The sequence below is a fragment of the Pecten maximus genome, chromosome 6 (assembly GCF_902652985.1).
Source record: "Pecten maximus chromosome 6, xPecMax1.1, whole genome shotgun sequence".
In the NCBI taxonomy this organism is placed as follows: domain Eukaryota; kingdom Metazoa; phylum Mollusca; class Bivalvia; order Pectinida; family Pectinidae; genus Pecten; species Pecten maximus.
Window position 1 is genome coordinate 17,586,235 of NC_047020.1, and position 144,179 is coordinate 17,730,413.

Below are 144,179 nucleotides of genomic sequence, written 5' to 3' on the forward strand. Positions count from 1 at the left end.
AAAGTACTTAAAGATAGCAACATGACGTTTGGGTAACGGCTTAGGTAATCACCTAGCCGCAGTAAGAATTGAGCTATTTTATCGATTATTTTGAACGTTACGAATCAATTTCTAACAAGACAGACCCGTATCTTCATTATGTAATTTGAAATCTGTTTTTCTTAATTGCAATAAGCTTGAATTTCGCCTTTAGAAAATTTGGTACAGCTGTTTACAAGATTAATTAGCAATATTTGTAAATGTTCAGTTTGATAAACTAGTATTTTGTCTTTGTTTTGGAACAAATAATTTAACAAAGACGGAGAGGCAAATTCACATCCATGACGGGAAGTGTTGATATTTCTATCACCTTCCGCGAAAATATGTTACACAGATAGTATTACCTTCTTAAGACGAATATCCAAACAATGAACGCGATAAAAGAAAAAGAAAAAGAAAAAATATACCCCAATCATTGATAGCAAATACGGAACAATTTGATTGGCCGAAAGCGTATTTACCCCTGGACTTGTATTTATGTCGACAGCCAATCAGTCAATAACAATTAAGATGATCAAACATTACAGCACTTAAGCGAACTCTATTGTTATCCTTATCGCCGTCTAATTGGAAATGTCAGCTGGTCAATGCCGTCTGGGACCTAAGCATCTTGTTCCAACAGAAAATGACCATTGTGACGTATTAGTAACAACATACCAAACCAATATATATTAGACCAATTATACCGGACGTCCTTACCGTCGGTGACATGGGTCATCAGCGTTATAAATATGATAAAACTAACGTGACGCCGGATCACTGTTACAGTATTCATCTGTTTCCGGTCCGAGTAATGCTTAAATGCACTATTTAGAATGATCATTGTCAAGCCGGATAAGAAATCGACTTCCAATTATTGGCAAATATCCGCCCATAACAGGTGCCCTCCCAACAGACATGACACGTGTCCCGGTGATTGCATCAACTCGCTCCGAGATGACCATCTTCTATGAATAAATTAGTCCTTATATTGATCAAGGGTACTCCACGTTACGCTAAGTTCATCAAGATAGATTTCCTTTCGTTATAGAATAGAATTAATTCCGTATATATATTGTTACTTCGCATATTTACAAGACAGTGTTTATACCCTATAGTTATTATATATAGTTAGAGGTTACACAACGAGTGGTGGTTGTATATCGTTTTTTTTTTTTTTTTTTGCTCGAGTTAGTTCGTTTTCACACGAACTTTAGCGAGTGTTTTTGTAACTGTGGAAATATAACTAACTAGAGTGAAAGAAATCACGTTTACAACCACCACGACTTTGTGTGATCTGTTTCGACCACAATAGAAAAGCTTTTCTGGGGATGAATAACGGCAAATAATATAGTTTATTCTTTACAAAACAGTAAATTGATAATGATCTTTTTTTTTTTAAATATCACAATAACAAATGCGAACTACATCTTGGACGTGGATCATTTCCAGAACCTCGCAAAGCGGCCTTCAAATGTCAGTAGCTAAGCCTTCAACCACGTGATTAAAAGATATTCCCGGTCAAAGGTCAACGTGTCAACCAATCAAAACACATTTAGAGTTTATTACTCAAAATTTTGTTATGATTATTTCATGCATTGGGAGTTAAATAACAGCCTCATATTGCGGTAAAAAGATATCCTTCTAGGATTCATCAGTGATTGCCTCATGTGTTGAGGAGAGAGGTCGATAATGAAAAAAAGAAAAACTCGCAATAGATCAAAAGAAAATCAATGAAGTTGCATAAGAACCATAATTCAATCTTTGATAATTTTCGTAATTGTTAATATTACCTTTCAAAAGAACATATTTACATGGACATTCTGAGCTGCGTCACCATTCGAAAATGAATTCAAACGTGACAAGTATAACTACTACAATTACTTGGTTAAAATCACGATTCTGCTTCTATATTTGTTCTTTTTTTTATTCAGTTTCATGATACAGCTTCTCTGTAAAAACAATGGTTCAAGTTCACATAAAACATGTTCAGCAATACAATTCCTTCGTGGTGGCATAACAACCAGCATAGACGACGTGATTGTCAAAAACCTTTCCATGTCCGATCGGGTAACCATAGAGGTAATCAGCAATCACCCAATCATCCGTTTGATCACATTATAGTTTATGCATACAAAGTTGTTTTCCCATTCCTCGTTCTATATGTCAGTCTACAATTGTATAGACCCCAGTAGTAACGGTATACTGAGATATAGACCCCAGTAGAAACTGTTTACTGAGAGAGATAATAATCTCGGAACTATTATTATATAGACCCCAGTAGTAACTGTTTACTGAGAGTGATAATAATCTCGGAACTATTATTATATAGACTCCAGTAAAAACTGTTTACTGAGAGATAATAATCTCGGAACTATTATTATATAGACCCCAGTAGTAACTGTTTACTGAGAGAGATGATAATCTCGGAGCTATTATTTTATAGACCCCAGTAGTAACTGTTTACTGGGAGAGATGATAATCTCGGAACTATCATTATATAGACCCCAGTAGTAACTGTTTACTGAGAGAGATAATAATCTCGGAACTATTATTATATAGACCCCAGTAGTAACTGTTTACTGAGAGAGATAATAATCTCGGAACTATTATTATATAGACCCCAGTAGTAACTGTTTACTGAGATATAATAATCTCGGAACTATTATTATATAGACCCCAGTAGTAACTGTATACTGAGAGAGAACATAATATCGGAACTATTATTATATAGACCCCAGTAGTAACTGTATTCAGAGAGACATAATAATATCGGAACTATTATTATATAGACCCCAGTAGTAACTGTATACAGAGAGTGATAATAATATCGGAACTATTATTATATAGACCCCAGTAGAAACTGTTTACTGAGATATAATAATATCGGAATTATTATTATATAGACCCCAGTGGTAACTGTTTACTGAGAGATATAATAATCTCGGAACTACAATTATATAGACCCCAGTAGAAACTGTTTACTGAGAGATATAATAATCTCGGAACTATTATTATATAGACCCCAGTAGTAACTGTATACAGAGAGTTATAATAGTCTCGGAACTATTATTATATAGACCCAAGTAGAAACTGTTTACTGAGAGAGATAATAATCTCGGAACTATTATTATATAGACCCCAGTAGTAACTGTTTACTGAGAGTGAACATAATCTCGGAACTATTATTATATAGACCCAAGTAGTAACTGTTTACTGAGAGAGATAATAATCTCGGAACTATTATTATATAGACCCCAGTAGTAACTGTTTACTGGATAGATAATAATCTCGGAAGTACAATTATATAGACCCCAGTAGTAACTGTTTACTGAGAGAGTGATAATAATCTCGGAACTATTATTATATAGACCCCAGTAGTAACTGTATACTGAGAGATATAATAATCTCGAAACTACAATTATATAGACCCCAGTAGTAACTGTTTACTGAGAGAGAACATAATCTCGGAACTATTATTTTATAGACCCCAGTAGTAACGGTATGCTGAGAGATATAATAATCTCGGAACTATTATTATATAGACCCCTGTAGTAACTGTTTACTGAGAAATAATTATCTCGGAACTATTATTATATAGACCCCAGTAGTAACTGTTTACTGAGATATAATAATCTCGGAACTATTATTATATAGACCCCAGTGGTAACTGTATGTTGAGAGATATATTAATCTCGGAACTATTATTATATAGACCCCAGTAGTAACTGTTTACTGAGAGAGATAATAATCTCGGAACTATTATTATATAGACCCCAGTAGTAACTGTTTACTGAGATATAATAATCTCGGAACTATTATTATATAGACCCCAGTAGTAACTGTATACTGAGAGAGAACATAATATCGGAACTATTATTATATAGACCCCAGTAGTAACTGTATTCAGAGAGACATAATAATATCGGAACTATTATTATATAGACCCCAGTAGTAACTGTATACAGAGAGTGATAATAATATCGGAACTATTATTATATAGACCCCAGTAGTAACTGTTTACTGAGAGAGATAATAATCTCGGAACTATTATTATATAGACCCCAGTAGTAACTGCTTACTGGATAGATAATAATCTCGGAAGTACAATTATATAGACCCCAGTAGTAACTGTTTACTGAGAGAGTGATAATAATCTCGGAACTATTATTATATAGACCCCAGTAGTAACTGTATACTGAGAGATATAATAATCTCGAAACTACAATTATATAGACCCCAGTAGTAACTGTTTACTGAGAGAGAACATAATCTCGGAACTATTATTTTATAGACCCCAGTAGTAACGGTATGCTGAGAGATATAATAATCTCGGAACTATTATTATATAGACCCCTGTAGTAACTGTTTACTGAGAAATAATTATCTCGGAACTATTATTATATAGACCCCAGTAGTAACTGTTTACTGAGATATAATAATCTCGGAACTATTATTATATAGACCCCAGTGGTAACTGTATGTTGAGAGATATATTAATCTCGGAACTATTATTATATAGACCCCAGTAGTAACTGTTTACTGAGAGAGATAATAATCTCGGAACTATTATTATATAGACCCCAGTAGTAACTGTTTACTGAGATATAATAATCTCGGAACTATTATTATATAGACCCCAGTAGTAACTGTATACTGAGAGAGAACATAATATCGGAACTATTATTATATAGACCCCAGTAGTAACTGTATTCAGAGAGACATAATAATATCGGAACTATTATTATATAGACCCCAGTAGTAACTGTATACAGAGAGTGATAATAATATCGGAACTATTATTATATAGACCCCAGTAGTAACTGTTTACTGAGAGAGATAATAATCTCGGAACTATTATTATATAGACCCCAGTAGTAACTGCTTACTGGATAGATAATAATCTCGGAAGTACAATTATATAGACCCCAGTAGTAACTGTTTACTGAGAGAGTGATAATAATCTCGGAACTATTATTATATAGACCCCAGTAGTAACTGTATACTGAGAGAGATAATAATCTCGGAACTATTATTATATAGACCCCAGTAGTAACTGTTTACTGAGAGAGATAATAATCTCGGAACTATTATTATATAGACCCCAGTAGTAACTGTTTACTGAGATATAATAATCTCGGAACTATTATTATATAGACCCCAGTAGTAACTGTATACTGAGAGAGAACATAATATTGGAACTATTATTATATAGACCCCAGTAGTAACTGTATTCAGAGAGACATAATAATATCGGAACTATTATTATATAGACCCCAGTAGTAACTGTATACAGAGAGTGATAATAATATCGGAACTATTATTATATAGACCCCAGTAGAAACTGTTTACTGAGATATAATAATATCGGAATTATTATTATATAGACCCCAGTAGTAACTGTTTACTGAGAGATATAATAATCTCGGAACTACAATTATATAGACCCCAGTAGAAACTGTTTACTGAGAGATATAATAATCTCGGAACTATTATTATATAGACCCCAGTAGTAACTGTATACAGAGAGTTATAATAATCTCGGAACTATTATTATATAGACCCAAGTAGAAACTGTTTACTGAGAGAGATAATAATCTCGGAACTATTATTATATAGACCCCAGTAGTAACTGTTTACTGAGAGTAAACATAATCTCGGAACTATTATTATATAGACCCAAGTAGTAACTGTTTACTGAGAGAGATAATAATCTCGGAACTATTATTATATAGACCCCAGTAGTAACTGTTTACTGGATAGATAATAATCTCGGAAGTACAATTATATAGACCCCAGTAGTAACTGTTTACTGAGAGAGTGATAATAATCTCGGAACTATTATTAAATAGACCCCAGTAGTAACTGTATACTGAGAGATATAATAATCTCGAAACTACAATTATATAGACCCCAGTAGTAACTGTTTACTGAGAGAGAACATAATCTCGGAACTATTATTTTATAGACCCCAGTAGTAACGGTATGCTGAGAGATATAATAATCTCGGAACTATTATTATATAGACCCCTGTAGTAACTGTTTACTGAGAAATAATTATCTCGGAACTATTATTATATAGACCCCAGTAGTAACTGTTTACTGAGATATAATAATCTCGGAACTATTATTATATAGACCCCAGTGGTAACTGTATGCTGAGAGATATATTAATCTCGGAACTATTATTATATAGACCCCAGTAGTAACTGTTTACTGAGAGAGATAATAATCTCGGAACTATTATTATATAGACCACAGTAGTAACTGTTTACTGAGAGAGATAGTAATCTCGGAACTATTATTATATAGACCCCAGTAGTAACTGTTTACTGAGAGAGATAATAATCTCGGAACTATTATTATATAGACCCCAGTAGAAACTGTATATTGAGAGAGATAATAATCTCGGAACTACAATTGTATAGACCCCAGTAGTAACTGTATACTGAGAGATATAATAATCTCGGAACTATTATTATATAGACCCCAGTAGTAATTGTATACAGAGATATAATAATCTCGGAACTATTATTATATAGACCACAGTAGTAACTGTTTACTGAGAGATCTAATAATCTCGGAAGTACAATTGTATAGACTCCAGTAGTAACTGTTTACTGAGAAATAATAATCTCGGAACTATTATTATATAGACCCCAGTAGTAACTGTTTACTGAGAGAGAACATAATCTCGGAATTATTATTATATAGACCCAAGTAGTAACTGTATACTGAGATATAATAATCTCGGAACTATTATTATATAGACCCCAGTAGTAACTGTTTACTGAGAGAGATAATAATCTCGGAACTATTATTATATAGACCCCAGTAGTAACTGTTTACTGAGAGAGATAATAATCTCGGAACTATTATTATATAGACCCCAGTAGTAACTGTTTACTGAGAGAAATAATAATCTCGGAACTATTATTATATAGACCCCAGTAGTAACTGTATACTGAGAGAGATAATAATCTCGGAACTATTATTATATAGACCCCAGTAGTAACTGTTTACTGAGAGAGATAATAATCTCGGAACTATTATTATATAGACTCCAGTAAAAACTGTTTACTGAGAGATAATAATCTCGGAACTATTATTATATAGACCCCAGTAGTAACTGTATACTGAGAGAGATAATAATCTCGGAACTATTATTATATAGACCCCAGTAGTAACTGTTTACTGAGAGAGATAATAATCTCGGAACTATTATTATATAGACCCCAGTAGTTACTGTTTACTGAGAGAAATAATAATCTCGGAACTATTATTATATAGACCCCAGTAGTAACTGTATACTGAGAGAGATAATAATCTCGGAACTATTATTATATAGACCCCAGTAGTAACTGTTTACTGAGAGAGAACATAATCTCGGAACTATTATTATATAGACCCCAGTAGTAACTGTATACTGAGAGAGATAATAATCTCGGAACTATTATTATATAGACCCCAGTAGTAACTGTTTACTGAGAGAGAACATAATCTCGGAACTATTATTATATAGACCCCAGTAGTAACTGTATACAGAGAGTGATAATAATTTCGGAACTATTATTATATAGACCCCAGTAGTAACTGTATACAGAGAGTGATAATAATCTCGGAACTATTATTTTATAGACCCCAGTAGTAACTGTTTACTGAGAAATAATAATCTCGGAACTATTATTATATAGACCCCAGTAGTAACTGTTTACTGAGAGAGAACATAATCTCGGAACTATTATTATATAGACCCCAGTAGTAACTGTATACAGAGAGTGATAATAATCTCGGAACTATTATTATATAGACCCCAGTAGTAACTGTTTACTGAGAGATAATAATCTCGGAACTATTATTATATAGACTCCAGTAAAAACTGTTTACTGAGAGATAATAATCTCGGAACTATTATTATATAGACCCCAGTAGTAACTGTTTACTGAGAGAGAACATAATCTCGGAACTATTATTATATAGACCCAAGTAGTAACTGTATACAGAGAGTGATAATAATCTCGGAACTATTATTATATAGACCCCAGTAGTAACTGTTTACTGAGAGATAATAATCTCGGAACTATTATTATATAGACCTCAGTAGTAACTGTTTACAGAGAGAGAACATAATCTCGGAACTACAATTATATAGACCCCAGTGGTAACTGTTTACTGAGAGAGATAATAATCTCGGAACTATTATTATATAGACCCCAGTAGTAACTGTTTACTGAGAGAGAACATAATCTCGGAACTACAATTATATAGACCCCAGTGGTAACTGTTTACTGAGAGATATAATAATCTCGGAACTACAATTATATAGACCCCAGTAGTAACGGTATGCTGAGAGAAATAGCAATCTCGGAATTACGAGCTAAGGGCTGACATTGTTTCTCGTCCACGGGGCAAAATATATCTCTAACATGCTTTTAGTGCAATCCTGTTGTTGCGTTGAGAAAAGATAGCTCAAGTGATTGGGTAAGACCGTTGGCACCCGTCTTAACGTCATGGAAACAAATTGTCGACCTTGACGTCATTGTATTGTCTCCTTTATGGCATATACGTGTTTGTTTAAATAATGGAACCGCCGTGTCAACCGAAATCAGCCAAATCGATTTTACGCGGACGAAGCATATCAATGTTAACTTGGACTTGAATTTCAGTTTTAAAATGTTAGCAAAAAATCACATATGGGTTCGTTCTGTGTTACAACAGTTTATCCCCAGTGAAGCCTTGTACTGACCGGCCAAGCTCTTATATTCGGCCAGCCAAACATTAAAGTTAAACTATTGACAATATCTATGTCAACCAGTTTTGGGACGTATGTTTGGTAAATACAAGTAATCCTTGATGACGGTTTCTCCTAATTAAAGGCAATAAATTCGCTGGTCAGTTCGGGTATTTCATTAACCTAAAACATACATATATGGCATCGTGTTAATCCTGCCCGGTCAAGGTTATCGGGTCGCGTGCTTTTGTCGTCTTGACAAACCCATCCATTTCAATGACGTATTTCTGTCTTGTTCCTGGCGTGTGAATCCACAAAACTTGGCCATCCATCACATTTATAGAACATGTGGTTAAGGTGAGGGGTGGTGACCAAGCGTTATGGTACCCTGTATGTAGACGAAAATCAATGTCTTGTATGTCGTTAAAAGTCATTTTTCAGCTACCTGAAACTAAATGGTGACAGATTGGGTCAAAATGAGAAGAAACGGGAATATATTTTATGCCTTTTTTGGTATTAAATGCTATGAAGACAACGCTAAAAGGCCTGTATAAATGCCAAAAAACAGTGGAAGGCTCCAGGGGAGGTACTGAATACGCCTTGTTGTAAAAGGGATTATCCCATTTGCTTCATATGATATGATTTCAAGTATGGCATAGTCAGTTTTTTCAAAACTTTCTGAAATTTTCATAAGCTGACAGTAAACGTTTTCATCATTTTCCTTCTTCTCATATCTACATTTATAACGTATTTTTCGGGATCAACTTTTTCCCCATTCATTTCAATTTATTACACTTGCATGCAATAGGTACTTTCCACTCACACTTTCACCAGGTATTGATTTGTGAAATGTTTCATATAAATCTGGTCATACTGAACCCTCCAAAAACAACAATTGTCTCCGGTCCCTCTAAAACCGTGTAAAACGTGATATCTTAATCACGCAATGACATGACAGATGTCGAATAAATCCAGCCACATTCTCACCTAAAAAAGAATCAGCTCCCTAGCAGGTGCTGAACAGACATCGTTAGTGGTATCGTGGGTACGATACAGGTATATACTCAACAATACCTTACAACTAATATAGAATTACTGCTTTGCCATTTAGGGCAAGTTACAACATTCCCTTGTTCGATGACGATGGCGTAGTTGTCCACAATGGTATGTATATACGCATTGCATACTGCGTTTGGTCCAGTCTGATTTGTAAATACCGGCGTACGCCGATCGCCGGGTTTCATCGGTTCTGACATTTGTTTTGAAGCCGGAATTTCGCGTGCATATCCAGCGAAAAATCGGTTTCATGTATTCACGCCGCTTTTGAAAGACCATTCTCTGCCGCCGACGACTGTCAAACAATCGCTAAACAATAACTCTGATGAATTTGATTAAAACATATTTTATTGTACATGTATCTTAATATATACATGGGAATTGGGCACAAGTTCCACTCTGATAAATCTGACCCGGCGACCCGGCGACCAATATGGCGGCTTAAGGTTTGTGTGAATAAATGTAAATGCACATTTGTTTTGTTATGGGCCGATGAATTTTTCATTTTTAAATATTGTGTTTGTCGCGATATGACACAAATGCCTTCCTCAAAGTTTAAAGACTTTATATCAAAACGGAAATAGACCATCGCAGATATATGTTGTTATTTCATGTCACATGAAACTTACGGAGGCGAAAGTGATCACTTCCTGTGACACAACTATCAGGGCTATTTAGCCCTTTTTCCTTAGTGTTACATTAAAATGTTGATTTTTAAATGGTGATTTTGTAAAACGTCTTTCTCAATGTTTCGACCAATCTACTTTCAATATCTTTATACTAGAGTAGTTTACCAAATGAGTAAATATGAAAATCCCCAATGATGGCCAGTTTTACGGTAACAAAACCGTTTATTTTGTTTTCGTTGGTTTCCGTAGTCGGTCACCTGACCGGAGTACACGTATCTGTGCAATTCAAACTAGCGGTTTACCACGGTGATTTTAGACCCAATACACAGGTTCTCACCATACACTTACTGGCGCACGACCTTTCTCGTGTTTCATGCGTCCTTCATGGCGTTATAATACTTGGATACAACATATATGTCTTACATTCTCCCAGTATAATTGCTATGAATGCATTCTGTGATAATATATTCCAAAATATATTTGTCTTAATGTCAAATTGCTGCCTTGTAAAACTGAGGCTAATGTTTCCTTTTGTTCATTATCTCGTTAAAGGGACTCGCAATTAAATAAAGATGAAGTGATCACTGAGCTGTTTTGAAATGGCAATATTTCATTGTCTTCTACCGGTTTCCGTAGATTTTACGCCCATTGTAAAGATTTAGCTTTGAAAAACAAAAAATGCCATATACACAGTATCGTTATTCCCATTACAACCCCCATAATCGTCGCTCTTTATGTCACTGCAACCAACATTCGTGTTTAATTACATCTGGTTCCAAAAACGTCCGATTACGTAATAGGGACTTTTGCTAAATAGGCTACGGATAGTGTTCTCTACTGCTTCATTGTGGAGCTGTTTCCGATGAAATCTTTGTCAAAGTGCCCCCTACTGGCCTCAGTTCACTTGTGTCCCTTTGTGTAACGTTCGTTGTTTCATTACTTGGATTCTGATTACTGAGTTTGTGTCATCAGACACTTCTGCTAAATGGACTACATTTTTTTTTCAAACAACTATACACAAGCAACACTAGCCGACGAGTAAGGTAAACATGTAGGATAATTTAGCTCCAGACGGCGACTCCTTGATCCATGTTGTACAGTAAATGAACGAAACATGCGCACACAGAAAATCAGGAAATGGAATCGCGCGATCAATACAGGGTGTAGAGTTAAATTAGCTGTGACTTTTATCAAACGAATATCTTCCTATGTTCACATACTCTTCAATTAGGGCTTTGCTCAAACGAGGTGTTGGCTGTAAATATACATACATTGTTTGCTTTCGCATATCTTGCAGCGCGATTTAACTGGAATGGTTCCTCGAAAAGAAAAGCTTAACACCGCCCGGTAACATTATTAATACTAATATGTATATTTGATAATAATGAAGGGAGTTAGAGAAACTTGTGAACATCGAGACCTTGTCGATCTGTGAATTTAAAGGGTTGTTATATTGCTCAATGATTTTCTTCTTTTTCTTCTTCAACGATAAATATTATTTGTTAAGCGTATCTGTCAGTTAAATGTTTCATCATCGCATCCGTCATTGCCATATATTGACACAGTTTCGTGTGTTAAGTCACGGATAAAATGAAATAATATATCTGTGAGCATCAGGCAGAGAATTGACTTCTCATAAATATATACACGGCTCGAGTCACACGTTCACGTGCTATGGATTATTGCTTGGCTTTTGGCATGAAACACATTATTAATACAAAGCACTGTAATCTTATAGGATAAAGCTCGTTACTTATCTGACGGTATAAGGATATTATAGTGTGACCTTGAGGTAGTTATACGGCTATGTCATGGTGGCTATTGCTTCTCAATTCATGAACACATAAAATAAGAGGTCCCGGTAGCTCTTACATCATAGGAGGAAACAACCCAGTCTACAAAGCGTCATCGGGAATCGGATAAACAACACTTTGCACTCACGATTTGCCTTTACGTAGATTTATTGAGCTGTCGTTTTCCATTAGCGACGTTTATACATCAGAGTAACACATTCTGTATGATGTATTTCTCCGACCTCGCACATACAACAGACGTTCTCAGTATAATAGTCAGCTTAACACCTACACCGAAGGTCAAGAAACTCCCGTTATATCGATGTATGGTCTTTGTATTCTCCTACTTGTATTTGCCAATACCTCTACGGATCATAAGATAATGTTTTGATACAATAAAAACATCTCATGCGCCTTTAAAGAAAGACATTTTGATGCTGTAAGCCTTGTTTACCGATTACATAATGGAGACATAAACTACTAACATTGCACATATACCTGTCAACAACAAATGTGCATATATCTTTCTTGTTATATATATATATATGGACCTTTATGAGTTCGAATGAAGACAAGACAGGAAAGTGCGTTATGCAAAATGCCTTCCGATCACCCCCTTTTTCTCTAATGTGGAATTTATAATGTTTTATAGTGGGACCTTACCTTGAGGTCCGTCATATATTCCTACGACAATCAAACGAGTTTCTACATACGGACCGGTATTCGAATTCCATTCATGAACACTAACTAATTAATCTATATTGCCAAATATCCAAAGCTTTCAAAATTGATGAAACGAGAGATTAATTCACCACTTTCTGATGTTTTAGCACATTTTGATTTCCCTATACCATTCCATTTCCATATTGGTCCTCGCATTACCGACGAGTCCTAGAATGGCGAAACAACTGTATGACATCCCTAGCATTACCGACAAGTCTTAGAAAGCGGGAACAGCAGTATGGTCTCCCTAGCAGTACTGACAAGTCGTAGAATGTTATCCCTGGCATTGTCGACTGATCCTAGAAGGACAAAACAACTTATAGTGTACCTAGTAATGCCTATAAATGCCAGGAAGAAGAAATAGCCGTAATGCCACTTACATTACTGACGAGTCCTAGAAGGACGAAGCATCTATGTGATGCTCCTATCATTACCGACGACTCTTGAAAGGACGAAACAATTGTATGATGTCCCTAGCATTACCGACGAGTCTTAGACGGACGTAACAGATATATGTTGGCCCTAGCATCACCAACGAGTACTAGAAGGATGAAACAATAATAGCATTACCGACGAGCCCTAGAAGGATGAAACAGCTGTATGATGTCTCTAGCATTAACAACGAGTCCTAGAATAACGAAACAACTGTGTAATGTTTCTTTGCATAACCGAAGTCATAGAAAGACGAAACAGCTGTATGATGTCCCTAGCATTACCATCGACTCCTAGAAGAACGAAACAGATGTGTTATGTCCCTAGCATATATTATTTGTAGTTTTAATTTCATAATGCAGCATATACTTGGTTAAAAGATTATATATAACCTGCTATAAACTTGTGTACACTTGTTTGTTTTTGTTTTTTGGTTTTTTTTTTTTTTTACGCGTTACAGTATATTATTTATAAATATATTATAATATATCTTTTACCTTATTCCTCTTTATGCAACTCATTTGACTCTAAGGTCACATCAAATGTTCTTTTATGATACCTAACTAAGCATTTTGTGAAGAAAAGAGTATTTTTTTTAATTTGGGACATGTCTGTTGCTGTTATAATACTTATACTTTAGAAACAGTATATTGTGACTTAAAGTAAAGAGAAATATCCGATGTCCCCTTAGTAGCAGTGTGATATTTTTAGCATATTTGTTCGTACTTGCAATTGTTGTATACATATATACTTAACATGATTGTGGTGTGTTTATGAATATGACAATGCCATTCAGATAGTTTATGTAATCGCCTTGAATATCTGTGAGAAGAACAGCTGAAGCAGCAGTAAACATCCACATACATTATTATACAAAGCTGAATGTTAATATATGTCTCTCATATATATAACTGGCTACATGTCTATACTATCGTCAATTACAATGCGATCGTATTTTCTTCTGCACCCATTACCATGTAAAGATGCGCGTTTTCACATGCAATTACATCATAAGTAACAAGTAAAAGTATAAGAACACTTTGGCAGAACTTCCTTTCATCAATCATTTACACTAGAATAAGTTATCATTATCAGACAGGGACACTTCGTGTTCAAAAACATCAAATAGAACTGATAAGCTTTGGATGCAGTGTCAAAACAATGTGTTCGGGAATTGTATACCGCATATTCCAGCTGGCTTCATTCTTATCACATGTTTAGCAGTAACGTACATATCCACAAGGCTGTTCTCCGTTAAACGCGGTATGATATGAATTCCTGTGTTATATGACGGATTGTAGTTATGTCGACATCTGTCAAAAACGTTACCATGTTGTTATTGGTTAGGGTGTGAAATCTTACAAATTAAAGACACATTTTTTCATCTTTTGCATTTGTCACTCGGATCCTCATTTTGATTGCAACAACAAACCGATGCGGCGACTAATGGTGTAATATCTGAATACATAGACCTTCTGCTGATCAAAGACTCTGGTTGTAAAGCATATGGAACCGTTAAGATACATGGCAATCACGATCCTTACCACATTCGTTAAAAAAATCACGCACGACTCACTTGTTTACATTTGCACACGTGGAAATATTTTACGAGCCTATTGCAAGTGCAATGCTTGATTATGCACGCACATGCATATTTCTTTCTGGTTTAAACCAATGGAAAGCTTTGTTACATTCCTCATGAAGAATGAAAAAAATGAAACTTTGCATCTAAACCATGACCCGCTAGCGCGTTTTATTGTACAACAGATCATTTAAAACATGAAAAGTAATTTGTAACATGAAACAAACGGAAAAACAATATGAAACTGGATTTCCAGTAGGGAGTGACAACAACAGGAAACAAGCCTACAGCATATGCCACCAAATGGGAAGACCAGTTTCACGTAACTAGAAGCCATAAACTGAACGATGCCTGCTGAGTAACCTTACTGGTAGGGATAAGAATTGTACCTTCCCCCAACCCCCAACCCTCAACCCCCAACTCCGCTCGACAGAAAATGGTACTATTTGTGATGGTTCATGGATATGAGCATTTCAGCTGCATTTAAGCAATGGACAGTGGTTTTAATGTTGTTATAGTCGATATGGTAGCAAGATGTATGGTGCCCGTTATAGTCGATATGGCAGCAAGATGTATGGTGCCCACCATACATCTTGCTGCCATATCGACTATAACAACATTAAAATCACTGTTCAATACTTATATTTACATTGTCTTACCATTTTCGTCAAGTTTGAAAAAAACTAAATCAACACAAAAAATCCCGCCGCCTCTTTTAATGTCACATAACCCACTGGGTGTTATAGCCTGATGCACTGGATGTTATAGGCGTATGGTGGCAACTGCCTCATATCATTGTGTCAATGGGGAAATGCGGAGCAAATGTAATTATAGTCCAATAGCTAGCTTTTGTGGATGTACGGTTGTGTGCCGTGTCTGTGTACCGAAGTTAAGCAACGTCGAGCGTGGTCAGATCTTGGATGGTTGACCGCTCCGTTGTATCCCCGGTGCAGTTTAACTATAGGAGACAAATAAATGAAATTTTATCTTTGCTCTTACTTCTGAAGTTTTTACTCCTCCCTTGACTATGTCTCACATTTTGCCCTAAAATGAGTGTTTATGGGTTATGTCCCCTTGCCATTAGGTGAACGACTGCGTCTGTGAGGAAGCTTATGGGTTATGTCTCCTCGCTTGTACATTGCAGTTGAGAGGTACCATCTGAGAGGTGGTTATAGTTTCTGTACCCTAGCCTGTGAACTATAGGTCTCCCCTGTGAGGAAGGTTATTGGTTCAGTACACTGGCCTGTAGTTTGGCGGTCGTTCTTGTGAGGAAGGTTATGGGTTCATGGCCCAGACAAATCAAACTTTATATTACTGGAACACGTTGCTCTCCTCTTGATTTCCTGTGGCGTTAAGTGCTACTTCGCCCCTTGTCAGAAAAAATGTGACCGAATGGTGTGTCATTCATTAACAGATAGTAAAGGTACATTCCACCTGATATACATCACATAATGATTTGCCGGGGTCTATAACAAGGACTTTTGTTACCTGACTCGCTATGTAGACGTAAATCAAGTAATTGGAACTGCTGCTTTCTAGAAAATCGTAACATACCGGTTAACGGTGAAAACTGTTGAACTGCGCGGAACATCCGAACGCGCCTAAGCATTCAAATGATTTTGATTAATTAAAAACGTCTTTCTGATCGTGATTACGGATGCAAACTGTAAGACTGTTCAGGGCGGTGTGAGGAAAACGGAGCCCTGTGGGTCTGACTTTAAATGGCCTTAATATGTTCACTCTGCGCTGTGCAGGTAACAAAAGAGTTGTTTTGTGCCTTTAATATAAGTCAACAGTAAGAACTATTTCCCAGAGAAAATTCAACACGATTAACTGTTTCCCTCAGCATGTGGCCTTGGAAAACATTTCATCGGGTCTTGCTTCGACACAAGATTTTGTTTTTAAAAATGCATCATATGCCGATTTATGCTCAACCCGACACCTTTGAGAAGCAGTGTAGCAGAGAAACAACACAATGACGGAAAATCGGAACAAGAACCGTTGATAGGATTTCAGTACTGAAGAGTAATGCTTTGATTAAAGGACAGCTGGTGTCACGGGAGATAGCATGCATAGCAACATATCAGAGTGAAAGCTGTACGACGACGGGTGTCAAGAGAGAGACGAAACAAAGAAAAACGACAGAGATCATTTGACAATGGTTTTCAAGAAATACACAAACAAAACGTCAGAGTCAACGGGTATTGAAAGCGACAATAGAGAAAGGAAGAGACAGTGAATATCAAAAGAACTTAACATAGAATAAAAGAGGAACAGTATGGTACCCATGATTTCAAAACAAATCGTAAACTTATAAGTGTTTTCGTAGCGTCATGGAAGCGAAACACAAAGGTTGATCCAGGAAAACATATGATATATCATTGTATTGCGTTTCATTACATCTGAAAAAAATTGCCGTGATCCAGAAATAGCTAAAATTGCAGGATAACACAATTATAGATAAATCCTCTCCATGTATACCACAAGAAGTTGTGCCTCGATATCAGTTAATAGGCATCCTAGGGGATTTAATTATCCGAGTTCTGAATGAACTTGTTTTTAAAATTATTTTCCTGTGGTGTTTCTAACTTCCCTTACTAAACAGAACTTTCAATTTAATGTCTTTACCCGTTTCTATTTCCAGAAAACCTAACGAACACATGCTATCTATTACACTCAAGTGCGTGTTCAATCATTAAAGCTTTCCTTCAATAAAAACATTGCAAACAGATAAGATGCGATTTTTTTCGACTTTCAAAATCTCATCATCATTGTTTGCAAATAGTTTCCATCCCAGATCTACATTTACCTTTGTCAAACAAACTGTTTATTCATGTTTTGATTTTAAAACATTTTTATAATTTAACGTGAAATTATTTCACAGCGATATATATCACTTAGTGATTCGTCGAGGTTTATTGTATCGACTATTGTTACAAGACTCCATTTGTAAATTAAAAATTTGCGACTGTTGTTTAGGAAAATTGAAAAATAAATAAACAAATAAATGAATATATAACGCAACAAGCTGGTCAACTGTAAAAACTGTGTAGCAGTGAGGACTATTTACTACTCCAATGTATTTCTACGTGCGTATACAATCATAGATACAGAAATTGCAGTTAGCCTCCGATTTCCGAATCCCAGAGTCATTGTTTGCCAATAATTTCATCCTCCATTAGCTCTTGTCAAGCAAAACGTTTCATTAAGTTTTGCTTTTTAAAACATTTAAATAATAGATTTTACAGCGTTTTGACTCTTCTTGCTGTTTGCTTTAAAAATCTTAAAAATGAGCCATCAATGTAGCGCCTTGTTAATGATGCAGCAAGTTGGTTTTGAAAATAATCGTTGTAGTTAAAAGGAGGAATTTGGACAACCTCAACACATCATTATATGGATTACTTGACTTGACAACATCCCCTTTTAATGAGCAGGAATTCATTCCAGGCGGAAGATGATATCGTAACAAGAAATAGGTTTTACATGAGACCATTAACGCAAAGGAATGGATTTTTATATTATTTGCTTTTTTTTTTAATTTTCAAATTATATATCGGTGCAAACACATATCAATTTTAAATACTTTTAGGATATATTTTTATCTGGAGATCTTAAAAGATTTTATGATATTTCAAAAGCATATCGATCTTAAGTACCTTTGCTTGAGGGTAGCTCATTTGAAATACAATTACAGAAAAAAGGACAGTATGCCTCTCAGCATGTAAAAGTCATTATGAAAAAAAAAAGACTATCGATCTGCAGAATTTGGTTTGAGGTGTAGTAAGATGGGGATACATTTAAAGAATACGTTATTTCAGTCTTTACTTAAAAAATTAAGACACCAGACGTGCATCTACTGAACCAAAACAGGGATATCATATGGTACAGGCTGAACATGGTATCACAACAGTTCTTCCAATCACATCAGACTCACACGGATACCGGTATCACATGGAACAGGTTGTACATGGTATCACAACAGTTCCTCCTATAATATAAGACTCACACCGATACCGGCATCACATGATACAGGCTGAACAATATAAGACCCACACTGAGTTAAAATTTCCTTGCAATAACATAGTTAAGTGTTCATCGATAATCTGTGTTAACCGGCCAGTAAACAGGACATAAAACCCCCAGAGCAAAGACATGGTTATGTAGATATTTAATCACATATCCAGTAGTAAAAACAGGATGAAACAAGATTTCGATTACACCCCCAATCTTGGACAAATTCAAACAATGTGAAGTTCTTAAAATCGAAAGTGTTGACATTGGTACCGTACAGATATAAATTCCCAAAGCGATTTTAATGTCGACCATGTAACCAGTATATGAGAACCTAAAGAGATCATCGACATGTCAAAGAGATTGTAGATATTGATAAAACTTAAAGACGATTTACAAGGACATTTCCGGAAACAGACAAAGGTGATATGACCAGATGTTCTCGAAGGTTTTTGTTTGTTTGTTATACGGCGGTGATCCTTTAGGGCAATGATGTTTCATTTATCATCTTACTATAAACAATTTAAGTGGTAAGCGAAGACAAAATAATCTTAAAAAATAAATAGAGGTTATGTAACAGTGTCTTCAGTAATACCAAATTTATTTCATGGTGGATCAACCTTTCAACTAGCGGCGACGGTCATAAATGAAAATCTTACCCTAAAACCCCTTGTTTAATGTTTTTGTGTCATCTACATGAAATCGTAAAATAAACCGTGTCAGCAACAAGGTTGTGAATATCGAATCAATGGACACTACTTTCGATATGTACTCAAAGAATGTTAAGAAAAGTGAAAGAGAACTCGTAAGGACCCCATCAGTTTATTGTATGTAAAGACCGAGAGGAGAGCTGCTGATGTGGAAGAGGTTGTAGTATACTTAAATGTATATCCGATATATATTGCCATGGCTATGCCAATAATCTGTGGGAAAGACATTTAATCGAAACGTTATTTGTCCTAAAACAAAACAAGGAACACTAACAAATACATTGAGATCATTGAAAAAGTACACAAGTAGAAAAAGATTATGAATTCCGGAGGAGGTAAATCTCAATCTCAAAATGCAAACCAGGATGGTTGCAACGGAACCACCTGGCATATCTACAACAATCGCACACGTCTAACCTCAAATCGCACAAGAAAAAATCCAGTATTTCCAACTGAAAGCCTGATGTCAACAATAACACTTTTCCATCAAAACTGAATCTTTCGAACCCTTCGTTGTTCGCTTGTCTGATAGTAGTCGACATCTTTCACGAAAATCGTCTCTGAATATTGAATCTATTTGGACATGTTTACTCAGTTTTTAGGGGTAGCAAGGATGTTACTAACTAGAAATGGAAAATTAGCATTTGGGAAATTGAAGTCATCACGCTTATCGAACAAGTTAATTGCCAGCTAGTTTTGTTAGATATAAAAGTTGGCGGCTGGTGTTCAAATATTCGTAATGGGCTTGGTTTTCAAGTTTTATACGGTGTTTCCGATCGACATAGTTAGTAATGGTTTGTTATATTAAAAGTAATCTATTGAAATCGAAGGACCTTGTTAATTCTTTCTGTATCTGTTCTAAAAAGCTCTTCAGTATATGGAGTCCCGTATGATAAGAAAACCCAATCAGCCAACAGAGCTTGTTCATAGATATTGTCGACCAGTAATTCAATAATTCTAATATTATTTCCTTCTTCTGTTGATTATAGTATACTCCTTTTCAAGAGTTGTTCGGAACCTTTTTAGCGACATTTTATCTGCCTGTAATAAATATCTCGCAAGCAAATAAAGATCGAGTATCACTAGATTTAAGCCCTTCAATATTGAATCAGGTTGCATCCCATTAACATATATGTTGGTTTAGCATCGATGATGCTGTCAAGTAATGGATATGCAATGTATCTAGCGCTTTTATTGTCTATGATTATTTAAATTGTTTTCATCCTGATATGATGCAGAGCTAAACGTTGTTTAATATGACCTTTAAGTTCTTTCTACTGCTAATTGAAACAGAACATGCAAAACTAGAAACACAAGTGTTGACACACGAGCTTCCAAACAATAACGTCAAAGGCACGTTATGAATAAGTGCAATATAAACAAAGAAGCATTATAAGCAAAAGAGCAATGTCAATAAAGAGCAACATCAACAGAATGGCAATGTCAACATAGCAACAGTACCAGTATAGGAGGACAACATGAACACAAAGAAGAAATATTGGATTTAAATGTCAACATGAAAAGACAAAATCATGTTATGGTGAATTTGTGGATTCCCTAATTATCTTGCTTGTCTTTCAAATTATTGAGTGAGTGTGTGATGTAGTTTGTTTTGATTCTTTATCTGTTGTTTTTTTGTTTAGTTTTTTCATTTTTTTCCCCATTTTTTGTTCATTTTTTGGGCTTTTTTTAGCCTCTTACTCTTTCCGGTCTATAGGTAGTGCGTACGAATTGTACTTGCTGCCCCATTGTATGATTCGTCAGAGGCGACTAAATATGGAGACATATCTTCTTTGTTCTGTTTTGTTGTTCACACTGTTCCTGATTTGCTGCCTCCTTTGCTTCTTTGTAATGTCTCCCTCTTTTTGTTATTCTGTGGCCCCTGATCCTGTTCGATGTCTCTGCGTTAGGCACCTTCCTACCTCCATGTTACGCTGTTTTCCCGTCTTTCCTGATGTGCTTTATCCTCTGTTTGGTTTTTCTGTCCGGCCCGAACCAGTGTTTGTCTAATCCATTCCTGATCTGCGTCTTCTTTTCCCCTCGTCACCTTGGTTCCCAGTATGTATGGTCATCTTCATTACCTATTGATGTGATCAGCCACCTTTGTTCATAGTCACAAACCCAATAATCTTCGCTCGAGAAGGTTATCTAGTCCCGTTTGTTCCAACAAAATCATCTAAGCATCTTCATTTTCAGCAGATTGTATCCCATTCTTCGTAATTCCCAACAGAGAGCCAGTATTTACTCATTTCTTGGTTCAATAAATATATTTCTGTGTTGGAATAGTAATTATACTTTTATATAATAGAAAAAAAATCCTTTCCTTTCTTTAAATACTGTGTTTTTGGAAGAACAGCCGGATTAGTGTTAGCCGGATTTACGTACTTTGATTGCTATAAGTCACGGGAATCTTGCGGACCTTTGTCCAAAAACACCGTTAACGAGTTTGATGATAAAAACACAAAATAGCAACATAACATGTGCAGTAAATAACATATAGCCCATACCGAGGCCCTGCAATACGCTAGGGAATTTAAACTGAGGATGAGGGGCCGGGAGTGTTAAAATTTACGTAATCTAAGAGACAATCAATAAGAATTGTCTATATACGGGTAAGACTGTCAGAACACCCTCGAGATCTGTGTCGTACTGGATTCCGTTTGTTCTCCATAATCAGGACTAACTACTTTTATTTTTTTTCTTTTATTTACAGAATGGCAATACATTCAATTTCCATTCCGACCTCTTTGCTGACTTGACAATATAAATATCCGTTATTTTTTGCCTCACTTTCCTAAATATTACAGTCTGCTTGTTCTGAGGAAGACTAACTACAGCGTTAGGTAATCATAATATCCTGCCCATGTTGATACAAATTGGGCATGATAATATGCATGTTTATTAACAATGTTACTTTTATAATAGGGAGTTGGTTGGGCTATTGATAATCCAGAGTGTTACCCTATGATGCGGAGTTGGCTAGGATTTTTTACTATCCATAGTGATACCGTTTGGAACGGAGTTGGCTAGGTGTATTGCCTATCCATAGTGTTACTCTACGGTGCGGAATTGGTTGGGGCTATTGACTACCCATAGTGTAAGCCTATGGTGTGGATTAGATTAGGACTATTAAATATATAGCCTCGTAGACTGTCCTCTAGAGAGAACTGTGCTGGTGTTGGAACTTTATAGCCGTGTAGACTTTCGTTTAGAGAGAACTGGTCTAGTGAAGATACTTTATAACCGTGTAGACTTTCGTTTAGAGAGAACTGGTCTAGTGAAGATACTTTATAACCGAGTAGACTATCGTTTAGAGAGAACTGGTCTAGTGAAGTTACTTTATAACCGTGTAGACTTTCGTTAAGAGAGAACTGGTCTAGTGAAGATACTTTATAACCGTGTAGACTTTCGTTTAGAGAGAACTGGTCTAGTGAAGATACTTTATAACCGTGTAGACTTTCGTTAAGAGAGAACTGGTCTAGTGAGGATTCTTTATAACCGTGTAGACGTTCGTTTAGAGAGAACTGGTCTAGTGAAGATACTTTATAACCGTGTAGACGTTCGTTTAGAGAGAACTGGTCTAGTGAAGATTCTTTATAACTGGCCTTGTGCTTTATAACCACGTAGTCATCCTCTCCATGTTCTTGTATCTCATCGTTTATTTTTTCGGCATAATTTTGTTTTGGCCCCGGATATGACTGAATGTACGCGTTTTGTTCCTTTCCATTTATGTTTCTGTGCTGTCCCAATGTTCACAGTCAATCCCTATGTCCAGCTTGACCACTCGATTTAGTTTGGAATCCCCCTCTTAATTTAGCGCGGAAATTATTTTTAAATTATTACGCGACTGTTTTGAAATCGTGACAACACAAACAGACGATAGTTTACTCTGTAATATTAACACAAACTCTGTAATAGTTCCACAAGCTCGGTAATATTTACACAGTCTGTACCAGTACATCGCTACTGTCACTATACAATATGAACAGTGTTTACACTTATTTACACATAAATATGTGTGCCGTAATATATACAGAACGTGTTATGTAACATTTAAACCACTGTATAATATCGTTATCCAACTAACCCAGACGGAATAGATATCGCCTTGTAAACTATCGTCTGTTTGTGTTGCCACGATTTCAAAACAGTCGCGTAATAATTTAAAAATAATTTCCGCGCTAAATTAAGAGGGGGATTCCAAACTAAATCGAGTGGTCAAGCTGGACATAGGGATTGACTGTGAACATTGGGACAGCACAGAAACATAAATGGAAAGGAACAAAACGCGTACATTCAGTGAAAATTGCAACGTTTATCGTGATGTCCCTTTTAAATTGAATGCAAGCTGAATAAGTGGATGCATCTATTCAAATGACACATTTGCAGTCCTATCATCACCAAAAATGATTCAAACTGATATACTTTTGTTATCCGTACTGAAACTGCGTATTTATAAATTAAAATGTAGTTCATTAATTTATTTCACCAGTAGTTTTACATTATAACCACCAGCATTAAAACTATGCCGTTTATCTTTTTTAAAGATATTTCTTGTTTTAGTATAACTACCATTCCTTGGTGCAGCTAAATCAGTTAAACCTGACTCCAGATAAATTAGTCATTGGTTGGAAAATGTGTAATAAAACTTAATTGCTACTGTCATTTTTATTTGATTGATAGAATACATTATCTCAATTTAGAGAGGAGTGAACACAACAGAATGTCAAGGTCTTAATAATAACAGATGGATTTTTCTCGGATATGTGTATATTCATATATATATATAAAGTCGGATATCGATCCTCCATCTTGGGTGGTGCGACATGGCTCCCATCTTATTTCCATATCCATGTTTTATATTACCTTTTGTGTTATATATGCATTAGAATTATGCTGTACATTTTTTTTAAATGGCAATATAAAATGTGTCAGATTGTATGAGCAATCTTTCTTCAGAAGCGTGAAATATGTCTTCTGGTCACTGGCCCCCTCAAATATCAGATGTCGTTTTGGGTGTGATCCAATACTCTAGGGAATCTCACTATCCACGATCTTGGTACACAACACACATCAGAAAACTCGCAAAGGTCGAGAACTGTTTTAGTGTTTTGTAGTTTTTCGAACCTAATCAATCAATTCAGGTTATATAGTCGTTAATCTATCAGTTAAGATGAACAATGTAGTTTTATGTCTTCCACAAATCTCGTTAGATGTTTATTTGTCAAAAATACATTCTAATACGTATATGTACATTATCTCCATTTCAAAATATATGCCTTATATTTCGATTTAAGAAAATAAAAGTAAAAGATATCCAAATGATGATTATATTACCTTTGTATCCGTTCTACTGAGTATGATGTATACAATGGTATATGGTTTACGTGTGTGTATTAATCTCAATATTACATTATAATATAATTGCCACTCTGAAAACAAACCTGACCTGGTGACATGATTTGCCGATCCCTATCATTACGATAGATTGGGTTTACTAATATCCAAAATTACACGTTCGTCGCCTCACGCGGGAATTGAATTATCCCAGCGTTCTATCGTGTATATCAAAAACGTAAAATGCATTAGCACATGTGTTGCTAAAATTATAGGCTTTGTGAAGGCTTTCGATAATAACACTTTGAATCTGACACTTTCAAGGAAAGTTTCGAAAGAGAGCTGCTGCTGTAGGAGCCCCTGTACCCTCAGAACATAACTGAGTTAATATTTTTACAGAGTCTTAAGCTACCTCTCACAAAACAAAACTTTTGTTTATCATGTATATAACACTGAGGGAACCGAACTCATACATGAATAGTAAAATAATATTAATAGCATCGTCTCACAATGAAAATATAAATCACTGACTTAGAGGGCCGAAGACATACGTAGATACATTCATTCTATCAATAGGAACAAGCAATGAGAATTAATGGAATACCAGCATTGCCACACCAGTACAAGTTTTGTTGGTGCTAACGTTACGGCAAGGACAAAATATGCGTCTGCTTACAACGACACAGCCAGAATAAGACATACCACATCATAAGCACGCGAGGAGGAAATGTATCACAGCGTACATTGGCTCACTGAGGTGTTTGCGTGTGGCGTTTTCTACGTTCTTGTAATAGTAAAACTCATGAGAAAATGACACATTCATAGTTTTATCACACTGCATGCCAAAGTCTGGACATGTTGCTTTGACACCCTACACCGTCACATTTATAATGACAGGAACAAACTAATTTTTAGCGACAGTGTTCAAGCTGAACATCAAGCTTAGTTCAGATAGTACCAATTTTATCGACCTTGGTTTGGAGACAGAACGTATGACAGTCACCGTCTATGCGGATGCTCAGCAATAAAACCAGAAGGGTGGAGAGCAGAGGACATGAGACAAGATCCATAATTCCTCAGATCGTCACCTCTGAAATACAAACAGTTATTAGCAGTGTTCATCAGCTTTAATACCAATATTACCCATCACAACAGGGGACAGGAAAGTTAAACTATAGCCGTAACATTCATAACAAAATACATTTTTCATCCTTTTAAAAGTAAATGCAAGTTAATCCCTAACCAGTAATCCTTCGACAGTGAAATATTATCCTACATCCTCATTTGGTAAATCATTTTAGTATCAATAATATGTATTATTGACTCACTGTTCACTGCAGATATTCATTTCAAAACGTGACGTCTTTTGTGAATTAGTTTCGACCTATAGGCGAATATAAGTTTCTGACCTTAATAACCGTATTTTCAGTTCACATCACTGAGAAAACATAGCCAGCAAAACGTTTATTGAAATTGAAATGCAGTTACTGCTACGTTTGTTTTCTATATGCTGCGAGAAGTTATTAACAATATCTCTTCTGGTATAATTTTCCAATTGCCTCGGTTAAAACGTATGTCTTTATTTTAGTTAAACGATAAGGTGACCAGGGCATATATGATTTAGAATGTTAATACTTTAGTATTTCATCTGAATTTTGTGCAGTAATGATAATGACTACCTCGTTTAATAGCGTTTTGTACAGATGTGTGATCGTAATATTATCCTGTTTTAGTATTTCCCTCAATCTGCTGTCAAAATGTCTCTTCCTTTCTACTTTTGTATCGAGTTTTCATTCTAATACACTGCCCTTGTGTGCTATTGTAGACATATGATTTGCATTTATGTTATCCTTTTTGATATCACTGGCCTTAACAAATATTTCCTTTGCCTAGTTTTGTGTTAATATAGCGTAAACATTCTGTTTGTCGTGAAGGGGGTTTTGTGTAGACAAAACGTCTGGAGTGGTCGATGATAGCACCACAATGAATTAGACTTCATGACGAACACGACAACAGTGATAACAGTTAGGACCTAATTTGTCTAAGCAGCAACATAGCACCTGCGTGAACCTCTCACGTCTAGGAAATTGCTGTCGACAGCTCATGTGTTTTTCACGCATGATTGGTTGTTTTGTTTTCAGCAAGAAAATACAATCCATTTTTGTATATATATTTTAAATGAATTCATTTCACCAAATATGCTAGGTTGGAAATAAATTCGTGTATGTAGACAATTTAATTTCCATTTCCAATTTCGTTTAGAACATATTCACGTACCAGTAAATGTTTTATATTATCAGTTTTTGAGTTATGAGGCGATTATTTAGTGATGTGATAGAATACATCATAGCTCTAGACATGTTATCGTACATTTTCTGTTAACATGCCTTTTAATTGCTACTGTTGCCATAGCTACGCGTCATAGGTCATTTGCCTCCAAGGTTCTTTTCTGTAGCGGCGAGAAACAATGTCACATTTGTTGCAATCATCTCCATGACACACCCACACAAGTCCTCAAAAGGTCAGCGTGGTAAGAAAGAAAAAAAGGGAACAGAACGTGATCTATTTAGTAATATTTACAGTGTCTTGGTTTTGCAGTAAACATGTTTTTCTTCATACATTATCATGCCTTGCCTTATCAAAACAGAACATAAAAATTACCTCTCAACTGACGTCATTGTCATCAATCAAATAGCATGTAGAAGTCACAAACAAGAGAGTTGGAGTTTATGTTCAAGAAGTCAATAGGATTATATCAGTACACCAACATACAGAACACACAGACATCTCAAATCTTCAGCTGTTCACCTCTAGTTTTTGTCATTTAACAAAGTTCAAATTGACGTGTTATCTTATAATATCGCTAAAACACTTTCTATACTGTAAAACACTTTCTATATACTACTGTAAAACACTTTCTATATACTACTGTAAAACACTTTCTATATACTACTGTAAAACACTTTCTATATACCACTGTAAAACATTTTCTATATACCACTGTAAAACACTTTCTATATACTACTGTAAAACACTTTCTATATACTACTGTAAAACACGTTCTATATACTGTAAAACACTTTCTATATACTACTGTAAAGCACTTTCTATATACCACTGTAAAATACTTTCTATATACTACTGTAAACACTCTATATACTACTGTAAAATACTTTCTATATACTACTGTAAACACTCTATATACTACTGTAAAACACTTTCTATATACCACTGTAAAACACTTTCTATATACTACTGTAAAACACGTTCTATATACTGTAAAACACTTTCTATATACTACTGTAAAACACTTTCTATATACTACTGTAAAACACTTTCTATATACTACTGTAAAACACTTTCTATATACTACTGTAAAACACTTTCTATATACTACAGTAAAACACTTTCTATATACTACTGTAAAACACTTTCTATATACTACTGTAAAACACTTTCTATATACTACTGTAAAACACTTTCTATATACTACTGTAAAACACTTTCTACTATATACTACTGTAAAACACTTTCTATATACTACTGTAAAACACTTTCTATATACTACTGTAAAACACTTTCTATATACTACTGTAAAACACTTTCTATATACTGATTCTATAGAAAATAATGTGCATGCCCTAATTTTATTAATTCGCGTATCTGTTTAAGAGTATAAAACATTTGAGGGCGCATAATTAAACACGCGTACTGTAGTCACTGTTACACATATTGAGTTACTGTGCGAATACGCTGTACACAAAAATAACGAGTGACCAAAAACAAAACAAAAAACAGAGAGAGCACTGTAGGGTACTACTGGATTAACAATCGAATGGTAGACAATGATGGACTGAGACAATGATCGAATGGCAGACAATGATGGACTGAGACAATGATGGAATGGTAGACATTGATGGACTGAGACAATGACCGAATGGCAGACAATAATGGAATGGTAGACAATGATGGAATGGTAGACATTGATGAAATGGTAGACAATGATGAAATGGCAGACAATGATGAAATGGCAGACAATGATGAAATGGCAGACAATGATGAAATGGTAGACAATGATGAAATGGTAGACATTGATGAAATGGTAGACAATGATCGAATAGTAGACAATGATCGAATGGTAGACAATGATGGAATGGTAGACAATGATGGAATGATAGACATTGATGGACTGAGACATTGATGGAATGGTAGACAATGATTGAATGGTACAAACAATGATGGAATGGTGCAAACAATGATGGAATGGTACAAACAATGATGGAATGGTAGACATTGATGGAATGGTAGACATTGAGGAAATGGTAGACAATGATGAAATGGCAGACAATGATGAAATGGCAGACAATGATGAAATGGTAGACAATGATGAAATGGTAGACATTGATGAAATGGTAGACAATGATCGAATGGTAGACAATGATCGAATGGTAGACAATGATGGAATGGTAGACAATGATTGAATGATAGACATCGATGGACTGAGACATTGATGGAATGGTAGACAATGATGGAATGGTACAAACAATGATGGAATGGTGCAAACAATGATGGAATGGTACAAACAATGATGGAATGGTAGACATTGATGGAATGGTAGACAATGATGGAATGGTAGACATTGATGAAATGGTAGACAATGATGAAATGGCAGACAATGATGAAATGGCAGACAATGATGAAATGGTAGACAATGATGAAATGGTAGACATTGATGAAATGGTAGACAATGATCGAATAGTAGACAATGATCGAATGGTAGACAATGATGGAATGGTAGACAATGATGGAATGATAGACATTGATGGACTGAGACATTGATGGAATGGTAGACAATGATTGAATGGTACAAACAATGATGGAATGGTGCAAACAATGATGGAATGGTACAAACAATGATGGAATGGTAGACATTGATGGAATGGTAGACATTGATGAAATGGTAGACAATGATGAAATGGCAGACAATGATGAAATGGCAGACAATGATGAAATGGTAGACAATGATGAAATGGTAGACATTGATGAAATGGTAGACAATGATCGAATGGTAGACAATGATCGAATGGTAGACAATGATGGAATGGTAGACAATGATGGAATGATAGACATTGATGGACTGAGACATTGATGGAATGGTAGACAATGATGGAATGGTACAAACAATGATGGAATGGTAGACATTGATGGAATGGTAGACAATGATGGAATGGTAGACAATGATGGAATGGCAGACAATGATGGAATGGTAGACAATGATGGAATGGTAGACAATGATGGAATGGTAGACAATAATGGAATGGTAGACATTGATGGAATGGTAGATAATGATGGAATGGTAGACAATGATGGAATGGAAGACATTGATGGAATGGTAGACATTGATGGAATGGTAGACAATGATGGAATGGTAGACTATAATGGAATGGCAGACATTGATGGAATGTTAGACAATGTTGGAATGATAGACATTGATGGAATGGTAGACAATAATGGAATGGTAGACATTGACGGAATGGTAGACAATGATGAAATGATAGACATTGATGGAATGGTAGACAATGATGGAATGGTAGACAATGATGGAATGGTAGACAATGATGAAATGGTAGCCAATAATAGAATTTTAGACATTAATGGAATGGAAGACAATGATGAAATGGTAGACAATGATGAAATGGTAGACAATGATGGAATGGTAGACATTGATGGAATGGTAGACAATGATGGAATGGTAGACAATAATGGATATGATAGACAATGATGGAAATGTAATGAACATTGATAATGATAGACATTGATGAAATGGTAGACAATGATATAATGATAGACATTGATGGAATGGTAGACATTGATGAAATGGTAGACAATGATGAAATGGTAGACAAGATGAATGTGAACATGAGTAGACAATTGAAATGTAGACATATAATGAATAGACATTGATGAAATGGTACAGATATATACATATGAATGGAACATAGGATGTAGACATATGATGTGCAATTGAAAGTAGACAATATTATAACTGATGAGTAGACAATGATGAATGAGTAGACAATGATGGAATGGTAGACATTGATGGAATGGTAGACATTGATGGAATGGTAGACAATGATGGAATGGTAGACAATGATGGAATGGTAGACAATGATGGAATGATAGACAATGATGAAATGGTAGACAATAATATAATGGTAGACATTGATGGAATGGTAGACATTGATGGAATGGTAAACAATAATATAATGATAGACAATGATTGAATGGTAGACAATAACGGAATGATAGACATTGATGGAATGGTAGACAATTATATAATGATAGACATTGATGAAATGGTAGACAATGATATAATGATAGACATTGATGGAATGGTAGACATTGATGAAATGGTAGACAATGATGAAATGGTAGACAATGATGAAATGGTAGACAATAATGTAATGATAGACAATGATGAAATGGTAGACAATAATGTAATGATAGACAATGATAAAATGGTAGACAATGATGGAATGGTAGACATTGATGGAATGGTAGACAATATTATAATGGTAGACAATGATGGAATGGTAGACAATGATGGAATGGTAGACATTGATGGAATGGTAGACAATGATGGAATGGTAGACATTGATGGAATGGTAGACATTGATGGAATGGTAGACAATGATGGAATGGTAGACATTGATGGAATGGTAGACAATTGATGGAATGGTAAACAATAATATAATGATAGACAATGATGGAATGGTAGACAATAATGGAATGGTAGACATTGATGGAATGGTAGACAATGATGAAATGGTAGACAATGATGGAATTGTAGACATTGATGGAATGGTAGACAATGATGGAATGGTAGACATTGATGGAATGGTAGACAATGATGGAATGGTAGACAATGATGAAATGGTAGACATTGATGGAATGATAGACAATGATGGAATGGTAGACAATAATATAATGATAGACATTGATGAAATGGAAGACAATAATATAATGATAGACATTGATGGAATGGTTGACATTGATGGAATGGTAGACAATGATGAAATGGTAGACAATGATATAATGATAGACAATGATGGAATGTTAGACAATAATGGAATGGCAGACAATGATGGAATGGTAGACAGTGATGGAATGGTAGACAATGATGGAAAGGTAGACATTGATGGAATGGTAGACAATGATGGAATGGTAGACATTGATGGAATGGTAGACATTGATGGAATGGTAGACAATAAAATAATGATAGACATTGATGAAATGGTAGATAATGATGGAATGATAGACAATGATGGAATGGTAGACAATAATATAATGATAGACATTGATGAAATGGTAGACAATAATATAATGATAGACATTGATGGAATGGTAGACATTGATGGAATGGTAGACAATGATGAAATGGTAGACAATGATATAATGATAGACAATGATGGAATGGTAGACAATAATATAATGATAGACATTGATGAAATGGTAGACAATAATATAATGATAGACAATGATGGAATGGTAGACAATAATATAATGATAGACATTGATGGAATGGTAGACATTGATGAAATGGTAGACAATGATGAAATGGTAGACAATGATGAAATGGTAGGCAATAATGTAATGATAGACAATGATAAAATGGTAGACAATGATGGAATGGTAGACATTGATGGAATGGTAGACAATAATATAATGGCAGACAATGATGGAATGGTAGACAATGATGGAATGGTAGACATTGATGGAATGGTAGACATTGATGGAATGGTAGACAATGATGGAATGGTAGACAATGATGGAATGGTAGACATTGATGGAATGATAGACAATGATGAAATGGTAGACAATAATATAATGGTAGACATTGATGGAATGGTAGACAATGATGGAATGGTAAACAATAATATAATGATAGACAATGATGGAATGGTAGACAATAATGGAATGGCAGACAACGATGGAATGGTAGACAGTGATGGAATGGTAGACAATGATGGAAAGGTAGACATTGATGGAATGGTAGACAATGATGGAATGGTAGACATTGATGGAATGGTAGACAATGATGGAATGGTAGACAATGATGAAATGGTAGACATTGATGGAATGATAGACAATGATGGAATGGTAGACAATAATATAATGATAGACATTGATGAAATGGTAGACAATAATATAATGATAGACATTGATGGAATGGTAGACATTGATGGAATGGTAGACAATGATGAAATGGTAGACAATGATATAATGATAGACAATGATGGAATGTTAGACAATAATGGAATGGCAGACAATGATGGAATGGTAGACAGTGATGGAATGGTAGACAATGATGGAAAGGTAGACATTGATGGAATGGTAGACAATGATGGAATGGTAGACATTGATGGAATGGTAGACATTGATGGAATGGTAGACAATAATATAATGATAGACATTGATGAAATGGTAGATAATGATGGAATGATAGACAATGATGGAATGGTAGACAATAATATAATGATAGACATTGATGAAATGGTAGACAATAATATAATGATAGACGATGATGGAATGGTAGACATTGATGGAATGGTAGACAATAATATAATGATAGACATTGATGAAATGGTAGACAATAATATAATGATAGACGATGATGGAATGGTAGACATTGATGGAATGGTAGACAATGATGGAATGGTAGACATTGATGGAATGGTAGACAATGATGGAATGGTAGACAATGATGAATGGTAGAAATTGATGGAATGGTAAATACATTGATATGGAATGTAGACAATGATGAATGTGCATTGATGGAAGGTAACAGATAATATAATGATACACATTGATGAAATGGTAGACAATAATGAAATGGTAGACAATGATGGAAAGGTAGACAATAATGGAACGGTAGACAATGATGGAATGGTAGACAATAATATAATGATAGACATTGATGAAATGGTAGATAATATAAGTGACATATGGAATGGTAGACAATGATGAATGGTACAATTGATTGTAGACTTGATGAATGATCAATGATTGAATGGTAACATGATGGAATGGTAGAAATGATGAAATGGAGAAATGATGGAAGTAACAATATTAAATTGACATTGATGAAATTGTAGACAATATATTACATATAGACATGTTAAATATGTAGACATTGATGGAATGGTAGACATAATTAATGAAGTAGCATTGAAAAAATAGACGATTGATGGAATGGTAGACAGTGATGGAATGGTAGACAATGATGGAATGGTAGACAATAATATAATGATAGACATTGATGAAATGGTAGACATTGATGGAATGGTAGACAGTGATGGAAAGGTAGACAATAATGGAATGGTAGACAATGATGGAATGGTAGACATTGATAGAATGGTAGATAATGATGGAACGGTAGACCTTGATGGAATGGTAGATAATGATGGAACGGTAGATAATGATGGAATGGTACAAATTACACAGATAAACAATCACCAAAAGTATATTATCGATACAATATCACTTTTCATATGAAGTTAAAGTTAACAAAAATGACACCAATAGGATGTCAAAAAAACAAAAACAAAAAGAGCTAGAAAAATGAAAATGCATTATTGGATCTGTTTATGCATTGACAGTAATTAGTTGCATCGTAGAAAGATAGATATTAAATACATATCAACAGATCATGTTATGGCTGCATGATTTTTTTTGATTTTTTTTTTTTTTTTTTATTATTTTTTTTTGCTTTTTTTTTGTTTTTGCTTTTTTCGTTTTTAAAGATACAATGCAATCCTGACTTATTAAAGTACACCAGACAGATGAGAAAAAGGTAGCGAAAGCACAGGAACTCATGGAAATAGTGGCGTAATTAAAATATTAAAACACACTTTTTTAATAGTCATCATAATATTGTATAACAAATACGGTTGGCGTTGTGACAACATTATAAAATGTTAAAATTACTGTTCCACAGCATAACACCCTAACCTTTTTGGAATGCCATTCACAACACTATTGCGACCTTAATTAATAAGATAATGTTGCATTTGACAAAAAATATTAAGACGTTTTGTGTCCACTTGCAATTATCCAGACATCATGTGTCCACTGGCAATTATCCAGGCATCATGTGTCCACTGGCAATTATCCAGGCATCATGTGTCCACTTGCAAAAATCCAAACATTATTGTCCACTGGCAATTATCCGTACATCATCTGTCCACTTGCAATAATCCGGACATCATGTGTCCACTGGCAATTATCCAGGCAACATGTGTCCACTTGCAATAATCCAGACATTATGTGTCCACTGGTAATTATTCAGACAGCATGTGTCCACTTGCAATAATCCAGACATCAAGTGTCCACTGGCAATTATCCAGGCATCATGTGTACCCTGGCAATTATCCGGACATCATGTGTCTACTGGCAATTATCAAGACATCATGTGTCCACTGGCAATAATCCAGACATCAAGGGTCCACTGGCAATAATCCAGACATCATGTGTCCACTTGCAATAATCCAGACATCAAGGGTCCACTGGCAATTATCCAGGCATCATGTGTCCACTTGCAATAATCCAGACATCAAGGGTCCACTGGCAATAATCCAGACATCATGTGTCCACTGGCAATTATCAAGACATTATGTGTCCACTGGCAATTATCCAGGCATCATGTGTACCCTGGCAATTATCCAGGCATCATGTGTCCACTGGCAATTATCAAGACATCATGTGTCCACTGGCAATTATCCAGGCATCATGTGTACCCTGGCAATTATCCAGGCATCATGTGTCCACTGGTAATTATCAAGACATCATGTGTCCACTGGCAATTTCCCAGACATCATGTGTCCACTGGTAATTTCCCAGACACCATGTGTCCACTGGCAATAATCCAGACATCATGTGTCCACTGACAATTATCAAGACATGTGTCCACTGGCAATTATCCAGACATGTGTCCACAGGCAATTATCCAAGCATCATGTGTCCACTGGCAATTATCCAGACATCACGTGTCCACTGGCAATTATCCGGACATGTGTCCACAGGCAATTATCCAAGCATCATGTGTCGACTGGTAATGATCCAGACATCATGTGTCCACTGGCAATTATCCAGACAACATGTGTCGACTGGCAATTATCCGGACATCATGTGTCCACTGGACACTTTTCGCCATACACTATCTTTATATGTGATGTTTGTGTATCCAACAAGATGGTCGTTTTTTTTCTTTCAATTTTATAATCCCCGGGTTGAGATCGAGATTCTAACAACACTTATCGAACAAGCTGATGGTCATTATGCCATACTTGTGATCTACCCTCTTTGATTATCATTCTGTTAGCTTGCATACATAGTTGACTAGTATTTTTGTTTTTTTGAATTGTATATCAATGGTAAATGTCCTTGAGGTCTTTAGCCATCACCACCTGTCTCCTCCCTAACGACATAATTTACTGTTTATTAGATTTCCTCTTGATTCTTATTAAGATGCATCCTCTGTATCTGACAATTTATTCAAATTACCGCTAAAACTATTACAGTAACGAAGAGTAAGGAAGACCTGTTCATTTTCATTACTGTTGTCTTCTCAAAACAAATGTGGATATTATCGTGAAATGTCACACATATATCGCCTGTTTTTATCAATTTTATATACAATTTTCTGATTAAAACCTTATATATAAGACATATATTATACTGATGTTAACACAGAGGACTATGAATGCGAGAAGGGATCCGGTAATTAACAATGTGTTTTAACGCTACATCATTGTCACTAATAGAGGTCTCCAAAGAAATAATCGATTAAAATAAGCTAATAAATCATTAAAGTTTGTAGGTGAAGGTGTTTGTCGCAAGTAAATAAAAACCAAAAATCGTCCTGCATAACTATCACTATTACTGAATCATAAAAATAAAAAAAATCAGCAAATTGCGTTACGACAAAAAAAATACAATAATATTATAAAAAACAAAAATAAAGAAAAAAATTGATGATATATGATTTCTTCTATCTTGACGATATACGGTTATTGCACTGATAAAAATGTAGTCAAAACAAATAGTGAGTAAATATTTACATATTCCTTGATTTGACGTCGGGTGTCTTTTGTAATTGAAATAGATGAAACATTAATATTGATAATTAATATACCGTGTGGTTATTGATGAATCATCCGTGCGTTTTCGCGATGGTAGCATGCACTGCTGTATACATAGTTACACGTCAGCGGATAGGATTGTTAAACTATTGGTATGGTAGACGCCGTGTCGGAATCATTCAACCGTGTCATGACTGACTGTTTGATCTCGTATTCCCAGTAGATAAACTACAACTGTCACCAACCCAGAACATTTATACAGTCACAGTACACTTATTGAATTTAATTACGACAAAAGATTCGAAAGATGTGTATATCCCAACATGCCATGTTACCAAACGAATTGTCATGATCTTATATAAAGAATGTACGGAAGAAACTAACGCTTATGATTACCTTAGGGGCTTTATTTTATTTTTCTGGAGCATACAGTGTAACTAACAAATGCATATTCTGGCCAATCCGTGATTAAAAGCTGTTGTTGCCCTAGTCTAGCATGCTTCGTCAATTTTCGTCTGTATTTACATTAAATGCATTTAATTCTGTCGTTATTAATTAATATTGACATGTGGCGTTATAATTGACATGCTATAAGCTAGCATGCAGGTAACAGATGATTCATGTATTTGTACTACAGGAACTCAGTGATCCAATATTCATAATACTGTCCTCACGAGAACATGTATTAGCACATTGTCGCTTCTATCCGAGTTAAATTTTGACCAATTTATATAAAGACAAAGGTGGCTAGCATTTGTTTATCCTACACGATTTATTCAAACGCCATGCCCCTCTTATTGATTTTATTGTGATGTTTATGTATGTATGCCATTGTTGATACATCGGGACGGTCGGATGTGGTTACACACGTACTTTCCGGATCCTCGACCGGACATAAACAGTTACGGCGTTACCTACCCGACCACGTGAGTTTTTTCCAGGTATTCCGGTTTCCTCCCACACTGAGACCCCTCTCGCGCTGCCAACCGGGCTCACAAAAGTGATTGATATAAGTATGTATAATTTGTTTCCTTATTACTGTAAAGTAGATAAAGTGTGAATTGTTTTATCATTGGTAACAGTATGGGTGTTATTAGTTGTAAACCGATCTCCAAAACGACTCAGGGTTAATAAAAAAGGCACATGCTAATGTCATACCAAATAAGGTCATACGAGTACATTAGTACATACATGTACTAGTGTCCTCCGAGTGGAAATCACTCAATCTGCTGACGGTGAATGGCAGCCTGGTTCCATCTTAATAGGTAGATTCAGTCTTGTTTTTTGGGTTTATTTTTTTTAATCTTATCGGTATCTTTATTTAAATGACATCTTCAACTTCATCAGAATATATGTCATTCGAATAAGGAAAATATGTCTAAATATAATTGTTTTTCGTCATGGACAGATTTTGGCAGACCATATTAACAGCGATAGTACTGGATGGTATGATTTTGCAGAATTTGAATTTTTTTCTTTTCTTTTTTGTTTGTTTTTGTTTTTGTTTTTTTGTTGTTTTTTTGTTTTGTTTTTGTTTCCAATATAACGAGGGGTAAGAAAATATGCTTTATTGTGTAGGACTTGGATGGCTGAAGTACGTGATGGTGAAGCTGATAATTATAAGATGCCACATACCATTTGCAGGGTTTATCGTAAGAACAGTTATACTCGACTTTTATCAATATACGACAGGTGCAAATATTGCTGGAACGACAAACCCAGAATCAACGTGCGATAAACTTCACCAACGACAAACCCAGAATCAACGTGCGATAAACTTTACCAACGACAAACCCAGAATCAACGTGCGATACACTTCACCATCGCCGGTCTACCCCAGTAAATCCTATCCTCATTTAACACCATCTGTGGAAATTCAATATGGGGAAAGGTGCCAAGGAAACACCAATAATTAACAAACAAAGTACAAAATGGATACAGTGAGGAAAGGACCCCCCTTGAAAGGAGACACAGTAGAAAATCCCGATTTTGTATGTAAGATCAACATTTAATAGGATAAAGGGGCCGGAGTTTTGGGTCAGGCACAGGGGTCAACAATTTGTCGTCTCAAACATTATGCATTTGGATACAATAGGCATGTTTTTGAGCGCATTGGAATAGCTATATCCAGATTAACTTCTAATTATGGTGTACATGATTTGGATGGTATGTGATCACTCCACGTAGATATAGCTGGCATATCTATGATGGCGTTAGTTGGATTATATATTATTTGTAACATAAAAGAAAAAAATATCCTAACAGATAACGGACACTTAATGTACAATAAAATACATTTATCTCTGTCTCTAGCTGGCGGTATCTACAATGAAATAGAAAGAAGCATGTTTGTCACAGTTTACATGATCTTACAGTGACTTGTGTTCCATATTATCAAACCAAACAGACACGTCTCACCCTGATGATTTAATAAACGTTTATGTCACCTTTCAATCTGTTAATATTATGTGGCCGTTTTAAGAAAGGTGATTTGTTTTTAAGTGTTTAATGTCCACGAAACAACCCAGATCATATGAGGACGGTTGTCAAGAAGTCACCTATATAAGAAACTAAGGTACTGAAAGACGGAGCAGTGATAAAAAGAAGTAACGATTGAAGATCCCAAGTAATACAATGGGGGCGAGGAGGTCTATTTTTGCTCCTTCAATGTCTCCTAAACAGAAGACACGGGAGAAATCTGCAATCCTCAAGGGCATACACTTATAGTTGTCTTCTACGATCAACACGCAGTTTAGGTACAGCGGGTCAAACCTTTGGGATCTCGAATGTTCGAAGGGAAGAAAAACGAAAGACCACCACTGACGCCACAGAGAGACCCACAATTAGTCGCCTGATGTAGTGAAATATAGCTGGTATATTTGTCCTCTTATCTGGAAGGTGACATAAGAGGAAGTTCTATGATATGTTTTGGTATATCAGTGACTGTTTGGAGAGTTGGTTCTCTTAACGAAATGCAAGATGAGGCCGATATTCGTTATTAGAGTTCACTTGGTATAGGTATAATTAAATAATAATGGCACCAATAACTTTTCCCCATGAGCGAAGTCAGTGGTTTTTAGGACGGTTAGTTGGCGATATATCGAGTAGTACAAAATAGCGTACAACCCGCTTAATTATTATCCGGAGTTCATAAAAGTATTCCGGGAAAAGGATTCTAAAAATAGATTCATTGTTACAATACAAACCAGCTCTCTCTCGCCTTTGATAAAATAAGAGATGTATGGTCTACATTAATAATTTATTTTAGATAACACAGCAATGCGCATAACATTTACAAACGTGTGATATATTTATACTTCTGTGTAGCGTATATTTGATTAAACCGCATTGTAAAGCTGTTTTGTATTTCTAGGATACATCACTAAATCCAAACTAGGCCAAAAGAAATGTCAAAATGGAAAGGTACGGTGAGCCCATAAATGGGAAGGTACAATGAGCCCATAATGGGAAGGTACAATGAGCCCATAATGGGAAGGTATGATGGGTCCATAATTGGAAATTACGTTGAGCTCATAATGGGAAGGTACGGTGAGCCCAAAATGTGAAGGTACAATGAGCCCATAATGGGAAGGTATGATGAGCCCATAATGGGAAGGTACACTGAGCCCATAATGAGAAGGTACAATGAGCCCATAATGGGAAGGGTACAATGAGCCCATAATGGGAAGGTATGATGGATCCATAATGGGAAGGTATGATGGATCCATAATGGGAAGGTACAATGAGCCCATAATGGGAAGGTACACTGAACCCATAATGAGAAGGTATAATGAGCCCATAATGGGAAGGTACAATGAGCCCATAATGGGAAGGTACAATGAGCCCATAATGGGAAGGTACAGTGAATCCATAATGGGAAGGTACAGTGAATCCATAATTGGAAGGTACAATGAGCCCATAATGGGAAGGTACAATGAGCCCATAATGGGAAGGTATGATGGATCCATAATGGGAAGGTACATGATGGATCCATAATGGGAAGGTATGATGGATCCATAATGGGAAGGTATGATGGATCCATAATGGGAAGGTATGATGGAGCCCATAATGGGAAGGTACAATGAGCCCATAATGGGAAGGTACACTGAGCCCATAATGAGAAGGTACAATGAGCCCATAATGGGAAGGTACGATGGGTCCATAATTGGAAATTACGTTGAGCCCATAATGGGAAGTTAGGATAAGCTCATAATGGGAATGTACAATGAGCCCATAATAGGAAGGTATGCTGAGCCAAAAATGTGAAGGTACGGTGAGCCCATAATGGGAAGGTACGATGAGCCCATAATGGGAAGGTACGATGAGCCCATAATGGGAAGGTACGATGAGCCCATAATGCAACATTACAAAAAAAAAATACTTTTATACATTAGACCACAGTAAGGGGAAAGGCTTTGAAACCATAAGTTTATTTATCCGGACTATCTGTTCACTCCGATTATCTCGTAATCGCTAACTGATTTCTGCAGGTGTCACTTCCTGGAATCCTTTGTGCATGTACAGTTCGTGTTTGTTACCGTTAATTACCATAGTCTGCCTCATTCTTAGATGATTATTTACAAATCTCTCAGTCTGGAATCCTGTTGAAGAAGATGTGTGTGTGTCACGTTCATCTATTTCCTGATCTTATCAAATTAACACAATATCCCGATCATCCGTATACAGCAACATTCAAAAGATTCCAATCGATGTTCCATCTCACTTACATTGTACCTGAGGCAAGACGGAAACAATACTCTCACCTGTAGATAGTTCGTATTGATAAACAGAATGCGTGTGGAACTATTTTTAAGGAAAGATTGATCGGAAGGCTTGGAGTAAATATATGTGCGAAATTATTCGTTTCGAATTTCAGCTTGAAAGGAAAACCGAGGTAGGTCTTGATAAAATCTACATAACATATGACGTATAATTCACAGACTTTATTTTAATATGCAAAATACCGACCAGAATTTGTCAAAACAATGGTCAATGTTCCAGAGCGCCCTGTTATGTTCAAGATATTCCGATTTCTTCAACAATTTACATATTAAATTGTATAAGCCTGCAGCAATCATTAGCATATATTAACATGAATATATATAATCTACTGTAGCATTATATTGTCATTATATTTGTATATGTCAATGTGTATATATAGTATATATGTAACTTCCACGTTCCACCATTACTGTAATAAGAATATCAGAGAGAACGTTCCAATGGAGTCAATACGAGATTGTTAATTTGCCTTATATAGATATTAGCCCGTCCCATTTGTAATGGTCGTGTTGTGAAATGGACGTGCATGACTTATACTAATGTTTTAATAGCTTGAAACAATTATCGACCACTTCACTCCTCTATCATCCATCCGACTCTCGTCCCAGTCCATCCAGCTTCAGCAACTGCGCGCGTGTACGACACTAAGGCCGTGCGAACAGCAGCTAGCTCTGTACGATAGGCTTCATCGCAACATGGAGAGTTACGAGCCTGTTACGTACTACACTTTAGCTGACACTCTCAAGCCGAGGATATAAGCAAGTAGGAGTTCTAGCACCCCGGGACCCGGGCCAGATGGGGGACCACACCATCATAAAGTGATGTTCTGACAGAGACATCAATGACTCAGTTACTTTGTGCCTTGTGTTATAAAAAAGTGTAATAATACAGAAAATATGGATAACAATATATTAACTATTAGACGGGTAGGCTTAGTTATAAGTATACTAGCCTTCCAACTCTATCTGGTAGTACCTGAAACAGATAAACACAACTTCATCCTAAACGCAGGTAAGTCTTTACACACACTCATATAGATAATTTACCTGTGTAGTATCCAACAGGTATACAATTCGTGTAAATGATCCTTAAATTATTTCTATGTAGCATGTGTTCCACATCGATTTATGATTTTATGGTGTAAGGTTTTGTTTTGTTGTGTTTTTTTTTTACTACTTTGTTTCAAATTCTAAATGAAAATAAGGTAATTACAATTTTTGAACTACGTACTGAGAGTGGAAGTGAAGCCATTCCAGAGATTTATGATGGTAGTGGAATGGAAGTCCATTAAGCTGTGTCGTACATACACATAGTAGATAGATGCGTGTAGAATCCTATAAAATATTAACCATGTTCTCGTTGTTTGATCTCAGTTGTTATGATGTGTGGATTCCACGTCAATGTATCAGTACGTGATGTTATATCTCTGATGTACCATGTGATTGTATATCTCTGACCATGTCGACAGCATGGAGTACCAGGTGATTGTATATCTCTGACCATGTCGACAGCATGGGGTACCAACCAAGATTAGAGTGTAGATACACTGATATCGTATATATAACGTACGTCATGGAGCATATCAATGTTTGATTCCTATATAACAATGTAACAGTACTGTTATGTATAACTATGTTACAGTCATAGTTCATCGGGAAGACAAATAAACCAAAAAAATTCTTCGTCGGTACAGGTGTAAATATATGGGTCAGGGGCCACACTGATGATCTATACCTTTACAAAATGGATAGTGTATATGTAATGATGATAAATTATCAATAACATTTACCTACAGGTAAAACATTGAAATACATATTAACTACAAATGTACACATACACTGTACAATGGAATATCATGGAATGAAAAGTAGACACTTTTACAAGGAACTCGTCCTATCATGGAATACAAAATCATCTACATTACAAGTGAAACATATATAATCCTATATAGTCAAAGTGTAAAATCTGGGAATACAAATTTTCAATGTTTATAGATCAAAACATTTCATCACAGGAAAGATGGAATTATCCAAACCTCCACATAAAACCAACATACATTGGGATACAGTGGGTCATTATAATGTCAAAATATTTACCCAAAGGATAGAATCATCCACACCTTAACAGGTAAGAGTATTTCAGCGTGGAACACAAATTATCTACATTTGCAAATTACACACGATATCAGGGGATTCCAATTTTCTTAACATTTATGACAAATTATCACACCTTTACACGTAAACCATTACATCATGGAATAAAAATTATCACACCTTTACAGGTAAACCATTACATCATGGAATAAAAATTATCACACTTTTACACGTAAACTATTACATCATGGAATAAAAATTATCACACCTTTACAGGTAAACCATTACATCATGGAATAAAAATTATCACACTTTTACACGTAAACTATTACATCATGGAATAAAAATTATCACACCTTTACAGGTAAACCATTACATCATGGAATAAAAATTATCACACCTTTACAGGTAAACCATTACATCATGGAATAAAAATTATCACACCTTTACAGGTAAACCATTACATCATGGAATAAAAATTATCACACTTTTACACGTAAACTATTACATCATAGAATACCAATTACCACATCTTACAGGTAAATTATTACATCATCTTATACAAATTATCACACCTTTACAGGTAAACAATTACATCATGGACTACAAATTATCACACCTTTACAGGTAAACAATTACATCATAGAATACCAATTACCACACCTTACAGGTAAATTATTACATCATGTTATACAAATTATCACACCTTTACAGGTAAACAATTACATCATGGGATACAAATTATCTGCACCTTACAGGTAAATCATTACATCATTGGTAAAACATACCCTGGTCATCATAGTGTACCGTCTATATGATGACTGTACTTTAGAAGAACAACATAAGTCTAAAAACTGCCCATAAATTACCTGCCATGCAAGAAAAAACAACAGACAGTCGAATTGTCCAAAGGACTACAAATGACTCCCAAGTACAGAGTGAAACAGCAGAAGCAGGAAATGAAACACTAATTCTAAGGAAGAAAACTCATCTGACATTTGATGTAAAATCGCAAACGGAACTAAACTCTTCAACGACGCACTCACAAATGGAAAACAATGCCATTAACAAATTACTATCACAAAAAAGATAGTACTGAAGCAACAAACAAAACATTCATCATGACTCGTAACATTATACTCAAATTGGTCACACAAACAAAACAACTAGTGATATAACTTAGTTACAACAGTAATATGCAACAACCCAACACAAGAGTTAAACATAATGCAAATCTCAAATATTACAATTCGTATATATAACTACCATTAGTCGCAATATACAAATACCACGTCTTCACTACCAAAGGGGAGACAACACCTGCCACAGATAATATATTAACATGCTAGATACATCAGATACAAGATTCATGGATTCGACAGCTCTATATACAAAGTACGTATTCTAAACTAGTACAGTTAGTTTTGTCTACAAATAACCGAGAAGTTCTGGCTACTTACAATTTGCTCCCATTTCGAGCCTAATGAGGTTAATATCACATATGTGTAGCTACGTGTGTGCGTGTTTACAAATGGTTCTTGCCCTAATGACTGTTTACATACCATCAATATGCTCTCATTGACTTGGCACCTGTTAGAAATAAAACTACAGGTCGTCCTACCCTAACATCCGTTAGTAGCCATAGGTTACTTGCTACTCAAGATGTTCGCAAGAATGAACAGATCTTATCTTATAATTCAAATGTATTCCCCTTTGCCAATCGATTAAAATATGCTGTTTTATTTACTTGTAACCAAAGGTTCAGATCATTAGAGGGCAAAGATACCGAGAAGAAGAATATATTGCCAGCTTGTAGCGGTGTAACAGAAACCATGAATTTTTTTTTTTTTTAAATTAAATCTAACTAAAAGTTTGTGTCAAGCAGCAGATAATTGTATCCTACTCTGGAATAGTCTAGATATTTGCCATCATCTTTGATGATAACGCATTTGCTACTCAAAAGTATATGGCCGTTTTAATGGGGCAATAGAACCAAATATTGTTTTGAACTCGGCTACATGACATATGGCGTCACATCCACCCATGTTCATCAGCTGTTAGATATATTCTGATGAAATCAGCTCTTGTTATCTGTGAATGTCAGTGTATGCAAAAGAAATGTGCTTCAACGTATAGAAATATCTCTCAGCACAGCAAGAACATTTAACCTAAGATTGATCGTAATAAACCCCACTTATTTCCCCTGAACCCGTATAATGTTGTTCTTCTGTAAAGATGCTAAATCATATTTAACATATAATTGTCTGCATATATATAAGTAATCCCAATGGTTGGCTAATATAAATCTCCGATAGGTGTTGAGTGGTACGTTCTAGAAAATGTCATAAGGATTTCTCTGAAGACAAAATGTTTTTTGTTAGCGATATATTCTAGAACGTTGGTAGACCGAGCATATTTCAAGTAATCGTACGTTTTGTTGTTCCGTTGTGACAAAATATTTTGGTAAAAGCTGTAAATCTTGAGGAAAGTCTAAGATCATCATTAACCAGCCTACTTGAACTTTTTTATTGGTGCTCAAAGGTGGAAAATGATTGTCATTTCTCAGGTATGGAAAATATCAACTTTCGTCATGTTAAATTCCCCCCTTTAGAGGTTTCCTTAAATGTTAAAAATCTCCCGAAGGTGAACAGGAAAATATCTTGAACATCCTTCAATCAGCAATGCAATGCTAATTAAGTCAATGATTACCATTTATAATTTTAATCCCCTTTTTGTAACATCAATCATCGTAATTAACGAGGTACATGTATATGTAAAAGCTATCGTAAAACATATAGAACAACCTTTCTACCATAATTTCGAGAATGATAACAAATCCTTCAAACAAATTATTTAAATACCCTTGATGGTGGTCGGGTGGCACAGTAGTAACATACATGTACCTACCTTTAATCTAGGAGGTCATGGTTCGATTTCCGATCGGACGTGAAAAGGTATGGTGTCACCTGGGTTTTCTCCGAGTACACCTCACGCGCTTACATCCGGGTCAAAAAGGTGAGGTTATTTTAAGTTGATGTACATGTAGCTTGTTCCACAGCAACTAAATTTTAAATTGTTCGTACTCATAGTAACAAATAGTGATCATCCTTGACAGACCTGCTTTATTTTACCAGAAGGTTGATTTAATCAAGAGGTTAACAGAGTAGGTAGCAATGTCCTTCTTTTAGATGTACAACTGATTCAGTTTTTATTATTTTTTTTCTAAATGATAAATACTTTTGTATACAATGTCGACATATAAACATTAAATAACTACATGTCATTACATGCTGTTTAACATAGCCGTTTATTTTGGCTTTTTCTTCCAACCTAAACAATACGGACAACTTGATTGATACAATATCCCTATAGGTAATTTCCCTATGTCCTTTTCTCCCTAACATGCGGTATTTATCAGTATTGTTAGCAATATCACAGTTCCGTGTTGTCAATACCATCTCTCATTTTGAGCACGTTACATTAACTTAGAAGTACATGACATTGTCGTCGATTCCTGAACAATGTATGTTACCGCGATTTAAATCTATATTTTGATCATGATATGTTTTCGGTCACCTCCTAGGAATCAAATCTTTAGGCCGTTAGCATCGCTGACGAGTTCGGGAAGGACATAAAAAGATGTATAATTTTGGCTACACTGTATCTAATTCCAACGTTGAATTGAAAGGTGCTAATATTGTGTGTGCTTTTTGTTCGTTATATCGCTCTATCAATTTCCGTTTAGAAAAAGGGTTTATTTTTTATCAGCATTTTAGTTTTCTTTGAGTACAACAAAATAAATGAGATCTTTACTTTAATGGTAAATTAATGATTTTTTTTGTTATGATTATAAATCAAAGAGAAATGTAAGTGTGTCCAAATAATGTAGTGTTCTTTGTCGGGATCAATGAGGGCTAAGGATCACACATATAATTCGCTCTCCATATTAATAAGGTTTTGGGACATTCCTCTACATACAATGTGGATTATAAAAGTGCCCAGCTTTGGCGTTATCAGTACTTTCTGTTCTTGAATGTCGTTCGCTGTGAAAACAAAATAAACCTACAGTATATTGATTTCTAAGATCTGATAGCTTCTTAGGAGTACACTAATATCCAAACAAAATGTGAATTTAGAGTTAAAACTGTATATAGTAACTCATTAGGAAACGGTAAGTACATTTCAGCCTCATTTATTTCGCAATTGAAATAATGCCATAAGTTTTATTATCCCATTTATTTTCAACATAGCCTAAACGTACCAAAGGCATATTATAGAAATATATCATCAATGTTTATAGTTTTACTGCCATACCGAAGTTTTCTTATAAAAGTTAAATCAATGCTTATACATTTCAGATTTTTGTTCTTCGAATGTTTTTAATTGAATTGAAACTTAAAGAAAAGAATACTTTAGTTTATTTCGATATAAATGTCATCGGTGTTATTGTAAATGTCAACATAATACAGTCGTTTCTTGAGAAATATCACAACATTTTATCAATAGAATATATGATTAACTTGCCGAAAAACGACTCACCTGACTATCTGTTACAAGATACGTGTTGTATGAGTATACGTTTTCATTTACAAGGTAGTCGTTTTAAATGGGTCGCTGACGTCAAACTAGTTGAAATTGGAGTTGGTTTGCTAACATTAATATTTAATGAGTATAGAACATAATCAGGTTTGATATTATCAATAGTGGTTCATGTATTGGTACCCATGCTATATTCAAGAGACATGTATTCTGAGAGCATATGATGTACATGTTGTGCCATCACAAGAGTGCCAACCACTTCCAGCCAATCTACGCTATTGTCTAATCAAAACAGAAAATATTTGCAGTGGAATATAGATTGGCCTGGAATGTCGCCCCACCACCCCACCGGCATTTTTTGTTTTAAATGAATATTTGAGCTTTACTTGCGGCGTCATTCTTCATGTAAGCATGCGAGCAACGACAAACTACATCACAAATTAAAAATAAATCGCGGAGAAAGATGGTGTTATTCAAATGCATGTGTAGGTCAGGGAGACGGACCAAAGAAAAATAGTTGTTTATCTGTTTTCGTACTTGCTAAATGTTTTATGTTGAACCTAATGGAAATATATTCTGACCAGTACATATGCACTCAGTGATTGTTTCATATCGGGTAAACTTATTGATAAATGTACAAAGGCATAAATGAATTTCCAATGCGTCTGTAGTTGGTGTTGTGGGACTCAACATAACATTTTTATGCCTACGGCAGGTGGTAGGTAAAGCCGTTATTTTTTATTGGACTATGTGACACGGCGGAGGGTTGATTACCCATACCGCAGCGTCACGAGTCTTAGTGCGTATGATGTAGATTATGTTAATAGTTTGTATAATGCATTACGTATGAAAAATGGACCAAATACAATAAAAATAAGATTTAACGCATAAGAGTTGAATGTTAAGGGTCTTTTATAAACAAACGCCTAGAATGATTACAATATAACAAACAATATGTCATATCTTTCGGCTATTTTCTTTAATTCCCATAGACAATAATCCATTTAGAGATCCATACGGCATGGAAAAGGCTACATCGTCTATCATTTACACATTGGTCATGTCATCAATTGCATAGCGGGCCACTGTTTCCCTGCCGAATACATATTAATATTCCTTTGGTCATTATAGACAAATTAATGTTTAGACTTTTGCAGTGCTTTTAATGTATTTTTACTGTCTATTTGGGGATTAATGTCTATGAAAAGTTACACAGTGTCAACAAAGACATTTAGAAGAAGAAGAAAGTCGGTCGAAATAACAGAAACGATAGAATCCCAAATTAAGTCGCCTCCTACTATCATGCCATTGGGGAGTGCAGACCAATTTCATTTATCTCTTACTGTTCAGCAGACGAAACAGAAGACACAAGCAGACTCAGCGTGGGAGAGGAAAGGGGGGCCATTTTAAGTCATCTTTAACTACAATATTCTGCCCTACATGTCCCCAACAAATAGTCACCACCTAAGACATTCATCAAGTATAAACTGAATGCCGATGACAAGTTGCATTTTCTTTACACACTCTCTTGCCGCCCTATCAAGACGGAATTTCAACAAAATGCTGACAATTTTGATGACTGTCTATTTGCAAAATTAAATGAGATTTTTTTTAATTGAAATTAAGGTTCTTATTCAGCTTATGTGGTATGTAGCAAGTATGTATTCAAAGTGGTTGGCTTACTTGGCCTACGTTGAAATATTACTCCACATGTTTCATGTAGTCATTCATGTGAATTGAAATGATACGATAAACAGTTTTTTTTATATATGGACGAAGTGTTGAAGTGTCCTTTCTCGCTATAATTGTCGACAAACAAAATGATACCAACGATATCCGTATAGAACAATGCTGAAATTTGTTTATATTGGCCCCTTTGGCCACCTTCTTCTCGCGAAAACAAATCAAAATTAAAAAGCAGTAATTACCATATATGAAAAGGTTGAACACAAAATAATAAAACAATGTTTTATCAGTATGTAAAGATTGCGTCCCACATGAATCAAATATACGACTTGTTATCACCCTGCAGTTACAGGTCACAGAGTGAGATACTGTTATCGGCAGTGACGCAACGCTGACATTAAAGCCACATACTCCCAAACAACCTAAAATTCTAGTTGCACACACGTATTAATAGCAATCCAAGATGCTCATTCACGCTCTCCTAACATTAAAATGACCACTGGCCTGGACGCTTGACCGGGGGATTCCTTGAGACATCAGTGTATGAAAATAACTCTTCGCATTAATATTTATCGCGAGAGCCGAGAATGAGGCTATAACAACGTGCATTGCACATAACTACACACATGGTCGTTGTTTACATATCGCGCATACGTGAACTTTACCTAATAATGCTTTCATTTGCACATATTAACAGAATATTCGCGTAATAACTGACAAAATAAACAAACAGTTTACGTTTAAATACTTAATTTTAAAATGTAGCAATATGCATACAACAAAACCTCGATACAATTTTAGATCGGTGAAGTTGACAATGTTCAAAAGCTAACCAGCAATCCAATAGACGTCCGGCAAAATCGGAATTCAAGTCTATTCCCTTTTCTTCTCTCGATAAGTTCCGACGAATTATTATTTTCTTTTGTAAGGAAATACTCGGGTTTTGCCGATTCCACTCACCTTTGCCTTTTTTTGGCAGGATCTGTCTGCGTTTTTGCAGGTTCACGCTTTCGGCGTTCCGCCATTATGTGTGGACTGTAAAACCTGCTGTTGCATTGTGGGACTAATTTTCAGATAAAATTGTTCCGGCAGCCACAGATACATGTATTATTTTTGGGAATTCCCCGTATACTTTCATAAATACACATTTTCTTTCAGTTTCTGATTCACGATAATCTGTTAGGTATATATCAAGTCCGAAAACTGTAAAATGCTCAAAATGTAAACATTGATAGATGTTTTTTTGGGAGTGTGTGGCTTCAACCTAACACATAAACAAGCTCTTGTGATGTTTTCAGGAAGTGACGTTTAATGGATATTTACGAAACTAAAAGACTATTCACATGATAACGTATCGTTAAGTAAATAAAGTTGTGTATCTTAAACACATTGGACACAACACAATTTCAGATCATTCAACTATTCCATTGTTCCAATCATCTGACTCTAAGCTTAGGATGTTTATCACTCTAGAGAAGATAAAAATACAAAAATACTTCGCTATAACTGTACTCTTATTGTACCTTTCAACGTAATTACATTAGTTTCTGAAAGGAAAACACATCCATGTAGCTTGCATTATCAAACCCGCAGTATCCAGTTTACGTAAACCATTGTATAGTACACAAGAGAATCATACGAAACTAAAACGTTATTTCAACTCCTACGCATTTAGTGCGAGGGCATATACGAAACTAACTGGAGCGCTGATTCAAATGAACTATCGCTAACGCATCACACGACAATCGAAAATAACTCATCAGAATGAAAGACAGGAAGCGACAGTTTAACGGACATTGATAGAGACACTCGCTTCCTCCCGTCCAAAGTACATAAGGACTTATATGGACGCCAAACTCGATGTGATATTATACCGAATGTCTTTCTAGAAGCTTTATTTACATACGCTAAACTAGAGTTGACAGCATGCAATTTTCGGAACGATTCCTCTTACATCCAAGCCTGCCTCTTTTACAAGCAAGTAAATGCAAATATCTGAAGGGTGTTAACGAAAGCGTTAATGACTAAATGTAATAACCAACTTGATTCGTATAGGCGTGTACAATGCTTAAGATGACAACACAAGATTGGGAAAGTCAATCGATTGGAAACCTGCACCTTGTATACTGACATTATGAAGACGAACATGGAAATACTGTTTTGGCGATTCGGTTATAAACACTCTAAATATTATTTCTTCTATTTATTACATTACAGTTCAAGTAGTAATGAGATTCAAATGCGAATGTTTTGTAAATATTTTAACGAATAGAAAATAAGCATTTAGGTTTTCTTCACCTTAGAGAATTCGAAATCAGCTATAATTATCAATAATTAAAACAATGTATATATATATATATCGTTCAGAAAATTAAAAAGGGACCTATGAAAATTCCAAATATCATAAGAAAAATATTCATATACATGTATTTACTCTCCATAACGACAGAGCAAACATAACAATTAACTAATAAATCACACAGTTGCAGCGTGAAACAGCTGTTAACTGGTCTGTAGGCATTTGCTCTTAAATGGATTTCATGAACGTGTATTGTATGTACTAAGTGCGATTACAATGACACCACTTACATACATTTCATGTGATACTGTTCAAATAGAAGTGTATCATACACCTCGGATATGTCCAGCATGTAAAACGTGAACAGTATACCTACTGCCGTCACAGCTTGATTCGTGAAAGGCTTAAAAACTTAAAACTTAATTTGGGATATTATCTTTTCTCTAAGCATCTTTCCACCTTGACACTGTCTCACTATTGGCATTTAGTTGAGCGTTCGTTCCTTTGAGTCAGATTTTAGTTTTGTTCCCTAGCCGGAAACTAACATTCAATCAAATGGGTAGACGCTATCCATGTTGAACATTTTAGGAGTAAGACGACTGATTCGTCCCTTGTAAGTATAATGTGATAGAGGTATGGTGTCCTGCTGACGGCCTTGGACATTATACAGTGAGATAGCACTGTAAAGACGCCATCGGTTCCACACTAACACAAAGAGCCCATCACGAGCTTACCGCAGCCCCTAAAAGGCCATACCAATTGATGACCAAAACTATAAAGATCCAGACCCTTGCCTATCAGCACTATGAGGTTTATCATGCAAACTGTCATGTTATATCCATGATTAAAAATTCATTTCTGAAAATGTTCCGTTTTCCAAAATGTCTGCTGGGAAACAAACTAAATATCCAAGTAGTTTGCTGACATGGTTTATTGTGGAAAGTGTTGTATTTCATGGTTTTCATGATTATAACAAATCTATAAAACAAGGATTTGAGTTCTACCCAAACTATAGATTTGCATGAAGGTCATTGATAAAGGAAGCGTATGTGTCTTCTGTTTGATTGATTATACACGCCATACAAATAATTATCAAAAAGACCAGTTGGGTGGTGATGAATAAACCACACGTCATATCACATACAATTTGGTTTGTTTTTGTTTAACGTCCTATTAACAGCCAGGGTCATTTAAGGACGTGCCAGGTTTTGGAGGTGGAGGAAAGCCGGAGTACCCGGAGAAAAACCACCGGCCTACAGTCAGTACCTGGCAACTGCCCCACGTAGGTTTCGAACTCGCAACCCAGAGGTGGCGGGCTAGTGATAAAGTGTCGGGACACCTTAACCACTCGGCCACCGCGGCCCCTCTATATCACATACAACCGAACACGTCTGTTGCAAGGTTATCATAATCAACCAGAATCAAACACGTCTGTTGTAAGGTTATTATAATCAACCAGTATCAAACATGTCTGTTGTAAGGTTATTATAATCAACCAGTATCAAACATGTCTGTTGTAAGGTTATCATAATCAACCAGTATCAAACAGTCTGTCTTAAGGTTATTATAATCAACCAGTATCAAACACGTCTGTCGTAAGGTTATTATAATCAACCAGTATCAAACACGTCTGTCGTAAGGTTATTATAATCAACCAGGATCAAACACGTCTGTTGTAAGGTTATTATAATCAACCAGTATCAAACATGTCTGTCGTCAGGTTATTATAATCAACCAGTATCAAACATGTCTGTCTTAAGGTTATTATAATCAACCAGTATCAAACACGTCTGTTGTAAGTTTATTATAATCAACCAGTATCAAACATGTCTGTTGTAAGGTTATTATAATCAACCAGTATCAAACAGTCTGTTGTAAGTTTATTATAATCAACCAGTATCAAACATGTCTGTTGTAAGGTTATCATAATCAACCAGTATCAAACTCACAGTCGTAAGTTTATTATAATCAACCAAATCAAACACGTCATCAAAAGTTATCAAATCCAATTTTTTCGACAGGTTTTTACAGCGATATACTTTATAGTCAGGTTTCTTGAATGTATTTATTGGAAACATGTTATGACATATATTAAGGGTCATCTATATAGCAGAATAATGTTGAATTTCAAACTCGAATAAATACCTAAAGATTTGCACAAAAAATGTCATGTAATATACCAAAATGTTTTTTTGGATATGTAGCTTGTTACAATCACCAATAATTTGCTATAGATGCTACCAGTTTCTTCTATAGAGTAACTTTGTGGTAAGATGTAGCATGGAATAATTCGAAGTCACGCAAATGACCAAACATGAAAAACAGCCAAGCTGTTATGTTCACAAGTGTCTATAGCACAGGGTAGGAGCATTTTTTTGACCGGATTTTACTGTATGTACGTATAAACACTTATTTTGTTTTGACCTTGAAATGCAAATGGCGGCTGTGAATAATATTACACAAATAAGGCTTAAAGGACGCATTTCAGTTAATAACAATACTCCTATATCGTACATTTAACACATCTCATCATAGTAAGAAGAACATTTTAAAGTCAATATTTAAACCGGTAAGTTTGCAGCCTTTTTCAGAAATAGGCATATTTTACCCCAAACTCAACGGTTGAACATTTTTTCATAAAAGCAGTCTTCTTGCCACTTCAAGAATTCTTTATATTGTCTAATAAGAGCATTTTTGATGTTTTAAATACCTCATTATATGCCGTATTTGTGTGATATCATTCACGACCGCCATTTGCAATTCAAGGTCAAAATAAAAACAGCGTTTATACATATAATAACGTCAAAGCTGGTCAAACCAATGCTCCTATTTTGTGCTTTAGACACTTGTGAGCAAAACGACATGGCAAGTTTGTGTAATATATGGGATACAAATGAGTTAATTATGTCCCCCTGAAACATGCATTTTTCTTACGTTTTGTTGAAATTTACAAACAGCTTAACAAATTACATGTCAACAGCAAGTCCCACGGTTTGTAATGATACATACTAAAAGTTCATCCTGTTACTTCTGTGACATTGCACCATAATAGGGATTTATAGGCCTGTAAAATATCAATGTTTTGACTGGATTTGCTGTTTAGATGCCCCTTAAGTAAAGTGAAAAATAAGTTTTATTTCACCGTCAGAAATGCATTTTATGAAGCAATTCTGGTCACAACGATTCTGGTTCTCTGAATCTCTTATGGAGTAAGTCAAACGTTTAGGTCACTCTGGGTCGTTACCTGAATCTCGTGTTATGTTGCTTATGAATCCTGGTATAATAGTGATATCGATAAACAGAGAGAGGGCGTGTATGGAACGTTAAACGTTACAATAAACACAAAATTAATCGTGGCATAGGATGTTTATAAGGTCACGTATCCTATAAACAAAACATAGTCAGGGGAAACACCGCTAGTCATTTTATCATCGAGGATGTGTAAAGAAAGATCTGTCTGGTAGAACCCAAGATCTATTTATTTATCTTCTATTTCTCACAGTGAAGGGATTATGACTCCTACCATGTTAATATATATGTATATTCTGTAAACTGCCTGATATTGTATACATACAAAGTCCAGTACCGATGAAAATGTTATCATCACTACTGACCCCTCATATCAGAGCTTGCACTGACTACTAGCCGCTACGGTGTTTGCAAATGTAAACGGTTGCCTAGATGATATTATTATTAAACGGCTCATATTTATGAGGGTATTGTGCTAATGATAAAAATCGAAAACACTAAATATACATTTGGCCAACATTTCCAATGTATTCAGTCGTTCTATAGGCCCCGATATTTAAAGCTACATTGCGATATACGTGTCTGGTGTAACGTTTCGTATGGCCATACATTACAATAACAATATGAACCGCCTGGGTCTCCATCAAAGACATATCGAAATCCCCATGTTGAGTTGTAACATATTTTGTCCCTGCATATGTCTGCTAACAGTGCCAAATATTTGTGATTTGCGAACATGGGAGTTCAGCAAGGGAGTAAAACGAAAGAGAAGTTGTTACGATTCTCCCGAGAATCAACCGGCGAAATACTCTAAGTAATGCCATACTATTATTCAATATGCTGTCTGTTGGATCGAGATGTATGTGTTGCAATGATTAACGCCCAAAATAGACTCGCATACAACCATACCGTAATCGACCTTAGTGTTTTACAATGATTTGATTATGGACAAATGGTACATATTGAGAGCTACTTGCTGCAAACCAAGCGATATATATCGAGTGTTCGGTTTCAGGCCAAATTTTTGTAAAAATATGGTATGTGTGGTTCAGCGCACATGAAAATGTCCAATATATTGTACAGAAATGACGTCAAATTAGATGATATGCCCAAACAATAGTCAAACATAATGTAGTTTATTCACGAAATGTCAAATACCGACATTCATTGACTGTGGCATTGATGGGGTATCTCGTGAACAAAACCACAGTTGCAGATATCCGTGCTTGTAAATGATATTTATTATTGATGGATATTCATGGCGAGGGTTTGTAATAAAAAATCAAGTGTGCAGTGCATGCCTTTTGTAAAAAGAATCCATGTACCAGTGATAATCAATGGAACCAGATATGACGACTATTGGTAAATTTTGATTCGTGACATTTACTCAGTTTTATCAATTACGTCTTTTCAGCTCAGCGAGACGCTCAACACTTGCATATTTATTCAAATATTTATATTTAAAACTAATTTTGTATCTTCATATTGACCAGGATAAGTGTTTGATCGCGGAATAAGAGTACCGCACCGTACAATAAAAAAAGCAAAGCATACCTCTTAGCTTCGTGATATTCGTGGCTGGTAAACTTTAAGAAAGTGGCGTGTTGCAATGTAGAAAAGGAGGTAAAAGTTTTATTTAAAGTCAATCATTATTTTACAACAATACCCTAAACAACTTTTCTACTACAATAAGTGGGTGTTATTCAATTCTAAAAGCATGAAATAATTATTACAACTGTTGAATACCATTCAGTTTATACCCCACTTGGAATAAACTCTTAAGGCGTTTGGATTGATTGACACTGTGACCTTTGACCGGGACAATTGTTTAAGCACAAGAAGTTGTTCCCAGTTGTTTTTTGACATACATGTATTACTAAGAATATATACTGAAACGAAAAAGAAACGCAACATGGAAAATTGTGATTAATTTTGTATTAAATATACATATCTGTATAAAAATCGCGGAAATAAACATGCACCCTGCCTAACACCCATACCAATCTTCAAAATCACCCAAGTGTGACTAGAGACCTATGCACTTCCGGCGCGGTAAAAACATCAAAAACCGTGCCTGTACAAACATATGCGTTCTTTTTTCATTCAAACCAGTATCAATTCATCACTAACATTGAGCCACATCATCGCCAATACTTTTGCAAACAATAATTCCTTTTACAATTATGCCACGGTTATCAAAGGTTGATAGAGGACGTGCTATAGCGATGCTTCTGGCAGGGAACACGCAACTTCACGTCGCTCGACAATTCAGAGTTCACAAATCGACTATTAGTCGATTAGTTTCACGTCTTAACGCAACAGGAAGAGTCGATGACCAGCCGAGATCAGGACGTCCACGCGTAACGTCGCGACGTCAAGACCGGGTTCTTAGGTTGGCACACCTGCGTAACAGGAGATTAACGGCCGCTGAAACGGCAAGGAATACGATTGGTTATCATAACCGTCGAATTCATCCCCAAACAGTGATCAACAGACTGCGTGAGGCTAATTTGCGTGCAAGGCGACAGTACGTTGGTTTACCACTAACACCGCAACGTCGAGCACGTCGTATGCAATGGGCAACGGCACATATGCCCAGACGTTTTCCTATGAGACGTTGGAGGTCTATGCTCTTCACCGATGAATCTCGATTCACGTTATTTCGAGCAGATGGCCGTCAACGTGTGTACCGGCGTCGAGGCGAACGTTTTGCTGACGCCTGTGTTTTGGAACACGACCGATTTGGGGGTGGATCAGTTATGGTTTGGGCGGGAATCTCCCATGGTTTGAAGACGCCTTTGGTGATAGTCAATGGGAATTTAACGGCCGTACGCTATCGGGATGAGATCCTTAGGCCCCATGTTGTGCCGTTTGTTAGGCAGCATCATCTAACCTTTCAGCAAGATAACGCGAGACCACACGTTGCAAGAGTCTGTAGAGACTTTCTTGCGACACAGAACATTGTTCCTATAGATTGGCCTCCATATAGCCCCGACCTGTCCCCAATCGAGCATTTGTGGGATGAATTAGACAGAAGAATTCGAAATCGCCGTAACCCCCCAAATACCCTCCCTCAGTTAGCAAATGCACTCGTCCAAGAATGGAATAACATTCCAATACGGAAAGTCAATGCCCTGATGAACTCAATGCAACAAAGAATTAGAGATGTGATAACTGTTCGAGGAGGACACACACGATATTAGGGCACGGTTTCAAAACTGCTGCCATTTCAACTTGGATTCACGTAGGGTACTACCAATCATGACCTTCTAGCAAAGTGACCTGTTCTTAAAAATCTCTAAACATTTAAAGGATGTTACATCAATATTCAATATTAACTATTACATATGAAATTTAAACATAATGCTCACAAGTATTATTTTATTAAACCTACAATTTGAAGTTGCGTTTCTTTTTCGTTTCAGTATATATACATTTCTATTAATGTATTGCTTGAAAATAATAAACGTGCGTATTATTTCTTCTGGTTAGTAATCATTTCCGAAATTGTCAGTTTTGCATACTAATTAGCGGTATATTTTTTATGGTCATATCCTAATACGTCATCCGATATTGTGAAGAAAACACGTTGTCACAAATCAGGTTTCACTTTTCTATTGTGGTAGAATCATGTCACACAAACTCGTGGATGTTGTATATGGTACTTATTTCACTTGCGTTAGTTATTTTCTCAAAGTTGCAAAAACATTCGCTAAAGCTCGTGTTTTTTTGTAACCTTTGAAAAATAACTAACTCGAGTGAAAGGAATGCCATATACAACGACCATTTGTTGTGTAACCTCTACATATGAACTTATTTTAATCACTCTTTTTGGCCCGAATCGAAGTGCTCGAGAGGTCTTACTGTGGGAGGTAACCAGTGAAAACCAACGTAGTCGGGCAGATGACCCCACAGCTTTTAACGTTCGACCGGGGAATCGAGCCCCGGCCCCGCGTACGAGCGTGCGTGCTTGCGTGCGTGTGCGTGTGCGTATGCGTTTGTGTGTACTCCTCTGGAACACCGGGTCCTATTTTACTTTGATAGACTTTCAATGTAAAGCTATACTTTTGTTCGTATTTCACCTCTTTTTTCGATTTTGATTTTCTATGAAGGTTTCGTTTTAATATCTGTATTCTCTGTTATGTATGGTCACCTCTGATTTGGGTTCGTCAGCATTGTTTAAGAAACCTATTGTTGAGTGGGGCTGACAGAGTAGTACATGATATTAGATTCATTTATTCATATATATTTATTTAAGTTTGTTAGACTTATTAAGTTCATCAGTACTATATTACATAATATGTGCTATTTCAGGTTGGGTGTGAATGTTGATGCTTATTTCAATTACCTACTTAGTGCACACGTACACGCATTGTAACGTCAGATTGTAAGTTCAGGTAGGATTTTTTTATTAAAGTATGTACCCATAACACTTACCATTTGAACTTTTCGTACGGAATACATTGAACACCAAATTGTTTTATCATGGCGTTAGTTGAAATGTAGCCATAATCAATACAAAACCGCATATATAAATAATCATAAACACACCTCTTATGTCAACCTGTTACATAAATGTTTTTGTCATCGATCCAGCTAACGTCAAAATAATGTAAATTTGTAGAAGTGTTGAGTGTTATAACACCCGTACTCACGAACATTTTTGTAAATACCAACATGCCTGTACGCGAACTTCAATAGAGGAGTTTTGTAGCGGTTAATGCGTAAGATATTATATATTTTGTGACAATATTGTCTGGCTCTGTCTATTGTTGTGTAATGTACCAAAGCGCAGTGTTAAGTGGAATGGATTGTAACTGACCAATAAGTGCCATATATAGACAACCGATCGTTTTGCGATGAAGGCGATAAAACCCATTCACGGCTGTCAGTTTTTATAACTGTACCATAACGCCGTTTAACGTCAAACTGACTTTAAATAAATAACGTGTACCATGTACATAATATAACAACCAGGCTTGCTCGTTTTGTCACATATCATCAATCAAGACTGAGGAATGTTTTTTTCCGTCAGAGGTAGCAAAGGCGATGAAACCCATTATGCCTAAGAAAAAAACTGATTATCAGTCATGTTAATTGGGTAATTAGGTATCTGAGAACGAATAAAATGACGAAATAGTACTTATCATTGAATCTGTCATTGAACTGTCCTTGTTCTTGATGTAAATCTATACTTTTTATTTTGCTGCCCCTGTTTTATTGATTTTGGTTTAGAATTTATTGACGGTACTTTTTTTTGTCAGTGCACTCGTCATTGACGAATCATCTTATTAGAATTAGACTCATTTTCATGAAATGCTGGCATGTTCCAAAATGGCGTCCACCTGAAACACCGAAATGAAGTAGCCTCATGAATTCTAAAGTATTGTAACATATTTGAATTTTCCAAATTACCAATTCCAATTTCATCAAGATCGGTTTTTCCGGATATTTTCAAGAACTCCGGTATACAATTTTGACATTGATATGAGCATCCCCCGTGGCTATGTTACAGTTTAGGACTGGCCGTATATTAGGAAACTTGCCTCTAGGCGATAGCTTCGTGTATTTTTTTTTTTCAAATTTCACTTGAATGTAATCACCACAAAGGTATGCATCTAATGGGCATGCTTGGATTCCAGGAGTCATTAGCGGAGGCAAACTCAATTTGGAATGCCGTTAGTTCGGATGTATCAAGCAAAATATACGACACCTTGTTGATACTCTGTTACTGCTATAACGACATTTTGCAAGGATATTCCCCACTACTGGAAAGGCAAGACTAAATTGGGTGTCAATTATTGAAACGTTATCAGTAAATGTATAGCTTTTAATTACAAAATTACGAAATCTCACATTTTACTTATTAATTCTAAACAGCAACACCGCCGTAGATTAATTTTGCACTAAAATCATGTGATTTCCAATCTGGCAAAAGAAGTAATTGTGTTCATAAATCTTTGTTTTTTTTTCGGTCTGTAACCGGTTGATATTGCTCAGTGTGGGAAATCACACGTTTTAACTGTATTGATGTTAACATGCTCAGTATGTAAATAGTACATGTTATTGTTTAGTTGACACTTTCAAGGTCACTTCTTATTGGATTTTTCATTACATACCTAACTGTATATCAATAACTCAACGCGGCTGTCGGATTTATAACGAATCTGTAGCAGTTTTATGTTTAGAATTGACCTTGGAAGTCTTCCAAATTCTGCAATCTTTCATTTTGTCGGAAAAGGAGGATTGGCTCGAAAATGATTGCATCACAATATGACGACCATTAAATATCACAAACCTATTATAGGAAGATAAATGGGAGGAATTGAATAATCTTTTCAGCATAAGGCAATTTAATCCAATCACATATAAGTAATGAAAACAAAATGACATAGCCATGCTATCATTTGGAAACCTATTTTGCATCTTTGCAGTGGCAGGCAGAGAATATGTCTTATTGTATCTAGTGCATAGAATACTTTCCTACTTCCGGGAACACAATTGTATTCCATTCGCATAGAAGCAATATACAATAGTCATTTACAAACATATCATACATATATTCATTTTCCGAACAACTAACGAGATTAATTTCACATGTTACAGATTTTCAATTGAAATAAATCGTTAACCACGATTTAAGTCTGTTTCACGTTGTCGTATGCGATTGTTTACTAACATCATTTACTGTTATGGACTCGATGGCTAAGTCTTTGTCCAGGACGCCATTCATTGAAAGACCATCATGCTTCAGCATTTATGTCGTTGTTCTATGTCAAATTGTGTCATCGTATATCGAAAATGAACTCTTACATGTTGCATTTTCATGTTATGTTTTGACTCCGAGTTTACATAGTGGTCCTGTGTATTGACTCTGAGTTTACATTGTAGCCTTGTGTTCTGACTCTGAGTTTACATTGTAGCCTTGTGTTTTGACTCCGAGTTTACATTGTAGCCTTGTGTATTTACTCTGAGTTTACATTGTAGCCTTGAGTTTTGACTCCGAGTTTACATTGTAGCCTTGTGTTTTGACTCCGAGTTTACATAGTGGTCCTGTGTATTGACTCTGAGTTTACATTGTAGCCTTGTGTTTTGACTCTAAGATTAAATTGTGGTCATGTGTATTGACTCTGAGTTTAGATTTTGGACTTGTGTTTTGACTCTGAGTTTACATTGTGGACATGTGTATTGACTCTCAGTTTAGACTGTTGACTGGTGTTTTGCCTCGGAGTTGGCATTGTTGTCCTGCACGTTGACTCCTTAGCTCACAATTAATCTTTTTAATAATGCATTCCTTCTTTAATAAATTGGATTTCAATTACAGGGGTTGTACCAGCACGTGACGTATTGCCCTCGTGGATAGACATCGTGAATACCTCGCTTCTCCACCAAAACATGTCCGTCCCCATTGCTGTCCTAGACCTCACCATAGCCGACCACAGGTCACAGTACGACAAAATGCTCAAAGGTAAGTAAACTTTTCCATTGAAATGAATATATCCGCAGTGAAAATGAACTCAAGAACATAAAGAGATAGCATTTATTTTATTTGGCGTATACAATGTGATCCATATGGTATCTGATATCACACAACTATAAAAATATGTATTTATTCGATAATGACTCTATTATCCTTCTTAATGAGAGCGAGACTTTTTTGTCAAGGCTTCGATGAATGATTTTGTCATTTACGTTCGTATAGTGCCGTCATGCTGAAATGCATGACAGCCCTCACTCTACTCACATTATAATGACAATGGGTGAAATAGTTCATACAGCCAACTTTGGTCCTGAAGGAATCATCCTACTTATCCCGGCTAGTGATCAGTCCCATAGCCTACCTGACAGGAGAAATAAAGAGACTTAGTGAAACAGTGACAAAGTAGACATTTGAAAGAAGATTGTACCGCAATACTAGCGATGGCTATATCACTTCCGTTGACTCCTGCAATAGTGACGGCAGGTACAATTATAACACCCTGTCCGTAGGGCATGTTCTAGAAACGCCATTACAAATGCTTCAAAAACACTTTTATCTTGTACTCATCATCGCACTTTTTCAACTTTTCCGCGAAAGAATTTGCAAACATGAATAAATTACATAGTCCCTTTTTTTCAACAAAAGCTTATAATATAAAAATAACTGTTATGTTGGAAGCCCCTTTAAGCCTATTCTAGAATTTGAATACCTAACGTTTGTATAACCTGGCATTCCTTGGCGACGTATACACGTAATCTGTTTGACTTAAGTGGGCGTCCTCGGGCGACTAGCACGGCGATCACGCCTGGACATTGACGCCGAGACCATTAAAACACCCTACAAATAGGATCACAGTCTTGTTAATGCTGAAGGCAATTGTAACCCAACACTGCCAACCGAGGTTTCCAGATTGTATAGTTCGTCAAGATGCCGGTTCTGAATTAGAAGGTTAATGATCTTAAGTGAGAGTTAACTACTTGTGCATACCTAGCCTTATAACACTCCAATCCTACACGCAAATGTCTCGAGATTATGATAGGCAATTTGCACCAGAAAGTGGTTTTGATGATTATATTATTTACGGCTTTAAAAACTATGAAGTATTATTACTCTATAAAGTTCCCTTTTCAGTGGATTTCTGAGGACAATTAATTTAATACTCTGAAATATGAATTAAGAACAGTCCATTTCCAATAATGAATATAGGAATGTGACATGCATCTGTTCCACCTTTCCAAAGACTTGTCAGTTTCATCAGACACTGTGCCTCAGTGATGATAGAAGCCAAAAAATATATATTACCAAGAATTAATATCAGACTGTTTACAAAGAAATTTGAATGTAACAAAACAAAACATGAATGCATGACTAGAAATAGGGCAAATCAAAGAATTTGGTGTTGTGTTTATAGGTAAAGGCGTGTACTGTGTAGTGTATCATACATACATGATGAGTCCTACGCATAAGTTTTATTTTTAAAAAAGAAAGCACCTATTTGTAAACAAACTCTTACTTGTTTTTACCCCACCCTACCTCAACAACAAGAACCGATACATAAATAAAAAGATATATAAATAAATAAATAAATAAAAATGCAATAATAGAGGAAAGATGAGCAATACTTCTAAACAGAATATGTCGAAGTAAAATAATCACACAAAATACATTGAACATTCCTAAACATCTATATATGTAAACATATTTCCGAAACACTTACATATGTAAACATACATCCTAAAAACTTACATATGTAAACATATATCCTAAACACTTACATATGTTATGTAAACATATATCCTAAACACTTACATATGTTATGTAAACATATATCCTAAACACTTACACATGTTACGTAAACATATATCCTTAACACTTACATATGTTATGTAAACATATATCCTTAACACTTGCATATGTTATGTAAACATATACCCTTAACACTTACATATGTAAACATATATCCTAAACAACTACATATGTAAACATTTATCCTAAACAGCTACATATGTAAACATATATCCTAAACAACTACATATGTAAACATTTATCCTAAACAACTACATATGTAAACATATATCCTAAATAATGTCATAATAGGCATTTATCCTAAAAACTTAAATATGTAAACATATATCCTAAATAAGCACGTATCCTACACATTCACATATGTAATAATATATCTGAAGCACATATATATATGTATGTAAGCATACATTGATAGAACAACACACGTCAATACTTCGGTATCACCTTTCGGACAGTTCGTGATAAGGTCACAGGTATATATATTTTTTATACTTTGGATGGCAATAGCTGTTCCATCCTTGCATTACATTACATTACATTATGACTTATTCATTTAAATGGCATAAGATTAGTGTTGTCGATATACATAGTTCACTGGTAATGTAATAAGATTAGTTTTGTCGATATACAAAGCTCACTGGTAATGGAATAAGATTAGTTTTGTCGATATACAAAGCTCACTGGTAATATAATAAGATTAGCGTTGTCGATATACAAAGCTCACTTGGAATAGAATAAGATTAGTTTTGTCGATATACAAAGCTCACTGGTAATAGAATAAGATTAGTGTTGTCAATATACAAAGCTTACTGGTAATAGAATAAGATTAGTGTTGTCAATATACAAAGCTCATTGGTAATGGAATAAGATTAGTGTTGTCAATATACAAAGCTCACTGGTAATATAATAAGATTAGTATTGTCGATATACAAAGCTCACTGGTAATAGAATAAGATTAGCGTTGTCGATATACAAAGCTCACAGGTAATGGTATAAGATTAGTGTTGTCGATATACAAAGCTCACTGGTAATAGAATAAGTTTAGTGTTGTCAATATACAAGTTCACTGCTAATTGAACACGATTAGCGTTGTCAATATACAAAGCTCACTGGTAATAGAATCAGATTAGTGTTGTCGATTTACAAAGCTCACTGGTAATAGAATAAGCTAAGTGTTGTCGATATACAAAGCTCACTGGTAATAGAATAAGATTAGCGTTGTCAATATACAAAGCTCACAGGTAATGGAATAAGATTAGTGATGTCGATATACAAAGCTCCTACCATATACATGTAATACCGAACGTGTGAATGACCAATACATATATCAAGACAAGCATTAATAATCTGACGGCGTTATACTTGAATAAAATGATATAGACTATTAGAGATTTGGAAAGAACGCTTATAAAATCAATGTTTTATTGTATTGTACTCTCTCCTGACTGTGACTACACTCCTGACGCATTCATGTGTAAATTAAAGAAAACATACTGCTGGATTAATAGGACAGTTTTTATTCCTGATCTGTACGTGTCAGTTGTTGATTTCAAAACCTCAATTTCAGTGTGGTGCATGTTTTGCAATTTGTAGTCTAGTGAAGATGTGTTAGCTGAAAGTGTTATTTTTAATCAAAGCTCATTGGCAACATGCCTCGTGAGACTAGAAACTAATACAAAACGTTGCAAACGCTAAATCTTAAAGCTTGATATGCATAGTCTTAACCAGTCATTTGCACAAGTCACACCTGGCCTAATTTTGAAACGCAATCAAACATCAGCATCATCAACTAACTATAAAACACCATGTTGAAAACAGATAAAATCGTTGTCACCGCCTGTAAGCTGGCACCATCGTATGGGAGAAGAGTCACAGGCTCTGCTTCTGATACACTAAAACAGTTTACACTTCCGTTCTCAATTGCATCTATCGTAAACAATTCCCAGACGAATTTATCCTTTTCCGAAAACGTCGAGGTTGTTCATAATGTAAACGTTGACAACAGTTATAGTGACTTTTCCTCGACGTTAGAATCCTGTACGAATGAACGCGTGGCAGGCAATGTTGTTTCCTTTTGAGATTGGGATATAGCCTCCGGGGAGCTCTACTTGCCTGGATTCGTGGTGGACCGGGTTTATTTGATTTCAATGAGCCGTTTTCTGTGTAGCGTTGTTTTTAAAACTGCCGTGTCTCCCATTTTCATTCTCTGTTTTTGTCTTTTATTGGATACGAACTGCTATTTATACCGCCCTCATACATTTCGTTCGTGTTTATAACGGTTCTGTTTTTGACACCAGTATAACATTTCTCTTATTTGCTGCAAACTTTACAAAACAGTTTTGTGTACATAAACATTAACTTGATAGTCACATGTATACACTCGAGGTTGTTTTGTTTTGTAATAACTTTAAAATGTTCATTTCGTGTGACTTTATCATATTGTGCTTTTACCAAGTCATCAGAGATAAGACCTGCCATATCATTTTGTCATTTGATCGGGTGTTTAAGCTTTTCGTCGCCACAACCAGCAGTATCCGACTTATTGCGCCGCCTTACTGCAAAAGGCAATATGAGTAGGAGGCATAATCTCCTGATTATCGTTCTACGTAGAGTGATATCCAATGTCTTTTTTATCTAATCATCTAATATGTTTTTCATTTCTACTTACATTATAAACCTATCATGCCGAGTCTTCTCTCTGTTATGACTAAGATGGAATATGTTTGCTAAACTGTTCTCTATACATAGTGTGTCACAGGATTTTTAAAGATTACAGGATAGATTATTTGGAGGGAACATACGTTCACAATGAATAGTTCACTTTGCATATTTAATCTTTAAAATGATTTGACGGCGAAATAGATTTTAGAGAAATTTGGATGGAATATAATAAGCAGTTGTAATAAAGTCATGTCTTCAAATTGTTGTAATTGTCATCTGCACTATGCTTCACCACTGCAATGTTATTAGGGTATTTTAGTGGACGTATCGTTGCTTATGTTATAAAATAAGTATGCGCGATATAGAAAAATACTATAAAGGGACGTCTCGCTGTTCCCCTCCAAGTCTCTGAGAATGTGACTTAACAAGGAATTGAACATTATTTCTGTGACGAGTGTCGTCGAGGAAGGAGAAGACGCTTACCTGCTTGAAACACCTGGTCTTATTCTCATTTTAATGATTTCGATGGAATTTGTACTTGTTTATATATCTGTTGGTATTTTGTCCTCATTTTATCAATTTAGAGTTGGAATCACGGTTTCGTCATTATGTTGGTACATGCATTTATTGTTTTCATTTCTGTCTAGATTGAGGGTTCGGAGAGTACAGACACTTAAAATCTTTATAAAAGATATTTTAATTTCTGCATCGCAAATGTTCTTGACTGCCATTTTGATCCATATGTAAACACAGATTATGCTTGACGTGACGTCACACTAATGTTTATGCGCAGCACGTGTCACTGTTGAGAATCGAAGGCTAGACATGTTCGTATCGACATAGCTAACACCATGTTCCTGGTCTTTGTTTACTTATTCCACACCAATCGGAATAATATGAAAGCTAGCAAATTGCTAAGATCATATTAATTGCTCTACGAGATTCAAGTATCTAATAACAACGCTATAAATCGGCCTTAAATCAGTTAAGAGCTTTCGCCAAAAAGCATGGACGTATTCGCCAATCATCCTTAACAAAGCATTAGCCCCTTAGGATTCCTTAGAAGTTTGAATTTACTACTTTAATATTCCATAGTGTATTCAACGCCTTTGTCGCAGTGTTGCATATACATATGATATGTATCCCCTTCATAAATTCTACTTCTATGGAATTGGTAAGAATCCCCTTAATTTGTTTCCCATGGAAAACTTAGTGTTATTGTTACATACATGTATGACGGTTTCCTGCAAATTGTAATCATTACAAGATTATTTGTTGACACAAACCTGACAGTCTGTTCGAGGCCAATGTTACACTAGGTCAGCATAATAGATTCAAAACGATGATTTCATCAAAGGTTTAATTAATCGTCATTCAACTCAAATGTAATTTCCATCAGTGATTGAAAATGAGACTTTTAAAATGTTATTCTTACATGTACAAGATTGCAAGGCATCCTTGTGTAAACAGATATGATGGTGTTTCTAAGATTATGACTTTAAGGGAAATAGTTTTTTAAAGATAAAAAATTATATTAAAATCAAATACCTGTTTTCAGACTGAAAAAAAAATCTGAAATTGCCAAAATAGATAATCAAAGCGATTAATTTTCTGTAACTGTATCACCTATTGTACACAGGATAGCATAACATGAGATACGCACTTTCTTTTTATATATTGATATCCACTCGCCAGTTTAAACGTTCATATGGCAACAGTGTAAATCAGCAAAAGAAATGTGCTACTAAAAGACAATGGCATATAGAAGCCATACTGTAATGTAGTCACACAAGCACGTGACACCATGTACGGTCCAATTACTATAACAGTCCGGGGAAAGAAAACTGTAAATATGATAGAAAAGGAATAATCAAAAATATTAAATTAAATTGTATTGAAAAGAGGTCAGTGGATCAATGTTCTGCGTCTGGTATCCCAATTAGAGCACAGGGAATGAAAAGTCCTATTTCCTTGAACGTAATATCAGTCGCCTCTCATGGTAGACTATGATAGTGTGCTCTATTCTCGCCTTAATCAAATGGTGGGCTGGCACAGTGGTAACGGAAACAGACATGCTATTCACTAGGCCGGGGTTCGACTCCCCGATCGGACGTGAAAAGGTATGATTTCCACTGCCGTATTTGGCCCCTTTTAAACGAAAGACAGCAGATCTTCGAGACGTTCTTTATGCATAGAAACATTGATTGTCAACATAAAAAAATATATTACATCATTTCGCTGATGTAGTATTCAAGTGACAACATGTTAAATCAGTAAGTTATTACCACGATGGATTTTTATCGCCTCTAATTAGATGTTAGACGTATAAAGTTCACTCACTTCAACTCTACCTACTACTTCTAGGTAATAAAGACGTGTAATTTGTGGAGAGCTGTTAATGTTATAATCCCGACATATCAAAAGTAACATTTGACATACTCTTTTTCTATACGTAAGGTACATATTGCCAGTCTATCTTCCCACACAATCCTGGGCTTCACCACTAGGTTGAGAGACCGTCAACGAATCATAGTATACATATAAATTAAGTATGTCTGTTGTTTCAGTGAGTAGAAACACCGTTTACCATTTCGTAAAACACTACTGTAAAGACAAATCTCCGGTGCATACCTCGCGTGGTTAATGACATGACGAAAATCAACCGTCAACATGCAGAACTCGAGTCCCTTAGGTGCGTCTGGACAACGTTTTATGACCCTTTAACGGTAAGCGGAAATAGTGTCTGGGACTCGGGCCAAAACATTCATTAACCCTTTCGACGCAGGATGAAAAACTTTCAGATTTGTTTTTACATTTAGTGTTTTGTTTAATAAAAATAAATGTGATCGTTTTGGCCCATTATGATAATTAATTACTTCAGACATGTTGCATACCGTGTGATTCGTACCATTTGTACTGAGTACAAGATATACGCTTCAAACCTACAATGCGATTAGTTTTCGTTTTACAATGCCACGGATGTAGAAGCAATTCCTGAATTATTCCCTCATATATTAACACGTATAATTTATACAATTCCATCGTAAAAGAAGATTTCTCGTCTCGCCTTTTACAGAACGTCCATTAGTATGACGATTGAAGCATCACCATGCCGCCATCTTGGATCAAAGTTGTTCATTTCTGCTGATTTGTTTTAAGATCAAAATATTCCTGCTGCGTTGAATATTATTTTCCATATTTCGGTTTTGCTTAACGTAGTTTTTTTAAACTGGACTGAATATATTAACACTATGATCTTCGAACCATGAATATCCATGTAAAATACACAACTATGCTTTGTGGTGGTACAGTATAAGTAACATGTGACAGCCGTATTTAAGTTGTTCGAATCGACATACTTGTGTGCACTTCGTATTCACGATTGATGCTCTGATGGTGACTGTTAGTGACGGCACTAAATGACATTGACCAATCCTGCGTCTCAATTAAATACCAACAGTTGTGATACCCTAAACTATGATTGTAATTCCGTTCTAATTTCCATAAAACTGATGAAAGTCATGATTTGCAAAGACGCCTACAAGTCTCAGAAAATCTGTAGTTTTCTTGTTAAAGCGTAATTGTTGAATTGGGATAACTCCCCTTGGTGTAAACACGATATACCGTCACTGATTATAAAACTCATACCCTAGATAAAGTTTTACTCTTAACATAGTGCACGATGCTGTTCTTAATACTATGATTTCTCAGCAAACGGTATTCAAAATCTCAATTTTAAGTGGAATCGTTTTCCGCGCCAGCACACTTAACAATGACGTGTTCGGCTAAATCTTCTTATTTGTCAAGATAGGAACCAGTCAACTACATAAATGCTTTGGTTATGTATTATATATAGAAAGCCAAAATGTACATGGATTGCATAACAGAAGCCGATTATAGCTCAAAACGATGTCTTTGCATTATATAAATATAGTGAAAGCAATCTGGTGTACTGAGGCTGTTTGGTTTCCGTAGGGGAAAGCGACATCTAGTGAAAGCATGAAAACGACAGGTTTTGTGATGAGTCTGCGTCTCTTGTGTGCTTGATTGACTCGTGATTTCACTGACGCAATTTCAAGAGCTGGCAGAGAAAGTGTTATGTTCAGAGCGCCACGGTCTACAATTTTACGATTCCACATAGCAAACGTAACGAATAAAACTAAATTGAACCTATTTGGGATTTCAAAATGTCTGCACACAATAACCAATATAAAGTTAAGACGAAAATGAAACACATCAACCACACATAATACATTGACAGGTTTCCCCGAACGATGCGAACCTGTTTCCGAAATTATTCCCCGGTAGAGTTTAATTCCAAGAATCGATACCTCATTTCACCTCCCTCAGTTTCGCGGTGGATACGTGGAATTGTCCTTGGCGTTGACCTAAAGAAAGTTGTACTGTCTCTCCTGTTTCCGAAATGATCCAGTGAGGTTTGGCACTAGACGCGCGTGACATTAAAGGATCGGTACGACGTAATTAAGGGTCATCTAAAGAAAATCCAATGATATCTGTAATAATTTAAAAGCCTATAAATCCCAGCTATGGTGCAATTTGACAGACGTAGCTTCATCACTTGTTAGTAATTATTGAATGTATCATGGCTAACCATGACCTTAACTGTTGGCATATAATGTATTAAGCTGTTTATAGATTTCAATAAAACATGCAAAAAGTGCATGTTTTAGAGGGACACAATTAGCTCATCTGCATGTTATACTCAACAAGTGATGGGTCAGATTGTATCGACCACCCACCCCACATATCCTTCCATTTGAAAGCTTATTCAAAGAACAATTCTAATTCATTTTAACATTGTTGACATAATAGACCTTCACTAAATTGTTTTCACAGGATAGACTATAAAACTCTAAGAAATATGACTTGCTCATATAATAATGTGCTTCGTCACATGGTTTGAGACTTAACCCCTTGGATGGTGAACTCTATTTACAGATTATACTCAATGAATGTAAATACAGAAACGTAATTTATTTCCTCACCTGTTGTAGTAAAAGTTAAAGACAATCCTTAATCTTACTAAAATTCTGTAATACCATGACAGAATTTCAACTCACATTTAGATCTAGTCGATCTCTTGAAGTTTGCACGGTGTGAAAATACTATAATCTTACAGAAACGTAATCGCGTTCTCTTTCTTGGACAACAAGCCATCCAGATCCATATTAGAGGGCTGGTTGTTGTTTAACGTCCAATCAACAGCTATGGCCACTAAATGATGGCAACCACTAGTCATATTAACAAGCACAGAATCCGTCAAACTACGTATCACTCAAGGAAATAGATAACGATCGAGCGAGAACATGATTTGCATTAATCTCTATTTCTCGAAATTCTTTAATTTTAAGTTTGTCAGCAGTCAACATCTATCTCGCAAATCGCGCTGTCTGGAAAAAATCTTGAATTTCAAACGATTGAACAACGTTTAGAAAGCACGGATGAAAAATTGTTACTATAATGTATCTAAGAAGGGAAAATGTGATAGAGACTTTGTCATCAGGCCATTTTTATTGCATGATGTAAATAATCTGTTGTCCATAAGGGTATATTCTCTTCACAATGGCAATAATTCACTTTGTTTTTTTTTAGACAAAATTCAAATCGAAAGGTGATATTTTATGACTTTACACGATGTTCGTTAGCTTCGTTGACATGCAGATAGTCAGAAGGGGCATACACCAGCAAACGTTATAGAGATGTTGTCAATCAAAACAGCAATAAAAATGTCCAGAATCAATAAGCGTGTTTTAATTATTTATAGTTTGACCTTACGATGAACTAATAAATCCGCGGCAAAGATTTTATCTTGAAACGACCCGTATTTTATACACAGTATTATTGCAAACAAATACGTCCATATATCTGTTATCGGACAATTAAACATTAAATACTGGTAAGTCAGTTGAATATGACATTCTTCTTTAACAAAACACCTCTTTATTGGATTAGGTGATTTGTCAAAGATATCTTTCAGGAAACTCTATAACCGTACTGATGGGACTAAGATGAGCGCAAATAATATTTATATCATCATGGTATACCGCAAGGAAAGCAATGTGTCATTATTGAAAGGCATTTTGTAAAGGTTCATAACGATAACATGAAATCCTTACAACTCTGAGTATAACAAAATAAAAATCAAATATTGATATAAGTTTTGGTTGGGCGAAAGTATGCACATATCGATAAAAATCCTTATTACAGATGTGTACGAAAACGGAAATAAACTACAATTTAAATTTAAGATCAGCTCTCGTCACGGTTATAATGGAATTATCCTTCTTGAATTCACAAGGAAAATAATATCCGATATTTTCCTGGTCCAACAATCACTGATCTTTCCTCAGACCTTTGTCGTGTTTTAATAATACATTTTTTTGTATATCAATCTGTAATATGACGATACCATTACGATACCTCTCCATATGTCTTTGAGGCGAGTTTAGATAACGCGACATACACGTGATTAAACCTGATGGCGGAAACAGGCCGACACTTCCACCTTAGCGAGCGTGCATACAGTTCCAGCATCTGTGATCTATTGAGGCTTCCTGACCTATATTGTAGCGTGCATGTTGACCGAGGCCTCGGTAAGAACTACGGGTAGACATTGATCTCATCTCACGAGAGATCGCTACAGAGTTGGCGTGTTCCTTAACAAGTGTCCTCCTCATTTTATCTGACATTTGGTTCTCCCAGAAATCAAACTCCGGCTCCCACAGGACCTATATAATCCGAACTCCCTTCAACAAATTAAAAGAACCCACATTCAAAACGCATGCTGGTTTATCTAATTAAAATGGTATCGCATGCCTCACGGCATCTCAAGCTACTGGCTGACCTACAGAGCCACTCTCTCGACGCACACTCCTCACCTACCAAGCATGCATACACGCTTTTGTGGAAATCTAAAAACTTACTCTAGTCGACATTATCAAAACTATTCAATAGAAAAAAATAAAATATGTGTTGCCGATTCTGACACGAGTAGAACTGCTGCCTATTGCTTTATCTCTATCACACATAGTTTGGTTAGTACTAGAGTTGTGCCTAAGTTGCCAGTTTGGTTTTTGTGTTCGTTATACAACTCTTTTACATATAATCCGATATTATAAGATATTTGCATTGTCTTTAATATCTTATATGCATTTTGAGTGTCGTACGTTAACCTTATAAATGTTCAGTCCATGTTAAGCCTTCAGTGATCTTTTAATAAAATCTGACTTTATTGTCAAGAGTATCAGCCTTTTGTCTGTGTAAATTTACAATCAAATGTCCACAGTTAAGGTTTATTTTATAACACATACGCTCTCTGATCATGTTCGCATACTAACCATATACCCTTGTTCTTTGTATGGCGACTATTGTGGTATCCTGTTACAAAAGCGATTTCCTCACTTCCTTCAGATTTGAAGACATCAGATAGTATGTTGCCCTACCTGCAATAGTAGACGTTGAGGTTTATCTTCCACTATGCCTTGTCCGGACGAAGTTCTTGTGACCAGATTAACTCCCTTTTCAGACCCTAGAGTATCTCACATATGATACTTCTGTGGGACGAACTTTGAAATAGAAAATCAGTTGTCCTGTCACCTTTAGATACCGTGTTGTTTCCATGGTGATATATGTTATGGAAATATCTTAAAGATAACACAAAGCTCTTAAAAATAAAAGTTTTCGAAAATGTCACTGCGAACCGAAGTGCGAAAATTACGACTATTTATACGACCATGTGCAGGCAAGTTCACGAACAGAAACGAAAATGACGTACACGGCTCTGCGAGAAAATGAGGACACAAGATAGCGAACGTCATCAAAATTCGTATGAATATCGGCAACTAGTTTGAAGGACGGAAGAGAGTGAAGGAGGCCGCGTCAGTCGACTCGAACGAGGAATTCGCATTGCTTCTGAAAAGTTCTGTGGGATATACTGATAGTCGACTCAACAGAGTGATACATTCGTAATGAAGTTCTGGCTGACAAATCAAAGACACTATAACTAAATATTACCTCATTGAACCACAATATTTGTCTTATCTTTAGCCATTTCCGTTATTTACATTCATCTACAAATCAGTTTGTAAACACGGCACACGTGTTTGCGCCTTTTGGTGCTCATATTTATGCGACTTTGTGCACGAGTAAGATAATTTTGGAGTGTAACATTTCAAATGTTTTTGATATTTTTAACTCATTCACTAACTATGCATGTTACCATAACATAACTGATTGCGGTAAAACGTGCTATAATTAGGGTTTATCAACCCAACAAAACGGTATGATAAGCTGTAGTCTGTAGTGTCACGTGATAGCTAAATGTTCCACTGCGGATGCAGAGCGGCAGAGTTTTGCGGATTTTCTGTAGAAAAATGATATTTATCCTTCACAGTTCATCATAAATGATATAAATTACTGTACAACACACATCTGGCATTCGACCGAAGGAATGCCCCTTTAATATGAACCCTAAACTGACATTTTCCACATAGTTGAACAGGGACTTGTTTCTGTATATTAAGAGATACATGCTGATATCCATTGTACGACACACACCACGTCCTCAACTAACTACGTGTATACTTTTGACATCTAGACGATGTATTAGACTCGAAAACGCATTATTTGTTCATATTAATTAATATGCTTCTTTATTTTTTTTTTATTTTACAGCTATGTCTAAACTAACGAAAAACAGTGTCCACGTGGTGTTAGGCCCGTATGACGATGCGATTGCCATGGTAACAGAGAAACTAGGAATCCCTTACCTTTCTACAACGGCGGTAACGAAAAGCAAACTCAATACCACCTTTCAAATTCTGCCACGTCTATCAGATTTCGGACAGTCAATTCTTGACATCGTCAATTTCTACAAATGGGAAAAGGTCAGCCTGTTCTACGATGACGACAAAGGTAATGTTGATAAAATATCATCTATCCGAAATGGGTGCACTGTAATCAGGTTTGCCGATAATATTACGATAACTTCAGAGCAAGACATATGTAATTAGACATCTTAAAATTGAATCTCGCATAAAACAACTCTTTATGAAGTGATATTGACACAGCCTTTTAAGTAGCGCGATAGCTATGGAAGGGCTCTATAAATAAATACCTGTACCTTTGATAACTACGAAAAAGGACGAATGCCATATGAACATATCATTTTGCAAATTACCATTTTTTTTTTGTGGTAGCGCCACGTTAAATGATCTGATTTTCTACCGTAACACACATGGAATTTAAACGATAGCAGCTGAGTTTGAAGTTGTTTACACACGTGTGTTTTTCTGAGGGTATAGGTTTGATTGATTAGCCTACAATGTACCATCATTCTGACGTGGGCCACCAATTTTGTTTGTGATGAACTCTCAGATGTGTTGCTTGTGTAAATATGTTATCAGACCTGACCAGGGTAAGCCAATATTGTTTAAAGTATGGGAAAACTTTGATGTGTGGTCATTTGCTGCTATATATTGGTCAATATTGGCAGACTGGGTAAATTTGCAATACGACCAAGATGGCCTTTCCCAAACCCGGCCTGATCCTCATAAAGTACGATTTTGATGTTCCAATAAATGTCGCCAACATGAAGTCTAACCTGGCTTCTTATATTTTACAGCAAAATTTGAAAATCAATAAGATTGAGGGAGAAAAAAAAAGTGGCAATATCTAGCTTTCAAAACATAGTAAAATATACTACCTTCTTTTGTGTTTAATTCAGTTTGTCGAATTTTGCTTGCAATTTGGTTGTCAACATTGCAAGCTTTTAAATACACATATCTATTTATGCCTGATAAACCTAAGTAAATATCTATTCATCGTTCAGAGTTAGCTCGCATGAATTAATTGTTATAGACATTATCATAGTTTTCCCTTTACCGCCATACCTTATCATGACTCATGACAGTTCGATTCCTGATATAGCTCGTGTTTATATAGTTGGTTACCCTACCCACCGATGGCGGAAATATAATTGGTTATCATTCATAACCTGATGATTACAGGTCAATACCGTTGCTTTTTATATTAATTACATTGCAAAGCATGGGCAAGAAATTATATAATAATATGAAAAACTTGATTAATGTATTGTCTGACGCGATCCATGTGTAGGCGGTGGACCCTATACATGCTGTTTAATGTCATCACTGATGGGTATACGACAACAGTTGATAAAAGACGTGTCACATTTTCGCGAGAAATTTATTACACAAGGCAGTCCCAATTGACCGTATGGAATTTTACATGCACATTTCCTAATTAAAAACAATCGACTTTATTTACTTTATTTCCATTGTGAAACACGTTCTATCAGCTTACATTAATCATTTACATTGGTCTGGATGGAAGCCCGTTAACAAGGGGTAGACACCTGAGGACCCGGAGCAAATTTATGTTGTAGGTGTCCCCTTCATTTTCCATACATGATGAGGGATGTTTCTAATATACAAACATTCACTGACATAAATAGACATGTCAATAAACACACTCAATATTTTTTTAACATATTGATAACATCATTATAAAAATAATTGATACTGTGCTACGGATGCCACTTAGATATATTACTGTGTTTTTAAATAAGATAAAACAAGGATTAACCACATAGAAAGGTTATAATTCAAAATCGAGGGACTTGGGCGACATCATCAATATCCTGAAAAACTATAAGGAAAAAGACGAGATGTTTCGAAAGGGTAATCGTCTTCTGCTTCATCCAAGACACCCGTCAAATTCGGGAGGGGGGGGGGTCTCACACCATCAAATTAGAACAAGTGTAATGACTTCAATGGATGCCACAAACATATCAGTAAGCGTAAAACACATCGATATTTATATCGTAGAACATACCTGTATTACCTAATGAGATCGTGATGTCAACAATAAAGTTTTCCCGTGGTCTAAAATTTGACAACTTATCTGCAGAGTCTTTGCAACTGATCCCCGAAATGCTCGTTAAGCACAGTGATGATCTTTTGGAAAGCAGACTTAAATTTTATCGTATTTACGTGGAACTCTTGACTACCTTGCAAGGAATTTGCGTGATAAAATATACGTGAGGTTACGTGGAATATTCCATTATCTTACTTGGCAAAATACCGAGGAACTGTTTATTAACTAACCCGAACACGCTTGACGTCTTCACTTCACCTTGAAATTTGGACGATCTCGGCTCATTCAATCATAGTAAGTTGATACTGTCTAATATCACTGTTATAAGGCAGTGTACAGAACTTTAGTTAATTCAACAAGATTAACAATCTAATCTGCATGTAATCTGCCGGTAAACAGAAAACAGCTTTAAACAATTATCACATATTACCTCTATTGGGTTCGAACATGTATCATGTGCCTTTTTCCCAGAAATAAACGTTCAAGACAAACGGCAGCCATCCGTTTTTTTTGTTGGCATTTTGATTTCTAAATCATAGGTTACTTGCTGGCTTTTAAAATTCCAAATTGATAATAATTTATCTAATTGAATATATCACTAATTTCGATACCGATTTGATTCAAGCCTCGTATACAAATGGAATTGTTAGAAAAATATTAAAATATAATTGAGGTCTCTGATTGGTTGAAAGGATTACTGTGAGGACATGTGGTGACAGTGTTAGTTGTAACGGAAAGTGTCAGGAGATTTATTTTAGTTACATTATCATTTGGCATTAATTGCGCATGTTACCACAGGAAATATACACATAACGTGTCGGTTACCTTGAATAATATTCGTAGAAGTTCTCATTACAATACGATAACTACACGATAAAATATTTTGGCTAAATAATATATTGAAATTGAGGTTTCAAATTGCACTAGCCACGCATACGGATTTTGGACCCTGACACCAGTTCCAGTAGTTCACTAATGAGTTACCTAGAAAATAAAACAGTAGTGTGAATTACACAATCAATCATTGTCGATATTCCATGTAATGGCTGTCATTAAATTCGACTCTGTAATACATCTGAGGCGACAAATATGCAATTGATTCAACAGAGTCGCCTGCTTCCGATGTAACATGTTTAGATTTTGTCACTGCAGCTCTTATTTACTTTAGGGTTATGTGTCGTTCTGTGTCATCTGTTTTCCAGAGTGCTAGGAGAAATCAGATGTGGTGTATGACAAATTTTCGAGGTGAAATCTGTTTCATATGTAAAGCACAATAATCTTGTATGATACTTTCCGCAAAAAATGAAGCTCTGTTTACAACCAAAACCATATAATAGCAAACGCATTTATAATTCGTATTTATTGAAACTGAATAAGACACGTTCTGTAGGTATTACCGTAAAGCACGTAATGCATAACGATTTAAGAACCATGTTCCGAATAATTCATTACACAACTTATGTCGCGATACAAAAGAGGAATTATCAAAACCGTTTATTTAACTAGATATGCCACGAACCAAAGAAGATTTATAATTAAATATAAACTTACTTTGTAAATGAAACAACAACAGAGGCATACATACTACGGTGATATTCGTGTTTCGACAAACGTTAAAACACCATGTAAACACGAGTGACTGTTTCTACTCCGCGTTCTTCTTTCATCGTGCGTCGTTCGTCGTACGTCCGTAAACAATTTTACAATTTGTACTTCTCCTCAGTTACACCTAAATCAATTTCAATGATTTTTACGAAACCTTCCATGGGCAAAGGTCGACCAAAATTGATAAGTATATGGTCCCACCCCCAAAGGACCTGAGGGCTGGGGCAAAAAAAGGTCAAATTGACTGAAATCTCAATACCATGATATGGTAGAATATAATATTCTTCATAGATGGAATGGTCTTCAGGTGTTTTACCGAATTAGGTAATGCTGTTACCCTAGGATCTCGTGTTTCCCTCTGGGAAGGGGATAAACTTTAGTTTATATAGGGAAATTACATTTTAGAGCATCATTTGTTGGACTGCCACTGGAAATAGTTCAAACTGGGTTAGAATTATCAATATGGGATTGCAATTTGACCCTCAGGGGCTGATAGGCGGAACCGGAAGGACTTAAACTGACTGAAATATATAGAAATATATATTAGAACTCAGGTGACCGTTATGGTCTATGGACCTCTTTTTTATGATCGTTAGGTTCGATATTGTTGTTGATAAACATTGGAAAAGCATTGGAGCATAAATCATTGAACGGTAAGCAATGTACTGGGGATAATTCTCCTGTTACTGTCTGATAACTTGATATGATTATCAATACGTAATCAAGTCATTCCAATGGACTATAGATCAATGTGCAGACACTCTGACGGAAACAGGATGTGAATAATATGCAGGACAACAGGAGATGTTGATCTCTTGGGGAAAATCGGACATCTGTTCTATCTGACTGAATCATCAACAACGTATCAAGCTGTGTCCTGTAGGACATCCGCATATGTTGACACCATTTCTAGACATCAAATTCAAGCATGAAACTGTGTTCATCGTCAGTATACAATGTACACGTGTAGTATGCCTTGTTCATCTTCAGTACAAATGAACATCTGCAGTATACAATTTACATCTACAGAATACTTTGTTCATCTTCAGTTTAAATGTACGTCTGCAGAATGTTCTTAATCTAAGTATACAATATGCATTTGCGGCATACTTTGTTTATCTGCGGTATATAATGTACTTCTCTAGAATACTTTGTTTATTTTCCGTATACTTAGCTTTTTGCAGTTTGGTTTGCCAGATACACATACAGTGTTTCTCAATAGTTTTAATTGGATATGTGTGATTACCTATCTGTCCATATCAGTACATACATATTTCGAGAGTATTTGTTTTTCTGTAGCAAGTATCATATTCCCGCACCTTAGAATAACCTGGACAGTAGGTATTTTCACATCCGATGTAACATGATATACGTAAGGCCTTGCTTGTTATGGAAACACACATAGGGCAGTTTCCTGGAACTGACCGTAGGCCGGTGGTTTTTCTCCGGGTACTCCAGCATTCCTCCTCCTCCAAAACATGGCACGTCCTTAAATGTCCCTGTCTGCTAATAGGACGTTAAACAAAATTGTTACGGACACTGGTCACTGGGCAGCTGCTTAATACTGTAGGGACCATAAACGGCTTGCATTATGACCAGTTAAGCTATTTATGAATACATTATTATATATCTGTTCATAATTGGGTGTCTGGTGCGCCATCAAGCACTCTGTTATCATATGAAATCACGTTACTGTCACATTTGTTACGCAACTTTGGCCATGATGCGTCGCGCTGGGAATAGTCAGTACAATGTTATCCAGTGGAACTAATGCTCCTCGCTCTGAAAATATAGCAAATACAGTTTTGTCTTTTCCAAATGACTCGTTATCCTGACTGCCGTGTAAACAGTGACATACAGCGAATCAATGTTAAATAAAAATTGGTTGTGATTTATTAGAAATGTATTAAAGATGCATTTAAATCTTTATATTTAGGTAAAATACAACAATTACCACTGTTTAAGCCTCCCATTTTCATTTCGTAAGGCTCTAGATAGGTGGTCAGAACTAAAAACTACGTAGTGTGAAATACTCTGGTTTTGTTTTTAAGCTTGGATACTGCAGTTTGTTTTTTATTGGTTTGTTCCATTGATTGGGTTATGAATGCTAGTTTAAAGTTCATTTTTAGGTATATTCTTTTTTTGTAGGTGTGTCCATTATTGAAAAACTATTGACCAATCACGATCTGGTAGTCAAGTCCTGGCGTGTGGATCAATTGCGTGGCACAGCGCAGATAAGGGAACATCTCGTGCACATGCGCAGAGCCTTTGGACAGAAAAGCGTCCTTTTTTGCAGTAAAGAGAATACCAGGAACATATTGGAACAGGTATGTTAGTTAGCGGTGTTTACAACTTGCTGTGTTGTCATTTTAGATGATTAAAAGACATTAAGCAAACATTTGAGTTACAAGTCTTCGTTATATCACTTCCACTGAGAATATGATTATAAACGTTTATTGTCGCCTTGTTCACATAAATGATTTATATGATAATATGTGCCAAGACAAATTTCAAAGAAAGATGACTGACATTTGTTAAACTACTATCTACACTAAAAGTTGTTAGTACTTTTTCATATATACGGGACGGACTCACATTAACACCACATTGTCTCCCTATCAGATTTAGTAAAACAATACATTAAGGAGTGTACATTTCTTTCCCTTTATCGTATGTTGCTGTCTTTAATGTCTTTCCCTGACTGCTTCGCTATCAATATGCTGGATATAAGTTGACTATGAAATGCCTTCCACGGTGATTTTGTTTCCATTATATGCAGACAGATGCCCGTGAGGATAATTTGACGTATACTTTGCAGCTTCAATCCCTACAATGCACCGATTTAATAGTCCTTAATGTTTCGTATTTGTCTGAATTTCAAGGTCTTCAGAAATGTACCTTCAACAACGTGTAAAATCAAATAAGTTTTCAAATAAAATACTAACTCAGCGTTGTTTTACGAGTGATGATATGATACATTTGTCTGATTTCCAAGGGTTTTAATCACATTGATATACCAACAGGACAGTTTGCAATGCATTCATTTAAAGTGATACATTCCAATTCGTCGAAACATCTTTCCAATTATCCCGCATGGTAGCAATGTTTTCATAACAAAATAAACTATATTTCTTCATGAGCAAAATTGATATCTGCAATATACCTTCATCATTTCCATTTTCTAGTGAAAATCTAAGGTTTAAAATGTACATACCGTGCTGGTAAAATAACAATCGTTAAAACTAAGTGTCAGTATTCTGGTGTTAACATAACATAGCTGTTGACTGGATTTCAATTAAATCAGGAACTTAATGGATACATTCGCACCGACCCCGTACAGGAGTGTTGGGGGATATAACTGTTGTATCTCAACGTAGTGCACATTAGGCAACTAAATCTCGGGACCATTCAGGATAGAGGTTGGCTTCTGTGTTTCTATTAAGAGACTGAGATCCTACGAATAGGACCTGCTGTGTATATGCAACTGGTGTTGGAGGCGAATAAAAGTGGTTTCCTGCATATTATTTTCCTTCTATGTGTCCTACTTAGGGGACGTTGAATTCAATATGGATCTGATGTATAAAATAGAAGAGTTGTGATGTCTATCATCTTTCTGTCAACCCTTTCTCCCTATGTTTTATTTCCTTTTAATGGCGACTTTCTCAACACCCGTTCCCGTTAATTCCGGTCAAAATAATAAACAAACCTATTACCATACATAATATCATATATATAAACTAATACTGGATTGTATGGTATCATCTCAGTACTCAACACGTCAGTTGATGATTGTCTTCAGGAATACCATGTAAGATTTACATACATGATTCTGGCCATCTGTCTACTTATAGATAGTTCATTGCCCGTCCATACCTTCAACATGCTGTTTCATAGAACTGACGGTTGATATGTCTTCCCTCCACCTAACCTTACCCGTACTGACGTTTGTGCTGTCTGTGCAATGAGCCAAGCAATGTGGTAAAAAGGGCGATCATTCCGATAAATACACACCGGAAAACCCCTTGGCCATCGCATCATTGATTTTACCATAGATAGCTAATTATGTATCCCTAAAGTGTCTTTTCCATACGTCCTCTCTCGCTGACTCTGCCAAGAGCACAATAAACGGAACTAGTCGGAACACGTGATGTGTCTGTCGGCCAAATAATATTGGCAATTGTATCTTCTGATTTTCGGCTACACAAGAGACCAGTTGAAATGCTGTCGTGCAGGGTGTTATTTTGTATAGGTGATATTGTCACAGAGATACGTGTCACAAACAACGTTACTATGTAATAGGCAAGTTTCAACAGCAATATATTTGTTTTGGTAAATTATGGCTCATTATATCAGTCAATGTTATGTAGATATATGTCAGAATCAGAATGGTCTTGTTTTTTTTTAGCATACTGTACGTTTTGTTCTTGGACTACTACCATGTTAGTGATATAAATTATGAATTTCCGCTTTATATCATGTAGTATCACATACAGATTTAAGCCAGCATGCAAGAGAAATACTAAATACCTCCACACACGGAGTAACAGAAATATAAATGAACGGTAATATACTCGCACGTGCTGCTATCTACCCCACACGCGCCATCTACTATTAAATATGAGTGACTAAAACACGACATCTTGAACAGCGATCATGCAAACAGAAGCATACATCACAATAAAGCCGATCGGTCGTGTCAAAGAGAAAGCAATATAAAGGGAATTGCTGTTATTGATGAAGGTTTATTGTAGGCTTGTTTTCATTTATCACAATACATAATAGGAACTTCTTCCATATTTGATTCATTGTACGACAACGTTACGCCATACAGTGTTTCAGACTACTACTGTGTATGTTTAATAGTAAAATGAAAGAGATGTGTCTATTTCAATCTTATTTCTGTTTATTGTATTTGTGAGGAAAATTCCATTGCACTTATCGCGGTTTCGTTAACTAGGCCTGTACGCAACTGTGATTTTATCTTTCGACTCGCTTAATATATTGCCCCACGCGAAATACCAGTCCATATTTGGTCGGGTGCCACTTTTCAACAATTTACTTTATATAAACAAGCATACCAAATCATCTGCATGTCAAACTGACAGTTTATCAATTTTAAAAAAATTCAGTTTCTAATTGGCAATTTGTTTCATGATAAAGTGCCATTATCTTATACTTTCAATTTGAAATGCTCATCTAGAAATAGGATATCCGTGCCGGTTTGATACGTTATGGATATTTTGGGATTGCTTTACATTCTTCCTAAGCAGCACCTTGCAAAGAGATTAATAGAAACAATTGTGATTGAGTTCACAATAACCGAGAAGACGGAGATATTTTAAATTTTATATTGAACTAAATTATTTAGAATTGCGGTAATCAATGATCATATCCTTATCTGTTCAAAACAACCCTACTTAATTTATAGTATATAGCACGTAAAAGACACTACGTGCATGCTTAAAGAATCAGAAAAACTTAATCTCCGAAACAGAAGTCATATATAACAAATAAGTTTTATTTCATTGAGAATGCGTAATTGACTGTTCGTCGTAAATATTGTATTAGGTTATGCAATATGTATCCCTGGGCTAAAGTGAACATATTGCTACCAAATTTAACTTGGAAAAATTGGAAAAAATGTAAGCTAGAATTCCATCAATTTGGTCTGAAATTATTATCGTTCAAATAAAATGTATAATACACATGTCTTCTGGGTATCTAGATGGCTAGTACAAGTTGTTCTGATTGCTGATGTAGCAATTACTTGAATTGGGGAGTGGACTGTGAGTGTTGTTCTCTACAATGCTTTTTTGCAGTGACGTTACGCAACGCCAATAGGAAAAAACTGTCTTGTCAACGGAATGGTAAAAAGCTCTGGTACAAGGGGGTGATTGCCAGGGCCATCCTTAGTGAACGCGTGCTTTGATGGATGTGACTAGACAATAACTTATTAACCGGAAGTTGATTGATCGTTACGTTAAGCAAATGCTTATAATACCGGATCTGAAGCCAAATAACGGCTTCGAAGAAATCACACTGTTTGTTTTGTGGTTCTTCTCCGATTCTGATACAACATGGTGTAGACTTCTTTCTTAATACATAACATTATTTCTATTCACATAAACAATATTACTCACAAAATGATAGTAATAATGTGCTATATCATACCGGTACCTACACCATTGGGACCTTCACCTCCTGGTTCAAACAAAATGTTTGAATGTTACCTTTTCAAGACTTGTGAAACCTATTAGGCAAATGGATGAGCTTAGATTCCCATGCTCTTTCATGACATTATCCATAGATAGAGAATTTTTATTCCGTCCCGACGCTCACGCTTCTATCCTCAGAACTAAATAAACACTAAAGTACTATTTTATTTGATAGGATTCTTGAGGAATTCAAAATTAGGTTAAGAAGAATTGATATGCCGTGACCTGTATCAACAGTACACTGAAGAAGAACACTGCGCCGAAATAAAATGGCTGGCGTACTTTCACAAAAATCTTATGCAATTACACTCTATGCGAATTTAATTGTATGACATATATTTTCACAAGCGTACATGGTAATCGATAGAAATAGTGACCAGGCTGGCAATGTTCTGTTGTGATAAACCTTCCGTGTTAAATAATGCATTCTTTGTATTCATTAATCGCCACTAATTCCAGCTTGTTCTACGATATAAATGCTTAAAGGTTTGAAAGTGTAGATATTGGACGGAATAATTTACTTTTCTTCTTGTGTACTTCGATTATCTGTCGAATATTTGTGTGTTTTATATTTCAGGCACGGAGTCTGGCTATGCTGTCGACGCCATACGAATGGTTCTTTTACGATCCCGTAAGTATATTAGAGATATCAACATTGAACAATAAATAATTACATTTTTATATTTATATGGAAAGATAAACTTTAGTATAATTTCGATATTCAAAAATGACGCGTTCACGTAAATATTTATCAATGTTAAACTAAATTATATCCTTTAATAAGACCAAAAGGAACGACACTTAAATTATTTTATCAATTTGTCATAACTTGATATCTTTACATTTTATCATCTGTCGTATGAATAAACTAGTCAAGAACTATACAAAGTGTTTCAAAGCTGTAATTGTATTGGTATTTTTCACACAATTTTGAATACCATTCAAACACATCATAGTTGTACTCTGATCGGCAAACTGACACGTGTATAGTGTTTCTCAATGTCCGACTTGTCGTTCGTTGTCCAGATGTTACCAAGGTAACGGCATATTTCACATTCCATCATAATTCCTTAGTTGACAATTGTTATATACTGATATGACGTGTAAACCACCACCTACCGTCTGAATCCCCAAGCTGTTTTTTTTTTTATTTCAACGTTGCCAAGGAAACAGTGGTCTATATATGATTAATATGAGAAGTAATGAAAAGATTTGTTGAAGCTTGAAATTACCTGTTACCTATATACTTTCACTCAGCGCGTTTGTTACCAATTCCATAATATCAGCCAGCAATATGGGTATTTTAACTACAATCGTATAGTCTTAAAGCAAAATACTAGAGAGGGGAGATAATTCTCAATAATATTCATTTAATACATACGGAAATTAAACATACCGATTGTTGATTCATTACTGGTCTATTACCTTACAGGGTGATCAACTGAATGATGTGTTCAACGACTTCCCTGAGGTCACAGTGAACTTTACCATGTTCGGTTTGGTGAACGATTCTATGGGCCCTAATCTTGGACTGACCGAGGACCGTTTAATCTGGTCTTTAGCCATGGACGCGTCATCTCTGGTCCGGTTCGCCGTTGATAGTCTGACGAATTATTCCGTACCGGAAGTGAGAACAAGTCTAGTGGATGCTATCAAAGAGGTACAGCTGAAGACTAAGACGATGTTTTTGAGTGATGTTTTTCGCAATCGTATTGAAACGCGTGATATTAGTATATAGTGTCTTCGACGCAAAATATCATAATTGTTTCACTTGGTTAGGTTAAGGCAGTGAATCGTATCCATCCGGATAGTTAAAGCTGACTCCTTCTACATCAGAGCACTGTGGAAAAGCAGCTCTATCTCAGGTGTCTGTTACGTTATAATTATGTCAAGTTTGATTAGCTTGGAAATCAATTCCGGAAAAAAGTTTACGAACAAGTTTGTATTAGTGCATATGATCAACATCCTGTCACAGCCATGTTATTTTAACGGTTGGTTTCAATCTAAACGCGATCCCAGATAAAGTGCATGATTTATGTGTGAAGTTTTAATTTCTGTCTTCGTGTTAAAGGATTCTTATCGATTTCAATCAAGATTTTCTTCACTCTCAACATTTGCCTTTAATTTTAGTTAACATGTATTTCTCAATAATTACTTATCTTATTTTCGATTTTTAAGATAAAAGTATCAGGATTGACCGGGATAATGCAGTTTGATGAGAGAGGAAGCCGTAACAATTTCTCCATCTTCCTATCGGAATACAACGGGTTCGAAAAATACGCAGTAAGTATTCCAGGTGATATCGTGTGAGAGAAACGCTTGCGTTTGGGAGTCTATATGCTCATGAAATGGATTACAGTTTTTATCAGGTTTTCCTTAAGGATATATTTTTGTGTGGTTATATCTCGTGTATATTAACAAGTCTACAGCTATAAGTGTATTAGCCGAAATCGATTTCTACTCTTACCTACTTGTCTTATTAAAAAACTAAATTCTACTTTATGTCTCCTTGGGCTATTCCGGTTAGACCTTTGTCATAATTATGGTACCGTCAGGGTTCGTATCACCGTGTCAATGTATCATATATAACGTTGTATAATCGAGATGATATTTTAAAGGGGTCCATTAGTCGAACCAGGAGTGAAGTTTTATTTCTGATAGAAGGCAGACTCCAACAATTGTTCAATTTTCGGGACATAATAATAAATGCGGTTTTTTTTTTACTCTCTCTCATGTTTTTGTATTGACAACAATAATTCTAATCATTTCTCTAATATTTCGACAGCATTCAGTAAATGCGAGAGAAAGTATTTGCTCATCAAGACGCAGTGTACCAAAAACATTGTTTAACAAGTTGTTATCATCGGATTTTCATCAACCAACATGTCGTGATAACAGGTCAACAAGATATGTTATCATCGGTGTTATCATTGACCAACATGTGATAACAGGCCAAAAGGATGTTATCATTGACCAACATGTCGTGATAACAGGCCAACAAGATATGTTATCATCGGTGTTATCATTCACCAACATGTCGTGATAACAGGCCAACAGGGTGTTATCATCAGTGTTATCATTGACCAACATGTGATAACAGGCCAACAAGATATGTTATCATCGGTGTTATCATTGACCAAAATGTCGTGATAACAGGCCAACAAGATATGTTATCATCAGTGTTATCATTGACCAACATGTGATAACAGGCAAACAAGATATGTTATCATCAGTGTTATCATTGACCAACATGTTGTGATAACAGGTCAACAAGATGTTATCATCGGTGTTATCATTGACCAACATGTTGTGATAACAGGTCAACAGGATGTTACATCAGTGTTATCATTGACCAACATGTGATAACAGGCCAACAAGATATGTTATCATCGGTGTTATCATTGACCAAAATGTCGTGATAACAGGCCAACAAGATATGTTATCATCGGTGTTATCATTGACCAACATGTGATAACATGCCAACAGGATATTATCATCGGTGTTATCATTGACCAAAATGTCGTGATAACAGGTTAACAAGATGATATCATCGCTGTTATCATTGACCGACACGGCGTTTACACAGGTTAACAGAATGTTAGTTCAGGTTTACAAGGGAATGCGTTATCGACGGTCACCAGGGCGTCATTATAGACCAAGTGGGTCTCATCACTGACCTGTCCGGTTTTCATAGATGAACATGGTGTTATCCCACACCAATTAGATTCAACAGGATATTTTTCCTGAGGGACATTCCGCTTATCACTGCATTGCGCGCAATGACATGCTGCATATTCGAACCAACTTTGCAATATTATCTGTTACCAATATATACTACAATATGCAAGTCTAGCTTGGCGTGGTGCCACTTACTGTCAGATTAATGAGTATCCTTGGTCCTGCCATCAGGTGTTGTACACATTTACGTTGAAAACCATGTTGGTTTTCTCTTTTTTTTTTTTTTTTTTTGAAAACGGGTTTCTAACGACTTACTATTTTCGTGTGTGTCAAGCGTTTAGCTGGATAGTGGTGATCTACGTCAGCAAATAGACGTCACCTAACATAACCAGACGCTGTAATTTGATCAAACTCATTCCCAAATAGAAACCTCCATCCCCAAGCCCTTCACTACTTCTGAAGAATTGCCACAATAACCATCCAGAGTAGTGTCTTAAGCGTCCTTCTGGTAGGAGGTATAAAGACTTATACATAGATGGTACACGTTGTTATCACAGACCGCGGTGGTGTTATCACCAAACATCTTTATCTCGGACCGACACGGTGTTGATGACCAGTATGCTGCACCCAGTGCTATCACAGACATCACAAGTCTATCGATTAGACCCGTTTTATTTGCTCATCCATATTTGCTACTAAATCAATTTATTTTGGCGTATCAGTCATCTGAATTTCACCGAACGGAATATAAATAGTTATTTGTATCTGCATGTATCCCGTAAACCTATCAAACAGCACACGCACCAATGCTCTCTGTTCTAACACGGCCGTAACTAGCGCGATGTGCGAGAGCAGCGACGTCACATAACATACAGTTATGACCGTTCAAATCCCGTTTGAGTGAAAATGAATTTATTTGCCAGTGGTTATTGCTTTCTTCACGGCAGAAAGGGCAATCCCTCACGCACAGACAAGAATGCTTGATTCTCACTTGCATGTAGGTAAGGGCATTCGATTTTCATGTTTGTGATATAGCTTTAGGCATTCACTGTATGGTCCAGATTTTTTTAATTCTTGATTCAGCTCTCATATTAATTCATGTATAAATATAAAGTAGTTATTGCTTGTATATTTTCGTACAATCTCGTATTAAAACCACGCTGCCACGGTAATACTCCACAACAATAGTTTTAAATATCATTAAGGAATGGCATAACTAGAAAGTCATTATCCAGAGATTTGATTAACACCGACTCTAAAAACTATATCTGTTTTAGATTTAGCAATTTTCGTATTCCTTTTAGTGGCCGGACCTTGTTTATCGTTTTCTGAATTTGTTACAAAGAGTATCAGTCCTTTATTTTCACATTTTAATGTCAATTTTTTTTTTACATCTTATTTATCTACAGATCACGACATCAAAGGCTCTACAAATGTGTCTATATAATCTGCTTCCCGTGCTATTTATTTATTACGTAACAGTGAAATGTGTACCTCAAAGGCGTTTGTTAGCGGAAAGATTCGTGTTATATAGTCCATTTCTTGTCACGTGTAGAATCACGCCTGCTTCTCTCCTCCACGACGACATCTTGATAAGTTGATATAAAACTTGTTCCCAGTTTGATAAATGTCGACTGATGATTAACAACTCCACAACATAAGACGTCCGAAGGAGCAAGCATCATCACCATCAATTGATAAGTTATGTGTGTTCCTGTGTAGGCTTATAAGTTTCGTTGTCATGGTTCTGGATATCTTTGTACGAACGTTCCGTGGATTTCACCTACATTTACAAGACAGTTGTCTATACATGCTGAACTGTCAGAGTTATAATGTACTTTCCTTCATTTCACTCTGCCACATACCGATAACTTTAACAGCCGAATTTGGGGGGGGGGGGGGGGGGGGGGGGGGGTCGAATATGTCGTAAACACCTACCGTTCTACGTTTAACGACTAGTATTAGCCTTGTACTTTCCGTGGGCTTCCATATAAATATCAAGTTGTTTGTTTGTGCTATTCTTTATTTGTCATAGTTTGCCCACTTTTCATTTAGATCAACATAGGCCTATAGGTGGTTTCCAGATAATATATAAAGATATACCATTTGTAACCGATATCTTACACTATGAGTTTACTATTGAGTATCCGTGACATAACAGGTATATAATATGGTTATATAGATGTCTAGTATCTATTTTGTTGGCTGGTAAATTCCACTTTTTACGAAGTGAATCAGACTGACGTTCATGTCTGTTGATTGTGTTTAGAACATGAATATCCTCTGCCTGGAGTACCGACATAGTTATCACTAAAAGTTATTCAGAGAAATACAGAATGCAAGTGACCTCTCCGCTGGCCCAAAATACTTGCTCAAAACAAAACAGAAACGGTATAAAGAAAATCGTATTTCAAAATGATATTCTTAAAATTGCGGCACAGTTTTAATACCTAACAGTTTGTACAACGCTACGTTGGTCTAACGACTTCACACACACGATGTCAGCCCACACCTTCTTCCCGAGCAGCATTTACTGACTTCCTGCCACCGCCGGATTATTTGACTCCATGACATTTTAGCTTTTGTCTATACGTGACAGGTGGGGCTTGGTGATCTATTCAATTTCCTGTTATTTCGTTTATTCTTCCAACTGTGTTCTGATGTTCCTTAGAAACAGTTTTGGCCAATTCTCTCACACAAATATGCTTTAGTTTGTGAGGGGTATTTAAATACAGTTTCCGCATGTGTTTATCTGACGTCATAAAAAAGTTGCAGACAAATAATTGGTGCCAGCGGCGTGTCGTCTGAATTGGATTCAAATTGATGTGTTATGTAGGAAAGTGCTGATTCGTTTTATTAAAAATCAGCATGACACTTTCGCTAATGCTATAAGCAGTATAGTCTAAAAGCATATGTACTTTCCCCACACTATTTAAACTGATTTTTAAGGAGACGATTTACTGTTGATTTCAATGATTGCCATTCAATAACATTTTATGAATGTCAACGATTCGAAAAAAAATGGTTCAAATACTAATGCAATTAATTGTGATAGTTAAAACGTATGAAATATGCGTTTTATCCCAAACCACTTTTGCAACAAAAAAATATATTACCGAGAATCTGTAGGCCTGTTGCTGGATGCAAACACCTGTAGGTTCATGGAGATCCGAACAGATTGTCCCAATGCTTTCTTAGTCTATCATTTTAAGAATCAACTATAGGCGGCCTGTATTTTGTTGTTGTTTTTTTTTTTGGGGGGGGGGGGGGGGGGGGAGTTATTGTTTTTTTCACCCATTCTTGGTTGTTATTGCTATCTATTTTTATTTCCCAGTTTTTATTCAATCCTATGTTTATTCTCTAAGTTTCATGTAATCCCGTTTCACCTTGTGTTGACTGGCCTATAACTCACTATAATATCATTTAAGATGTGTCGATAGATTGATAGCTTCTGATCCATCATACATCACTCGATCCATAGTTTCGAATCCCTCGCGATTCCATAAACCAGGTTCGTTGACTTTTCCCGATGCCACTGCCAGCCTAGTAGACGTCTCATAGGTACTCCTCTGGTGTTTGACTACTGTGTCACAATTGTGTCTTTCGTCGCGGTCCTTACTGACGGGGATACTAACTTGCCGTGACACCGCCATCCATCTACCTCAATATAATGGAATCACATCTTGCACAGTAGTCCCTACCGAAGTCCACAGCACTAAGACTGGGCTAATGTCGATTTATAGTAATTCGTGGAAGGTTATTACTCTGTATGATTTCCACTTATTCACAGGGAAATGATCGAAGAGGAATTGTTGTTTTACGGTAAACGTCTCCTCAGATTGTCCACTCAGACTTGACATCCCGTTGCTAACGGGTATTAATCCGTGGTGCCAGCGAACTAACACAATATATATGTTGGACCATATGCCTCACATACTTACCGCCGGAACTTGGTACACGCTGACTAAAAAATAACAGGAATACCATGCATAACTTCAAATATGAATATGTCAAGCAAACAAGTATTAGCTTTCCAAAAAGTTAGGAGGGCTACTAACAGCATTATTTTGTTAGTAAGTAGTTACATTAACGTTTGAGATAGGCCTAGATGGGCATTTAGAAGCTCGCGTAATTATGATGAGAATTGATTTATGAGAGATATAATTTGGTGTTAAATGCGTCCACGAGCGGACATCTGTTAACCTGTCGTCAGATAATACTGTTAAGTTTCTCTCATTCGTATACCTCTCTGAGATATAGTGTACATGTTACTCCCATGATGCAGCATTCAAGATGACTGCCACTGAGTGGTAGCCTTCTTGAATGATGTATCTACCTGTACTACACCTCGATCCTCTCTGTTTTATTTAAGATTTGTTACCTTGAGAAAAAGTACGCACTTAGAAAATAAAAAGACGCTATTGATTTTTCTCGTGCTGGTAAAGTATCATTATGCTTTCCGGGTTGGTTTTCATGACGTTATTGAGTTTTGTCATGCTAACATGCTAATTTAATATGCTAATTTATTATGCTATTTTTACATGCTGACATGCTATTTTGACATGTCAACATACTAATTCAACATGCTAGTTTAACGCTCTAACATGCTAGTCTAACGTGTCAACATGGTTATGTAACATATTATCATAACATACTAAAGTGTAACATACTTATTTGCTGTTTTGATATTCTAACACGCTAATGCTTGATAGTTGATATGCTTGGTTTAAAAACCTGGTTTGGCCCTCATTCCTAGCTGGTAAGTGTAGTGAGATTGAATACCAGTAAATAAAACATGTGTTCGTTTCTTACTTGTCGTAATAGGAATGTGTAGGTATTGTATGTATTATATTCCATTACTAATAACTGTGAAATATATTGTTAATCTTTGTATAGGAAATAAAATGTCAATTTTTACATTTTAATCAAAATTTCATTGTAATGGCTGCAATGGCTTTTGGTATTCATCACGGAAGAAACCTGTCCTTAAGCCACCTGTAATTGAAGAATCTCTGAAGAATGATGACAAAAATAAGACAAGAACATGTCAATTTCTACAGCAACAAAACAGCATTAGCAAATAGCAGCCAACTACATACCTATATAAAATGTCAAAAATCGTGAAATCTAATATACCAAGTTAAATATAAGCATGTGAACATGTCAAAACAGCATGTAAGCATGTCAGAGTGTCTAAACTAACATTTTTGTAAACATTTTGTTACATTTTTTTTTACATTTTTTGTCACTTCCTTTTACTTTTTTTATGCATTTTCACTGAAGATATTGTTCAGCTCATTTTTGTGCACATCTCACTATATATTCTTACTACTTTTTGTCATCTATGTGTTTTCTTTTTTGACACATTTTTTCATGATTTTTTGTTTGTTTTTTTGTTTGTTTTTTTGCTATTTTGGGGTTTCTATTTTAATTTTCATCATGTCTTTTTACTAATTGAGTGCATTTCCACAGAAGATATTTTTCAACACATTAATTGCCCATTTCGCTTTATATTCTTACTAATTTTTCATTCATTTTTTCATGTTTTACACATTTTTACACATTTTTGCATTTTTTACACAGATCAAGCTAAATGTTAGCATGTCAAAACAGCATGTCAGCATGATAAATTAGCATGTTATTATGTCAAAATAGTATGTTACATGATAAGTGAGCATGTTAACTTAGCATGTTAGCATGTCAAAACAGCGTGTAAGCATTTTAATTTAGCATGTTAGCGGAAAGCCGACAAGCCATGTACAGGTACATACTCCGACATACCAAAACTCAATAACGTCATGAAAACCAACCCGGAAAGCATTATAATTCTCTACTAGAACGAGAGAATTCATTAACGTCTTTTTATTTTCTCAATGTGTATTTTTTTCTCATGGTTACAAACCTTGCATACAGAGGAGATGAGGTATATAGAGTATTCAAGATAGCTACAACTCAGTGGTAGCCATCTTCAATGATGCATCATAGGAGGGATATGTACCCTATATCGTTATCACATCTCTCCTCTCTGATTTTATCGATATCCGATCTTAACCAAACAGAACATTCGGATCTCTCTGATTTCATCAATCACTTTTTGTTTGTATTCAACTTCCCCAATTGTACCTCTACGATCTATATTGTATAAATAGTGACATCACAGACAGTAAGTAACCTATCACTGCATGTAAAGTATACAAGCGACCCAATCAAAGTATATATAATATTTATAATTGTGTGCAAACCCCTCAATATGGCTGGTACAGCGACCATAATATTATAATGATACCAAAGATGATGCGCTGATTTTTTAAACAAAAATATCGGGAGATTGGATTTGCAGCCTAAGCTTTCATTTTAGGTACATTTGTAGTGTCTTTATCGTAGTGCAAGTCATACGCCAAAATGATATGCCTCATTGCAAAATTTTTGGTATTCATTGGAAAGGTTTGATTTACTAGAATGACAATAAAAAACGAAACTATAATAATCAGAGGAAAAACAACATGTTAACGAACCGTTACTTAATATCTCAATGGATAAAACGAGGGACAAAATAAGGCAGACACACACCAATAGAGTTACTAGAATACAACTCGTGTGTACCGGAAGGGCAAGCGTCTTCTGCTGACAATATCTACCGTGTGTATCTATGTCAAATATAAGTATTTCACAGACTGACAATATCTACCGTGTGTATCTAGGTCAAATATAGGTATCTCACAAACTGACAATATCTACCGTGTGTATATAGGTTAAATATAGGTACCTCACATACTGACAATATCTACCGTGTGTATGTATGTCAAATATAGGTATTTCACGTGCTGACAATATCTACCGTGTGTATCTAGGTCAAATATAGGTGCCTCACATATACTGACAATATCTACCGTGTGTATCTATGTCAAATATAGGTACCGCACATTCTGACAATATCTGCCGTGTGTATCTAGGTCAAAACTAGGTATCTCACGTGCTGACAATATCTACCGTGTGTATATATGTCAAATATAGATCCCTCACATACTGACAATATCTACCGTGTGTATCTAGGTCAAATATAGGTACCTCACATACTGACAATATCTACCGTGTGTATCTAGGTCAAATATAGGTACCTCACATGCTGACAATATCTACCGTGTGTATCTAGGTCAAATATAGGTACCTCACATGCTGACAATATATACCGTGTGTATCTAGGTCAAATATAGGTATCTGACATGCTGACAATATATACCGTGTGTATCTAGGTCAAATATAGGTACCGAACATGCTGACAATATCTACCGTGTGTATCTAGGTCAAATATAGGTACCGAACATGCTGACAATATCTACCGTGTGTATCTAGGTCAAATATAGGTATTGAACATACTGACAATATCTACCGTGCATATCTAGGTCAAATATAGGTATATCACGTCCTGACAATATATACCGTGTGTATCTAGGTCAAATATAGGTACCGAACATACTGACACTATCTACCGTGTGTATCTAGGTCAAATATAGGTACCGAACATGCTGACAATATCTGCCGTGTGTATCTAGGTCAAATATAGGTATTGAACATACTGACAATATCTACCGTGCATATTTAGGTCAAATATAGGTATATCACGTCCTGACAATATCTACCGTGTGTATCTAGGTCAAATATAGGTACCTCACATACTGACAATATCTACCGTGCATATCTAGATCAAATATAGATACCTCGCGTCCTGACAATATCTACCGTGTGTATCTATGTCAAATATAGGTACCGCACGTGCTGACAATATTTACCGTGTGTATCTAGGTCAAATATAGGTACCTCACATGCTCACAGGGTAGTTCATAAAAGAATCACCAGGCATATCGATACACATCGAATATGTCAAACGTATAATCACCTAAAGCTAAACACAGTATCTATATAGTAGAAAAGTATTTATTACAATACTCATACATCTATAGTAATAGCCATGACTATCAAAAACAAATAATTTGTTGTTAATTCCATTTTAGGCAGTTATCAAATCAAAGTATTGCATACAGACCCCGGTTTTCAATAGGAATGAATCACAAAAGTAAACTTCCTTACCTAATATTTTTCTTTAAATTCAATCCTGATTCCTAAGGGAAATTTTAACACAAGATATTTGTTTAAGTTAATTAAGGGAGGTTGATGAAACCAAGCCGAGGTATTTCTTTAACAGATTTTTAGCATATCTTAGTTAGAGAAGGGTGGGGTGAACTAAAAAGACGAAATTCTAATAATCTTAAAATGGCTCCGTTTTCTTTGTGAACAGAAATATCCAGTGTGGATTTCCACAGTCATTATCTTCATTTAAGATTCTTTATCTGGTGTATCTTAGTCTTCGGAAAGTCATCTTTTAGGCGGAAAATTGCTTCAAGTGTTTTTGATTGAAATGGACGGGACGCATTTGGTGGCTTTACGTTTTCATTATAATGCGCAACAGTAGAAATTGGATTCTATTTTGGGTTTCAGGGGCCTACTTTATGAGACAAAAGCAAATAGTGGAAATTTGTTTCTACACTGGCGAGGCAGGGAGTGCCTCTGATTAGTTCTAAAATCGTATTATTGCTCAATAATTTCACTCTAAGACGAGGACAGGTGCTGATGAAAGTGACTTTATACGGGAAAAGGCACTTGTTGTTTTTATAAAGTAAACAAACGGAACAGATTGTAAGTGACAGAAATGCTGGTGATTATTGCAGGAAATTAAACCCTGAAAGATAAACTATGACGTAAAATCGATTTGATGGGTTTACCGTCATCTTTAGCATTGATTTTGTTACAGAGGCTGGGAGTTAGACGTGATTCTATTTCTGCATGTCGTAGAGACGTAACTTTTCTGGTTTACCGAGACACTACATTATAATACCAAACGTACCCTTCAGATTAGCTTACTTTACCATACAAAGTACATGATATCATTAGCTAATACATGTATGATGGAAAATAAACACTGAGAATATTCTCTTGTGGGGATATGGTCGTTATGAGCGCGTCATAGAACTAACCAGGCCTATCGTTTTAGGATCGAGGTATCGGAAATTGGATTCTAGCCCTTCATTGCTCTAGAATCTCTCCTAGCGATGCGTTGACGTTTGAGTTTAAATCTTTCAAACGAGGAATCAGCAACGCCATTTTACACGTATAATGAACTCGAATCTTTTTTTTTCACGCGATTTATTTGGTTATAATGTTCGCTGTAAACGCATATGCGAAGTTAGATCGCCCAAATAGGATTTATTCTCAGTCTGGATTTCGAAATTACTCTTTAACGCTGAATCATATCACTGCACGGTACCATGTGCAGATATATATCTGTAGTATAGAGATTGCACAATGAATGGTTGTTGGATATGGAATCTATTTCACTCCACACGAACTTTAACTTTATTTTATTTCCAAATTCATAGTGCGGGATGTGAGCGCAAATATATATTCCATATATATGACGATTACATCTGCTTCCCGCCAAAAACGTACAAACTGGTCACTATCACTACTGGAGTAGGCGTGGGCGTTTCTTGGAGACAGACGTGTTGTTAATGTTTATTATAAATGTGGCGTGGTATAAAGTACGTCTAAATACTTACGGAAACGCATTCTATGTGACAGATACAATGTTTTGATCATGTTAGACGCTTTTCCCCTAAGCACATTTTGAAAGAAATCGAATATTCTTCCCGTCACCGGTATCGTTTTTTACCCTTGATGCAATAAAACCAACAATATCAAAATCATCAAGAAAATCCTTGTCCGACAAGTCGTTACATTGATAATGAATATTTGCAACGGGTTGGGAAACATAACAGCTTCCGACAACGTGGCGGATCTAATTTCAGATGCAGTCTGTACATCAAGTTACAACTGAACAAAAAGATCACGTGACACAAATCACGCGACAAAAATGTGGTTCGGGTCACAGTTCAAAATCTCAACCAATTAAAAGACTGGAAGGTCATATACCACTAATGGTGTATCGATATGTTTTCCCAACAGCCAATACATGTACACAATGGTCCAAATGTGATATAGCATAGCGTATTCTCGTGGAATAAAACAACATTGTGTTAATTCGTGTAACTCAACAGTAAAATACTTTTAATAAAACAGGACATCTTAGACATAAGTATTGATCTGTTGCCCAAATTGTTTTCATATCGATTTATACTTACCTACATATAGATTGTTTTGTAACTGAAACAAAAAAAGAACAAACAAAAATAGAATGACGTTCCATGTCTAACCGGTCAGATCAGTATCGCTTGCAGACGATGTTCAACCTCATAGGGGCTCGGTTTCGGTTTTTTGGAGTAAGGTAGGCCTTTGACATCAGCAAATAACAACTATATTATAAATCCATTATACAGAAACACAACCTAAAACAATGTCGATACCCTCGAGTTTCTTTGTTTTTGTTTTTTAATATACAATTTCTCTTCATGTCTGATTTGGGAATCGAGCTCCGGCTCCTTAATGAACTGTCAGACCACCTTCTCAATAACATAACCATTTCCACAATAACATTAACACGAAATGGAGCATTGATTTAACTTATAGTGTATTACATTTCTATCTATTTCGCAAACACATATGGTGTACGAATGGTATGATCAAAGCAAGTGAACTACTATACACGATCTAATCAACTTCTTTAAAACTAATCAACTACAGAATAAGATTCCCATTGAAAATAATTTACATCAATGTACTTCCCATTGACCAATACATCTCTACAAAACTTTATTCAAGCCAGTTACGGCAGCCTATACTATAAGGTCCCAAGGACACAGGGGACAAATTACCGTAGTCTATACCAAAGGTCCCAAGGACACAGGGGACACATTACCGTAGTCTATACCAAAGGTTCCAAGGACACAGGGGACAAATTACCGTAGTCTATACCAAAGGTTCCAAGGACACAGGGGACAAATTACCGTAGTCTATACCAAAGGTCCCAAGGACACAGGGGACACATTACCGTAGTCTATACCAAAGGGCCCAAGGACACAGGGGACAAATTACCGTAGTCTATACCAAAGGTTCCAAGGACACAGGGACAAATTACCGTAGTCTATACCAAAGGTCCCAAGGACACAGAGACAAATTACCGTAGTCTATACCAAAGGTTCCAAGGACACAGGGGACAAATTACCGTAGTCTATACCAAAGGTTCCAAGGACACAGGGACAAATTACCGTAGTCTATACCAAAGGTTAGAAGGACACAGGGGACACATATTCGAAACCGCTCAAACGTCTTCTGGTAATTCAAAAGTCTAGAATATTCTAGATTGTTGTTAAATTACCTCTAGCTTGTTGACATAGAGTGTTACATGTATACAGTTTGCAAATAACATGCTTTTGTTTGTAGTTGTCCGGAATAATTAAGTGTTTGTTCAGACTTCGAATTTCTCATGAGTATATTTGAGTAATTTTCTAACAAAAACCATCAGTTGTAACGATAACATATTTATTCTGGAGCGTTAGCAAATCAGCTGAAAAATAAAGGTTTCAGAGGCTTTGAATTTGACACTTTTGAAGGTCACATTTGTGAAAAATATTTGCAACAAGTATTTTTTTGATGGTTTTACTTAACGTATTATTTGCCAATGATGTGTTCGTTCCTCTAAGATGGTTTTCTTCCGGCTGTTGCCAAATATCTTGAACTATTGCTTCCAAGTACCAGGTATATCCCGAATTTCCAAGTGATTATTCTTCCAGTGAGTCTAGGTTCGCCAGGATAAACGATTTTTTAGGAATTTTCATTATAGTGATTCATCATTCTTGTATATAAATCTTTGACAGGAAGTAATGCTGTACATTTGTGTTTCCGGTGGATGTTTGTCCAGATTAGTCATCGTGTTTCGCAAGCTCGTAAAGGTTCCAGTCGTAACATTTCCTGAGGACATGATCCATCAGGGAAAAACAAATTAACACAATACGCCGGTGGTTATATAACGTCAAGGAGACAGACATTCTTTCATTTTCAGACATGACATATCTCCAGTCTCAATCGGAACATAATGTACATACAAATGTAGGTATTCATATCTTGATTCATGACCTACTCCATGTTTTTTTTTTTTTTTTTTTTAGTTTTTTTTTCTGTTAGGGTTTGCTTCAAACCGTATAGAGTTTTTTGTCTTTTGATTCCTGTCTTTAAAAATGAAATAAAAGTAACATTGAATGATTTCCCGTTGGATAGAGCATTTGTGTATTTCACTCGTTCGACCGAATATACCGATATTTTCCACGAGTACTAAGAGTGCTAGTGAGAACTGAGGATGATATGTCACACGAAAAGTCGGCTGATATCGATACTGTTAATCAAAAGAAATGTTTTGATTTCACCAGTGATTATTTCTGAAATGTCACTGCAAAAAAATAATAAATAAAAGAGGTATATCTATATACATTAACTATACGAAATTTCTAATACTGGTAAGTCTGTAGAAAAGACTTATTTCCTATTTCAAAATAATGTGTACAAGGTTGAACAAGCCTATCCCAATCATGGTTCTATCATTATTCGAGAAATCGTACTGGACGCTAGATATCCTATCAGAATAGCACAGCTCTTAGATCCCTACCAAACGATGGTCTGCGAATATGACAAAACAAAAAGGATAAAATTTACATCAAATCACCTTTAAAGAAAATAAATGAATATAAATGAAAATACCATCTTACGTATTACTGTAAATAGCATTGCGACAAAACAAGCCTCGCACTATTTCCATTCAAAGCATGCCGTGTTTTGTTAACACCGAACCCCTCTAGAATAATACATTAAGTCAAACTCCGCGTCAATCTTTCCAATTTGTGAAATACCAATATGGCCACCAAAAGCGAATGATCGGCTAGGGACAGTCACCTCGATGGTTAATTTGTCTGAAGATCCCATTCGTAGAGTCAGACGGAGAAACAACATTACCTCGTGTAGCCTGAATGATCCGGAGTGTTAGACACCACATGTATTGATATAACCATATGGTAGACACGAGAATTCTATTCCGCTTACAAAGAGAGTATATTGTTCATGTTACATTGTGTTCTTGATGACCGACCCTTGATGTAGTTTCAATGAGATGGGCTGATAAGATATAATCGTGAAAATGTCTCCTTTGGCTTGCAGTACGTAATTCCATACCATGGTGGTGTCAGGAAATCGGTGTAAAATGACCACTGACGCTGAATAATTGGCTACTACAGTTGTGGCGAGGACAACACACACAAACAGATTGATAGAAAACATGCAAGAGGTCGAGCTGACGGTTAGGAGTGTCCAGTTTTGGCATCATTTTCACTTTGATGTATCACCTGTATATTCACACTCTGTGTCCATTTCTTGTTTTTGTTGTCGCCAAAGGAAACAGTCTTATGATAAATGCCCATGCATTATGAAACAAATATCATTGATAAAAACCAATCCCGGGAAAACGATTCGATCGCAATTCAAAAATATGTTGATTGGTGATGGAAACATTTAGTGTAAGATTGGGACCATTCAGGTGCTTAAGCGTGTTGACCCTAAATTTTCTTCTTATTTTCTAAAATATCATAGGACATTGCCAATATTCTATCAATAAAATAGAACCAACACAACTGATGAGAAATGCTAATACAGGTCTTTCTGGTTTATGAAAAGCAACCATGTCCAATATTGCAACAAGGGTGTACATTCCGCGCGATGATTGCGTGGATTCGAATAGTTAAATTAAACTGACAAGACCAAAAACGGTTGGCCTATTTAAACCTGCAACTCATTACAACTTGACAACCATCACAATCGATCGTCGGAAACGTTTCCAATTCAATGATTCTGATCGTTATTGAGTTTGTGCAACAAATGGTACAGCGTCACAGCCAATGTCAATCGAAACTGCTCACGATAAAAATTGTGTTATTCAAATTTAATTTTACATTTATTTTCCTTTTCACCGTGCTCCTTAATTACAGAATTTGTCGATATCCGGTATTGTTTCCTTTTTTTCAAAAACAAAGAATTTCCAAAATTGTGTGTGTGCGAAAGAGACCGAGAAAGAGACAGACAAAATGGGAAAATGAGTTATTAAGTATTATACCATAAAATATTGTTGCAAATTATTTTTCATTCTATTTTAGATAGGAAAATGGGTTTCTAAGCCAGACTTCTTCGATTCGAGGATTCAGTTCCGGGACAGGATCAAGCGTGGAAACAAAACCATGCCTTTTCCACTTCGCGGACGAAGGGCAAAAGTTGTCATGATTATAGTAAGGCTTTCATTTCTTTAAATAATATGTACATAATCCACGTGTCAAAGTTTGCAGTAACTTTTATGCAATTTCGGTAAAATTCTACTTTGCTATGATATCACGTTATTACAATTGTGACGTCATTTGTGAATAAATGATATCTAAATTGAATTTGTTAATCTGACACCATACGGATGACTTTTGCGCCGTTTATTCCCATTTCAATAAAACTTATTTCCTCAGTCCATACAAGAATATTTGTTACAGGAATGGTAATAGGTATCAACAGGTGTAATGTTAAAATCCTTTGGTCTGTAATTTGTATAAAATATCGTGTATAGATATATTGCCCTGATATTAACGTAAATCTAAATTAGCAGCGGGAATTCCTTAATATGGCACTGTTAAGTAGCAGTTCTATTTAAATCAATGTTAGTCGCGCCAAAGAACATTTATTATGGAAATGCTGCGTTCATTCCATCTAGACTTGTCATTAAGATCTTTTAATCTATCAATAGTTTAACTTTTTTAAATCAAACAACAAACAATTTTTTTTATTTTAAAGATTCGTGTATATTTCGGAATCAATATACCTGTTTGTTATCATATGTTTTTTTCTTATTTCGCCCTTGAAGAACAGGTTAAAAGAGTGATGTTGACTATATAATGGAGACAATAATCTCGTCAAGACGAACAAAGTTTCATTTTACTTTTAGATTAAATCACCGAGAGTTTGTTCCTTACTTAGAGCTGTACCTTTTTCACTAATTCAGTATACACGACCTCAACAACCTTCCTTTTTGTAGGAGCAACCATTCACCATGATGAAACGTGATTACGCTCTTCGCCATGGTAATGACCGCTTCGAGGGGTTCGCCGTGGACTTGATCAAAGAGGTGGCGGAAATGCTGCAATTCGACTACGAAATTTATCTGGTTCACGATGGCAAGTTCGGCTCTAAAGTTGAGGATGGCAGCGAGGAATGGAACGGGATGATTGGTGAACTTCTAGCGGGGGTGAGAAATAGTGAATTCATTCTATATATTTAGAAGGCAATTACGTTATTTATTTCACTAGGATAAAGATAGATACATGGTTATCACTAAGATTGAATATGACCTTCGCCAAGAAAGCATTCTATGTAGATGAAAACCACCAACAAAATCAAACTGGCCAAAGCCTCGTCAACTCAGAATATTCGCAAAATTGTTCAAAACCTAATCAAACACTATAATTGTCATTTCAAAACTTGCTGGTCTATAGGATACCTCTACTAAAAGGTCGATCATTTATGTCGTTTACGGCAAAAACAATGTAATTTTAAAATGTTATTTATCTCAAGCTTGCAATGCAATTCTAAATTATTAGGGCCCGTCTCGCAACGTTGTTTTTTTTACTAGCACGGCATCAGACAAGCATCCATCACTGGCTACCGAATTCTTCTGTGTGTTTAACGCTACGGGAATGAAGTTTGATTCAGTCAGTTCGTGACAAATACCCATCGGTAATATTTGTATAAATCTAGAAGGATTACGCTAGTCATGATGTTTCTGGTGTGCTTTGCGTGTGTAGTTCCCGTACTTCTTTACTCCTATGATGTAAATATCACATTTCTGACTTCATCCTACGGTCAAGTCCTCACATAGAAAAAAAATATATTCCTAAAACAACAGGGAAATAGAGATTTTCCCTCTTAAACTATAACTACCGTACTTTGTTGACATTACTAGCGTGATAATCACCCATATCTTTCAAAATGGAAATGACGTAATCGATATGTTTATTATGAATAGGAATTTACGTGTTTAAGAATTACAATTTCCATTATTTATTTCGTCTAACTCGGTTTCATAGAGGAATATGATTCTGAAGTGTATATTCTAACATCCTACCTACATACGTGGAAACAAATCTATAAATTATCATTTTATTTAGTCAGTTGTTTATGGATTGTTTTTTTTTTGGGGGTGGGGGGGGGGGGGGGGGGGGGGGGGGGGGGGTGGCTAAAGTTTACTAAGTTAACTTATACTGGCATCATCAGATTATATTCAGAAATACTAATGAAAAGGAGAAAGGTTCAAGACATTCTTTGCTATGAGGTATCTTAGAAATCCTACAACATCAAGACATTCTATCCGATGAGGTATCTTATAAATCCTACAACACAAGGACATTCTATCCGATGAGGTTTCTTATAAATCCTACAACATCAGGACATTCTATCTTATGAGGTATCTTATAAATCCTACATCACAAGGACATTATATCTACTGAGGTATCTTATAAATCCTACAACATCAGGACATTCTATCTACTGAGTTTTCTTATAAATCCTACAACACAAGGACATTCTATCCTATGAGGTATCTTATAAATCCTACAACATCAGGACATTCTATCCTATGAGGTATTTTTTAAAACCTACAACATCAGGACATTCTATCATATGAGGTATCTTATAGTTCCTACAACATCAGGTCATTCTATCTTATGAGGTATTTTATAAATCCTACAACACAAGGATATTCTATCTTATGAGGTATTTTATAATCCTACAACATCAGGACATTCTATCCTATGAGGTATTTTATAAATCCTAGAACACAAGGACATTCTATCTTATGAGGTATTTTATAAATCCTACAACACAAGGACATTCTATCCTATGAGGTATTTTATAAATCCTACATCACAAGGACATTCTATCCTATGAGGTATTTTATAAATCCTACAACACAAGGACATTCTATCCTATGAGGTATCTTATCAATCCTACAACATCAGGACATTCTATCCTATGAGGTATTTTATAAATCCTACAACACAAGGATATTCTATCCTATGAGGTATTTTATAAATCCTACAACACAAGGATATTCTATCCTATGAGGTATCTTATAAATCCTACAACATCAGGACATTCTATCCTATGAGGTATCTTATAAATCCTACAACACAAGGACATTCTATCCTATGAGGTATCTTATAAATCCTACAACACAAGGACATTCTATCCTATGAGGGATTTTATAAATCCTACATCATCAAGACATTATATCTGATGAGGTATCTTATAAATCCTACAACACAAGGACATTCTATCCTATGAGGTATTTTATAAATCCTACATCATCAAGACATTATATTCTATGAGGTATCTTATAAATCCTACAACATCAGGATATTCTATCCTATGAGGTATTTTATAAATCCTACAACATCAGGACATTCTATCCTATGAGGTATTTTATAAATCCTACAACATAAGGAAGTCCATTCCCCTATAGTAAACGGCATCATTACCTGATGTTTACGCTAAACATTGTCACGGATAATGATGTATAAACAACAGATGTCAAAAGGGAATTAGTTATATAAATATTGGTCAATCTCTCACATCTCAGCTTCACTGATTCTGCCAATATCAAAAGTTATCTGGTGATTATTAGAAAGTGAAACTTGTATATTATCTCTCATATGACGTTAGTTTCTTTTGACGTTGCTATGGTGTATATACACGTGATATCTGACCCCATAAGCCGAGCCATAGACACGTAGATTGCTCCAAGAAGCCACTTTAATGTGTTAAAGGTTGTGTTGATGTACATTTTCTGACCTAAACTTAACACCCTATACAGACACTGATGCATAAAGGAGGGCCGACGGGAAATCAATACATATATCATATAAAGGGATGACAGATTGGCCGTAAACATCTAAAGTGGACACTGTAACGCCGCCGACAAAAAAGGCGAAGATATCGCCGGAAGCTTTTAACATACTATTCGGTTCAATGTATCAATATCATTTAAATATAGGAACATATCTCTATACGTCATACATGTACTCTATTCTACTACATCAAAATACTTAAATTACGTGCTTAAATATCGAAAGATCGTCATAATTAGCAACAGTCTAAAATTACTTATTAAAACGAAATTCATTTCTCCAATGTAAAAAAAGAAGTTTACAACCAAAACAATTAATCTATATTTCCTTAAGATGGTAATGAAAATCATTCTCGGTATATTGGCACCTCGGGAACACGTCACTGACTTTTCATAGCCTGCACAGAAATGTAACAATGCCGCCTTAACGAAAACGCATTTAACCCATTCCAAGTCTTTCTAAGGTAATTCATACGGTTGGGACGTATATGTTCTCTAATGTTATACTGTTTATTTTTGTAATTTTTCAGAATGCAACGATGTCTGTGGCCCCGATAAGTATCAACTCGCAACGAGAGGAGGCAGTCGACTTTACTAAACCGTTTATGACTCGTTATATAAGTGTCCTTATGAAATTACCAAAATCTGAGAGGTCCTATTTCGAATTTCTGAACCCACTGCATCACATTGTGTGGTTTTGTACGTGTGGCGCCTTCGTGGTAGTCAGTATAATTCTGTATATGCTGGAAAAGATAGGGACATCTCACAATAAGGATTATCCGGCTATATCTTTCCGGGAGAGTTTGTGGTTTGTGTTCGGGTCACTTCTTCAGGGCAGTACTGACGCCTCACCGTCCACTCTCCCCGGACGTATACTGACCAGTGCATGGTGGTTTTTTGCCCTCATCCTTATTTCATCATACACAGCTAACCTGGCTGCATTCTTAACGGTCAAGAAGATCAACGCCCCTATCAAATCAGTCACCGATCTGGCATCACAAACGAAAATACAATACGGCACTGTTAGAAGTAGTGGAATAATGCATTTTTTTAAGCAGACGACAATTGAGCATTTCTCTAAGATGTGGGCCCAGATGTCTGAAGTCCGAGAACAGGATTCGATGGTTGATACAACAGCGGAAGGATTTGAAAAGGTCAAAAAGGGAAATTACGCATTCTTTTGGGATACAACGGTCAATAAATATATGACCATTATGGACTGTGAATTTATGGAAATTGGTCCACATTTTGATCCCAAGGGTTTTGGAATCGGAGTCCCGCCTGGCGCCACATACCGAGAGGAATTATCGATGGCTATTCTCCGAATGAGTGACACTGGACTCCTACACGAGTTGGAAAATAAGTAAGTTTTGTTGTACGGTATGGTACAGAGCCCCTTGACTGACATGCCACACACTTATTTTATTTCGTTATTTCGAAATATCATTTCGTCTTATCGAAATGATATAGTATATTATTTCGTTTTATCGAAATAACATTTCGATAAAACGAAATAATATACTATATCGTTTCGATAAGACGAAATAACATTTCGATAAAACGCAATAACATTTCGATTAGACGAATTATTATTTCGATAAAACAAGTAGTATGGACCCCTAATTGTGCATGTTCAATAGGCCTACTGGTCGGATAAACAAAATTTATGTCAGGTGGACAGCTAGGATTTTGATATTTGAAATGTGTTTTTGTTTTGGTGAATACGGCAGTTTAATTCCTGCTGAGCGTGTTCAATGATGAGATCAAGTGGACTTCTATCACAGTATCTCTATTGGTATTTGTACAATTTTGCATGTTTAATATAAGTTAGTTTGCTCAGAAGAAAAGAGCACACAATTTACCAATAACTCATGGCGATATAACATATGATTAATACTGCCAGGAAACTAGGGGCCTTTTAGGTGCGATAAGGAGAATTGAACACCATTTGTCTTGAGGAAATCACTGTGTCCAATAACAGAGGAAATAACGACATCATAAAAATGATAAAAGTAACAATATCTGTTTGTATATTAACATCGGTACATGTATCAATTGGAATTATTTGCATTTCATTTCAGCTTTTCTTATTTTTTCCTTTTTTTCTTGATGCTAAAAGTAACAGGTAGATAATACAATGGCTATGTTTATCACTTTAACGCATGTGCTCTCTGTCATGAGCAGTAGATCTATTGTGTCACCGAGTTTGGGATTACCCACAATCCGCATCAGACAATAATGATTGAATTGATCGCGGCTTCCAATCATAATAAAAACAAAAGTTGTGTAGTTTCAGTCTGTCGAGATATCCTTCACGAACGATGCTAATCTAGTTCGAATGTAGAGTTGTAACTTTCAAATTGGATTGGGTTGTTTTTTTTTTGGTTTTTTTTGTTTTGTTTTGTTTTGGGTTTTTTTTGTTTGCTTTTTTGTTTTTGTTTTGTTTTGCATTTTGCGTTTTTGTGTGTGTGTGTGTGTGTGTTTTGTGTGTTTTTTTTTTTATCTCATGACCGAATTTGATAGATAATGCATTACATTTTAACCTCAGTCCATATTGAAATCCCTCAACAGTTAGGATAAATTTGAATTTACCAGAATTTACGCTAAACAAGAATTGGCTGAACGTACAGAAATCGCCAGTGTAACGTATCCTTCTCTGTGTTATAGATGGTGGGGCAGACGAAATTGTCCGGACTTTACCAAGCCTTCTGCGGACGAGACTTCAGAGCTACAAATAGAGAACGTAGCCGGCGTATTCTTTATTTTAGTCGGCGGAATCGTGTTCGCAGCAATCGTTTGTGGATTTGAGCATTTCACGAAAATGCTGCATAACGCAGCAAAAAAGGTAAAATAATGACATGCACATCAATATTGTTATACTGGCATGAATGCATGCATTATAAATAACACATTTCCCGTGTATTTCAATTATTTTATCTAGATTCTGTTGTGGTTACGTGGGAGCCTGCAATATGACTCATCAGTGTCAGCTAATGTTATCGTAAACATGCCTTTATGACAAGAGATTCAATTTAATCGTTTTGAATAAACCTGCATTTATCAATGTGGAAGTGTTTGCTCTACTATCGGAAACCAATTAACAAGACAATACTTTAATTTTCCCCATTGTTATGTTTGTATAGGGTTCTAGGCTCCAGTACGGCCAATAATCATTTACTTTGGATATATTGTCGACTGCAAATCGTTCTTTCGTACAATACAAATATTATCAAAATACATACCTTCAATGAAGGGACGACTAGTCAAATATGCATACCAGCATGGTGCAGAAGATATGTTTTGATGTTGTTATAACTAAACATCAACTCAACTGCGATGACTAATTACGTTTAATTTGAAATCATTTGAAGTCGTAAGAGAATTATCGGTCTCGATATTTATACATACCGAGAATGTTAACCAGACCCAGGATTACAAACAAAACAGTAATGTAATCAATATCTAGATGTCAGGTTACAGATTTCTAAATAATGTTATTGAGTAGTAATCACTAGGTATTAAGATATTTTAGACATAATCCATATCTAGCACAATACTAGTGATACTGGCATTCACAGCTATGCAAGCATGTCGCTTTTAAGTTATTAATCTCAATATAGTTGATAGCCCGTGTTTCCGAGTTTGTTTACGCCCTAGAGGAGACTATGATAATACATGTATAATGAAAAGTAAAACTAAATATTTATTTTATGTCCACACCATCCACAAATTGTTTCCCGTATTGCAATTATGGTTTAAATCAGTTTACTGATGAATGACATCGACAAGTGTACTCAGTCTTGTCAATAATCTCTTTTGGATATTTACTTAGCTTTTGAATGGTATTGCGAAATCGTGTAATTTTGTTTTAGATCAGAAGGTAGCCTAATCATTTATCGGAAATTTTGCCTTCAACGTGCGCCATGATAGCATTAGCTATCACACCGTAGAATCAAGGAACCCAGTGATATCGATAGTGTTTATACTGAAACAAAAACAACTTAAATCATAGTGATATAACGATATAACGAACGCTATAAAGATATAACGATATAACGATCGCTATAAAGATATAACGATATGACGCTCGAGACAGCATTCTGTCTTTTCCTGTTGTTATCCTAAGCGACAGGTATTAACGAACAATTCCAACAGTGTTAATGGAGAAAATAACAACATTCCCAGGAATTCTTAGGGAGACAATAAAAAAGGGCATCTTATTTCGTTAAATGGAGAAAAAAAACACATACTTATATATAGGAAATTACTTTAGGGAATAGATTCATTAATGCTATATGCTTCTTCACACATTATATACGTAAAAAGTGATAGAGTTATCAACCTTTAAACTGACAATAGTGTAATGTATTCGTAAATTCTACTGATTATTCTAAGCCGTTATGAAAATGTGTTTTATCTGACCAATAGTTATTTGACATACATTGACGAAAATTAACATATCTCATTTTGTTTTACAGCAGAAAACGCCCCAGGCCGAAAAGGAACGTGAGAGCTTTTTACTGCCAACAAGGACGTAAATAACCTTTCCTATAATGTCATATCCGTTCGGATGCTTCCGGGTAACAGCCTCGGCAATTGCTGATATACTGAACCTTGTTTCAAGCCATCAAATAGAGATTCAACAACGAGGGAACAAATTAATTTCTGAAATCTAAATAGAAAAAGGCATCAAATTAGAAGATATAGGCATATGAACTGGTGGAAAGAGACAATCTGGCGTTTAGTTGATGCATCATTGAAAATTAAGTAAGACGCGGAATCTTATTTATTACATTAAACTTTTAAGTGATCGCATGGTAGTTGAATTTGTAAAAGTACCATATATATATGAAATGACGGTTGCTTAAACATCAGCATGCATCCAGTATGACAGGCTATTCATGTGTGTACTGAATACTTTCTCGGAAAGAGTGTTTGTACGAAAGACAGTGTATCACAGTTTCCATATTATATCACTTTATGAAATTGAGAGAGAACGAATTCAAATATGGCTGTGACGTCATGTTTGTAATTATGAAAAGTGTCAGTAGGAATGAAAATATTTTAAGAAATCATTACTTCGTGGTGCGTACAAAATACTTCTTCTATGAGGTATAAAGCAGCCTGTGACAAAATGACGTTATACAATGTGATAGGAACACGTGTTTGTGTGAAAGAACAAAGTATACTAGGTCAGGATTACGTCATAATGAATGTTATAACATGAGTTAATGGATAAAATATGTCTGTATAAGCAACTGGTGAAAACAGTGGAAGTAGAGTGGTATTTACAGTCCATGTATTTTTAATCCACTTGGGGACCCAAACATGTTTAATGTTGAATTTGATTGTGAGAAATTGTTAAGAGGAGCCGATAGAGCATTCCGTTCATTATGAAGTACATCAAAATGACACCAATATAGGTATTTAGTGACAGAAGTAACCATTACACACTAACACACAGATGATCTAATTTAAGACCATGAATTCCAACCCATCAGAAAAAATAATAGACCGGGTGCTGATACCCGTAAGGAGACTAATGCAATAGATATGTTTGTTTGATTAAACATATGCATAACAAAACGTTCTTTGTATATAACTGCTGAAAATGAAAATTTGTATATAGCTGTTGAATATATATTTCTAGAACGCGACAAATAAGATGAACAGTACTATGACTAGGGAAACTATTGATAAAATTGACATGCGTTATAGATTTATTAAGGTTTGCCTTCAGCAGAACTTTAAACTGCTTCACGAAGTTCTTTTACTTCTTAGTTTCATTAAATAGTCTCAAAATAAGACAATGTACCGTTAAGGTATGACTGTTTCTATTTAGTATTTATATTTAGTTATAACACTCTTTGCTACTCACAATGAATTGAACTAATCAAATCAGAAATGAATTCCCTGAGCTTATTTGCTTACACCCGACCCTACTCAGATTGACAAAGTAGGTTCTTCATAACAAAGCAAAAAATATAAATAATTGTTGAAATCGAGTTTTGTAAATACAGAAATAGGATATGCAACGTAAGTAAACATACGTAAGTTGCTATTTCCGTTGAATAAATTAAATATTCTACCATTTGACATTAGAAACAATATAAATAATTCCGTTTACCAGAATGTGAAATGCAATGTCAGTTTTGCTACAGTGGGCAGGTAGTGATAGGACTAGTAAAAAGGGTGTTATTTCATGAACATATTCATGTCGCGCAACTTATTCGCATAGAGATTTAACTCTGAAATCACTGTGAACATTGTGAGTATTTGTTAAGCTGTATCTATCGTACTGCTGATCACTGAATTATAACAAAGCGGGAATCACATGCTGCATTCACTAGAGCATCTTATACATTATAGCTCTACTATATAACTAATGCATGTTTTTCTCGTATACCATTTTCGATATGTAACATAACATAGTAAGGTATTTACGTATCAAGTTTTAGGAGAAAACACATAATTTAGACATGATCGTTAATAATTTGAAATTGTTTTGTTTGATTAATTCCTCGGGTGATTTAACTCGAAAATATGTCTCGAGATTTAACTACATACCTGTATGACACAAACATCACCTGATGATTGCGTTCCTTTCCTATTGTGACAACATGTCAGTGCCTTATGGTGAGGGTATCTATACAAGACGCCATTTCGCGCGTTTCTTTTCAAGTGTATCAACGGTTCATCTGCATGCTAATGTCTGTCTGTAGCTTACCAGTACACGTCTGTGACGATAGCCTGCTAAGTCGGTCCAGTAGGTTCCGTGTAGTCAGACCCGAGATTCACGATTATTTAATAACTTAAGGATATTCCTCAACTTGAAGGATTGAAAGCTTTACAAATAACTACATTAACTACATTTCCTTAAATACTACAGTAATTCATTTGTAACATTTTAAGTTAAGGATTTCCTTAAGTTAAAGATGTTCATGAACCTGTGGCCAGATAGTCCTAAAATATGTTCCTATATCTTGAGTATTTGTAGTAGTACCCCTTAAATACTAGTAGACTTCGGTGCTGTTTACCCTTTGTCCAACTTGGTTTTGTGGAAATGAAAAGTACAAGAACTATTACATATATATTTTTATGACATTTTCTATTGCTATAACCAGTTAAGTTTGCAAGTGTCACCAATTACCGGCCCTTGTTTCTGATGGTTGTCACGGACTCAAAATTTTCTGTACTCTTACTAGATCAGTACGGTCTATGGCTGCTCGAGTCGAGAACATTTCCACCGTAGAGTTAATTGTATATTGGCTATGCAGAAATTATCATAAAGTTATTTAAAATATTGGTGTATTATGTAGTAAAACATGAGGCTTTAGTGAGTGTTTTGATCATCATTTAAAAAAATTATACAAGCTGTCAATTAAAGGAAAAAAAAGTGCGAAAATATTATGATTTGAATTCTCAAATGAATTATTCACCGAGATTAATACCGGCATATTGTGGAATATAAAATCAACTTTGATAGCATGAGGATTAATGTTTTATGTTCAAAAAGTTTAATGTTCAAATGTTTAAACGGGATTCGTCACGAAATTTCAAAGATTTGTAATACGAAATTGGATTGCGTTAATTTATTGACAATTTCCAGAACACATATGATGAAAATGCATCACAGACATCATGAAGTTATAGCAGCTAAGTAAGAATAAATGTTAGCTGTTTTCTTGGATCATTTTCAGGATATAAAGTCATCCTTGTTGTAGTATAAGGTGTTGTGTGTTATAGTGTTAGTTACCCTGTTTTAAGGCGTTATAATATATGTATATTTATATGAAATACTGTTTCCATTGTTACGAGTAGCCCATTCTGACCTATCTATATGTAAATATATCATGTACTGTTTTTCATATAAAGTTTATTTGGTTCGTAATATATTTAGAAATTAAGTTTTATAATGTGTACATGTTAATGACTGTTAAGGATTAAATGCAAATGTTGTTCTTGTGGTGAAAGATTGAGAGTGAGCATCTTTTTTATAATTAGGTATTCATTTTATAAGATCTTAATATCATGAGTATACTATCAAACTAATGTATATATGTCGTCAAGTTTCTACAAATTTAGTTCAATCGCATTCATTGTTTGTGATTCATCATGCAGTATCAAAATACGGTACCAAAGACTTTCCTAAAATTCAAGAGGATAACCAATTTTAATATCAAACTTAATGAGTTTGGGTTGTGATAAATACAAACACGTCTTTGTGATAGAATGTCACCGATGTAGACTCGGAGTGGAATTGACCTACTTCAGAATTTCCTGTTTTCTTTTTCATAGAATTGTATACCAATCATGTCTTTCAACATTTCCATGGAACACTTGCATATAGCATCAAGTCTTGCCCATATGGCAGCTCATTTCAACGTCGGACTTTCGGATTTATGTTTCCTCGTCACCTCTGCACTTTCACCCATAAACATATGCCAATGTTGAACTGTTGTGATCAGTTTCTTCAAAAATAAAGATGTATCTGAAAAAAAACATCAAGCCGTTGTTGGTCGTTGTGTTATTGCCCTCGTAATAGTTTATCCTTGGTGGAACAATTTTTGAAATAGTATAAATACGTGTTAAGGCCGACGGGGATCAGGTGATGCATTGTTAGCATGCCTCTTGGCATAAGAAGCATCGGAACAAAGCTATGAAGAATTTGTAAATATTATCTGAAAGAAAATGCTTACTTTTTTCATACTTAGGCCTAACCTAGGTAATAGCCATTGTCAGATATTGAAATTATGACAAAAAAAATAAACAAACATCGATAAAAAAACTAAAATAAAAAACAAAAACAAAAAACACGTACACAAAACGAAACAGGTGGTACAGGCATATCAACGAAATCGTAACTCTAATTCAAGCTCGAACCAAAATATATGTTAACATGAAAACCATTGACAAAGTACAAAGATAAAACGACTAGGAGCTCAGAGAGGGTAAGCGTCTTCTCATTCATCGACATCCGCCATGCAGACTGTGACTCTTAGATGACAAGATGCTGACATAAACTGTAGTATTGTATCTCATGTTTATAACAGTGCCTGTGATTAGCCGAAACGCATCACGTGGAAGGGGGACAAAACCTCATATCTCCCTGAGGCGCGTGAGCCAGGGAGACAAATATGATAACTCCATGGACCGCTTGCCCCCATGGCGACGCGTATTATGATGTTCCCGCAGTTATTGATGACTATGATCTCACATTACCGCTAATGATACAGGAATCAGATCGCTAATACCGGGGAGACATGCCCGATTACCTTCAGTATCCTAGACAATTGCTAGTCTATCTATCTGGTTACAGTAGTGTTAATAAACCCTCTGAAGGGAGCACTTCAGATGTGAACAGGCCTTCATGGCTGCTCGTGAACATACAACTAAGTGCGTTTCTGCCTTAGAACCACATTCAGGAAGGTGACCTTACACATATAATTATCTATATCCGTCACCTTTAAAGCTTATCCCGGTAATTTGACATTATTGAGACGGCAAATTTAAACTCGAGTGTTCATAATGTATATATATATTGATGAAGCAAACGTTTCGATTCAATTTCAACTTCTCCCCTTGAGATTAAATGAAATGATGCATAAATAAGATATTTTCCAAAAAATAGATAGTTTGGACCTGTTGTACCGCCTGCATAGAATGAATGCTGACTGATCTCCCGACGGTAAGGCATCTGTACATGTGGTGCCACATCCAGACGAGACCAATCTAATTCATGTAGGATAAATAAAGGTTCGTCTGTTACCTAACTCAAACATGGGAAGATAAATATTGGACGGCCGTTATATCCATACATGATGTGCTTTGATTAGAAGGTTTCGGTGTTACAAGTACGAAGCACTTATCATGCAATGATGTGTCAATCATATGTCAGAAAAGCATAAATGACTTTGGTTTCTCATAATGTATATTTATTTGAATGGTTCAGAAGAGTTTTTGCATTGAGCGAAGATTGATTTTCATTGTGTTGGGCATTTGGAATCCTCGTCCTCATGTGACTCTGCTGTGTGGGAATTGTATACCGTACAAAACGGCGCTCAGAATCTACAAAATCACAGATAGAATATCCGCATTAAGTAACCGTGCATTGTATCATGGAAAACTTTTACGTAAATTATTAAGGTCAAAGAACATAATGTAGTCGTGAAGATTGTATTACTTGTTACATTTTATGAGAGGAAGGTATGTGTCGATGGCAGGTCGTTCCTAATATATATTACTGTATTATACGTTGTAAAATACACTTTATATGATATTTTAATTGAAAATGCTTCAATGAAGTAAAAAGACAATCCCATGCATGACCTAATTTTTTAAAAATAATGATAAGGAGGAATCTACAGAGCCAAAAAAAGTTTGAGGTATTGCCATTTTTACGATATCACTCGTGGTCAAATATTATACTTAGACCGAACTTTACAGATGGTGTATGTAGGTAAAGAGCTTTTATTTGAAAAAGAATTGGCCATTGAATAAAATTGCCCTTGAAAGACCACCACACTGAATAAAAACTGCAACATACTTCTAACATTTCATGTGGACCAACTCATTTGATTTTTCATGGAGGCGGTAATATACTCTATCCGCTTACGAGGGAAATTAGGATTCCATCGGAACACTGTTACATGAATAATTTCATTATAAACATTGTTAGTTGTATCATTAAACATTTAAACTCGAAATGAACCAAGCTGTAGCATCTTTTACTCACGCCTGGCTTGTGATAAACAATCTGGACAGCGCTTATTTAGGCTTCAATTCTCTCGATGGTAGATCGTTTCTAATTAGGAAAGCTTCAGGGTTCACAAAACAAACACCAGGCCGTTATTGGAACGCGCAAGAACAACTACGTATCAGATACCAATCACACAATTACGACTCCAGTGTAAGGCTGACAATATAGAGGAAGTGGGAAATGTTGGCATTCCTGCCGTAGGAAGCAAGCGTACTTGTTTACAATACTGGCCAGTATACTTTTTGTAACCCTGGTTTCGATATTTATTGAAATAAAATATTAAGAACTTCTTCAAAAATCTACTTTCTGTGCTGTCAACTACATTTTTCATTACATTCTTTAATATTTTTTTGTGCATGAGTATAATATTATCTATCGTTCCTGAACATGAAAGATTTTTCATATATATATATATATATATGAATTCATTCTGACTTAACTTATCAGTAAGTGTATGTATCTATAGCTTTTTTTCATTTTTGTTTTTACTTCGTAAACAGCTAAGGTCCTAAGGTCATATGAAAACGGATTCAATAGGACGACTGTAGAAGAAAACAAAGCACAGAAAGACATAACACCGAAGAAAGAAAGGAAAGATTTAATATCCTTAGTGTTGGAATTTGGGCAGACCTAGTTTAGTCTCTTCAATGTCACCTTAACAGAATACACGGAAGAAAATCCCCGATTTTTCAGGGTTGGGGGGGGGGGGGTTAGGTTGGGGGGGGGGGGGGCGCATTCTTCGATCAACATGCAGTGGGGTATATTGGGCCTTATTCGTGGGCTCTCCAATGTCCCTTGGACAGAAGACAAAGGAGAACCCTATCCGACCCTGCAAGGGAGAGCACAATTAGTCAACTCTTACGACATGCAGTGATATACGGCATTCATATTCTTTCCCCGCTCATGCACGGTGCAGCTCGTACATGTATATCCGTTTGTGAAAAATATAACAAACCGGAAATATTTGATATTTTCATAAACAACAGATTGAAGTATAAATGAAACAAAAAAGAATGATTAATTCTTTCACATTGAGAAGTTATGTATTCCAAGTATTCCATAATATTTTTAGTCCGTGGCAGCTTTGTCAAAATACAAGAAGTGTGTTATTGCAGGATTGTATCGTAATCACACAACAGGGAGATTAGAACGCAAAAAAGTGAAATACTGCAGCAGGCACTGGGAAGACATTAGGACAAATGACATCGAAACATCACAAACAGAAAAAGGTAGAAGCAGTTGTACAGGAAGAGAGAGTGTTTTGTTCAATATGATTGTGTTCCTTCTCGTTCCATTTATGGAAATGTGTGCAGCCTTGTAATATCGTCATTGATTTTATAGTTTAACATGTGATTAACTTTTAAATGATATCCATGCTTATACATGCTAGTACAAATTAAAAAATATCACAAATTCGTTCATCTTTTAAGTGTTTAGAAGTAAAATCAATAACTGCATGAACCTTGGAATCAAGGTAATGACTGTGTATAATTGAAACAGGAAAACCTTTCCCAAATATCTTTTTAAGTTGAACTCTATGCAAGAATCACTTTCCTCACATTTAAGCCAGTGCTGATCAAAAGTACGGAATGATTAGTGACTCAATAGTGTTTCCCGCCGTTTACTTCTGTTCTCTACATCTTATCCAGCCTGCAACCGGAAATCCATTCGGAATCTTGCCTATTATTCCTGATTCGTAGGCTGTTCCAATTGATGTACATACCATTTATCCTAGTTTTCTTAACAGAAAACAGACAAGATGTCTGATCACTAGAAAATTAACAAATCAATTAACTTAATCGCAAAAAATACATCTCTAGAAATTCTCGGCCAAGGAAATCATAGAATACAGAAGGTGGAGATTGTGTGTACTCTAAGGATTTGAGAAAGAGCTTTGTTGATCCAGACTATTCATCATGTAGTAATAATTAAACGGGAGAGAAGAAGAGTTCAGCTGGCCCAGACGACTAGTTACATAACATTTAATTAGTGGGGCAATATGGGAGGGGGTAGAAAACATTAGCATTTAGCATGTAATTTACACGTTTCCCATATTTGTTTTATTATCATGGGACAAGCCGTTCACGTTGAGTTCCATTGTGCATATAGAATGCATATTGCCTTCGTGGCAAAGTTGTGAGTAACAGTTTGTCGAGTAGCATGGAATCCTAAATTTGACTCCCAGCATTAGATGTAACGTTCATGGAAAACCAAACCGTCTTGAAACGAATTCATCGACCTTATTATTAAAAAATGTAATTCCTTGTGGCCATTGACAAAAATATCGCTTATTCGTGTCGATTCAATGACATGAATGTGGAGAAGGGTAGTAAAATAGCTCTCAGCCGTCGACTCATCTAAATTAGTTTTTCTCTAATTTAAAAATTGCTTAAAATGCAATTACCTCTATTTTTGTCGAGTAGTCAAATCTACCTGAGGAACGCCACTGTTTGATGAATCAAGAACCTACCATATTCACGTGAAAACATACGTCTAGTTTTAAGGATTTTTTTCTCCGGGTGAATAAAATGACTTTACCGACCACTGACTTCAACGACATCCTATAACATCTGGCCATATGCAGCAAAACGGCGATATTCTTCATTGACATTACCGACACTGACTTAATCGACGTCTTGTATAATATCCGACTATATGTAGAAGAACGACGATATTCTCCATTGACATTGCCGACACTAACCTTACCGACACACTGGCATATCCAACACATTGACTCCTATAAAGTATCGCTAACGTCAGGTTTCACTGTACTTTGATCTAAGGAATAGCTTACATTTTCACTTCTGTTTAACTGTCATAATTGTTATTAAGGAGGTGTTCACGATGTTTCCGCCAATCGATGATAATTACTCACCGATTTGCATAAAAAAAAACGAACACCTCGTATAATTCAAGATGAAAGAAAGTTTCATACATTTTTTTTTTCTTTATACATAATATAATTATATAAATTAAAGCAAACAGTGTTCGTATATCTAATGCGTTACATGATTACGTATTCGACTAAAATGTGATCACTTAGTTTAATTGTTTCCTGTTACCTTTACTTTCTGAATTTATTTCAGAGGATTATAATCCTACCATTGTAAAGAATAGACAGGAATATTCTACTGAATGAACGAGCTAACACATCGGTACCATTAACAAATAATGATATAGATATCATGTACAAATCTATTCTGCCTGTCTGCATACTGTGCCTTTTTTCTTCAATATAGCATTTCAGAGCCGATGGCAAAGATAAAAACAAATACATGTCTGGGTAAATCGATAATACACTGTATTGTACCTTTGGAAATAACTCGATCAAAATATAGCATTTCAGGGTTGATGGTGAAGATAGAGACAAATATGATGGTGTTTACTACTACAACGGACATGGCAACTCAGCTCTGGTTATGACATTAACGCAAGGTACATTCCATAAAAGATTGGGTCTGCAGCTCGCACTGGAAGACAGAAAATAAAAAATAATAAAATAACAAAATTACCTGTTTTTGTTGTGCCATCAAGAGAAATATAATTCCATCCTTTCGATCATTATGCTCAATGATACAAGTTACTCGTAATCTTTAAGAATCTAGTGCTCTATTGGGTTATTCCCGAGATCTGTGTAACTGTACTAATAAATCAAAGCGGTGTGATGTTGCTGTGTCAGATACGTGGATTGATTGGAATGAACTATTACAATTAAACCAACGCCGATTCATGATAAAGACCTTTAAGGCAAGTATTTCAAATTGATCAAAGACGTTTCGATTAATCCCGAAATAGTGAAAAGGGTTAGAAACAATGGAAGACTCAAACACAATCTTTAATTACGTCCGCATTCTTGTTTTTCATCTCACTATTTTGTTCTGTTTAAGATGTATATACATCGATTTGAGGGTTATAAACTTGTGGAGTTGAAGGAGTATATACATTGTGGAGTTGAAGGAGTATATACATTGTGGAGTTGAAGGAGTATATACATTGTGGAGTTGAAGGAGTATATACATTGTGGAGTTGAAGGAGTATATACATTGTGGAGTTGAAGGAGTATATACATTGTGGAGTTGAGGGTTATATACTTGTGGAGTTGAAGGAGTATATACATTGTGGAGTTGAAGGAGTATATACTAGTGGATTTGAAGGAGTATATACATTGTGGAGTTGAAGGAGTATATACTTGTGGAGTTGAAGGAGTATATACATTGTGGAGTTGAAGGAGTATATACATTGTGGAGTTGAAGGAGTATATACATTGTGGAGTTGAAGGAGTATATACATTGTGGAGTTGAAGGAGTATATACTTGTGGAGTTGAAGGAGTATATACATTGTGGAGTTGAAGGAGTATATACTTGTGGAGTTGAAGGAGTATACTTGTGGAGTTGAGGGTTATATACATTGTGGAGTTGAGGGTTATATAATTGTGGAGTTGAAGGAGTATATGCATTGTGGAGTTGAAAGAGTATATACTTGTGGAGTTGAAGGAGTATATACATTGTGGAGTTGAAGGAGTATATACATTGTGGAGTTGAAGGAGTATATACATTGTGGAGTTGAGGGTTATATAATTGTGGAGTTGAAGGAGTATATACTTGTGGAGTTGAAGGAGTATATACATTGTGGAGTTGAAGGAGTATATACTTGTGGAGTTGAAGGAGTATATACTTGTGGAGTTGAAGGAGTATATACATTGTGGAGTTGAAGGAGTATATACATTGTGGAGTTGAAGGAGTATATGCATTGTGGAGTTGAAAGGAGTATATACATTGTGGAGTTGAAGGAGTATATACATTGTGGAGTTGAAGGAGTATATACATTGTGGAGTTGAAGGAGTATATACATTGTGGAGTTGAAGGAGTATATGCATTGTGGAGTTGAAGGAGTATATACATTGTGGAGTTGAAGGAGTATATACATTGTGGAGTTGAAGGAGTATATACATTGTGGAGTTGAAGGAGTATATACATTGTGGAGTTGAAGGAGTATATACATTGTGGAGTTGAAGGAGTATAATACATTGTGTAGTTGAAGGAGTATATACATTGTGGAGTTGAAGGAGTATAATACATTGTGGAGTTGAAGGAGTATATACATTGTGGAGTTGAAGGAGTATATACTTGTGGAGTTGAAGGAGTATATACATTGTGGAGTTGAAGGAGTATATACATTGTGGAGTTGAAGGAGTATAATACATTGTGGAGTTGAAGGAGTATATACTTGTGGAGTTGAAGGAGTATATACATTGTGGAGTTGAAGGAGTATATACATTGTGGAGTTGAAGGAGTATATACATTGTGGAGTTGAAGGAGTATAATACATTGTGGAGTTGAAGGAGTATATACTTGTGGAGTTGAAGGAGTATATACATTGTGGAGTTGAAGGAGTATATACATTGTGGAGTTGAAGGAGTATAATACATTGTGGAGTTGAAGGAGTATATACATTGTGGAGGTGAGGGTTATATACATTGTGGAGTTGAGGGTTATATACTAGTGGAGTTGAGGGTTATATACATTGTGGAATTGAAGGTGTTTATACTTGTGGAGTTGAAGGAGTATATACATTGTGGAGTTGAAGGAGTATATACATTGTGGAGTTGAGGGTTATATACATTGTGGAATTGAGGGTTATATACTAGTGGAGTTGAGGGTTATATACTAGTGGAGTTGAAGGAGTATATACATTGTGGAGTTGAAGGAGTATAATACATTGTGGAGTTGAAGGAGTATATACATTGTGGAGTTGAGGGTTATATACATTGTGGAATTGAATGTGTCGATACATTGTGGAGTTGTATGTGTATATATAATGAGTTGGGTCAACATGTGTATACATTGTGATGTTGAACGAGTATATATATTGTTGATTTGAAAGTGTATTCATTGTGGAGATAAAGATGTACATGTATATTCAACTTCAGGATAACCGGTACATTTTACAAAGGTTTTATAACATCGGGCCCAACATTTTACTTCGGGATAACCGAGTTTTTCGAAATATCCGAGTTCGAATTATCCGAGTTTTTATTACTAAAAAAAAGGAGGATTTTGGCAGGAAATACTTCGAGCTAAACGGGGTCTTCGAGTTATCCGAGTTCGAGTAAACGAGGCTTGACTGTATATTCATTTAAGAGGTTATTTTTCAACGCACTATTGCATCGTATTCACCACGACCAGATGGAAATCGACCCTGTTTCATTTTTAAATCACATCATTGATTTTCAACGGTACACCATTAACAAACAGTTCATAGCATTTTTTAATCCATAGCAAACAATAATCACAATAGTGCCTTAAGTACTAATAACTAACACAGGTATCTTTACACGAATGGTCCTTTAATGGAGGTGGATGTTTGTAGACAGTGTTCCATACCTGTGCATGTGATATTGTGTTCATTAATAGTATCATAAAACTATATCCGGACAATTCTATTTGTTTGTTGGTTTTTTTTGGGTTTTTTTTTTTTTTTTTGTCTTTTGTTGTTTTTTATGTTCATATTGTAACCCTGGTAAATACTAGCCGCAATATACCGCTCGGCTTGAGAGATCTTCTCTTTAGCTCGATCGGTTGAGCGTAAGACTAGTAAGCCAGAGGTCCCGGGTTCGATCCCTAGCGGAGGCAGTGATTTTAAATTTAATTTATCATGCGCTCTGTTACAATATGGTAGACATTTAAGTACAATATATTTGATATTGACAATGACTTTAAAAAGAGCATTACCAGAAGATATCCAAATGCCTAACTGTAACAGACATACGTCGTATAGACGACAGTATTATGTGTTTGCTGTTAGTATCTCACATGAAGACGATAATTATTTGTATACATCAATAAACAAACTGAAACATTAACTCATGTCCATCCTTATAACTCTTGACTCTTTGTTAACAAAAAACAAAATAAACTATATCATGTAGTTTATTTCTGCATTTGATTCTCAAAAAGGAAAAATAAAAATTCTAACTCAACTTCAGTACCATATCTATTCACTCAGAACATAGATTTACACTCCAAACGTACTAGATGTATATCGGAAAGGTATAATTGTAGGTCAAACCAAGGTTATGACGTATTCTAACAAAAAAAAAGCCCGAGAACATTGGTGGTGATACCGGGACTAGGACATATCAATGAGTATCCAATGCACCATACTTCATATCACCTAATTGTAAAAGCCTGATCCTTCCCTGTGTTGATCAGCGAGTCGGGTGATCCATTCCAGAATTACTTTAACCCCCGTCACCCCCACGCATGCGATATGTCAAGGCTGCAGTAACACTCGAAATTAGAGTGATTCTAAGAGACCAACAATTCCGTCCATAAGTTTATCAAATCAATTCTAGAAGCTGTCGAAGGATAACTGTTGATATCAATTCCATTATTCATTTACGGTCCACATCGATGAGTTTGAAGGCGTATGTCTAACACTGGGGATCACTGAATAGGGAAAGACATGTATACAACGGCTATAAGTCAATACTCTACAAGAATGCTTAGAATTTCGGCAGGACATGGTACGAGTTAAACTGGTTTCTTTCATGTGACAGTCGGTGTCAGGGGAGCTTCCTTAGAAAGGTTAGCAATGGAGTAACAACCAAAGGAAAATATCTCCTAAAACTTTAAGAGATCAACGCTGGATCAACGTTATCCTCCGACTTAAAACCAGAGGGGAATACAAGACCGTCGAGCCATAGGAAACCCCACACAAATCAATGTTCTAATCAACACAAATAGAATGGAACAGAGCTGTGCTAAATGAGGTTAATTGTAAACTTCGAAACCTTCAAGACTTGGTGCATTAGAACAAAATGAACATTGACTGGGATTACAATTCCATTCGATTATTTATTACTTTTAACCTTTCGGATCATCTGTAACAATCTATATAGAGAGTGTTAAGGTACAGATGTACCATTATCACAGAAAAAGCAAACACATACCAACATACACTGATTGGTTGTAGGAGACATCGATAAAAACCCGATGGTCTGTTTTAATTAACTTTGATAGACTAACTCTTTCTTGTTATCAGTTGTCATATTATATGATTATAGACAGCTTCAACAAGCCAGGTTTACAATTTGTTGCGTCAATGTTTAAATGTCCAGAAAACTATAGTTGTAAAACAAAAATATATCATATTGTGATATCATAATGATAGTGTGACCCATGTGGACGAAGTAATGCATAAAGAACAACCTGACGACACGTCCTTTAAAGTTGGTCACATTTTGGCCATTCTTCATACTCTATATATCATAAGTTATATACATTATAACCATATATCATAGTACAAGCTACAATTAACAATAAAGATAATTAATAGGCGCCATTCAACTCCAGAAAGGAAGTTCGTTAACAAACAATGACATATGAAAGGGTTATTTTGACTTTAATCATCTGTACGCTAACAATTTTGACAATCTATTTTCAATTACATTTTACTGATGAAATATGGTCAAACATATCAAATAAACCTCTAACTCATTCCGATTTCTTTATAAAAGTGTGCGAAATGGAATAGCATTCTTTAGATAACGTCATAAAAATAAGTTATCACTCCAAAATTAATACGAACAAAATTACATCAATTCACATTTAATGTATAAGAGTTCTGTTTACTTATTAAGGCGTTAAGGTTGGCAACGCAAACATGACCAACTTGATAACGTATTGGAGCAACCAATCTCAATCAGCGTTGTGTATTCCAACAGGCACGTGCAGCAGTTGGACATGTTCCTATGTAGCACACATTGGAGCCGTGTAATTCCCTGTCACTTGGTGTTCAGTTAGTGAGGAGTAATGTCGTCAGCAGACCCCAAGATTAAACGAGGATCTTCTTTTTGTCACCGATACAACTCCAGCTGTCGCTTCATTAATCTACTTCTCCGTTAGCTAGAAAAATCGACAAGACATGTTAGAAACTCCCATCTCTACACACTATTGGTATTTATAAGGTGTGTGAAAACGGAGAGATGAGACACAAGCGTCAAGGACAGTTAATTTTCACAGCACTTGCTCGTTATATTTATATGAAGCAGTGAGCAAGCCCATCAGGTGGCAGAACAGGAATAAATGAAACCAAACAGTAATTATTCCGGATGTGAAGTGACGATGCAATAAATTCCAAATAATGACTCCTAACGAAGCTAACTTTTCCGGATTGGAGCCGCTCTAAAATCAACACATGGAAAGAGAATATTAATTACACCCACATAACCTTTCTTTTAAGATGAAGTGTCCAATTCAGCTAATATTTGCTAAACATCGCTAAATTGAACGTGATGTGTTCTCTAAATGAAACCGTCTGTAGTCAAAAGTAAACTAAAATCTTTATGGATGTCCAACCCTCTTAGATACAATCCATGGTATACTTTAATTAGATGATAGAAACTTAAAATTTGGAAATGCCTGCCGACAGCAATTTTTTTTTTAAGTTTGATTCATTTGCAATGATTCATGTTACAACATAATCACTAAGTATACACACATGTTGTGATTTTGTATTATTTTGCAATGCGTTTAATCAAAATAATCATTCCTGATAATAAATGTATTGGTACATATGTATATGAGCTACGACGAAGCAAACCTCTAAGAGGTCATTCCTGAATCTAACATGTTAGGCTGCATTCCGAATAATAAACGTCGTACGAAGTCAAATTTTATTTGAACATAATTATAATCTGTATAGATATCTATATAAATGTAAACACATCTCTGTATTACATGTTTGGGGTCAACCTGGGGTCACCCTAACTATAAATAGCTTTTGGCATTAACGTTGTGCAGACAGCTATTGAAAAGGAATTTCTGCACATGTTAGGATTCCATTTGATGCATTTTATCAAATTTACACTATAGAATCTACTTATGCTCTTATGGAAATCATACGCCTCAATTTGCCATACATGTATAAACAAACATATCATATTTTTAAAATTCGTGGAGAATTAAAAACTCCCACGTGGCTCTGGAACACAACAATATCGCTCATCAAAACTATCTATAGTGTTAAAAAGATATCTTAATTTGTTAGAACATGTTCTTAAAAGGTAGAGAACAATACGATACATGTACATGTATTGCGAATTGTGTGAAACAACCTTTTTACACCGGTGTCATTAACATCTATAAGCATAATTTTGTGCAAGTTTTACCCATTCTAAGACCGCCGTTATGTAATGGACGCCAAGCTTTTCTGAGTTTCGGCCTACATTAAAATAATATCTGTAGGACATGGTGAACGTATTCGTTCAGGCTCGCAGTAATATTTTCATTTTTGATTATGATTCTAATATTCTAGAGACTAGTTACTGTCCTTTGTGAATTAAAATAAAGCAGATTTATCAAAAACTTCCGTTATCAGGACTTAAATTGCTACTTAGATTAACCTGCTCACTACTATTAATCAAACAAATGTAGGTTTTAAGCTTGACTTACGATTTTGAGTTTTAGAAGTTTACATGATAAAGACAGGGTCTATTCTTCCTAGCGTTGTTTTCTTCTACATCCATCGCCTTCTGTACACAATGTATCACACGGTTTTGGAATAAACTGCAAAATCAATGCTCCTCATATATATCATACGATGTGGGCCGCCAACAAAACATACAGTTTATGTGCTACTAATGTTCAATTCAAGTAGTAAGTTGTGACACCACGACTACGCTGTCTCACATGGACTTCCCTACAAACCGGCTGAAAAGCCTGATACACTCATTCAATACCACCCCCAGTTTTAACGGACAATATTCACTCCTTTTTTCATAATAGCGTCGATGTCTGATTTTTGAAAGTCTTTAAACTATGTAATTGAAACAGTTGTTTACAATCGAAATATAATCGAACCGAAACCCCAAAGAAAGAGGTCTTCTGATTGGTAAAAAATTCCGGGAGAAATATTTTTCAGGAAGCGACGAAAAGTGTCCCAATCGTCCCATGTTATCTGCCCGTGAGCGTCATTTGGTTGAGAATTGGTCCATGTTGTTTATGGTTCCATCGCAGGTGCACAATAACAGTCACTCCGTACTTTCTGAATCAAAAGAATCCCATCAGTAGGTCTATCAATAATATAAATAAAGCCTCTTCGTACTGATGGATTAGTAACCTTTAACTAGAAAACAGCACTCAGGAATATATTGGTAGAGTAAAGTACATAGAATCTGTGTAATTTAATGATTACCTCACTCTTATAAAAATAACTTTCCTTTTTTACTGGAAAATATCGCTGTTCTGGTTACCATATAAAAGAAGATGGATCGAGCCTTGGGGTAACAAGGAAAAGCGTGGTTAGCTTCGTTTAATATTTTCGAAATTAAAGATCATATATTACAGAAAAACATCGAATCGGTTTTGAAAAGGTATTCTTCAGTTTATTTTGATTATTTCTAGGTTCTATTCAATATTCTCATTGTTATCCGTAGTACTTTTTTTATATTTTATTCACTCATTTTGGAGAATCTTTTATATCTTCTTCACAAGGTAAATGCATCTTTATTTAAGTTGACATAAACTCGTAAACATCCGTTAACGAGAATGAAACGCACTGAACACGAAAAAATCGTGTTATTCACGTGTATTAGCCAGGCTGAAGAGAATCCCGAAATATGCTGACACTGCGACTACAGTTTAATGTTTTATTTGCCTCCCAAGGGAAGCAAATCAATTTCAGACGTGACTACGAATATATATGTATCAGGCTCGGAATACGTAAAACATAATAAAAATTCGGATTTAATGACAGCACAGTAAAAACATTAATTCAGATGTACAGTTGTTCAGATTTTGTAGAGGTTTGTGAAGAAATTAGAGAAAATAGGTACGAAGATCAATTTAGTTCAGTCAAGAAAGGGATAGTTCTGAGTTGTAATGATGAGATATTTATTTCGACCGGTTATTAGGAATCACATATATTTTGGGAAGTAAAATACTAGAAATACGAAAATTTAAGTCTTAGAATCAAAAGTGAAATTTGAGCAATATGTAAGTACGGAAGCGTATTAGGGCCACATTTAAACTTTTTTATTTTTTATTTCCACACTTTATTGTGTAAATTATACACTTTAATGTGTAAATTTTACACTTTAATCTGTAAATTATACACTTTAATCTGTAAATTATACACTTTAATCTGTACATTTTACACATTAATCAGATTTACCACATGAAAACACAGCACATACCAGAAAACACCAGGGAGGACATCTGAGGATAACCATACAAAACGAAGACTGAAAGAGGACATTAAGCGTGGGAGACCACCCCTTAACCGAGACAAGGGGCTAAAACTACCATCCGGTAATCGAGACGAGGCGCCAGAAGTAATATACGTGTACAGGTCTCTCCTTATGTCACGTGATAATGCCCAATGACCAGTCATTTACAAAATATCCGAAGTAAATTTACTGATTTTGTTTTGTGTTAATGGGTCGATCTGAAACAACATAATGCTTAAGAACACCTATTGTATATGTTCTTGTAACTTAATTATAACAACACAATGCGTGGGCAGCACTATTGTGTATCTCGCGTGGGAACACCTATTGTATATGTTCTTGTAACTCAATTCAATAATAATCGACGTCAATTATAACAATGCATATCAATGATGAACATTTAGTCACTATTAAGCTTACTGTAGTATTTTCGCGTACGCAAGCAAACCTTATACCTTTTCGTTCAATAGTCGAGATTGCAGTAGTATCGGTAATGGACTGGATCCTTCGGGAAGGTCAGACACTGAACACATTCACTGAATCTTCAACACAACAAGCAATATTCTGAACAACGTCGTTAGATGGCAGTTTGTCGGAACGAGGCTGGGTAATAAGGTTTGAAGCACACCATTGTCCTGTGAGTAGGTAGTCCGACTTCCCCACGCTGTGGTCGTTATGACGTCCACTCTGCAGATGTAATAAGGTTTCTCAAGAATAGTGCTCTTTCCGAGGCGATTTAAATGCCAATGTCTGTCTAGTCCAATACCTTGAATCTCTGGATGTAACAACAATTTCGAAATCATTCGACAATTAATGAAAGATGTCGGTGAACACGTCGTTCAATAGAATAGGTTATGGCGACATAATAGACCTTGGGGCCTCGTTTTGGATAGTGTAGGGTCAGGGGGTGCATCAGCGAGTTCGCCAATGGAAGGACAAAGCATTGTCGCAAGATTGCATGACGCGTGGAAATGAAATGATAGACCATCACACTCTATTACAAGTTTTATTGTTTTGTTATAATGAAAATGCAGCATGAATTTCATGTTTTAAATAAAAATACAACATCATTTTAACCATTCAAATGTCAAATTTTCCAAATCGAAACACCAAACAATGTTAGCTGCGAAGTTGATGTTGACGATACCATGTGTTTTTGACATGCTGACGTCTAGCTATTATCATTACACATGCGCACAGAAGACATTCTCGGCCAAATTGATTCTGCTGTCTTCATAAAATCGCTATAAAAGAAGCGGAAACAATTCCGATCCGTAACCACTTTTATGATTGCAAGGGTTCGGCGGCTACCTGTGCGAATTCAAATTGTGTCTAGCTGACAAGTCCTCATGGTCATTCACTACCAGGAAATCTAATTCCCCAACGTAGTAAACTCCACTGATGTAATTTTACGTACTAGGAGACTGTCAAACAAAGACATAATTGGCCAATAAACACAAACGATTTCTTTTTATTTTCAATTCCTTAAGCGACCCAATGTAGAAGGTTCCGGAAGTTACTTTCAACTTGCGTAGTTTAGTAATTGTATGCCTCGTGAGGAGTTCCGGTGTGAATCGGATGTAGCAAAAAAGAAAGTGTTAAACATGTCAGCCGATGACCATAAAGAAATCTTAATGTCTCAAAATCACTTTAAGTTAGAACAATAAATGATATTAAGTAACATTTTGCTGAAATAATTGTAATAAAGCTACGATTCCAATGTAGTCAAGGCAGGCCGTGATAATCACCAACAGGCGGCGATACTGAAGCAATGAAACTGCTTGTGTTTCTCTCCGTATATATCACAGGTCTGTGTTCTAAAATCTACAATGACTCTCTTCTATGGTTTTATTGCTGAATAGTTAAAGACATGTATCCGGTTACGCATGCGTAAGGCTTCGGATGTGTTCTACAACTAAAATCAGCAGAGTTACTGCCCCTCCTTCTTATATAAATTGTGACCAATTTACTTGTATATAAAGAGATACTCATAAAATATATTAAATGAAATTCCTCTTATATGAGTATTGAAAAACAAATTTACATTGAATCCCCCCCCCCCCTTTTTTTTTCTACACCAGCCGTGTACAAATACCGTGAAATATTGAATCCGATTGGCAATCTGTACTTAAAGTGACTAAACGTTTCGTGCTACTTTGAAGGATACTTGACGAAATAAATATATGAAAACAAAACAATCACGATGTTCCCATACAAGAATTGCCTTTCAGTGATACAAAGACGGTGACTCGGTGTCAGAAGGGTGAACTGGGCAAGCCGCAAAAACAGGATTTTCGTTATAACAATGGATTTGATTTCTCACGAGCCGAGAGTTCCACAATTCCGTGTTGATTAGGCGTGGCTCTCTAACCGGGTACCGATGGCAGTTACCTCAACAGTAAATGGAGCTTTGGCGCGGATATTTTTAGGTATATCTAGTGTCATTCCTACCAAACTGATATCACGGCCTGCAGGGCTTTGTGTTGTAACATCGAGAAACAACGTTCTACTAACGGGGAACGTTGGTCTGAGTTTGTACCTAAACACAACTAGATGCTGGACTCGTGATAATTAGCAATAAATCTCTCTACAATCTGATCGCTTCACGGAAACTGATTTGAAATCGTTACAAGCATGATGAATTAGAACAGTTGCTGATGTAGACATTGACAGAGGATGGATTCCGACTAAAATAGCGAAGAATCCAAACTCATCTCGATTGGGTCATGCCAATGAAGTAAACTATTTATAGGTGATTGTCATGCATGATTTATAGACGACAAGACGTTACAGCATTTACTATACGTATACTGTGCAAACAAATATAAGAAATGATACTGAAAACAGATAATCAGACGTTATATATATTTATAAACAGATTTTCTGCAGTTTATATCGTGTCATTTCTTTCTCGATCATTATATCTTAGTGATTTGAACGACCAGTAATTATCTATAATTTGTGATATAAAAAAGTATTTTATTTTCCACCATTGAAACGTTGGTGGTCATTTAATTTCATCCTTTAATATCGGTGTAATTTGGGGGAAACCTGATGACAACATAGCTACAATGCGTGTGTTACCATATCGATCAACATCACTCAAGATGAAAAAAGTCCATATACATGTATATATGTGGATGAACATTTTTTGTGAAATAAATCATTTTTCGACAAAGCCGTTAAAGATCGATTTTCAAAACTGTGACACGCAGTGGACCGTTTCACGTCCAATCGGGGAATCGAACCCCAACCACCAATGTGAGGTAAGTCTGTTAATTACCACTGTGCCACCCGATCAAGCTATTTAGGGGACATTGGAGAGACCAAAATAGATATTCTGCTTACATTACAAAACTTCAGATTTAAAATCGTTCCTCTCTACTCTTTCTTACTATACTTTTTCTTACTCTTGGTGTCTCGGTGAGACCCCTCCTCATATAAATATATGACATTGAGGACATTAAACCCCAAAAGAAAAAGTTTTGTTTTCATTGTTATTCATTTGGTTTGTAACAGGACATTCGTGTTAACCTTTCCATAGGTCACATTGGTGTTGTGAATAAAAGTATTACGTTAGGTTGAAAACTCAAAGATTCTGGCAAAGCTCTACATTTATTGAGTGATTTATTTATGAGTTAAGTAAATACTGATATATCATTCCATTAGGAATTATTTAAAGCACATTGATCAGACTGCATAGCAATGCAGATGTTGAGGTAGATGTTGATTCCAGTACCAGTGCACGTGGTTGCAACTATCTGGTAGCACTAAAAAGTATGTTTTGTACCCAAACACTAAAATCTTCATTTCAAGAAATTAAACACCAACACATCTTTTATTTTAATGTTTATGCATTTAAAACCAGCATATTAAAGTATCTAAATATTTAAGCATGAAATGATACGTCCATGGTTAAAAGGAGAAAAATAAATACTGAAATAAAATAATAATAATAATGATAAATAGCATTCAGTAACCCGTGATTTGAAGCTTTGTTTGTGATTTTCGGATGGAATCTGTTTTAGCAGACGCCAACATTATTTTCTACTTGACGGTGTTCTGAGGGGTATCATGAATACGATTTTAAGTTTATGTTAGTTATCAGATACATTATAACCGTTTGCAGATTGATCTAAGAAACACGTTATAACTGTTTTTATTATCAAAGATTCCATTGTTATTAGTTAAGAGTTGCACAAGAAGTTAACTCCGACTAACTGTCCGACTTAATGTCCAAGCAAATATGAATGTCCGACTCAAAGTCGAATCCATCCGACTTTCGATCGAATCGTTGGTTATGTACTTTATTTGCTCTGTATTGTATAATATGGGAAAAGACGAGAGTTTTCAGAATGTTAACATGAAGAAGAAAGTGTAATCTCTCGGACGATACCCATTTCGTAAGCAGCGACCTTCATATCCCGACGCACGGTTATACTGAATAGAGAGGGTGTCCGACTTACCATCACTTTTCCCTACATCACACAGTAACGAAAAATGAAATGCGATTTTGGGATTGGTTAAAATCACGTCATACCTGTAGCTACTGTTTTAGTGTTTCACGTCACGGTTGTTTATCGGTTTAGTTTTACACCTTTAAGGTCAACCCGCACTCCTAACTTTCGCGCCGTTAAAAAGTGCCTTAATTGAGCATTAGCTTAGTCGATCAGAAGGCGGTTATGTTTACTCATACCACCGTATATAGCTTGATACGGAATTTTTTATACAACAACTGTTTGCTTGATTTTTTTTTTTTAATTTATATATATTCATCAAAGTCCAGAATTGTTGCCTTTGGGAACCAGCAGTGGATGTACGAAAACCTATATAACATACAAATGTACACTTACAACTATATGTGGTCTTATTCTGAGAAATCTAGAAAAGCAATTGTTCGGTGTTTTGTAGCGACATTCCCTACATAAAGATGTTAGCGTTAACTGCATATACGTGTATTTATACAGAAACGAAATACAGTCGGTCAGAGTGCAGCAGCCCCAAACGTTACTTAGAGAAAAACAAGATGGCGGATGCATCTCCCGCGACTTCTCGTTTATCGATACGGTCGAACATGTACATTTGATGCATCCAAGATTCTTTTACTGCCAACTAATTGTTTACAGGACATGTGGTTGTCTCAAACATTCAAAGACCATCCTCGTATACTCGTAACGGACCGTGAGACAATGAATCTAGTAAGATACTACGCTTTACGAATTTAAATAGTCGCGAAAATTCAAATCCCAGTAGCATATGTAGTACAAGTTGTGAAGTCACGTTTTCTAACCTGTCCAGTCCGCATAATTTCTGGGAAGTTTAGGGTGAGAACATTTGGATCGAGTCAGAGTTTCCTCCGACCCCTATACAAGAAATGGCGCCAGGGCCTGAACAAAGCTCGGGCTAATTTGGACCCAATGAAAATACCATAAGACACGTGCTTCCGTCCCTTGATTAACACGCTAATTATAAAGGTGATACTATTTGGCCTGTGTCAATGAATTCGAACATACATCAGTACTATTTAACTACATACCTGTATACGTAAACGTGAACAAGTGACAGCAAATGTTGTTTCCGTTTAGATATAGCAGAATATGATTTGGTCACTAAATATATCCGAGTTACAGATGAATATCGTCAATATGAAACAAAGCATTTTACATGGTAAAAACTACTGCTGGGGAATCATAAAATCCGTGATAGATGTTCCGGTGGTCCAGACATCAGGAAAGATGTGGGAGATACATACGCGCCGTTTCCTATAAACGGCCCCGGATGTACCAGTGTGCTCGAACTATTAACACGAAACGGACGTCCGACAGACAGGACGTGTCCAGCATGGTTGGGTCAGTTTATGTTTCCGACACAAACTTCTGGGGAATATATAACATGCCAGAAGCTGTTCGATGGGAAACATCCGGGATCTTATAAAGCACGTGGAAATAAACCGACGTTTATAAGAGCATTGTAACACAAACAGTAACACATGTACCCTACATTACAGACGGGCGCCGTTTTGTGAAAAAACTATGACCGAATGGAAAGCTTTCTAGAAATTGAAAAACAAATAAATAAAAATGAAATAAAAAAAAAAAAAAAAAATAGATAAATAAATAACGATCGATATGTGCCATTTCATAGACAGAACGACCTAAACAATACTCGCTGTTTTGTGACCTGGCATACAGTATTTCACCCTGCTTATTTTCATTGACAATTTCATTATGTCCTTGAGAAATAACCAATCTTCCAACGAAAATAACACATGATTTTGAAAAAAAAAGATTTTCATGGTTCTGTTGCTGCGAAAGACTGTTTAGCGAACGGCGAAAAAAATCAACATTTCGCTGCGATAATAAGAAATAGTGAAATTGCACAATGTAGCAACGATCATCTGCTAATCTTTTTAATGGAATTTTTACCGGAAGTGCGTTTAATCCGTATCTTTCTGTGTCCACAAAAAAGAAGTGATTTGCAGTATTTCTGACGTGTTTGATTTCCTTGGAATTATGTACTCCTACATCCTACGCGAGCGTTCATCATTAATCATATCTTCAATCTTTGACGTAAATAAATACATCGGACCATGTAATGGAATGCTATTCCTCGTATGACCAACTTTTCTGACTGTTTCCTATATTAGAAATGTATCAATGCTAAAATGAAATATGGTAACACATCCCCACCGCAAACATACACGGAGATTAATGTCAAATGTCAACTTCTTCATTATCGTTATTGGTTTAATGACGTCTCCTAAAACATAGAAATGGATAGCGTTGTTAGAATCGCCAAGGCAGTAAATCAGACTCAGAAAGGAATCGCTGAAAAGTCAACATGATTGGTATCCCGACGTGAAATCATCACTGATGGTTTGATTAGTTTTGACAGAATTGAAACCAGTTGACAGCGCGCACGCGTGGAAATTTATTTCATAATTCCTCTGAGACGAAATGTCCTAATTTAAAAGATTGTTTGTTGCGGTTTGACGAGCCAGTTAAGCCTGAAAAGGTAAATAAACAGCACGGATGGATATATATAGCTGTAGATATGTGATGACTCGTCACCCTAGCAACGCCGGCAACCCAGGAGGAGGTAGATTAAAAAAAATCCCAGATTGGAAAGACCATGTACAAACCTGTAATTCATTTGATGATGAATTGCAGCCCCCCATCATTCCATTAACCAATATAGGTTAGATGAAGAAAGTTCTACCTCCAAGTTGCGGAATCGTTAATCCAACTTTAGGTGATCACACAGATTTTACAAATATAACGTCGTCAAACAATGCGAAGATCTTACTTCAGATCTGTTTATTTATTAAACATTAGCACTGTGAAAGGCCAGTCTGTATCCAGTTTGATTTAACATTACGTGTATTTATACATTGTTTTTATTTCAATATCTATCCATCAAATTACACACGTGATTATATTAGTGCTAGTATAGTTAAGGAATTGAATATGTAAGTTGAATTTTAACAATATACAGTACTCTGTCCATATCCACGTCATCATTAGAACGCTGGTTAGTAGGCGTTTACTCTCGACTTAATTAACGAGATTAAGTGTTTCTATATTTGTGATGTCACATCTGCGCCTCAATTAACAACAATTAATTTTAATGCTATATTTGGAGAGTTGTCTGGTAATTAGTCCCAGGCCAGCAAAAACAATATATTTCACTGGTGTGTTCTATTAAGGCGAAGACGTCATCGTTTATACCATTTCGGGAATGACTTTAAACTGAAATTCGTATCTTTATTTTTGTCTAGTCTATTTTAGTCTTAATGTGTGACTGGATAAGTGATCTTCATCTCGCCATATACATCAGGGTCTCCTCGTGTTTAACCGTTGATTTTGTGTATTTGACGTTCTGAAGGCCTTGTTATCTATTATACAGTCACACTAGTTGTATCCAAAGTGTATGCCTTTTTGTGATTGTCCATAAAGGGCCAGACTATCCTCATCCTTGTGGACTAAAGCTTATAGATAGACAATTCTATAGCTATGTCACGCTATTCCTAGTCTTTAGTGATTAATCGATTTAAAAAAAAACATATCTGTGTCGTTTCTGTGACCGTAATATATACTACAGTCATCAAAGATGTATGCAGGCGAAATCGGTGATTTTTTTACCGATTTTTTTTACCGAATTTGCTAGTTTATTACAACATTGAAAGTTTCTGAGGCGAGCCGTAGGAAGATTTTAACATGCTGTTTCGAAATATCATATAATATATTCTTGACAATAACCCATTTTAAGGTAAGAAGCGTTGGAAAAATATCTCCGAGATGACCGTAATATCAAACTACATTATGTATGATGACCGAAGTAATTGAAAAGGATGACCGTAAGGATGACCTAATATGCCAAGAAAGAACCTTCAATTCCGTGTATTTCTGTTAATTGAGAAATATATACCTTCGTTTATGTTGCACACCGATTGTTGTTTGGTTCGTTAAGTTTATAATTGATACTTCCGCTATATAATAAGACACTATATCAAGTCTTGAAAAATAATAATATAATAGTAACTGGTGACTACCCAATTTACGTAACATGAGAATATACGATACAAGTACATATTAATATAATTGAAACAATCTGGAAATGCACACTTGCGGTATATTCATTCAGTAAACAGTTTACACTCTAAAGTTACAACAGAAAACAAAATCAATAATTTACTCATTTGTTCCAGGTAAGTAATTTCATGAATAAGCAAATCATAATGCATATTTGTTATTGGTTTACTGTTGCACAACCAAACATAAACATTCCAAAACAATACCAATATTAAATAGTAACCAATTGATAAGTGACGTCATCATGAGTTTTATTAACCATGATGAGTAAGCTACATGTATCAGAAAGACCCTGACATAAGAATTTGGTATCCTAACGGACGGATGCCTGTTTAGGCTCCAGGACTTGGACTAACACCACCAATATATCCTTATGTCTAACAGTTGGTGTCAGGGACGGAGCAAGCTCGGGCAACACCAGACAATTATCCGAAAGAATGTTGAGGTTCGGTGTTCGGGTAAGAGGAAACTCGGATAACAGCAAAACATTGATATGTAAGAATGTTTTAAGGGCCAGGGAACTCTGGACTAGATTTATATGCACTATACACATATAATCAAATTACAATTAAAATGTCTGGTAAAACGTTGTCATTGTGATCTTTTCTTTATTATACATGCCTAATAGCCTATATATTTATGATGTTTAGTATAATTTCACTACTGTGCTTAAATGAGAGGATATATATATATATATATATATATATATATATACTAAATGTCACACATACAATAGATGTATGTATCATTTGTTAACTGGAAACGAACGCAACAAAACCAAATGGTAATTTCAAGTATGAATAAACAACTTTCACACAAAATACAAAATTCGAAAAAACACGAAACTGAAATGTGATAAAGGATTCAAAGAAATATAAACAACATGAACGAATAAAAGCTTCAATGTTTACCTGCGTTCATGACGCTGTCGTTCGCCTACATGTAAAATATTGTATTAGCACTTACATCATAGTAAATAAACAAATTGTTGCACGTTGTAAACTGAAACAATAACGGAACCTTTTAAAACATCTCATCATTATCATGTACGCTGTTTCTTTTTCATAAGGTTTGAAATGCATGAAAAGGTGACGTGAAATGATACTAAGCAAGTCTGATGTGTCCGCCATATTTGCTATAAGAACAGAAAATGTAAATATTATTTCTTTATTTCCTCCAAATTTGAAGAGCAATAGAAATAACACAAAATACACATAAATCTCAAACAACATAGAAGGAAAATAAAATTCGTTCACACTCAGGTTTACATCCTTACATAGTGATACACGCTTTGACATAAAAACATTATAGAATGATAGTAACATGCACAGTTCACTATACACAACACAGGAATATAACAGGGGCAAATAGAATCGTACGGTGATATTTAATGACATACATTCTATCACTCAAAATAGACAACTTACACTCCTCGTACTACATTATCATCATAGTGTGTGCAATAATACATACAACACACAGCAATATAAATAACATCTTGTACACCTTACAAGATAAGTTCAAACAATCAAACAAATACAGTAATCAGACTAGTAGTGAGTTGCACTAATTGTGCATGTTAATTATCCAATACAATGCCGTATATCAGGAAAAGTGTAGACAATGTTGGTCAACTAATATAATATATACATGTATATATATCCTGTATTGGTCTTGAGTTCTCCATCAAGTATAAATATGTTATATGATACCACTTTGTTGAAGAATGTTAGATATAATAACTATGGATTTTAATCTAAATTCCTCTAATTCATAAGGTGTTAAGTCATAATTGAGGAAACCAACAAGAAGAACGTGAATTAAGTGGTAATTAGACATTGCGTTAAGATAAAATAAGAAATCTATATCTTTTATAGTACCGAGTTCGCACCAGAGTGAGTATGAATGATTGACCACGATTAAATTTTCATACTTCAGTTACAAAACTCTTCCTCTGTATTACCGTCATCCATGAAACATATTACGGTCAGCCGGTTTCAAAACACGTTGTATATTACGGTCATCTCGGAGATATTTTTCAAACGCTTCTTACCTTAAAATGGGTTATTGTCAAGAATATATTATATGATATTTCGAAACAGCATGTTAAAATCTTCCTATGGCTCGTCTCAGAAACTTTCAATGTTGTCACAAACTAGCAAATTCGGTAAAATACCGAAACTCACCGATTTCGCCTGCATCCATCTTTGATGACGTTTTTGTCTTTACCAGAGTTGGTGTTCGGGGAATGAGCCGTATATATTACGGTCACCACTGTGTACACAGTGTGACACGGCCATAGCAAAATGTCTCTTTCCTGTGGCCAAACAAGATGCCAGGTCTTCGTACATTGTATGGCCTCATGTGTGCTGTCAAATGGTATTAGTCTATCTGTGGACTCGTGTGACCCTCAAATGGTATTAGTCTATCTGTGGAATCGTGTGACCCTCAAATGGTATTAAACTATCTGTGGACCCGTGTGACCCTCAAATGGTATCAGTCTATCTGGACTCGTGTGACCCTCAAATGGTATTAGTCTATCTGTGGAATCGTGTGACCCTCAAATGGTATTAGTCTATCTGTGGACTCGTGTGACCCTCAAATGGTATTAGTCTATCTGTGGAATCGTGTGACCCTCAAATGGTATTAGTCTATCTGTGGAATCGTGTGACCCTCAAATGGTATTAGTCTATCTGTGGAATCGTGTGACCCTCAAATGGTATTAGTCTATCTGGACTCGTGTGACCCTCAAATGGTATTAGTCTATCTGTGGACTCGTGTGACCCTCAAATGGTATTTGTCTATCTGTGAACTCGTGTGACCCTCAAATGGTATTAGTCTTTCTGTGGACCCGTGTGACCCTCAAATGGTATTAGTCTATCTGTGGACTCGTGTGACCCTCAAATGGTATTAGTCTATCTGTGAACTCGTGTGACCCTCAAATGGTATTAGTCTATCTGTGAACTCGTGTGACCCTCAAATGGTATTAGTCTATCTGTGGACTCGTGTGACCCACAAATGGTATTAGTCTATCTGTGAACTCGTGTGACCCTCAAATGGTATTAGTCTATCTGTGAACTCGTGTGACCCTCAAATGGTATTAGTCTATCTGTGGACCCGTGTGACCCTCAAATGATATTAGTCTATCTGTGAACTCGTGTGACCCTCAAATGATATTAGTCTATCTGTGGAATCGTGTGACCCTCAAATGATATTAGTCTATCTGTGGAATCGTGTGACCCTCAAATGGTATTAGTCTATATGTGGACTCGTGTGACCCTCAAATGATATTAGTCTATCTGTGGAATCGTGTGACCCTCAAATGGTATTAGTCTTTCTGTGGACCCGTGTGACCCTCAAATGATATTAGTCTATCTGTGGAATCGTGTGACCCTCAAATGGTATTAGTCTATCTGTGGACTCGTGTGACCCTCAAATGGTATTAGTCTATCTGTGGAAACGTGTGACACTCAAATGGTATTAGTCTATCTTTGGACTCGAGTGTAGAAATGGTCTTTGTTTATTCAACTGAAGCCTTACGGCTCATAAGCATACTAAAAGATTGCATCATACAATTTACAATCCTTGATATATAATACAAATTAACGGAAGATGGACAGCCTTTATATAATTACTTTACATATACAGTAGATCTATGAAAATATATCATATTGAAAATAAATATTACAGTAAGGTTACAGATGTTTGACATTTCTGAGCGGAAATATCGAATGAATAAGTGAGTGGAGTATACAATAGTGTAGTCAGGGGATAGACGGCTATAATGTTGGTAAACCTAGAAACTGATAAGAGTGAAAACTGAGATCTAGAACGTGCTGTAAAACACAATTTCTAGTACTTCCCTAAATTACAAAGCTCTTTCCTGTTACGTACAGACAACAGCTGGACAAGTTTATATGATAATGGGCGATTCCAGTAATACTTTACAATGAACTTCTTTCGATTATCTTTGTAGAGTGGACATATTAAAACAAAATGAAACTCGTCCTCTACCTGGTTTTGGTCACAATAACGACAGATTATATTCGCCCTTGGAATATTGCGATACCTACCATCTTCTACATAGAGATGGTGAGATGACAGTCGTAATATTGAAATACGTAGATTGGAGATATATATCTGGAATAGACTTTGTTAAATAAAATTGTAACATATAGCTAGCATTTTGACGACATTTCAACAAAATTATTTCCAGCTTGCATAAAATTATCTATCAGACGCTGCTTAAAACAATGTAAAACACCATTCTATTATCTATATAACGAGTAAACCAAACATTACCGAAGCCGGGAGACAGTATTAAACGTCTAACTTGACAACGCCAATTACAGTTTCTGTAATTACAATAATGCATTTCGTCATAAATTGACTTTAGAACACAATTATAAGATTTAATTAATTTCAACCAATATTTAATAATTCGATATGTTCTGGTTATATGTAGAGGCAGATGTCCTAATTCAGTGTCAACCATAAA

General features: G+C 35.7%; 1 protein-coding gene across 2 annotated transcripts; it reads left to right on the forward strand.

Annotated features, from left to right (window-relative positions):
• The first annotated feature begins 42,513 nt into the window (after positions 1–42,513).
• Positions 42,514–116,609, forward strand: LOC117329114 (glutamate receptor 2-like). 2 transcript variants are annotated; one of them, XM_033886851.1, is made up of 12 exons: positions 42,514–42,955; positions 63,135–63,278; positions 76,452–76,691; positions 82,428–82,606; positions 87,072–87,125; positions 87,927–88,154; positions 88,673–88,777; positions 104,320–104,448; positions 105,237–105,446; positions 108,632–109,464; positions 110,769–110,946; positions 112,583–116,609. In XM_033886851.1, the coding sequence occupies exons 1-12, from the start codon at positions 42,841–42,843 to the stop codon at positions 112,637–112,639; spliced, it is 2,472 nt and encodes an 823-aa protein (XP_033742742.1). In that variant the 5' UTR covers positions 42,514–42,840; the 3' UTR covers positions 112,640–116,609. The 2 variants fall into 2 exon arrangements, with proteins under 2 accessions (XP_033742742.1, XP_033742741.1); XM_033886850.1 differs by having other exon boundaries at positions 42,516–42,955; positions 112,580–116,609.
• The last annotated feature ends 27,570 nt before the right edge of the window (positions 116,610–144,179 follow it).

Bases quoted from the DNA above. Each gene is read 5' to 3' on its own strand.
- LOC117329114 (XM_033886850.1), top strand. From the start codon at position 42,841: ATGGATAACAATATATTAACTATTAGACGGGTAGGCTTAGTTATAAGT. The intron at 105,447-108,631 runs GTGAGAAATAGT...GTAATTTTTCAG, and splicing joins TTGGTGAACTTCTAGCGGGG to AATGCAACGATGTCTGTGGC. The intron at 109,465-110,768 runs GTAAGTTTTGTT...TCTGTGTTATAG, and splicing joins CTACACGAGTTGGAAAATAA to ATGGTGGGGCAGACGAAATT.